This window comes from Oncorhynchus mykiss, chromosome 10 (genome assembly GCF_057628025.1).
Source record: "Oncorhynchus mykiss isolate SJ-2025 chromosome 10, ASM5762802v1, whole genome shotgun sequence".
Taxonomy (NCBI): Eukaryota; Metazoa; Chordata; class Actinopteri; order Salmoniformes; family Salmonidae; genus Oncorhynchus; species Oncorhynchus mykiss.
In genome coordinates this window covers 55,985,105-56,129,283 of record NC_143031.1, presented here as the reverse complement: position 1 = coordinate 56,129,283, position 144,179 = coordinate 55,985,105, and the positions used below count along the sequence as shown (strand labels likewise).

General features: G+C 42.0%; 2 protein-coding genes and 1 long non-coding RNA gene across 10 annotated transcripts in view; 1 reads left to right on the top strand and 2 right to left on the bottom strand.

The window, feature by feature from the left end:
* Positions 1–43,484, bottom strand: part of trim2a (tripartite motif containing 2a) — a 69,829-nt gene extending 26,345 nt beyond the window's left edge. Inside the window, exons 1-2 of one of the 8 annotated variants that reach the window (XM_036933393.2) lie at positions 43,337–43,451; positions 27,481–27,562 (exon numbers count right to left, since the gene is read on the bottom strand). The gene's annotated coding sequence lies outside the window, so the exon portion shown is untranslated. Of the gene's footprint in view, positions 1–3,071; positions 3,391–21,521; positions 21,760–27,480; positions 27,563–43,336 lie in introns of those variants that run through there. The other 7 variants (XM_036933388.2, XM_090187161.1, XM_036933390.2 and 4 more) reach the window with 7 other exon arrangements.
* Positions 3,640–12,912, top strand: LOC110534316 (uncharacterized). The gene is made up of 3 exons (XR_002475105.3): positions 3,640–3,721; positions 11,494–11,577; positions 11,780–12,912. It is a non-coding gene; the product is annotated as an uncharacterized LOC110534316 (long non-coding RNA).
* A 38,034-nt stretch (positions 43,485–81,518) lies between the features above and the next one.
* On the bottom strand, positions 81,519–140,726 carry fhdc1 (FH2 domain containing 1). Its single transcript, XM_036933387.2, has 12 exons — positions 140,555–140,726; positions 111,695–112,608; positions 106,893–106,954; positions 101,929–102,031; positions 101,265–101,350; positions 99,725–99,825; positions 95,167–95,237; positions 94,780–94,887; positions 87,599–87,669; positions 85,060–85,177; positions 84,442–84,606; positions 81,519–84,181 (listed from the first exon to the last, which is right to left on the bottom strand). Exons 2-12 carry the CDS (start codon positions 112,223–112,225, stop codon positions 81,881–81,883), a joined length of 3,717 nt encoding a protein of 1,238 aa, XP_036789282.2. The 5' UTR covers positions 112,226–112,608; positions 140,555–140,726; the 3' UTR covers positions 81,519–81,880.
* Between the last annotated feature and the right edge of the window lie 3,453 nt (positions 140,727–144,179).

Sequence of the window (144,179 nt, the reverse complement as noted above, 5' to 3'; positions counted from 1 at the left end):
ACAGAGAGAGGAGGGTTAGAGGGTTAGAGGGGTTCACACACATACGCACGGATGCCCGTGTTAAAACTTCGACACAGAGGGTTTTGGAGGTATGCACACACACACACACACACACACACACACACACACACACACACACACACACAAAGGTAAAAGGAGGAGACACACATTGTCCCATCCTGCCCCTCACCGAGACAGGAAATGCCAAACACACAAATCTGTCACAGAAACAGCAAAACATCTCAACATAGTCCACATATCAGTATGTATATGAACAACAGAGGGTCCAAGTGTAGGATCTTAAATAATATTTCCCACAATATGGCCTATAAAGCTCAGGACATAACCATTTATTTAACTAGGCAAGTCAGTTAAGAACAAATTCTTATTTTCAATGACAGCCTAGGAACAGTGGGTTAACTGCCTGTTCAGGGGCAGAATGACAGATTTGTAACTTGCAACTTCGTAACTCGGGGATTTGAACTTGCAACCTTCCGGTTACTAGTCCAACACTCTAACCACTAGGCTACCCTGCCTCCCCATCACACACAATGGCATTATAATATTGTACTGCTTAGTAGTAGTCATCAACAAGTCTATGAAATAAAATCACCCTCAAAGAACATGGAATAAGACCTAAGAAGTTAACTGCTCACTCAATGACTTACATAAAACAAAAGCTTACAGATTGACAACTACGACCATCCAAAAGAAATGAGACTTTTGCGTAGACTTGGGCTAAATCACAGCAATTTCAAATGAGACACAGACGCTGTGGCTTTGGTTGCTTGGGGAACAGAGCTGAACCCCAGGAACTGGTCCCAGACCCATTTGTGCCACCTTACCAACTTTTGGCATTTCCATGCCAAAAGCACCAACAGATTTGGGACCAGGCAAACATGACCCATGGCTGGTAGGGGGGAAAAAAGACAGGTAAGGAGGTGAATCTCAGGCAATGGCACCAGCTGAATAGCAACAGTAGAGCCAACAACTGGGGACCAAGCAATTCTGGCTACGGATACTAGCCACAGAAGAGTAGAACGTCCCCGAAAAATAAGGAGAGAAAGAAAAAAAAGATCCACTGTGGTCAGTACCCCTCAAATGTCATCTGGCATCCCTACCCAGGATCAATAACTCAATTTGGGGCTTGGATGATCTCAAAATATATTTTTTTGCTATGGCTTCAGTGCTATGCTAGGTGGATGTTTCCAGAAAAAGCACTGAGTTATGAATATTTGATAACAAAGTGAAAGCAAAGCAGCGCATGTACAGTAGAAGCTTAGTGATGCCACTGAGGACAGAGTTGAGTGCTGATTGTACTGAGTACTGTACTGTGCTCTACTCACTGTACAGCGCTATCCAATCTTGTGAAACGTGTCTATGATTAGGTTAGAATTTGGTCCAGTCCGGTCCATCAACATCAAGGCCAGGGTGGTCTCAGTGTGAGCAAAGCATGTGTGTCAACTAGCTAGCTGTCTCAGGTTGTATTTAGGACAGGCAAAGAAACAGGACGCCTCTGCCGCTTGTAGAAAAAGGCCCTGAGGGAGACTTTCCCTCCCTCGCTGATATCTTGTACAGTATGTGCCAGAAAATAGCTTTACAGGAAAAAAGAAAACCGTTGTCATGGCTACCGGGATGGAGAAGAGGTCAGCCCCTTCACTTGGTTTAACCCTTTCCATATAGTTTACTTAAATCTTAAATGCTGACTACTCAACAGTACACAGCAGAAGTCCTTCATAGTATCTGTCGCTACCTTACCTAAGCTACAATATTTACATAACTTTGGTTGTGCGGCCCTTGAAGCTTAGTGGGTTTTAGCCAAGTGGTGGATTGAGATTTTTTTAAAAGCTAGATTTATCTGGAAAGCTTTGGTATTATGTCATTACACAGTCCTTTTCACTTCCTTGGTCAACTATGGGTTAAATCTCCACACGTGGGGGCTCGGGACCTTAAAGAGGATGACAATATGGTTCATGGTGTATTGAGATAACCCCGAAGATATATGACACCATAACACTCAAACAAAGAAAGAGATTCGCACACTCGTAATCAAATGCTTCCAACAATTTAATGGGGGTAAACCTAATAACCAATGTTTCGGCAACGCAGCGCCTCCTTCAGGGTTACATAATGAATGCTTGAACCAGGTTATGCAGGAATATTTTTGGGGTGTGCGTCAGCTTTTTTAAGCATAACACTCAATATCTCAAGGGAATCTAAAAAAAAAACACAGTATTGTTGATCAAATTTTTTACATTGAAAAATCAACCGGTACATGCAAACACAAACCCAGCACAACGAAAGCCTTGTCAATCAAATAGATGATTTGATGAACCACAATCCGGCTCCTTCCCTGATTTATCAATTCCATTAAACATCGCTGCATATCTAGGTGGATTTGCAGTGCATGAAAGATGATTATGAAACTGTTCCACAAATCCTGCTTTCAGACACAGACACAGCACAGACACAACAAGACTCAGACACAACGCAACAGACACAACGAAGACAACACCAAACACAGACAGAACACATACAAAACTCCTGTCATCTCACAAAGGGAGGTCTCGCCGTTACATCATCTTTATGTAAGGCAACATGAAATGCAACTAAAGAAATCCTGCTTGATTAATCCATCAATATGCTTCTAGCAGAGTGTCATAGGCAACAGATGACTGATGACAGATGACTGATGACAGATGACAAAAGGTAGATTTCTGTTAAAGATGTCAAATTATCTTGACCAATCAGAGAATCAGAGTGCAACTTACATGAGAAAACATAGATAGATATCTGTAGAAATCAGCATTAACAATGACCCTATTTGAAAATGCCTAATACTAATCAATCAAATCAATACACAAAACCATAAATCCATTACTCCAGCATATACAGTGCATCGCCCGAAAGTGCTGACATTGCTAAGACACTATATGAATCACTCTAAAATCCCTATCCCAAACACTCAGTCACAGCAATCAACAGGCGTCACCACTAAGCCGATATAGTAAGTGACACTGTCACCCACCCAGAGCTACCCGTGCCAACACAAGACCGTGCCATCTACCCACCGCGTTCTGTAGGAGCCCTACCATCGCCGAGTCATCCTTGGCTTAAAACACAGCGCATGCTTGTGCCCTCTAAAGACACTCCTGTCCAGGGAGCAGAGAAATTATGAGCTGCTTAAAGAGCTGCTAAGCTTGAAAAGAGATGACGACACATATCAAGAGCAGAGAGTTAGAGTGAGAGAGGAGGATTAATTGTGAGAGCCAACAGTGTAGACCTATGTCTGGACTCGTAGCCAATCAATCTCTTACATCCCTCCCTCCCTCCCTCCCTCCCACTGTCACTTTTCCTTTTTCCCCATCACCCTCTTTCTGTCTCCCTCTCTCTCCCCTCTGTTTTCCACTCACCCTATATATCCCTCCCTCTCCCCATCCCTCCCACCCTCCCGCTCTCTCAAGTTAATGCTGGCTCACTGCAGAAGAGCTGGCAAAGGATCCTGGGAAAGGGACGCAGTAGCGTCAGTAAGCAGCAGGGAGCGGATTGGCTGGCATCTTGAAGAGTGACCAATGAGACAGGGAAAAGCCAGCGTGGGTCAGCTCAGCAACCAATGAGGCAGAAGCTAACAGGATCAAAGGGAGCAGCAGTGTGCATGTATACCCATATTGCTGACTCACTGCACAGGCTGAGAGAGAGAGACAGGGAGATGGAGATAAAGGTAGGGAAAAAGAAAGGTGGGAGCAGGGATGAATGAACATTGATTAGGGCATGGGGAAGACAGGGAGATATTAAAGAAGAGAAAAATATATAGAAGAATAGAGAGAGACTACTGAGAGTGAACAAGACTAGAGCAGTGTTCCCCAAAACTCGGTCCCGGTGCACTTTTGTTTTTTTGCACCAGACGGCTGATTCAAATAACCAACAAATTATTAAGCTTTGAATCAGCTGTGTAACGCTAGGGCAAAAACTAAAACTTGCACCCCTTGGGGTCCTGAGGACCGATCAAAAAGGCAGCCTCAATAGCACATGCATGCACACACACACACACACACACACACACACACACACACACAAACACAACTACAGGCATACACAAATAAATAAAAACTCACCACAAACAGTGACTCATAGACACAGCCGGACATACACACACACACACACACGCAAATGTCAACTCTAAACAGCGACAGCGGGGAATTGAGGTAACAGCAACTCGGTAGGTAGTACTAGCATTAGAAATGACAAGACAATTCATCTGATCACAAACTAACTAAGATATGGCAAAGCCGCTGGCTTCTGTCTAGATAACATAGCCTATAACAGTTGACAGTTTAGAATGACAAAATATTCTGAGGGCATCCAGAAACATGACCGTATGCAAATGTGACAAAAATAACGTAGTCTTCATTCCCGAATTCAAGCCTTCTGCGTAGACTTGGGGCTGCATCCCAAATGGCATCCTATTCTCTATTATAGTCCCCAAGGTCCCTGTTCAAAAGGAGTGCACTATATAGAGAATAGGATGCCATTGGGGACACAAACTGGGTCGTGACACCACCCTCTCTGCTCTTGCGTAATGAAACGGCAGGTTTCATCTCACTCCCACTGTCGCCTCATTGAGCAGGTCCCTAAGTACTGTGATTAAAATGGGAAGTGGAATTCCACTAGCCTGGCCCTTGTCATACTAAGGAGTGGCATGATGGAACAAACAGACTGGTACTCAGGCTAGAATTTCCCTCTCATCTGTAGTTCAGATAGCAGGAAACCGATAGGGAGATAAAAACGGAGCCACAGGAGGAAGGGTGTAGATCGGGATTGAAGCCTGGTCTCCAGTGAGGAGGCATGTACTAGCCAGGAGTGTTATCCACTTGATCACAGCTCTGGATAGCACTGCATGATTACCAGGATGCTTGGGAGGCTAGTAGACATCTAGATAAATTAGAATCAGGTCATGTGGGCCTATGTGTGGATGGATGGACAGAGAGACTTGAAAGGCTTGAAAGTGAATTGCGTGAACTGCACCAATAAGGGCACAATTGCACAAGCATATATCCAATTCATTGCATGCAAAATTTTAAGTCGAGATGCAGCACAACAAGAAAGTCTCTTTTCCAAGGAGTGCAGACAGAAGATAAGTGTTTTGTCCAATACCATTATGCTGCTACACATTCTTATACCTTAATGCCTCCAAAAAACAGAGCATACGCAAAGCCAAAACAGGGTTGAAAAGAAAAACAATCCACTTAACAAGACTGTATTCAACGAAAGGATTCTCCTCTTTTATTGGGTCTGAATCAGAACTCACTCGACCAAACTTGACCCATAGCCACAGGCTCATAGTGTAGCATGCTGATGGCGAGTGTTCCAATCCAGTGCTTTACACACAAAAGCTCAGTCCCAAATGGTAACCTACTCCCTATATAGTGCAGTCCACTACTTTTGACCAGGGCCCATAGGGGTGTCATTTGGGACGCACACATTATCTGGCTTTCAAAGGAGTTCTTGCTGTTAATACTATACAACTCAGAATGAAGAGTCATCAACACATTAGTAACCGCGCCAAAATGCGCATGTGGAATGCCAAGAACGTGCACTGCAAAATAATGATGTTTTTCTGCAAGGATTTTTAGGATAGCTTGATATTGGCAATTCCATGGTAACGGAATTGCGTTGAGTCTCATATTTTTTTTACTTAAAATGTAAAACCAAACAAAAACATTGATTTCAAAGTTTAACAAACCATACAACTCTATGCACAAGGGTGACTTTTAACAATTTACACTGAACATTTTACAAAAACACATTTACTGGAAGAAATGTACAGAGGCAACATTTGGTAAGAGAATTTTGGTAAAATGTCCTTGAGTCCATGTCAAAAATATCTAAATGTTTTAAATATTTTTAAATATCTGCTCCGAATTAAGATTCTGCGATGTCGGCAGAAAGAATGGTATGTTAGCTATAACATGACACATTGACTTTGAAAAAAAATATATTTTGGTTATTGAACTATATTAACAGTGGATTTACACCCTGTAATGGAAATTCGGTAACAGAATTTGATCAAGGGAGTCAAGGGTGTCTCCGAAGTCGGTCCCTCTCCTTGTTCGGGCGACGTTCGCCGGTCAACGTCACCGGTCTTCTAGCCATCGCCGATCCACATTTCATTTTCCATTTGTCTTGTCTTCCCACATACCTGGTTTCAATCCCAGCAATGACATGTTGTGTACCTTGTGCACCTTATGTCTGGGGTGTTGTCCCATTATGATCATTGTGTTTTGTTCACGGTGATTTTTATCATTAAACTGCACCGTTGGAACACAGTCTTTGCTCTCCTGCGCCTGACTTCTCTACCGCCAGTACGCACGCCAATGCCGCGTGGAGAGAGGGAGATGCGGCGTTGGACCAGTTTGAGGAGTTCACCAGCCGACCACTCGCCCAAGGGTAGAGCGGCAGGTGAGCGCCTCTAACATCTGAGGCAGGGGGACGAGGAGCGCCCAGGAGTTCGCCCTGGAGTTTCGGCACCTGGCTTCCGGCGCAGGATGGAACGACAGGGCCCTGATCGACCAGTATTGTTGAAGTCTGCGCGAGGACGTCCATCGGGAGTTGGCCTGCAGAGACACCACCTTCAAGTTCGACAAGCTGGTGGACCTGTCCATCCGGCTGGATAACCTGCTGGCTACCCGCAGACATTCAGATCAGGGTCTGTTGGTTCCATCCCCTCGCACCCCCTCTACAATACCCATGGAGCTGGGAGGGGCGGTGCGCAGGGAGTTCCACCATCTGCACCATCTGTGGCCGCAGAGGTCACACTGCCTGTCAGTGCCGAGGCAGCAGGCAGGGCGCTCTGGTGCCACCCCAAGGTGAGCCGGTACCATTCTGACCCAGAGCCCTCTGTTGCACATATGTTTGTGTATGTCACTTTCCCTGAGTTTCCCCTGCATTCCCAGCATAAGGCGCTCGTCGATTCAGGGGAGGCTGGGAATTTTATAGATAAATCATTCGCCCATAGTTTAGGGATCCCCATTGTTCCCGTGGCTGTACCCTTCCCCGTTCACGCCTTAGATAGTTGACCATTAGGGTCAGGGTTGACCAGGGAGGCCACCGCTCCTGTTGGGCAAGGTGACGCAGGGGGGTCACAAGGAGAGAATTAGTATTTTCCTTATTGACTCTCCTGCATTTCCCGTGGTGCTAGGCCTACCCTGGTTAGTATGTCATGACCCCACTGTTTCTTGGCCACAGAGGGCTCTCGCGGGCTGGTCGCGAGAGTGCTCGGGGAGGTGTTTAGGGGTTTCCGTTGGTGCTACTACAGTGGAAAGTCAATACCACCTTAGGGAACTATGAGTACCTTGTCATGCCGTACGGGTTGATGAATGCACCAACAGTCTTCCAGGCCTTAGTAGACGAGATTCAGGGACCTGCTCAGGCAGGGTGTAGTGGTGTATATTGATGACATTCTGATATACTCCGCTACACGTGCCGAGCATGTGTCCCTGGTGCGCAGGGTGCTTGGTCGCCTGTTGGAGCATGACTGTACGTCAAGGCTGAGAAGTGCCTGTTCTTTCAGTAGTCCGTCTCTTTCCTAGGGTACCGCATTTCCACCTCAGGGGTGGAGATGGAGAGTGACCGCATTTCAGCCGTGTGTAATTGGCCGACTCCCACCATGGTAAAGGAGGTGCAGCGGTTCTTAGGGTTTGCCAACTACTACCGGTGGTTTAGCCGGGGTTTTGGTCAGGTAGCGGCTCCCATTACCTCACTGCTGAAGGGGGGCCCGGTGCGTTTACAGTGGTCGGCTGAGGCGGACAGGGCTTTTGGTCACCTAAGGGCTCTGTTTACCTCGGCTCTCGTGCTGGCCCATCCGGAACCCTCTTTGGCGTTCATAGTGGAGGTGGACGCGTACGAGGCTGGGATAGGAGCTGTACTCTCTCAGCGCTCGGGTACGCCACCGAAGCTCCGCCTCTGTGCCTTCTTCTCGAAGAAGCTCAGCGGAGCGAAACTATGATGTGGGGGACTGGGAGCTGTTGGCTGTCGTCAAGGCTTTGAAGGCATGGAGACATTGGCTTGAGGGGGCTAAACACCCTTTTCACATCTGGACTGACCACCGCAATCTGGAGTACATCCAGGCAGCGAGGAGATTGAACCTCGCCAGGCAAGGTGGGCCATGTTTTTCACCCGTTTTGTGTTTACCCTTTCCTACAGACCAGGCTCCCAGAACATGAAGGCAGACGCATTGTCCCGGCTGTATGACACAGAGGAGCAGCCCATGGAACCCACTCCCATACTCCCCGCCTCCTGCCTGGTGGCACCGGTAGTATGGGAGCTGGACGCGGACATTGAGCAGGTGTTAAATGCAGACCCCGCTCCCGTCCAGTGTCCCGCTGGGCGTCTGTACGTCCCGTCTGCTGTTCGTGACCGGTTAATCTATTGGGCCCACACGTCACCCTCTGGTCATCCTGGGATCGGTTGGACAGTGCGCTGTTTGAGCGGGAGGTACTGGTGGCCTACCTTGGCTAAGGATGTGAGGGTTTATGTTTCCTCCTGCTCGGTGTGCGCCCAGTGTAAGGCTCCTAGACACCTGCCCAGAGGGAAGCTACACTCCTTACCCGTTCCACAACAGCCTTGGTCGCACCTGTCTGTGGATTTTCTAACCGATCTCAACCTCTCACAGGGTAACACCGATATCCTGGTCGCTGTGGATCGGTTCTCGAAGTCCTGTCGTCTCCTCCCTCTGCTCGGTTTCCCTACGGCCCTACAGACTGCGGAGGCCTTGTTTACGCACGTCTTTCGGCACTACGGGGTGCCTGAGAATATCATGTCTGATCGAGGTCCCCAATTCACGTCTAGGGTCTGGAAGGCGTTCATGGAACGTCTGGGGGACTGGATCAGCCTTACTTCAGGGTTTCACCCCGAGAGTAATGGGCAGGTGGAGAGAGAGTAAACAGGATGTGGGCAGGTTTCTGCATTCCTATTGCCAGGGGGGAGCGGCCGGGGAAGTGGGCGGCGTTTGTGCCCTGGCCGAGATGGCACAGAACTCGCTTCGCCACTCCTCCAGGTTTACCTTTACTTGTTACTTCTGTGAACTTTCATTATCCTCCCTCCTCATGAGGGAAAGAAAATATCTTAAAGATATGTGGATTTTTGGTGACAGAATTGAGGCACAAAGCAATGTTTCTTAAATGTACAGAAGGCTGTATCCAAAACAAAATATAAAAAAAGTGTTGATATTAGTTGCCAAGGGTTTTTTTACCTTAAAATTTTGTTTTGATGCATTTCTAATACCTTTTAAGACTTTTTCTGGTAGAGATTTTCTAAGACTCCCTTTCCAGAAGTCAAAAGCCTTTGCTTATTCCTAAAAAAATATATTATAAAAAAATGGTTGAAATATGCCTTAATTTTTCGAAAATATAGACACCCAACAGCAAGATTTAACTTGGGGTCTTTTGTTTAGACATGTAACATTAACGTCAGCTAGCTAAACAATGAACTATAAACCCAATCCATAGAGTACTAGCAATACAAACTGATTGTCATAGCTAGCTAAAGTTAACCAAATAGGTTCAATGTTAGCTAGCAAGCCAGCTATCAAACTTCAGCTAGCTAGCTAACAGCAAGCTTTAACCTCCAATGAAAACAGCTTTCTGACAAAATTAGAAACGTATAATATCTGAAACTGTAGCCATGTACATTTACATGGATGAAAGCTTCATGGCAGACTGCAAACCCTTTCATAAAATAAGACGTCCTGTGTCGTTTCTGTTTAGTTTGCACAGCCTGCTTGGCTCGTTGTGTCAAGTCACTCTGGTTCACACTGACCGTGTGCAATGCCATAAGAATCATCAGATCTTTCTCCCTCTCTGTCACGGATGCCATGGTTGCCCTCATTTTGAAGATGCAATCCGGAAACAAGTGTTTTATACAACAGCCTTCTGTGTTCTCTTTTCGACTCCTTATGCATTTGCAATCAAACGGCAGAATTATATTAATCTCCTTATCATATTCTGCTTCTACTAGACATTCCACTGATTTCAAAACTCGGTCAACTTCTTCCGTGACAACACTGCTGATTGCCGTTTCTTCCCCATCACTGTCATCAGAAGACTCTACACGGTCTTCTTCAATGAAAATGTTTTTTACCTAAATCAGGGATTTCCTCATCGTCTGATTCATTTTCATAGTCAGAGAGAGTCAGCATGGCACGATCGTTCTCCAGAAAGTAATCCATCACAACTTTTCCCCACTGACCTTTGAGAGCCTGATAAATTCAGGGCAGCAATGTTATTGAGAGCAGTAGCAACATATTTGCAGTTCTCCATTGCTAATGTTATATCTTTTGAAAAAAACTGCAGTAGAAAGGATTATCTACGCATAACGAGCATCTCATTTTATAGACAAGATGCTACATTGCAGACCAATCTGAAACTCATCTCTCGGCATGTCCAGCCCACTCATCATCTCAGCCATTCACGGCTAGCGGGAAGGTTTCTACGTTTTTCTTTGGCTAAACCTTTGGCTTGTAATTTAAAAACTGTATTCGTATTTACAGATGGCATAAAAGCTTGTTATTAAGGCACATGAAAGCTCACATATCGAGAAGGCATTTCTGCCAAAAAACGCATTTTGATCAAAACAAATGTTTTACGTTCAAACGGCTCTCCTGTGAAGTCATGACTTGCGACATACCTAGTTTCCTGATACCGGTCACAATTTGACATGCTCCTATGAACTTCACGTTGGTACAATTTGACATGCCACGTTTTACACGGAAATGACCATTTCTAGTTTGAGCCTTGTTTGAGTTCCAAAGAAGATCAAAAGAAAGAAATGTCTCTACAGTAATTCATTTTAAAATGGTGGATACACCCCAAGGTTGCCTCTCAAAATGGCACGCTATTCTGTATATAGTGCACTACTTTTGACCAGTGCCCATAAAGTGCCTTTTGGGATGCAAAACAAAACAATGACCAAACCAACAAAACTGATGAAACTACAGTTAAACAAATATATTATTGGTGCAATTTAATCACAGGAGGCAAAGCATAACAAGCGTCAACAGCTATATCGTTTATAATAATTACCATAACTAGTGGGAAATTAATTGTAGTGTGTAATTTCAGGCCACTGATTCAGAATTTCACACTACACGAATCAAATCATAATGACTCTTACCGAGGGGGGAAAGAACACAAAGCAGATGATAAGATTTCAATAATAACTTATTAGCAGCATGAAACTAAATCTAATCAAGAGAATATGGCCAGTTAGTATATCAGCAAACAACATTTTAGCCAATAGCAGAAGGGCTTATGGATATATGTTTTCATTGTTAGTGCAATCAAATTGTGTCATTGGTCTGTGTGCATCTGCTAGGAGATAGGGCTGCTACGGAATAAACTAGTTCTGTGAAACCACAACAGAGTGAGGAGAACCAGAGACTACAGAGAGATCACAGACTAGATACTAGTCTCTTACTGAGATTTTTTTTTTAAACAGATCAGAGGGGTTGTGGAGGAGGAGGTGAGGACGCTGGAAAGGGGATGTAGGAGGATTGGCTTGGATATAACAGGAACATGGACGGTAATTCCCAATCATTACGTTTGTGTACATGTGCATCCATGCTTGTGCACCCACACCACCCAGTCAGTCCATTTCACCATTCCAGCTGTGAGCTCTGTCTGTGTGTGTGTGTGTGTGTGTGTGTGTGTGTGTGTGTGTGTGTGTATATATGTGTGCGTGCGTGCGTGCATCTTTAAAATGTGTCCACCCTCTCCTCTTCCAGACGCCAGATTGAGGATTACTTCAACCCATTCAGAGGGAGGTCTGCATGACGTTTGGCATCTGTAGACTCCCCCATCCCTTCACCCCACCCCCCTGGACACAAAGACACTGGGCTGAAAAGAACACTCGCTAAAAAAAAGAAAACTGGTGTTTTTGCCTCTCAGAGCAAGGTTATGTGATACAGTAGGCTTATGCCAACTCTCAACCTCTCAAAATTAACACACCCAGTTCAGTTACATTACTAATACTGCAAATATAGGCCAAAACCCTGTTTGAATAGTTTATAAAGTCTACATTTTTTCCTTGCTTCAAATAATATCAGATCTGACATGATTGGAAAAATGTGAAAGCCGCTTACTAGAAACTCCAGTTTCAATCTATCCAATCTTGTTTGACCTATTTTTTTTTACAGTCTATGTGTTTGACCCACAATACATAAAGGGAAGAGAAGAAGAAGTATTGGACCACAGCCCAAACTCCAATATCAAATTCATCAATAATATATACCACTCACCAGTCTCAATGGAAAGCAGTGTCGGTGTGCAGCCCTGTCTCGCCTCTCTAAGTTTTGGCCAATAATGTCAATACTCCACTCAGCTCTGCTACCCTTTCCATCCCACAGCTCTTTCCAGAGCACTGACCTCAGCTGTTTCCCCCTATGCTCCCTATCTCTCTCCATCTCTCTATGGGAACAACACAAACTGCCTTGTCACGCCATCACAACGGTGACGCCGGCCAAATTTTCTAAACGTAAACCAGAGCGTGAGAGGGACACAAACACACAGTCACACACACACACACACACACACACACACACGTGACCAAAAGGGACACAACAGGTTAGAGCAGGGGGCCCAACGCTCCATAATGAAATCACTAGTAGCATTAGCAGCATGCTAACACATCAGCTAACTGTCTGAGACTGTAGACAGACACAGGGCTTGTTTTCAGTGAGTGGAGGGATTCATTTCAGAACTGTAGAGAGTGTGTGTTAGGAGAGTTCCAAAGGGGAATCCTAACAGGTTTTTATTGCTGCATTGCTTGCTGTTTGGGGTTTTAGGCTGGGTTTCTGTACAGCACTTTGAGATATCAGCTGATGTACGAAGGGCTATATAAATACATTTGATTTGATTTGGTTTATTAGCCGTGCCAAATTCTGAACACACATACAAACACGCATGCACAGAACACGCACATACACTTCACCTGGCTGGGATACATATTATCAATGGCTAGACTGGCCACACAAACAAGGAACATAAATGCTGTGCACTTTGTTACCGAGCAACGACCGGAGTAAAAGGGCTTTGAAATCACCATAATAACAAAGGACATTGTGGACTTAATGACTGACATTAAAGTCCTCCCATCATACGGTGTGCATCCCAAATGACACCCTATTCCCTATATAGTGCAATACTTTTAACCAGGGCACATAGGGTCAAAAGTAGTGCAACCATATGAAATAGGGTGCCATTTGGGACGCAGATATATAGTGTGGGATGAAATAACAGCAATTTCTGTGAGTATTCATTTGATTTAAGATGAGTCTTCATTAACTGGGGAATACAAGTCTTGTTCAAATGAAGGGCAACAAAGCTAAATTATAGCATTCGTCTAAAATTAAATGGACGATGAAAATACATCAATCCTGAAACATCGGCACGGTTGTAGATCAACAACTAGCACAAAGCACTTATCATTTAGATGAATTGGACAGTATACACAACTAGAAATGACCTACCATTAACAGGAGATCACTTATCAGAGCAATTAGAGCATACAAATCTAACCAACATTGCAGGTATTTTTTATTTAATTATTCTAGCCAGTTAACATTTAGGCAGTTTGTGAGGCAGACATCAAAGATACAATCTGATTGAGGCATCTACCACTATTATCAGTGACTATAGAATCCATAGTGCTGAATACCATACAGTTGAAGTCGGAAGTTTAATACCAAATACATTTAAACTCAGTTTTTCACAATTCCTGAAATTTAATCCTCATAAAAAATCCCTGTGTCAGTTAGGATCATCACTTTATTTTAAGAATGTGAGATGTCAGAATAATAGTATAGAGAATTATTTATTTCAGCTTTTATTTCTTTCATCACATTCCCTGTGGGTCAGAAATGTACATATACTCAATTGGTATTTGGTAGCATTGCCTTTAAATTGTTTATCTTGGGCCAATCGTTTCAGGTAGCCTTCGACAAGCTTACCACAAAAAGTTGGGTGAATTTTGGCCCATCCCTCCTGACAGAGCTGGTGTAACTGAGTCAGGTTTGTAGGCCTCCTTGCTCGCACACGCTTTTTCAGTTCTGCCCACAAATTTTCTATAGGACTGAGATCAGGGCTTTGTGATGGCCACTCCAATACCTTGACTTTGTTGTCCTTAAGCCATTTTGCCACAACTTTGGAAGTATGCTTGGGTCATTGTCCGCCTGGAAGACCAATTGCGACCAAGCTTTAACTTCCTGACTGATGTCTTGAGATGTTGCTTCAATATATCCACAGAATTTTCCTACCTCATGATGCCATCTATTTTATGAAGTGCATCAGTCCCCCCTGCAGCAAAGCACCCACACCCCCACATGATGCTGCCACCCCAGTGCTTCACGATTGGGATGGTGTTCTTCAGCTTGCAATCCTCACCCATTTTCCTCCCAACATATTGATGGTCATTATGGCCAAACAGTTCGATTTTTTTTCATCAGACCAGAGGACATTTCTCCAAAAGGTACGATCTGTGTCCCCATCTGCAGTTGCAAACCGTAGTCTGGCTTTTTTTTAATGGCGGTTTTGGAGTAGTGGCTTCTTCCTTGCTGAGCGGCCTTTCAGGTTATGTCGATGTAGGACTCGTTGTACTGTGGATATAGATACTTTTGTACCTGTTTCCCCCAGCATCTTCACAAGGTCCTTTGCTGTTGTTCTGGGATTGATTTGCATTTTTCACACCAAAGTACATTCATCTCCAGCAGACAGAACGCGTCTTCTTCCTGAGCGGTATGACGGCTGCGTGGTCCCATGGTGTTTAAACTTGCGTACTATTGTTTGTACAGATGAACATGGTACCTTCAGGCTTTTGGAAATTTCTCCCAAGGATGAACCAGACGTGTGGAGGTCTCTTTTGAGTTCCCCATGATGTCAAGCAAAGAGGCACTGAGTTTGAAGGTAGGCCTTGAAATACATCCACAGGTACACCTCCAATTGACTTAAATTATGTCAATTAGCCTATCAGAAGCCACAACATCGTTTTTTGGAATTTTCCAAGCTGTTTAAAGGCACAGTCAAGTTAGTGTATGTAAACTTCTGACCCACTGGAATTGTGATACAGTGAATTATAAGTGAAATAATCTGTCTGTAAACAATTGTTTGAAAAATTACCTGTGTCATGCACAAAGTAGATGTCCTAACCGACTTGCCAAACTATAGTTTGTTAACAAGAAACTTGTGGAGTGGTTGAAAAACGAGTTTTAATGACTCCAACCTATGTGTATGTTAACTTCAGTCTTCAACTGTACGTAATTAATCCATAAAAGGGGCAATCTGCAGTTGCTACATCAAATGTTTTATTTTTTATGTAATGATATGTACCCATTGATTCTTGAAGAATACAACTTAATATATACAGTGCCATCGGAAAGTATGCAGACCCCTTGACTTTTTCCACATTTTGTTACGTTACAGCCTTACATGCTGACCAGACAGGACACGTCGTGTGTGCGAGCGTTGTAAAACAAATGTAGAAATCCATGTTATTCAATTATTGCACCCACACTGCTCAAGCGCGCCAATGAGTGTCTGCGATGCCAAGGACAAAAATTAAGTCATTCCTATTTCTGACACAGATAGCGCTGCAAGTCCTGCCTCTCCCATCTCCTCATTGGTTTATAGAAGCAGGTACCCACGTGCCATCTCCTCATTGGTTATACCCATGTGGGGGATTGAAAGATGAACTGTTTTGCTGGTTGTCGTGGTAATACTATGAAAGTTTAGATGCCAATCACCATATAACTTCAAAGATGAAAAAGCCTGGGAGGAGAGATGACTAGAAACAATTCGGTTGACCGTTTTATGTGTGGATTAATTGTTGGAGTAGAGAACCTTGTGCATTTCAGGTAAAATTACAACTCAATGTGTATATCCCAGGACAAATTAGCTAGCAACAGCAAGCTAGCTAAATAGGACAAATTAGCAAGTGCAAGCTAAATTGCCATAAATGTTTAATGCTTTTCGACCTGTCCCCAAATTAATGTCATTGGTTCAGAGTTTGTTTTGATATTTTAACCTGCGTGTCATGATCGTGTTTGGTGTAGGGGGACAAAATACATTTATGCACGATGCCTCAAGTGCGCAGCCAGTTTGGGTTCCGTTTTATTCTAAAGTTGAAAAAAAAAACAATCTTCAGTAATCTACACACAATACTGAACGATAACAAAGAAAAATAGCTTCTTTTTTTTTTTACATTATTACATAAGTACTCAGACCATTTGCTATGAGAAATTGAAATTGAGCTCAGGTGCATCCAATTTCCATTGATCATCCTTGAGATGTTTGTACAACTTGATTAGAGTCCACCTGTGGTAAATCAATTGATTGGACATGATTTGGAAAGGCACACACGTCTATATAAGGTCCCACAGTTGACAGACGAGGTCGAAGGAATTGTCCGTAGAGCTCCAAGACATTTTGTCGAGGCACAGATCTGGGGAAGTGTACCAAAACATTTCTGCAAAATTGAAGGTCCCCAAGAACACAGTGGCGTCCATCATTCTTAAATGGAAGAAGTTTGAACCACCAAGACTCAGCCCAACTGCGCAATTGGGGGAGAAAGGCCTTGGTCAGGGAGGTGACCAGGAACCTGATGGTCACTCTGACAGAGCTCCAGAGTTCCTCTGTGGAGATAGGAGAACCTTCCAGAAGGACAACCATCTCTGCAGCAGTCCATCAATGAGGCCTTTATGGTAGAGTGGCCAGACGGAAGCAACTACTCAGTAAAAAGGCACATGACAGCCCGCTTGGACTTTGTCAAAAGGCACCTAAAGACTCTGACCATGAGAAACAAGATTTTCTGGTCTGATGAAACCAAGATTAAACTCTTTGGCCTGAATGCCAAGTGTCTGGAGGAAACCTGGCACCATCCCTACGGTGAAGCATGGCAGTGGCAGCATTATAATGTGATGCTGTTTTTCAGGGGCAGGGAAATTAGTAAGGATCGAGGCAAAGATGAACGGAGCAAAGTACAGAGAGATCTTTGATGAAAACCTGCTCCAGAACGCTCAGGTCCTCAGACTGGGGCGACGGTTGACCTTTCAACAGGACAACGACCTTAAGCACACAGCCGAGACAACACAGGAGTGGCTTTGGGACAAGTCTTTGAATGTCCTGGAGTGGCCCACCCAGAGCCCAGACTTGAACCCAATCGAACATCTCTGGAGAGACTTGAAAATAGCGGGGCAGTGACGCCCCCCAACCAACCTGAACGAGCTTGAGATGATCTGCAGGGAATAGGAGAAACTCCTACAGGTGTTCCAAGCTTGTAGCATCATACCCAAGAAGAATCAATGTTGTAATCACTGCCAAAAGGTGCTTCAAGAAAGTACTGAGTAAAGGGTATGAATAATAATACACACACACACACACACACACACACACACACACACACACACACACACACACACACACAAAAGTTTGGGGTCACTTAGAAATGTCCTTGGATTTTAAAGGAAAGCAATTTTTTTGTCCATTAAAATAACATAAAATTTATCAGAAATACAGTGTTGTAACGGGGTGAGTGACCCGCACCTAAGATACTGGAGTGGGCCAGCTCTCTGAGGAGAGACACATGGAACGAGGGGTTAATACTAACCTCGTTCAGTCTCCTCAGGACTTTAAATGGCCCCACATAGGCACCGGAGTGGTGGTGCTGGGAGATGGAACCCCTGGCAGCGTGCCACCATCCCATCAAACTCCTTGGGAAGGGCGAGACCCATCCCACTGGGACCGGGTGCAGGGGAGGCGAGTAGTGGAGACCCCTGTTGTGCTGGTGGGGGCTCTGGAGGGACTCCCTGTGTCTCCCAGCGGTCCATAGTCTGGACGACACGGTACATGACAGCGCCGAGATGGTGAGGCATCGTGTTCCTGGACGCGCTCCTCTATCTCCACAACGGGGGCACCCGCTACTGCTGACTCCATTGATAGGAGTGGAATTCTGTAACGGGGTGTGTGACTGGTTGCCGGGAAGTCAGGCGCAGGAGAGCAGAGATGGGTGATAACAGGAGAACTTTAACATACACCCTGGCCCAAAGGCACAGGCAAGTCAGCACAAAGCACAACCACGGTAACATAAACCGGATTAAACAAAACAAACAAACCTAGCACAAGCCAGCCTGTAGCGTAACACCCTACACAAAGAACAATTCCACACACAGACATGAAGGAAACAGAGGGTAATATGCATATAGTCTGATGAGGGAATGTGAACCAGGTGTGAGGGAAAACAAGACAACAAATGGAAAATGAAAGGTGGAGCGGCGATGGCTAGAAGACCGATGAGGTCGACCGCCGAACTCCGCCCGAACAAGTCGTGACAAGTGTAGACATTGTTAATGTTGTAAATTACTATTGTAGCTGGAAACGGCAGATTTTTTATGGAATATCTACATAGGCGTAGAGAGGCCCATTATCAGCAACCATCACACCTGTGTTCTAATGGCACGTTGTGTTAGCTAATCCAAGTTTATAATTTTAAAAGGCTAATTGATCATTATAAAACCCTTTTAGCACACCTGAAAACTGTTGTCCTGGTTAAAGAAGCAATACAACTGTCCTTCTTTAGACTAGTTGAGTATCTGGAGCATCAGAATTTGTGGGTTCGATTACAGGCTCAAAATGGCCAAAAACAAAGCACTTTCTTCTGAAACTCATCAGTCTATTCTTGTTCTGAGAAATGAAGGCTATTCCATGCGAGAAATGACCAAGAAACTGAAGATCTTTTACAACGCTGTGTACTACTCCCTTCACAAGACAGCGCAGACGGTCTCTAACTAGAGTAGAAAGAGAGGTGCACAACTGAGCAAGAGGACAAATACATTAGTGTCTAGGTTTGAGAAACCCGCAAAACACCAGTCTCAACGTCAACAGTGAAGAGGTGACTCTGGGATGCTGGCCTTTTAGGCAGAGTTGCAAAGAAAAAGCCATATCTCAGACTGGCCAATAAAAATAAAATATTAAGATGGGCAAAAGAACACAGACACTGGACAGAGGAACTTTGCCTAGAAGGTCAGCATCCTGGAGTCGGCGCTTCACTGTTGACCTTGAGACTGATATTTTGTGGGTACTATTTAATGAAGCTGCCAGTTGAGGACTTGAGGCGTCTGTTTAAAAAGGGACAATCAACTGCTAATTGTCCCTTTATAATCTATTATGTTGAAATTGTTGCTTAATTGTCAGGATAATCCTCATCTTGGCTATCTATACCGCAGTGTTTTCATCTCAGTCTCTCTTTGTTGAGAGGGATTTGTCGGTTCAATGTGTTTGTTGGAAAGGGTGCGTTAAGTCCCCCACCCCCACTCTGTGCGTGGACACACACAAATCTAAAGCATCCACTGGGCCCACGCAGTAGGGATGGGATGATGAGAGATCATGGAGATATCGGGAGGGAAAGGGGGATGGTACAGATCTCTCTCATCCTCCCACCCACAAGTATATTAAGACCATCTCCCACCCACAGCTATAGATAGAGGCTTTGGTCATTGCGGTTTAAACCAAAAGGCATCCTGATGCTGTTAGATGTTGTTACATAATGCCATGGCAGCCATGTTTGTGCCTGCTGGGCAATATTGACCCCTAGCAGTTCAGGGAATGTTCCTAATGCTCAATATACTGCATCTCTTCTCCCACTCCCTGGTAGTCAGAGGAATATAGCTATATACCGGTATGCGTGCTTTACTGAGAAGAATACTCAAACATTGCCTACTGTTCTTTGTACTCAATGTTGAACATTGTTGTTCCCCTTTGCTGTGTATCTGTGAAGGCCTGTCTTTTTCATAAGTGCTCTGTCCATGACAATAACACTCACTCTACACATCTAGCGACAGCACTGTCTGAGGATAGCAGATATGTCAATGAGAAGAGTCAGTGTGTGTGTGTGTGTGTTCCAGTCACCTTAAATTACAGAGTACAACTGTGCTAGCGTCAGTGCAACAGAAAACATGGACTTTGCACATCTGTCAACCAGAGTCAGATACACTTCCCATTTCAGCCGTCACTGAGCAGTCAGCCATACCATGAAAAACACTGCATCTGTGAGACTGAGAAGCAGTACTGTTAAAGGATCACTTTACTGTCTTTTGGTATTTTGTTCATTAGTCCACTGCTAATACTATCCCCCAAAACAGTGCACGCCAGCAGTCAAGTTTTCAAGATAGAGCACGATCAGTACAGAGCAAAAACTGTAATGAGTTGAGCATGTTTTCATGTTTTTGACGCAAACTATCCCTTAGCACACTCAACCACAAATGTATTAGCTAAATGCAAATAAAAAGGCTAAATGTTTCAGAGCTAACATGAACACAATATAAACCACTTGACTCAATATCAACCAAGAGATTATCAGATAGATATAAAGAAAACAGTTCATGGAACAATAAAGGGAAATAGGCAAAGCAAACATAATTTCATAAGATGAAATACAAAGCAGACCTCACTAAAATAGTCCATTAATTCACAAATATATTCTAAGCAAGATAAACTCCCATGAAAATAGGAAAATATCTTCAAAATAGCATATTTCATTCCAATTATAATATATGGTTGGAATTTGATTGTATCGCATCATAACCCACTTAAGATTTCAGGGCTTGACTCGCTACAGAGCCCCACACCCATTGTAGCCCATATAGCTGCCCAGAACTGTCTGCATGATGAACAGTGGACCAGTGCAACCCCCAGATATCAAGTTTCATCACCCCCAGCAATTGATACACAGGCCTTGTCCCAAATGGTACCCTCTTCCCAATGTAGTGCACTAGTTTTGAACAGAACCCCCCTATTTAGTGCCCTACTTTTGACCAGGGCCCATATGGCTCTAGGCAAAAGTAGTGCACTATATAGGGACAATGGTGCCATTTGGGATACAAGCCACACTCTCACAGCCCTCCTCCTATCAATGTATCATCAGTGTCTGGTTTCCTCGCATGGGCGTCAGTCTACAGCCTGCCCACGCTGATAAACACACACACACACACACACACACACACACACACTGGGAGAACAACTGCAAATGTCAAACACCTGACAAACAAAAATACTGTAAACGAATGCACACACACGGGCTATGTGTACACACAGTAAGACCTAAGTTCAACATTCAGCCACCAAACCATTGCTCAGTGTTGTGATAGGATGTTACTATTCAAGAAAATAATTCCAGTAATATTTCAAGAGATATAAGGTATTTGAGTGAAATGAGGATGTCACCTATGGATCTTTCCCTTGACATTGCATGTGTCTAGTCAACTAATTATCTCTGACTGTTTGTGTTAGAGGGGCAGACCTACAGAGACACACAGTTAGTGACGTACACAGACTTCACACCACACACCCAACTATCCCCCCAAAGGAGACACTATGCAGATAATACAACTTCCTCCTTTCTTCATTTATCTCTGTCAATGTCCCTCGTTTTTCCCTTCTCTCTCCATCCTCCCTTCTCCAAGCCCAGAAAACACCACTTACTTGAACTCCATGGCTGTTCTGTTTCTATCTCCTCTCTCTTCCCTCTCGGTATGTGAGAACGTCCACACAGATCTCCCTGTCACATAATCCGTCTCATCTCTGACACGGTGTGTGTGTGTGTGTGTGTGTGTGTATGTGAGGGAGCGTATGTGTGTGAGAGGCTGGAGCTGTTACGATAATGCAAACAGACTGACAGAGAAGCCACCAGCTGAGCGCAGCAGGAGGGAGGAGGGGCATCACTGTCAGGGGAGAGGCATTGACCAATCGCAGAGCTCAGTGAGGCTTGGGGGTGGCCACATGTGTGTGTGTGTGTTTGGCTTGTAGCCCCACAGGGCCAGAGGCGTTACAGGCAGAAAACAACAGACTTCACTAGATAAGGAGGGAGAGAGTAAGGGATGTGTAACAGGAGGAGAGGAGAGGGGGGAAACAAACAGAACATGCCGGAAGCCACTCATGATTTGAATGTCATGTTTTAGAAGAGCATGTTCTGCATGGTTAGAAAGGGATGGCAATATGTGTATTTACAATGGTGTTTGTGTTTTATACTGACTCACCAGGTGAAATATAGTAAATCTATTTATTTAAGTTCTATTCAATCCAAGGTAAAAGTACTATAATACCGTACATAATAAATGCATTGTCGTAAGATGTGGAACCAGCATGGGAACCCATTTGACATAAATGTATGTATATAGAACAGTACTGAATGAATCAGGCACCTTTTCCAGTGCCTAAAAAAAACAAACATTGCAGTACATTGAATTTGTCATTGCTGAGGTAATTAACTGGTTTAAACTTCAGGACTTCTACATAAAGTCCCCGATGAAGAGTGGCGGTAAAAACATCTGCACGCTCCATTAGCCCTCAAAACCAAACAAGCGGTCATTGAGTTCTCCCCCATTATGGTTTCATGGTCTTCTACACACCTCTGATGATAGGTCTGAGTAAATGGTTGGCCAAAAAAATGAATATTTTGGCCAACCATTCACTAACCAGAGATTAGTACGTCCTTGTAATAGAAACAATATGGTAGTAATGTATTTCCCAAAAGGTATTTACACAAAGTGGTGTCCAATAACTAACTTCAGCCTTGCGGCAACAGCACAGTCTTTTAATGGAGAAACAGGAAAAGAGAATCAACCTTTACTGCTCTTTGCATGCATCTTCCATTTGTTTGTTATATGGCAGGCCAGCGGGAGAAGGGCTCAGCAGTGATGCTTTGAATCATACCAGAGAAAATGAATACAAGAACCAAAGTGAGCAAAACAGTACTAAATAGTAGTCAAAGCCCCTGAGGCTGGGGAAAAGTATGGTTCAAGAGGTTAAGTTCGGGGCAATAAAGTAGAAAAGCTAGTCCTTTGTGGAATAGGCCTTTATCAGTAGATTTTTAAATCGACAGGGAGTGTTTTGTGACGGTTTTGGATTCGGTTCCATTTAAGTCCCTAGCCGTTACCCCATATTCTTACCCATTCAGTGTTCACAGATGTGGACGGACTGGATAAGTGGAAGCAATACGGCAATGGCTTCCCCCCTATCTCACTAAATAGGCTATGCTTAATTTGCACTATTAGGCCTACTGTTTTCACTGATCAAGTAATTTCAGATCTGTGAACAGCAGAGGTGGGGGCTAAGGGAAGGGTCTAGTGGCCAAAATGGAACAGGGCACTAGGAGTCCAGTACCAGGCCCCTCCAGCATCTTCTTGGGTCGTGTTCATTAGGGCACAAAGTGGCGAAACATTTTGTAACAGAAAACAAAAACAAGCATTTTTTATTGGAGTTCAAGTCAAATCAAATTTCCCTCCCAGTTTCAGTCCCATTTCTTCAGATTGGTGTCTAATGAACATACACCAAGAACACTACCCAGCTGACATCCCAGCATCCTTTGGAAAAGTACTGAGTCACATTGGTATAGTTGTGTGTGCAGTTATTGATCAGGAAGCAAAGCCACTACAGAGCTAAAAGCTGAAGTGTTGTTGGCCTCACAAGGCCTGGAGCAAAACACTAGTGGATGATGAATGAATATGCAGACTATTGACTAAAGTTAATTAAGAATTATGTTATCACTTCTTGCAAAGTCTTCACTAAAAGACCATACTCATGAAATACATGCAAAAATACAGTAGAGAGCAAATTGAGCACCAATTTATTTTATTAATTATTATTTGGCTGTCCCAAAAACTCTCTGCTTGTTTGTCTAAGGCAAGGGTCAAACTCAAATCCTGGAAGGCGGAGTGTCTGCACGTTTTCGCTCACTCCCTTGTCATTGATTGATCATTTAAGGTAATTGAATAGTTAGGAATCCCCCTCCTTGTTGTCTAGATCTTAACTGGACACAAATTGAAAGGAAATAACAAACACCAGCAGAAAAACAGCACTCTGGGAAATGAGTTTGACACCCCTTATGTAAGGATAAACATTGTAGGTTATATATTTGTTCATTAACCAACAGGTTGTCAAAGTAGCCTTGTGGTTTGTGGTCCACAGACCTGAAACGACAGAGTAGGTGTAAGCAATAGCTCCAACTAGTTTTTGCCATGTTGCTTTTACTCAGATGTGTGAAGGGGAGTGAACAAGGGCAGGGAGAAATCTCCCCAAACAAAGATAGTATGTTAAGGCACGGGGGAGAGATATACTACTTCCTCAAAATGACTTTACCTACAAATCACCAGGATCAAGGGAGCACTGGTCATAATAACATGCCACTCACTGAAGCTCCCTGGGGTCTTGAAAACAACAATAAGAGTCTGGTGAACAGTGCTGTGTGAGTGTATATGTCAGACAGCAGAAGGACCACTCTCTGCACAGAGGGCAGTAAGGCTAACTCAGTCTATCCTGTTTGGGTCTGGTGCCACTGATGCCAACAAAGCCTTCCTCTTAAATATCCTTCAATCTCCCTATCTCTCACAGCACAGCCATTGGAACTGCAGCACCGCACTGGACAATGAAAGGATCACTCATGTTGTCAACACACACGAACAAACATAAAATACATGTATGCAGACAGACATACAGACCGAGAAAAATACAGAGATCCCTAGCCCTATCTCCCCCCCTTCAAAAAAACCCACCACACACACATACTCTCTAGCCAATATTTCCCCATGCCACAGACCTGCCCTTGGGGAATTTCCTCTCTCCCTCCTACTGTAATGCTATTGGCAGAGCCTAATAATGCCTGCAGCAATCACCAAATGCATTTGTTTCCTCCCTAACCACTTCCACCCTCACTTAAAGGGATTAAGACCCTGAAGACCCTGTACATCGGGACAGAGTGTACTTGGTTGACTCAACAGAGGTTTGCGTACAGCCTAGCTGGCCTCTGTGTTAATAGATGGTAGAAGGGCTTCTCTGATAATGTCCACTGGTCATTCTATATAACAAACATACACTTACTGGGATACAACAGCAAGTGTGAAAGACAGTTGAGTGATCATGCCGAACATGGTGTACAATGTGTAAAACAGCCGAGGTGATAGCGCAATGAACCTGGAATAAAAAACGTAAATGTGTAGGGTGGGTGGATTTACAGGTTTACTCGCTCTGGATTATCAGTACTGCATGTTTTCTTGGCTGTGGTGCCTTGGCTGTGTCGGAATCGACTGCGAGTAGAACTTATTAGTATGCCTTCCCATAAGGGAGTGCCCGGGGTTGGCTTGCGGTCGGCCCTGGCACAGCCATGGCACGATACAAGAGGATATAATGTGATAAGACTAATTTTGACTTGCAGTCATTAGCGGCCATTAGAATCTTTCTTCCTTTTTTTTGTCGGAATACAAAAGGATATAATGAGGTGTGTCATGAGTCAGGGAGATGGTCTGATGGTCTCAGTGACAACAGACCTAGATATTGGGGGAGGTTTTAGTGGGTGGAATGTTAGGACAATTGGAGGTTTACAAAGTTGCAGCTACAGCTATTGGGGGAGGTTTTAGTGGGTGGAATGTTAGGACAATTGGAGGTTTACAAAGTTGCTGCTACAGTATGCTTAGCAGTGCAAATTATTATGGTACAACTATATGGACACTTAATCATCATGGTGCTTTTTAATGGTAAGTTTACAAACATTGGTTGTGGTAAGTATAATTGAAACTTGGGTATCATTATGGTAAGTGGGAAAATAAGTATAGCAAGTTATAATTTAATGGCTTAGTAGATCATAAAAAAAGAAGATCCATTTTTACATGGCTAAAAGAGAAAAAATATCATATCTATTGTTTACAGGAAACTACAAATAGAAATATAGATGAGGTTGGGTGGGAAAAGTACTGGGAGGGAGAAATATATTTTTGTCATGGGCAAAGACACTCAAAAGGGGTGATATACTAATTAAAACACATTTTCATCCGATTGTGCAAACAGATCCGCAAGGAAGATGGATTACTTAGAATATGCTATTGGACAAAAAAACAGATCTAGCTAATTAATCTATATGGGCCAAATAATGATGATCCACACGTTTTCAAAAATATATGTAATAATCTATTGAGCTCACAAGCAACGAAATAATCTACTATTATGGTGGGAGAACATAATACGGTTTTAAGTACCTCAATGGATCATAAAGGAAGTCATTCTACAAACCATTACCCTCAGGCACTTAAGGAGATCACAAAGATCATGAATACATTAGAACTAGTGGATATATGGAGGGTGAAAAAACCCTGACCTAGTGAGATATACACGGAGGAGGCTTAATCAAGCTAGCCGTCTTCATTACTTCCTAGTCTCGTTCTTGCTGGCATCAAACGTTTTAAAAAGTATTAATAGGAGACCGAATGCGATCAGACCACCATCTAATTGGCCTCCAAAAACTCTTAGAGAATTTCCATGTGGACGGGGATATTGGAAATGTAATCAAAGACTATTGGATGACAATTTGTTCTTAGCTATAACAAAATAATTCATAATATATATATATATATATATTTTTGTGCAACATAGGTACAGCAGATCCCCTTATTGTATGGGACACTTTCAAATGTACTTTTAGAGGCGATTGAACGCAATACTCATCATTAAAACAAAAACAGTTTAGGTCAAAAGAGATTAGACTAATAAAGTAAATAGAGGACGATGCAGGTAGATGGTAATGGAAACTGTATTATAGAGACACAAAATAGGTTAGAGGAAAAACAAAAATAAATGATTGTTCTTGAATAACTACCTCCAAGTGTAATGTATTACAAAAATAAGGCGAATTGGATGGAAAAATGCACAAACATTTTCAAAACAGAAATTCTACCAAAAATTATTTTATTTTATTAGTTATCCATGATTCACCAAATTATATTTTGAAAGAAGAAGCAAAATATTTGAAGCATCTGTTTCTTTTCAGTCTCCTTTTCCACTGAATTATGTTAACTGTAAGGATTTATTTCTTAATAATAATAATAATAATAATAATAATAATAATAATAATAATAATGTAAAATTAACACATTTACAGAAAGACCAGTGTGAAGGCCAACTTACAGAAGAGGAACTTTTTGAGGCAATAAAATCTTTTCAGTCTGGAAAAACACCCGGGCTTGACGATATACCAGTAGAGGTATATCAGACCTTTTTAGACGTACTCAAAGAACCATTATTAGCATGTTTTAATTACTCTTATACAAATGGTAGACTTTCAGGTACTCAACAAGGTGGTCTGATTGTCACGTACTGACCATAGTTCTGTTATTTTATCTTTGTTTTAGTATGGTCAGGGTGTGAGTTGGGTGGGCAGTCTGTTTGTTTTTCTATGTTGGTTTTTGAGTTCGGCCTAGTATGGTTCTCAATCAGAGGCAGCTGTCAATTGTTGTCCCTGATTGAGAATCATACTTAGGTTGCCTGGGTTTCACTTTTGGGTTTTGGGTGTTTGTCTTCCGTGTTTGTACCACACGGGACTGTTTCGTTCATTTCACGTTTATTGTTTTGTATTTCGTAGTGTTTATGTATTTTAATAAACATTATGGACACTTACCACGCTGCAAATTGGTCCTCCAATCCTTCTCGCTACTCCTCCTCAGAAGAGGAGGACGAGGTTCGTTACACTGATTTCATTACTGCAAACATATAGAATAAAAAGGTTATACCAGATATTGTTCATCCTGATCAGACAGATTTTTTACATGGACGATATACTGGAGATAATATACGACAATTACTTGAAACAATTGAACATTATGAAACATTGAAGAAAACATGTGTCTGGTCTTCATAGCAGATTTTGAAAAGGCATTTGAAATAGTACAATTAGAATTTATATATACAGTGGGGAGAACAAGTATTTGATAACCTGCAAAATCGTCAGTGTTTCCTACTTACAAAGCATGTAGAGGTCTGTATTTTTTTTAGCAATAGGTACACTTCAACTGTGAGAGACGGAATCTAAATCAAAAATCCAGAAAATCACATTGTATGATTTTTAAGTAATTAATTTGCATTTTATTGCATGACATAAGTATTTGATACATCAGAAAAGCAGAAATTAATATTTGGTACAGAAACCTGTGTTTGCAATTACAGAGATCATACGTTTCCTGTAGTTCTTGACCAGGTTTGCACACACTACAGCAGGGATTTTGGCCCACTCCTCCATACAGACCTCGCCAGATCCTTCAGGTTTCGGGGCTGTCGCTGGGCAATATGGACTGTCAGCTACCTCCGAAGATTTTCTATTGGGTTCAGGTCTGGAGACTGGCTAGGCCACTCAAGGACGCTGAGATGCTTCTTACGGAGCCACTCCTTAGTTGCCCTGGCTGTGTGTTTCGGGTCGTTGTCATGCTGGAAGACCCAGCCACGACCCATCTTCAATGCTCTTACTGAGGCAAGGAGGTTGTTGGCCAAGATCTCGCGATACATGGCCCCATCCATCCTCCCCTCAATACGATGCAGTCGTCCTGTCCCCTTTGCAGAAAAGCATCCCCAAAGAATGATGTTTCCAACTACCATACTTCACGGTTGGGATAGTGTTCTTGGGGTTGTACTCATCCTTCTTCTTCCTTCAAACACGGCGAGTGGAGTTTAGACCAAAAAGCTCTATTTTTGTCTCATCAGACCACATGACCTTCTCCCATTCCTCCTCTGGATCATCCAGATGGTCATTGGCAAACTTCAGATGGGCCCGGACATGCGCTGGCTTGAGCAGGGGGACCTTGCGTGCGCTGCAGGATTTTAATCCATGACGGCGTAGTGTGTTACTAATGGTTTTCTTTGAGACTGTGGTCCCAGCTCTCTTCAGGTCATTGACCAGGTCCTGCCGTGTAGTTCTGGGCTGATCCCTCACCTTCCTCATGATCATTGATGCCCCACGAGGTGAGATCTTGCATGGAGCACCAGACCGAGGGTGATTGACCATCATCTTGAACTTCTTCCATTTTCTAATAATTGCGCCAACAGTTGTTGCCTTCTCACCAAGCTGCTTGCCTATTGTCCTGTAGCCCATCCCAGCCGTGTGCAGGTCTACAATTTTAGCCCTGATGTCCTTACACAGCTCTCTGGTCTTGGCCATTGTGGAGCGGTTGGAGTTTGTTTGATTGAGTGTGTGGACAGGTGTATTTTATACAGGTAACGAATTTTCTTAAAGAAAAACTAACAGGTCTGTGAGAGCCGGAATTCTTACTGGTTGGTAGGTGACGAAAATCGGCAGTGTATCAAATACTTGTTCTCCCCACTGTAAATGCCTAGAATACATTTTGGTGAAACTCTTATATACATCAACCCCAGATGTAAAATAGTAAACAATGGTTACTTCTCAGGAAGTATTGAGCTATAAAGAGGAGTAAAACAAGGTTGTCCATTGTCTCCATATCTATTTATTATGGCCATTGAAATGCTAGCTATTAAAATTAGATCCAACAAGAACATCAAGGAGTTAGAAATCCAGGGGATAAAAACAAAAGTGTCGATGTATGCTGATGATTCTAAGTCACTTTTCTAGTCCTACCATATTACGTATTGGATCGTTAAAAAAAATAGTGTTTACACTACCTTGTAGTTTACCAATAAAATGGGTGGATGGTGAAGTAAACATATATAAAAAAAAAAAAATTAAAATCGCAAAAAATATAAATGAACTTAACACAATTTCAATAGAAAGTTAGCAAAAATAGATATGATTTTGCAACCATGGCGAGGTAAATACTTGTCTATTTATGGAAAAATTACATTGATTTGACAAAACTATCACAGTTTACTTACTTACTAATGGCATTGCCTACTCCAGATGATGTTTCAAATCATATAAGCAAAAAAGTTTCATTTTATTTGGAATGCTAAGCCAGACAAAATTAAACGTGCCTATTTATATAATGAATATGAGTTTGGGGGGGCTGAAATGATTAAATATTAAAGCATTAAACCACTCACTAAAAGCTTCACTCATACATAAGTTATACTTAAACCCAAAATGCTTCTCCAGTAGATTATTAAGAAAAGCGCATCCTCTGTTAAAAAATAGCTTTTTTGCCTTCATACAGATTACAACTTCTCATTTCCGACTAATCACTTAAAGTATCACCCTTTCTTAAACAAGCCATATAAAACTGGTTACAATTTCAGTTTGATCCTCCAGAAAAGAACAAATATTACAACAAATGCTATGGCTAAACTCATTCTTTATGGATAATTTTTTTTTAAATGTTATTAAGTTTATTAATGATATCATGAATAGAAATGGAGGAGTTATGTCACATATGCAGTTATCGAAAATATGGGAATATCTGCTCAAACCAAATTTACAACCAAATTCAGCAATACCACAAAAATTAAGGAGGCAAGTGGAAAAGGGAGAAGGTAGAGAATTTGTTTTCCTAACAGATATTAAAGATACAAATTAGCTGAAAGGAAATGGCATAAATAGAAAAATATACCAGTGTCATCTGAGGACAAAAATGTTGACAGCTGCGCCATACAGGTTGCAAAATAAATGGGAGGAGATTTTCGATGTACCAATTCCATGGCACATGGTTTATGAACTGGTACAAAAAAAACTACACTTTACTCAACACCTAGAGTTTTTCAATTTAAATTATTATATAAAATTCTTGCCACCAACAGAATGCAATATATATGGAGGGGCAACAATCTCAGCTCTGTAGATTTTGTTGCGAAGAGACAGAATCAACATATCGTTTATTCTGATATTGCCCCATGTACAGTGCCTTGCGAAAGTATTCGACCTTTTGCCACATTTCAGGCTTCAAACATGAAGATATAAAACTGTATTGTTTTGTGAAGAATCAACAACAAGTGGGACACAATCATGAAGTGGAACGACATTTATTGGATATTTCAAACTTTTTTAACAATTCAAAAACTGAAAAATTATTCAGCCCCTTTACTTTCAGTGCAGCAAACTCTCTCCAGAAGTTCAGTGAGGATCTCTGAATGATCCAATGTTGACCTAAATGACTAATGATGATAAATACAATCCACCTGTGTGTAATCAAGTCTCCGTATAAATGCACCTGCACTGTGATAGTCTCAGAGGTCCGTTAAAAGCGCAGAGAGCATCATGAAGAACAAGGAACACACCACGCAGGTCCGAGATACTGTTGTGAAGAAGTTTAAAGCCGGATTTGGATACAAAAAGATTTCCCAAGCTTTAAACATCCCAAGAAGCACTGTGCAAGCGATAATATTGAAATGGAAGGAGTATCAGACCACTGCAAATCTACCACGACCTGGCCGTCCCTCTAAACTTTCAGCTCATACAAGGAGAAGACTGATCAGAGATGCAGCCAAGAGGCCCATGATCACTCTGGATGAACTGCAGAGATCTACAGCTGAGGTGGGAGACTCGGTCCATAGGACAACAATCAGTCGTATATTGCACAAATCTGGCCTTTATGGAAGAGTGGCAAGAAGAAAGCCATTTCTTAAAGATATCCATAAAAAGTGTTGTTTAAAGTTTGCCACAAGCCACCTGGGAGACACACCAAACATGTGGAAGAAGGTGCTCTGGTCAGATGAAACCAAAATTTAACTTTTTTGGCAACAATGCAAAACGTTATGTTTGGCGTAAAAGCAACACAGCTCATCACCATGAACACACCATCCCCACTGTCAAACATGGTGGTGGCAGCATCATGGTTTGGGCCTGCTGGGAAGATGGTTAAAATTGATGGGAAGATGGATGGAGCCAAATACAGGACCATTCTGGAAGAAAACCTGATGGAGTCTGCAAAAGATCTGAGACTGGGACGGAGATTTGTCTTCCAACAAGACAATGATCCAAAACACAAAGCAAAATCTACAATGGAATGGTTCAAAAATAAACATATCCAGGTGTTAGAATGGCCAAGTCAAAGTCCAGACCTGAATCCAATCGAGAATCTGTGGAAAGAACTGAAAACTGCTGTTCACAAATGCTCTCCATCCAACCTCACTGAGCTCGAGCTGTTTTGCAAGGAGGAATGGGAAAAAAAATTCAGTTTCTCGATGTGCAAAACTGATAGACATACCCCAAGCGACTTACAGCTGTAATCGCAGCAAAAGGTGGCGCTACGAAGTATTAACTTAAGGGGGCTGAATAATTTTGCACGCCCAATTTTTCAGTTTTTGATTTGTTAAAAAAATTTGAAATATCCAATAAATGTTGTTCCACTTCATGATTGTGTTGTTGTTGATTCTTCACAAAAAAATACAGTTATATCTTTATGTTTGAAGCCTGAAATGTTTGAAGCCAAGAGGTCGCAAAGTTCAAGGGGGCCGAATACTTTCGCAAGGCACTGTAGGTCTGTAGCAGTTTGGGTCTAGAGTGTCACCCCCTTTGAAGACGGGGATGACCACGGCAGCTTTCCAATCTTTGGGAATCTCAGACGATACGAAAGAGAGGTTGAACAGGCTAGTAATAGTGGTTGCAACAATTTCAGCAAATATCTTTTAGATATCCAGATTGTCTAGCTCGGCTGATTTGTAGGGGTCCAGATTTTGCAGCTCTTTCAGAACATCAGCTATCTGGATTTGGGTAAAGGAGAAATGGTGGGGGCTTTGGCGGGTTGCTGTGGAGGGTGCCGGCAGTTGACCGGGGTATGGGGTAGCCAAGTGGAAAGCATGGCCAGCTGTAAATGCTTATTGAAATTCTCAATTATAGTGGATCTATCGGTGGTGACAGTGTTTCCTAGACTCAGAGCAGTGGGCAGCTGGAATGAGGTGCTCTTATTCTCCATGGACTTTACAGTGTCCCAGAACTTTTTTGAGTTAGTACTACAGGTTGCAAATTTCTGTTTGAATAAGCTTGCCTTAGCTTTTCTAACTGCCTGTGTATATTTGTTCCTAACTTCCCTGAAAAGTTGCATATCACGGGGGCTATTCAATGCTAATGCAGAACGCCACAGGATGTTTTTGTGCTGGTCAAGGGCAGACAGGTCTGGAGTGAACCAAGGACTATATCTAGTCCTAAATTGTTGGACAGGGGCATGCTTATTTAAGATGGTGGGGAAGGCACTTTTAAAGAATAGCCAGGCATCATCTACTGACGGGACGAGGTCAATGTCATTCCAGGATACCCCGGCCAAGTCGATTAGAAAGGCCTGCTCGCAGAAGTGTTTCAGGGAGCATTTGACAGTGATGAGGGGTGGTCGTTTGGTTGCAGACCCATTACGGATGCCGGCAATGAGGCATTGATCGCTGAGATCTTGAGTGAAATTAGCAGAGGTTATATTTTCGAGGGCGAGTTAGTTAGGATGACATCTATGAGGGTGCCCGTGTTTACTATGAGGGTGCCCTGGTAGGTTCATTGATAATTTGTGTAAGATTGAGGGCATCAAGCTTAGTTTGTAGGATGGCCGGGGTGTTAAGCATGTCCCAGTTTAGGTCACCTAGTAGCACGAGCTCAGAAGATAGATGGGGGGCAATCAATTCACATATGGTATCGAGGGCACAGCTGGGGGCAGAGGGAGGTCTATAGCAAGCGGCAAAAGTGAGAGACTTGTTTCTGGAAAGGTTAATTTTTAGATGTAGAAGCTCAAATTGTTTGGGTACAGACTTAGATAGCCTGCAGAGTTCTGTATTACTATCTCTGCAGTAGATTGCAACACCTTTGGCAGTTCTATCTTGGCGGAAAACGCTATAGTTAGGAATGGAAATTTCAAGGTTTTTGGTGGTTTTCCTAAGCCAGGATTCAGACACGGCTAAGACATCTGGGTTGGCAGAGTGTGCTAAAGCAGTGAGTAAAACAAACTTGGGGAGTAGGCTTCTAATGTTAACATGCATGAAACTAAGGCTTTTACGTTTACAGAAGTCAACAAATGAGAGCACCTGTGGGGTGGGAGTGGAGCTAGGCACTGCAGTACCTGGATTAACCTCCACATCACCAGAGGAACAGAGGAGAAGTAGGATAAGGGTACGGCTAAAGACTATACGAACTGGCTGTCTAGCACGTTCAGAACAGAGAGTAAAAGGAGCAGGTTTCTGGGCACGATAGCATAGATTCAAGGCATAGTGTACAGACAAAGGTAAGGTAGGATGTGAGTACATTGGAGGTAAACCTAGGCATTGAGTAATGAAGAGAGAGATATAGTCTCTAGATATGTTTAAACCAGGTGATGTCATCGCATGTAGGAGGTGGAACAACATGGTTGGTTAAGGCATATTGAGCAGGGCTAGAGGCTCTACAGTGAAATAAGACAGTAATCACTAACCAGGACAGTAATGGACAAGGCATATTGATATTAGAGAGAGGCATGCATGCATAGCCAAGTGAACATATGGGTCCAGTGAGTAGTTGGGCTGGCTGGGGACACAGCGATTCAGACAGTTAGCATACCGATGCTAACAAGCCAACAGTTAGTAGGCCGGGGCTAAACAAGCTAGCAGCTAGTAGACCGGGGCAAGTTAGCAGTTAGCAGGCCGGGTTAGCAAGCAAGCAGTTAGCATGGGCTAGCAGTTACAGACCGGGCAGGTAAGCTAGCAGTTAGCAGGCCGGGGCCGGAAACTAGCAGTTAGTAGACCGGGGCAAGCTAGCAGTTAGCAGGCCGGGTTGGCAAGCAGTTAGCAGGGGCTAGCAGTTAGCAGACCGGGTTAGCAAGCAAGCAGTTAGCAAGGGCTAGCCGTTAGCAGACCGGGCAGGCAAGCTAGCAGTTAGCCGACCGGGTTAGCAAGCAAGCAGATAGCAGGGGCTAGAAAGTTAGCCTTTGGGGGACGTCGGGGGGTAAGTCTGTTTTTGCGTCTTCGTGTGGTGACATCGATAGACCAGTCGTGGAATTAGTTGGGTTCCAAGTAGCTCTAGGTAGCTAGCCAGCCTAGCTGGTTAGCATAATGGGCCTTCAGCGGGCGTCGCGCCTGAGGGGCCTGTTGGGAGTCCTCAGGCAGATTATGTAGGTATTCCAGTCGTAGGGGATCTGCGGGGTTCCACGCCCCGTACCGGCTGTAGAAGGGGTCCGGATATTGTAGCCCAGGAGTATACTTCGGTGGTAGCACAGGAGCCCTGGCCGGGCTAGCTTCAAGCTAATTTGTGCTTGCTCTGGGATGGAAACGCTAGCCAGGAGTAGTCATCCGGGATTGTGGTTAGCTAGTTGTGAAGATCCAGATGAAAATGTTCAGTTTGAGGTAGGAATCCAGGGATAAAAATAACCGGTCCGTTATGCTCTGGTTAGTCACGCTGTTCGAACTGACGAGAGCTTTCCGAGCTGAAGGTTAGCTGATGACCGCTGGCAATGGTTTGCTGACTGATAGCTGGTAGTTAGCTGGCTAGCTTCAGTTGAGGGATTCCAGATCCGAAGTAAATCTAAATACTTTAGGAGAAAAAAAAGCAGATCTCATCTCGGTACCTAATGGCAGTCAGGCTACCTCTGGCGAGCACATGGAGGTGCGGCCCCCCAAAGAAATGCCACTCCACACCATGACTGACCCACTGCCAAACCGGTCATGCTGGAGGATGTTGCAGGCAGCAGAACGTTCTCCGCGGCGTCTCCAGACTGTCACATGTCACATGTGCTCAGTGGCACCAGTGGCGAATTTGCCAATCTTGGTGTTCTCTGGCAAATGCCAAACGTCCTGCACAGTGTTGGGCTGTAAGCACAACCCCCACCGTCAGGCCCTCATACCACCCTCATGGAGTCTGTTTCTGACCGTTTGAGCAGACACATGCACATTTGTTGCCTGCTGGAGGTCATTTTGCAGGGCTCTGGCAGTGCTCCTCCTGCTCCTCCTTGCCCTGCTGCTGGGTTGTTGCCCTCCTACGGCCTCCTGATGTACTGGCCTGTCTCCTGGTAGTGCCTCCATGCTCTGGACACTACGCTGACAGATACAGAAAACCTTCTTGCCACAGCTCGCATTGTTGTGCCATCCTGGATGAGCTGCACTACCTGAGCCACTTGTGTGGGTTGTAGACTCCGTCTCATGCTACCACTAGAGTGAAAGCACCGCCAGCATTCAAAAGTGACCAAAACATCAGCCAGGAAGCATAGGAACTGAGAAGTGGTCTGGTCACCACCTGCAGAACCACTTGCTAATTGCCTATAATTTCCACCTGTTGTCTATTCCATTTGCACAACAGCATGTGACATTTATTGTCAATCAGTGTTGCTTCCTAAGTGGACAGTTTGATTTCACAGAAGTGTGATTGACTTGGAGTTACATTGTGTTGTTTAAGTGTTCCCTTTATTATTTTTTTGAGCAGTGTATATATATATATATTTTTATAAAAAAATAATACGTTCACCACAGTCAGTGGAGATTAGAACAAAATAGGGAGAGGAACCAACGAGAGGAATCCACATTAGACTAATGAGACGAACTCCTAGAATCACCTTTTCACATACAAAATAATAATCCCCATAATGTGGATGGAACAATATCTGATCAGGATTCAGTGGTTAGGAGCCACTTCAATGAATGAAAGTTCACGTATGTTGGCCTCAGCGGAAGATGAGATAAGAGAAGGGAGTTGGTATAAATCTGCTTGGAAAGAGAAAGAGGCTGCGTCCCAAATTTAGTGCACTACTCTGTTAGCATTGAACCCGGAGAGGATGAGATGAGTGGGCAGAGAGCTTACATGCCATTTCATGCTTGGATTGGTTGCAAGATGAGAGCCCTGGAACTACAGTACGCACACACAGACCTAGACATGTACAGACAGACAGACAGAAAAACACACACAGACACACACTATTATCCTAGATACAGCATTGAGGTCAGGCATAGCTCATCCATTTACACAACTATCTTCTTCGCTAAGACAACTCATCAGTTCAGTCACTTGTCCTAAATCTACTCTATTGCTTCTCTGACTGTAAACAATTACGAGCCACCTTTTCATGGTACATTGACCCATTTTACCAGCCACCACATCACACCAATAAATTATGGGTGCCATGGAAACAAGCTATTGTGTGTGTGTGTGTGTGCGTGCGCTTACATACACTAAGTTGACTGTGCCCTTAAACAGCTTGGAAAATTCCAGAAAATTATGTCATGGCTTTAGAAGCTTCTGATAGGCTAATTGACATCATTTGAGTCAATTGGAGGTGTACCTGTGGATGTATTTCAAAGCCTATCTTCAAACTCAGTGCCTCTTTGCTTGACATCATGGGGAAATCAAAAGAAATCAGCCAATACCTCAGAACAACAATTGTAGACCTCCACAAGTCTGGTTCATCCTTGGGAGCAATTTCCAAACGCAGGAAGATACAACATTCATCTGTACAAACAATAGTACGCAAGTATAAACACCATGGGACCTCGCAGCCGTCATACCGCTCAGGAAGGAGACGCATTCTGTCTCCTAGAGATGAACGTACTTTGGTGCGAAAAGTTCAAATCAATCCCAGAACAACAGCAAAGGACCTTGTGAAGATGCTGGAGGAAACGGGTACAAAAGTATCTATATCCACAGTAAAAACAAGTCCTATATCAACATAACCTGAAAAGCTGCTCAGCAAGGAAGAAGCTACTGCTCCAAAACCGCCATGAAAAAGACAGATTATGGTTTGCAACTGCACACGTGGACAAAGATCGTACTTTTTGGAGAAATGTCCTCTGGTCTGATGAAACAAAAATCAAACTGTTTGGTCATAATGACCATCGTTATGTTTGGAGGAAAAACGGCTTGGAAGGTTTGGAAGCCGAAGAACACAATCCCAACCGTAAAGTACAGGGGTGGCAGCATCATGTTGTGGGGGTGCTTTGCTGCAGGAGGGCCTTGTGCACTTCACAAAATAGATGGCTTCATGAGGGCGGAAAATTATATATTTAAGCAACATCTCAAGACATCAAAAGTTAAACATGTATTGCAAATGTTTATCAGCACAGCCCATAAATCAGCTGTAAACCTGGTCTTTGCAAACAAAGGTCTTTCTAAATTGCAGTTTAGAAAGACCTTTGTTTGCAAAGACCAGGTTTACAGCTGATTTATGGGTTTACCATTTTGTATGAAATGTATTACAAGGGTTGTCCATTTCTGGGTTGTCCACCCAATTCATTGTGGTAAGCTTGTGGAAGGCAACCCAAAACGTTTGACCCAAGTTAAACAATTTAAAGGCAATGCTACCAAATAGTAATTGAGTATATGTAAACTTCTAACCCACTGGGAATGTGATGAAAGAAATAAAAGCTGAAATAAATAATTCTCTCTACTATTATTCTGACATTTCACATTCTTAAAATAAAGTGGTGATCCTAACTGACCTAAGACAGGGAATTTTTACAAGGATTAAAAGACAGGAATTGTGAAAAACTGAGTTTAAATGTATTTGGCTAAGGTGTATGTAAACTTCCGACTTCAACTGTATGTATGTTTTAATTTTTTTTTATTTACCTTTATTTAACCAGGTAGGCCAGTTGAGAACATGTTCTCATTTACAACTGCGACCTGGTCAAGATAAAGCAAAGCAGTGCGACAAAAAACAACAACACAGAGTTACACATGGGATAAACAAACGTACAGTCAATAATACAATAGAAAAAATCTATATACAGTGTGTGCAAATGGAGTTAGGAGGTAAGGCAATAAAAGGCCATAGTAGCAAAGTAATTACAATTTAGAAAATTAACACTTGAGTGATAGATGTGAAAAGTGATGTGCAAGTAGTAATGCTGGGGAGCAAAAAAGTAAATAAAAACAATATGGGGATGAGGTAGGTAGTTGGATGGGCTATTTACAGTTGGGCTGTGTAGAGCTGCAGCGATCGGTGAGCTGCTCAGATAGCCGATGCTTAAAGTTAGTGAGGGAGATATAAGTCTCCAACTTTAGCAATTTTTGCAAATTGTTCTAGTCATTGGCAGCAGAGAACTGGAAGGAAAGGCGGCCAAACGAGGTGTTGGCTTTGGGGATGACCTGTGAGAAATACCTGCTGGAGCGCAGTGTTGTTAGGGTGACCAGTGAGCTCAGATAAGGCGGGGCGTTACCTAGCAAAGTCTTATAGATGACCTGGAGCCCGTGGGTCTGACAACGAATATGTAGCGAGGGCCAGCCGACGAGAGCATATATGGGGCTTTGGTGACAAAACGGGTGGCACTGTGATAGACTGCATCCAGTTTGCTAAGTAGAGTGTTGGAGGCTATTTTGTAAATGACATCGCCGAAATCGAGGATCGGTAGGATAGTCTGTATGCATGTAATACAGTACAGAGGGTAGTAGGCCACCCGTAAATGATATGCTGCTACGTCTCCAGCACCACTATATCAAAATGTACTTTAACCTCTCCAATGTGTGTGTGTGTCACTCATAATAAACAGCATCACAAACAGCAAGAGAACACTCCAGTGTTACACCTCCAGCATCTCCATCATACTCTGGGGTGAAGTTTCACCTAGCTACAGTACAGATCTAGGATCAGCTTCCCCTCCCTCAATCCTTACATTAACCATTACTGTGGGAAATGCAAAACTGACCCTAGATAACCATCTAATTTGTTGTTGTGAAGGTGTGTGTGGGAGACTTTCGGTACAATGGTGTATTTCATGCATCGACTCATGAGCTCATGCTCCTTTTGTGAGCCATTGACATCTCCTACTGGTATGACTGGGAAATACACTTGTTGTGAGTGGGTATTTGCGTGTGTGGGTGTGTGTCTGATTTGTGAGCGTGTGTGTTGCAACCAATTACCTCCATTTAGTCACCCTGCACATTGACAACTACCAGCCAGAACCAGCCTGGCTTCCAGCAGCAACCATTGCCATCGACCCACATCCTCACATACGGGTCACCAAATGTCAAAGGACACCAGTGTTGTGAGCCTTTTGGGCCAACAGGCTGTGTCCAAACTGGATAAATCAATAAGTGGTCAACTGTCCAGTAGCCTAGCCACTACAAACAATCAATACGGCCATGATTGGGAGGCAAGGCTATATTGCCACACTGAAGCATGGTTTGAGCAACATGCAGTGTTTTCCATACATGCATTAGAGAGATGAACCTAGACACTAAGTCTTATTGATGTCTCCTTTAAGATCTAATGAGTGAATAACGTGAATAAGCAATATGTCAGAAACTCCATTTAACTAACCAGAAGGCTATGCAGCACTATTGCAACAGTCTTATACCCATCCGATCCTTAAAATCTACAAGGGCCCGTATAAAGGAGTGAACTGCATAGTGACTGGTACCTTCCTCCTTCCTAAATATACGTAGCAGTGTTTCTCAATACATTCCTGGAGGGAACCGCTAGGTTGCAAATGTTTTTTTTCCAGCCCAGTACTATCTCAATTCACATCTGATTCAACTCATCAACTAATCACCAAACTCTTGTTGAAGCTAATCAGGTGTGTTAATACTAGGAAATAACAAAAGCCTGCACCCCCTGGGTATTACCAACCATAATCCTAACCTTGTGTTAAATGTTAAACTGACCCAAGATCCGTGTCTAGGGGCAACTTCTCCCTACTCCTGAAATGAGAAACATTGCATATACAATATATGTAGGCCATGAGAAGAGCAAAACAATCCCTCAGGTCCAGCTCTGGGGCTGCACTGCACTGGTGCAGTAGAGGAGGAACTCGCATCCTGCCAACATACTGCAGCACCCGTCCCACGCTACTTCCTGTTTCTGAGAAATAGTTACTGCATTCATGAGCCAGTGATGTGACAAGGAGGACTTTGCCAGTGTGGTGGGCAGCCATCCAAGAAAAGAGATTGGGAGGAGAGGGGGGTTAGAGTGAGAAACAGTGAGAAAGAGAGAGAGCGAGAGAGAGCGAGCGCGAGAGAGACGATACCCGCTAATTGTTAGAATCCAGAAAAGAGACATTAAATTCTACAACCAGCTGAAAGGAAGCGATTCCCAAACCTTCCATAACAAAGTCCTCACCTACAGAGAGATGGACCTAGAGAAAAGTCCCCTCAGCAAACTGGTCCTGGGGCTCTGTTCACAAACAAACAGACCCCACAGAGCCACAGGACAGCAACAGAATTAAACCCAGCCAAATCATGAGAAAACCCTAAGATAATAACTTGACACATTGGAAAGAACTAACCAAATAACAAAGCAAACAGGAATGCTATTTGTCCCTAAACAGTGAGTACACAGTGGCAGAATACCTGACTACTGTGACTGACCCGAAATTAAGGAAAGTTTCGACTATGTACAGACTCAGTGAGCAATGCTTTGCTATTGAGAGAAGCCGCCGTAGGCAGACCTGGCTCTCGAGCGAAGACAGGGTATGTGCACACTGCCCACAAAATGCGGTGGAAACTGAGCTGCACTTCCTAACCTCCTGCCAAATGTGTGACCATATTGGAGACACATATTTCCCTCAGATTACACAGAACTACAAAGAATTTGAAAACAAATCCAATTTGGATAAACTCCCATATCTACAGTATTAGGTGAAATACCACAGTGTGCCATCACAGCAGTAATATTTATGACCTGTTGCCACAAGAAAATGGCAACCAGTGGAGCACAAACACCATTGTAAATACAACCTATATTTATCCGTCTATTTATTTTCCCTTTCGTACTTCAACTATTTCCACATTGTTACAACACTGTACAAAGCAAATAATATAACATTTGAAATGTCTATTCTTTTGAAACGTAATGTTTACTGTTCATTTCAGACTTTTTTATTTCACTTTTGTTTGTTATCTATTCCACTTGCTTTGGCAATGTGAACGTGTTTCCCATGCCAATAAAGCCCTTCAATTGAGAGAGAGGCAGAGAAAGAGAGATGAAGAGAGAGAGAGAGAGAGATGAAAAGAAAAAGAGCGAGAGAGAGAGAGTTTATGTAATAAGACTTTACAGTGCGTTCACTGACACAATCTCCTTAGAGGAACTGGGTGTCTGAGGAAAACGAATGTAAATTGAATGAAGCCGTGTGAAGCCGTGACTGAAGCAAGGTGGTTAATTCATGTGAAGTCCACTGGAGCACACCAAACTACTGTGTGAATGGAAGAATGCCTGGATTTCTCACAAACTTCATGAATGAGTCTCAATGAAAGAGAACAACAAATGAGATAGTAGTACGTGCAACCATAGACGTCGCATCTTATCCAGCAACCTACAATGACAGTAGTGAAATAAGTAAGCTGACGCAATCACATATTGTGACCATTGCAAGTTTTTTTTTTAAATTCAACAAAAACAAGGAGGACAAGAAATGAATAACCTAAAATGCTAACATAGCATCAATAGTTTTAACCCAGCGCAGGCCTACATACTCTAGTCCTGTCCTGGGCGGATCAAGTGTTGATTTATGTTCAGTTTAGCCTTTCAGATCACCATGAATAACATTACATGGACAGAGGGGACCTGATCCTAGGTCAGCACTCCTACTCTGAGACCCTTGATACATATGGCCCCAGGTGCATTTCATCCATGCATCCCTCACCTATAATGCCATGTTACCCAATCAGACAGATGATGGCCCTTCAAAACCCTCCAATGACAAAATCACCTCTGACAAGGCTAAATGACACCCTACTGTTAAGGTCAGGATACAGCAGTGCATGACAACTGTTCGCAGGCCAGTTTATACTCAGAAGAAAATAGCGGCTCCAGAGATCCCTGTTCTGGGATCAGCTTATACCTGGATCCCAAACTTTACCATTATAATAAAGCTGAACTTGGATCAGTGCATGGAGGTTGTGTCTGTCTGTATAAGGAAGATAGGGCTATCTCCTGTAAATGGTAGTTATAGCAGCATCACTCACGAGGCATGAGTCTGCATACAGGAGCCAAGCAAGACTAGGCAATTCAGCTCTTCTCCATTATCTTATGTCAATGCATACTCTACCGTAGGTACAGTACAGTATCTTAAGAAAAGAAAGGACCTGGCTCACAGACCCTGGGGGAAAAAAGTGAAATGCAAGGATTCGTCTTTGATCCAAGTCATGTACTTATGAATTGAGAAGGCATACTTCCAGAACAAAAACAATGATCATGAAATAACAAGACACCCAGTAGGCTACAGAAGGATATATGTTATCTTCATGTCAACACTACAGCAAGCAGACCAAGCACTCAATTCAAAATGAATGATTTATTTAGATTGTTTAAGGAACCCGGGGAGACAAGGACCAAGCCATTCAAGGGGTGAAGTAGTGTGAATAACATTGACCTTGCAAACATATGACAACAATGCATGTGAATAGCCTACAAGTCAAACCATACAAATATATTGAATCAAACAAGACTGCATATGACACGCATTGCTTTCTTGCGCTGATAAAGCAAGTGGTGAGAGTAACTGAAACAATGAAACAACTTTCAACGTTGAAATAGGCTACTGAAACAATCTTCGAAAAATAATGCATGTGTCCCAAGAATGTGCTCTTGACTACCTACATGCATCGTTTGATAAAACTAATTGCAATAATTTACAATGACGCAACAAACAACGAACACATTGAACAGATATCGGAGTATCCCTCCAAGAATAAACTGAAAAATACTCACGTTTTGTTAGAGAATGTATGTATTGTCGGTCAGTATCCCCAGGGCAATATTTACGAGAGAGGAGCAAAAACTGTGCGCCCCCTGCCTTCTCTGTCAATTTCAGGAGAAATGAAGCAGTGGGTTGGTTCTATGCTGCAGGTTTAAAGGCATATCTGATCTGCCAAAAAAGCGAGGCAAGGAGGCAATCCCAGCGGAATACACACATGCATCAACCCAATCCGCTTTAAAACGCCATCAATATTACATTCACTGGATGTGCGAAGCAGATGTACCAAAATAAACTATATTTCATACATTATTCAAGTGCATGCTGCTTTTGTGATTTTTTTTTGTGACAGGGTAGATAATTGACTGTTTTGTTTGTTTGTTTTCTATTTTATTACAGTCTATGCATTAACATACAAATATTTAAATGATAAATATTACATATTATATATTATATATAGATTTGTTTTATTTTTTATAATTTTGTAATTGCTCCTTTCCACAGTAATTATTTCACATAGCCTAATCAAACTCAAGAATGTTTGCAAACTCTCCCTCTAAAATCACATTATTTTGATACTTTTCTGCAACAGTGAAACGTTTTGTTCCTGTCAATGTCCAACTTCAAAACTATTATTATCATGCCCAACCTGAAACATACAGTAACTCTTTCTCTCATTTCCATTCTGCGTGCTGGGGAATCCCGCGCGCGCTCAATTCGCAGCGTGGCCTTGGTTACTAAGGGGATCACTCTGCAGCCCCTCCCTCCCAGGAGGGAGGCTGTTGCTATGACAACCGACATTATGCAGCAGTCCATGAAAGCCCCTTTCAGATACTTAAAAAAGAAAAGAAAGAAGGAAGTTATTTTTCATTCCTGTTTGATTACAGAATTCCTTGATAGTTTGATAGTGACAGAAAGAGAAGAAGCAAGCTGGCTCAGAGTGGGGTGTGTCTGTGAAGGGGTAGGCCTGTCTCCCGTACCTACCCCTATGCAGAACTGATTATAACTTTACAATGTATTGTGCACTGTGCTGGGAGAATACTAAAGTAATAAGCATGTGGTGCACAGAACACACTGGTGAGTAGCAGGACACTGCGCCCAAGTCAGACTGTTCTCTCTGCTACCGCATGACAAGCAGTACTGATGCACCAAGTCAGGACCCTGAACAGCTTCTACCCTAAGCCATAAGACTGCTAAATAGTTAGTTAAATAGTTAACCAACCCAGACTATCTGCATCTGACCCTTTCTGCACTAACTCGTTTGACTCAAAGTATTTAGACCCCTTCCCTTTATCCAATTTTTTTTAAACATTACAGCCTTATTCTTAAATGGACTAAATGTATTTTTTCCTCATCACTCTACAGACAATAACTCACAATGACAAACACCAATTTTTTTTAAATGTTTGAAATATCTTATTACATAAGTATTCAGACCCTTTGCTATGAGACTAGAAATTGAGCTCAGGTGCATCATGCTTCCATTGATCATCATTGAGATGTTTCTACGACTTGATTGGAGTCCACCTGTGGTAATTCAATTGATTGGACATGATTTGGAAATACACACACGTCTACATGAAGTCCCACAGTTGACAGTGCATGTCAGAGCAAAAACCAAGCCATGAGGTCGAAGGAATTGTCTATAGAGCTCAGAGACAGGATTGTGTCGAGGCACAGATCTGGGGAAGGGTACCAAAACATTTCTGCAGTATTGAAGGTCTCCAAGAACACAGTGGTCTCCATCATTCTTAAATGGAAGAAGTTTGGAACACCCAAGACTCTTCGTAGAGCTGGCCGCCAGGCCAAACTGAGCAATCGGGGGAGAAGGGCCTTGGTCAGGGAGGTGACCAAGAACCCAATGGTCACTCTGACAGAGCTCCAGAGTTCCTCTGTGGAGAAGGGAGAACCTTCCAGAAGGACAACCATCTCCGCAGCCCTCCACCAATCAGGCCTTTATGGTAGAGTGGCCAGACGGAAGCCACTCCCCAGGAAAAGGTACATGTAAGCCCACTTGGAGTTTGCCAAAAGGTACCTAAAGACTCTCAGACCATGTGAAACAAGATTCTCTGGTCTGATGAAAACAAAATTGAACTCTTTGGCCTGAATGCCAACTCGTCACGTCTGGAGCAAACCTGACTGACAATGCTGAAGTGGCTTTGGGACAAGTCTCTGAATGTCCTTGAGTGGCCCAGGCAGAGCCCAGACTTGAATCCGATTGAACATCTCGGTAGAGACCTGAAAATAGCTGTGCAGCGACACTCCCCATCCAACCTGACAGAGCTTGAGAGGAACTGCAGAGAAGAATGGGAGAAACTCCCCAAATACAGGTGTGCCAAGCTTGTATCGTCATACTGAAGAAGACTTGAGGCTGTAATTGCTGCCAAAGTTGCTTCAACAAAGTACTAAGTAAAGGGTCTCAATACTTTTCAGTTTTTGCTTTGTCATTATGGGGTATTGTGTGTAGATTGATGAGGGGAAAAACAATTTAATACATTTTAGAATTAGGCTGTAATATAACAAAATGTGGAAAAGGTCAAGGTGTCTGAATACTTTCCGAATGCACTGTATATGTACATATCTACCTTAATTACCACATACCCATGCATATCGACTCGGTCCAGGTACCCCGTGCCAACTTTTAAAGGTAAAGTTTCCCTGAGGTACAGATCTAGGATCTCTCCTCCAATCCTAATCCTTTATCTACGTATTTTTTATTTTAGCAGACACTCTTATCCAAAGCAACTTACAGTTAGTGCATTCATCTTAAGATAGCTAGGTGGGACAACCACAGATCACATTCATAGTAAGTACATTTCTCCTCAATAAAATAGCTATCAGCAAAGTCAGAGCTAGTACGGGGGGGGGGGGGGGGGGGAGAATAACCATTAGTGGGGGAAATAACTTCACGCTACACCAGTGCATGACGGGATTAGAATAGTTTCAGATTGGCCTGGGAATAATTGATAATCTCTTTGTTGTATTCATAGTGTTTTGATTGAGCTTTGGTCAGAGGCTGACAAAGCAGAATTCAAGCGCAGAAGCCTGCTGTTCAGAGGGTAGGGAGTGCTGGGGTTGGTTTGTGGTGGCTGAATTTTTCACTCTCCTTTTCTCACTCACTCATCCACTTACTCGTATACACAAAAATTAGTCCTTGGTCTAGCGGTAACACAAAAATTAGTCCTTGGTCTAGCGGTGACACAAACATGAGTCCTTGGTCTATAGCGGTGACACAAAAATGAGTCCTTGGTCTAGCGGTGACACAAAAATGAGTCCTTGGTCTAGCGGTAACACAAAAATGAGTCCTTGGTCAAATGGTAACACAAAAATGAGTCCTTGGTCAAATGGTAACACAAAAATGAGTCCTTGGTCAAATGGTAACACAAAAATGATTCCTTGGTCTAGTGGTAACACAAAAATGAGTCCTTGGTCTAGCGGTAACACAAAAATGAGTCCTTGGTCTAGCGGTAACACAAAAATGAGTCCTTGGTCAAATGGTAACACAAAAATGAGTCCTTGGTCAAATGGTAACACAAAAATGAGTCCTTGGTCAAATGGTAACACAAAAATGAGTCCTTGGTCTAGTGGTAACACAAAAATGAGTCCTTGGTCTAGCGGTAACACAAAAATGAGTCTTTGGTCAAATGGTAACACAAAAATGAGTCCTTGGTCTAGCGGTAACACAAAAATGAGTCCTTGGAAAAATGGTAACACAAAAATGAGTCCTTGGTCTAGCGGTAACACAAAAATGAGTCCTTGGTCAATCGGTAACACAAAAATGAATCCTTGGTCTAGCAGTAACAAACACTGCACCCTTGCAAATGTATTTTATAACATTTTTAACATCAGCAGTTGTCACGAAGTGCTTTACAGATACCTAGGCTTAAACCTTGAAGATGAAGCATTCCAAACTGTTTATAAAAAGTGTTTAATGTACAATATATATTTAATCTTCAACTCCATCTTAAGCCTTTGGTCCCAAAATGGAACTGCTTCTCTATAGTTCTCTGGGGAGGGGGCGGGGGGGGTTACCAGTATCAGGGGCTTTTTCAATTGCAGGCAAAAAGTGAGAGAAAGAAATTATAGCATGAATTTTAAAAGCCCCAGACCCCTTACTGTGTCTCTGTTGGGGGTGAATCAGAAAGGATGGTGCTGCGTTTGAACAGATCAAAGTAGACCTACATTCACTGAGCATTTCCATATAGACTAAGTCATTTTCAAGGAGGGCAATTAGATACAGTGTCTCGGTTGATATAGAATAATGAACCCAGTAAATTTGCTCAAATGAGCAGGCTAAGCTTGATGTCATGAAATAAGTGAATTGTGTAAACATGTGTAAGGATATGTATTTCTTTCATAATTTTTTTCAAGGAAACCAGACACTTTGATAGAAAATCTGCCCCAAATTTGAATTTGTCAACGCCACTGTTTTTGCAAAACAAAATAATGAAATAAATAACATGAATCTGAATTTGTCTGACATTATCGTGCCTCAAAAGTAGTCTAATGTTGAACTGAGTCCATATTCCACCTTCATTTTTGTGTATATTCCTCTCCACAAACATAAAAGCATAAAAAACATAATGGAAAAGATTGGCACCATGTAAATTATTATAATACCTGTGAACTATCCATTTAGCATACAGTATATTCATATTTTACAGTATGCTAATGATACTATGTTTGTTGAGGTCTGGCTCCATACCCCATGGCTCTTTTCTTCTTGTCTCTTCTCTCTCTGACACAGTCTCTTTCTTTCTGATGTAGTTTGGTGCGTAGGGCTATAATATGACAGTCACCCTCAGATCACATCATGAAAGGACCTGCAGCAGGAAGAGGCAACCATTAGTGTCATACACCCACATTGACACAATAACTGAATATGGTCACAAGCTTAAATGAGGGTTCCCTTTTCAAAGGCATTCTCTTTGAGAGGGTGAGACACGATGGCAGCTTGTCACCTATCTGAATTCAGACGGTTTTTACCTTTCAAGGTGGCATTTAGTTTACTATGCATACTATCTACCTGACAATTTTTACTACCACTTGTGTGTTTCCCCACCAATATTCACATTGGTGTTTTTATAGGTGTCCGTGATATTTTGTGTCACTGAATCCAAGGAGGCCAGGTACAGGCATCAAAACATCAATGCAGTGTAATTAATGTGTAAGAAGTGTTTCAGCACACCAAACCTTATTTTCTACACTTGCTAAGACCACCAATGATCATTTAGTCATTAGTTTGTCAAAGACTTTATTAAAAGTGCGACTGAATGATGATGTGGCGCCATATGCTAAGTGTTGACATCCTCAAGGTGAGATAAAAACACCAACTGAAACACTAGATCATTTCAGGGCTCTGTTGTATACAATGTCGTGGAAATTTCCTCTATTTACCAAATCATGAGAGCAAACCACACACAAGTCAGAGTTAGTTATCAAAGTCCATCTTTAATTATATGAGCTCTATCACAACCCTGTGACTCTCAGATCAATTCAGTGTATATCAATGAATTCTCTGAGAGCCCCCTCTACATTGCAACTGAGATCCTTTAATAGCAAAAAAAACACATATCCAGACAGCATAGACATAATAAATCGTTCAGCTTTGTCTCCTAAACTATGTTATTTTCTCAAACTCAGAACCATAAACCAATCCTCCATATCAACAGGCATATATCAAATCCATCCTATCTTGACAAGATCACAGAGACACACTGACTGGCATACAGACATTGTGGAGCCAAGAGATACACGCTTGACCTCTCCCCTCTCTCCGGCCCAAACAACTTAGTCTTGACATAGAACAGATACTGCAACCCCGCCACAGTATTATACAAAATAACATTCTGATGAGAAGTAACTTACAAACATATGATGAATATAAAACATCTTACCTATGTTACCAACCAATTCTGATTATTCCCCAACAACAGTGTGTGTTGTGTTACTAATTGTAGCTACTGTCAATGCATTAGCCCTGTAGACTAAGGCATTAGAATCTAAGACAAGACTGAACATCTCATTGTTTGCAGGGTTGGGGAATAACAGTCCATTACATGTAATGGATTACAATAAAACTGTAATTGTTATTTGTTATATTACCAGCATTTTGTATTGTAATCAGACTACAGATACTTTTGAAAAACTAGGATTGCGGAAAAAGATTTGACAACTTTCTGTTTTCTCAATGACATTTAAATCAGCAAAGAAAAAAGGTGCAAGTTTAAAGTTGGTTCAGCCTGAGCGAGTCTGACCACAGGTGTGTTTAATGGATCATGGGAAAAGAACAGGAATAGGCTTTTGTATACTACAGTCCAAGCTGTCTTCCAATGGTGCGACTTCTGTCGGCATCCAAAGACTATCCAACTTGAAAAAAACGCTTGGCGGTAAGGACGACAGCAGTGGTGCAGGCTTGCAGCCTATGGGCGATATGGATAGCCTATTATTATTATTATTATTATTATAGCCTAACTTATTATTGATATATAGGCTACAAAGCACATTGATGTGAATCCAACAGTTTTCTCATTTAGCTATTTGTGCCTGCATTGTGGTTGTTGTGGATGACTTTACAAATGTAGGCCTATACAGTATCTGTATTTTAACTCAATAATGGATGAATTTAAGAAGTTTAAACTGACTACCAATCATTGTTTTTGTGACCAGTGTTGTATTAATTGCGGAAACCATTTACAGTTTAGCCTAATCAGATGGAAGCAAACAGTGAAAAATGTGAGTTTCTGTTGGACAAATTCAGGTAGGCTAGGTCCCTCCCAGTTTTGTTCCATTTGCTTCCGGGTAACAACTTTCTGCAACACAATCGGTATAATGAATATGCCTATGCCCCAGCGAACAGCCATCCAAAAACTTTTTGTACAGGTAACTGTCCCCCGTGGGAATCAAACCAACAACCCTGGCGTTGCAATTGCCATGCTTTATCAACTAAGCCACACGGGACCTGACTTGATTCCAACGTCCACAGATATTGATTTTTGGTTCAGATTTGGACCGGCCCGTCTTGATTTGGCCCAAACATAGATGTCTAATTTTGGTTCAGAATCTGAACCTATAATATACATCTATGCTTCACAAGTTTGAACAGCACAGTACAGCACACACAGTACAGCACATTAAAGTACATTACTGTCACGCCCTGTTTCACCTGTCCTTGTGCTTGTCTCCACCCCCCTCCAGGTGTCGCCCATCTTCCCCACTATCCCATGGGTAGTTATACCTGTGTTCTCTGTTTGTCTGTTGCCAGTTCCTCTTGTTTGTTCAAGTCAACCAGCATTTTGTCTCAGCTCCTTCTTTTCCCCAGGCTCTCTTTTTCTTGCCCTCCTGGTTTGACCTTTGCCAGTCCTGACTCTGAGCCCGTCTGCCTGACCACTCTGCCTGACACTAAGCCTGCCTACCGTCCTGAACCTTTGCCCTTACACTGGATTACCGGCCTATGCCTGACCTGACCCTGAGCCTGCCTGCCATTCTGTACCTTTGCCCCACTACTCTAGATTATCAACACTTTATTTGAATAGTCTGGATAGTCATACTATCAACAAACTATCTGTTGATAAGCAACTGCTTGCTAAGGTTATGGTTAGGGTTAGGTTTGGAATAAGGGTTAGGGTAAGGGTTACGTTTAGGGGTAGGGTTAGTAGATAGTTAGTTGAAATGTTACATGTGGACTATCCAAATAAAGTATTACCCAAATGTGTACTTGTTTGGAGGCGGAACTCATTAGAATAACACCCAGAATATGTTGCAAGTGTTTGTTTTTACAATTACATTTTGGTCATTCATCAGATGCTCTTATCTAGAGTGACTTACAGTCAGGGATAACATAAGTGCATATGACAGATGGGAGCAATAATAAATATTATATTTTGCAATCTTCAATAATACAAATTTGTATTGTGATATAATGCTTACTTCATTGAGAATGTATGTGCAGTTCAAATTTGGCCATAGAATCAATGACCAAAAAATATATATTTTTAACATCTGTAAATTACATTGTTTCAACTTTCATTCAGACTGGAAAATGAACCTCATTTCAATGTCCGGAAAATCTGTATTTTGAACATCTGGAAAATACGTATTTTAAATGTCAGGAAAATGGTCTTTTCACCTTTCATTCAGAACCTAAAATGAACCTAACTTCAACATCTAGAAAATACTCATTTGAGACGCCATTTTACTTACTAAGACACACATATGAAAGCACACACACATTCACAATCTGTCACACAAATCTGTCACACACACTTTACACACGTTCAGTCATGCATGCGTGTCACTTTTTGTGTTTATGTTTCGCCGAGCAGCCCAAATCCCAAGTGACATGACAGAAACATAGAGATTTACTCACAGGGAACTCTCTAATCCACCGGCTGCTAGAATAGGTCTCTATGGGCGTCACGCCCATGTGGAAAAGGGTCAATGAAACACATAAGTATTATTATATGGGAATTGTGAATCATACACGTTTTGCTGTGTTGTCTTATAGAAGGTAGGCCAGAATCATAATATGACTGACTTTAAAACATGTGTATACATTTTTTAGATATGGATGGTGCCCATTGTGCGTGCTCCCCTGCAGGATCTCACCCAGGAAGTGAAGGTCACTGTGATCGGCCATGACAGGAGTTCCCTTTAATTTGACATGTGAGAAAGGTCACCTGTGTTGTACCAGAGAGGATTCAAATCTTTGAATTATTGTTGAAAGGGTACCTGTTTTTTTGTGGAGCTGAACAGTGAACACTGGTTTGAACTAACTTTCATGCTGTGGCATTTTTAACATCATTGTTAATTTATGGTTTAGCATTGCTCCATGACAATGACATTTTTAAAGGGGTAGCACCAAAATAAAAGTTTCACAAAGTGGTCTACTGTTGAGATCAATCCACATCCCATGCCATTTGTTAAATAGATACAGCTTTATGATAGGGAAAGACAGGGAGCACCTCATTTTGGAATGTAATGAAGACAGAGACTGATTGATATGTACACTACATTGCAAAAAGTATGTGGACACCCCTTCAAATGAGTGGATTTGGCTATTTCAGCCAGACCCGTTGCTGACAAATGTATAAAATCGAGAACGCAGCCTTGCACTCTCCATAAACAAACATTGGCAGTAGAATGGCCCACACTAAAGATTTCAGTGAGTTTTAACGTGGCACCGCCAAAGGATGCCACCTTTCCAACAAGTCAGTTCGTTAAATTTCTGCCCTGCTAGAAATTTGTGTGCATATGTATATAGAAATGGTTTGTCGAGATCTGTGTGGAAGAACTTGACTGGCCTGCACAGAGCCCTGACCTCACCCCCATTGAATACCTTCGGGATTAATTGGAATGAGGACTGCGAGCCAGGCCTAATCGCCCAACGTCAATGCCCGAACTCACTAAAGCTCTTGTGGCTGAATGGAAGCAAGTCCCCGCAGCAATGTTCCAACATCTAGTTGAAAGCCTTTCCAGAAGAGTGGAGGCTGTTATAGCAGTAAAGGGGGGACCAACTCCATATTAATGCCCATGATGTTGGAATGAGATGTTCGACGAGCAGGTGTCCCCATAGGTTTGACCATTTAGTGAATGTCTAAACGTAACCGGTAAATTTAGTTTTTGTACTAGATGCTGCATTTATGTTTTGTTATTCTCTATTATGTTCTGTTTTTATGTCTAAAAATTGTAGCAAGGCAACTGTAAACATGCCATCCCCCAAGAATGATTCGGCCAATCACTGTAATTTTTTTAATATATATTTTTTTATTTGATTAATTAACATTTTTTATTTTATTGAATATCCAAAATATACAATATACTTGCAGTGAAGCCGCTCAACAACTACACCATAGTACGACACACAGAAGCATCCAGGGTCAATGCCCTGCTCAAGGGCACGCTGACAGATCTCCCACCAGGACAAAAAACGTAAACCCGAACCCTCCAAGATCCCCTCACAGTTCCCCAATAGCTGTCACTCAACCATTCGAGACCCCTCCCACAGTCCCCTCCCAAGAAAAAATACAATTACTTCCATTCCCCACCCCCAAGAACCCCCCAATGCACTGACAACCAAGAGAATGAACTAAAGAGAAAAAAGAAAAAGACAGAAGACAACAGCAAACAACAACGAAAAAATCCCCAAAAGACATCAAGGACAACTAAAATCATAACAGCAATGCCAACTGTATATGTTTGTGTGCATGTCTGGCACTATTACATGTACGTGTGTGTTCTTGTATGCGTTTATTTGAATGAGAGTGCGTGTATATGCATGTGTACAAACACCTGCACGGCATCAGCCTCAGGCATACTGGCATTAGTTGTAAAAACACTGCCCCTCAGTGCCATTCAAACATACTTTTAATTATGTTTTATTTTGACTTTATTTGAGACTTTTATCTTTGAACATCATTCTATCTCCCGCACAGCAACTCCACTCCCACTTGTCTCCAATTCCACATCCCAACCCTCAGCTTCCTTCAGCCCATCCCGCCTACAGTGGGGCAAAAAAGTATTTAGTCAGCCACCAATTGTGCAAATTCTCCCACTTAAAAAGATGAGAGAGGCCTGTAATATTCATCATAGGTACACTTCAACTATGACAGACAAAACCCCCCCCCCCAAAAATCCTGAAAATCACATTGTGGGATTTTTAATGAATTTATTTGCAAATTATGGTGGAAAATAAGTATTTGGTCACCTACAAACAAGCAAGATTTCTGGCTCTCACAGACCTGTAACTTCTTCTTTTAAGAGGCTCCTCTGTCCTCCACTCGTTACCTGTATTAATGGCACCTGTTTGAACTTGTTATCAGTATAAAAGACACCTGTCCACAACCTCAAACAGTCATACTCCAAACTCCACTATGGCCAAGACCAAAGAGCTGTCAAAGGACACCAGAAACAAAATTGTAGACCTGCACCAGGCTTGGAAGACTGAATCTGCAATAGGTAAGCAGCTTGGTTTGAAGAAATCAACTGTGGGAGCAATTATTAGGAATCTCGATCTGGGGCTCCACACAAGATCTCACCCCGTGGGGTCAAAATGATCACAAGAACGGTGAGCAAAAATCCCAGAACCACACGGGGGGACCTAGTGAATGACCTGCAGAGAGCTGGGACCAAAGTAATAAAGCCTACCATCAGTAACACACTACGCCGCCAGGGACTCAAATCCTGCAGTGCCAGACGTGTCCCCCTGCTTAAGCCAGTACATGTCCAGGCCCGTCGGAAGTTTGCTAGAGAGCATTTGGATGATCCAGAAGAAGATTGGGAGAATCTCATATGGTCAGTTGAAACCAAAATATAACTCTTTGGTAAAAACTCAACTCGTCGTGTTTGGAGGACAAAGAATGCTGAGTTGCATCCAAAGAACACCATACCTACTGTGAAGCATGGGGGTGGAAACATCATGCTTTGGGGCTGTTTTTCTGCAAAGGGACCAGGACGACTGATCCGTGTAAAGGAAAGAATGAATGGGGCCATGTATCGTGAGATTTTGAGTGAAAACCTCCTTCCATCAGCAAGGGCATTGAAGATGAAACGTGGCTGGGTCTTTCAGCATGACAATGATCCCAAACACACCGCCCGGGGAACGAAGGAGTCGATTCGTAAGAAGCATTTCAAAGTCCTGGAGTGGCCTAGCCAGTCTCCAGATCTCAACCCCATAGAAAATCTTTGGAGGGAGTTGAAAGTCCGTGTTGCCCAGCAACAGCCCCAAAACATCACTGCTCTAGAGGAGATCTGCATTGAGGAATGGGCCAAAATACCAGCAACAGTGTGTGAAAACCTTGTGAAGACTTACAGAAAACGTTTGACCTCTGTCATTGCCAACAAAGGGTATATAACAAAGAATTGAGATAAACTTTTGTTATTGACCAAATACTTATTTTCCACCATAATTTGCAAATAAATTCATTAAAAATCCTACAATTTGATTTTCTGGATATTTTTTCCTCATTTTGTCTGGTATAGTTGAAGTGTACCTATGATGAAAATGACAGGCCTCTCTCATCTTTTTAAGTGGAAAAACTTGCACAATTGGTGGCTGACTAAATACTTTTTTGTCCCACTGTATCTCTGCTGGCCACCCTCTTCGGATTTCTACACAACATATATCTTTCAACTATGCTGTGATGTTTAACGTACAATTTCAATCTATCTAATCGAATAGAATCCACAGATTGCGAGTTGAAGACAAATACTTTTACTAAGAGTATTAGTATATTAGTAATCAACTGACCCGGTCTGTCCAGATCTCCTAACAGTATTATTTATAAGGTCAATTTTAGATCAATGCTATGCATTTTCAGCCATTCCTGAACCCGAGACCAGAAACAGGCTACCTAAGGGCAATATCAAAATAAATGGTAGATTATTAATGGTAGATTGATTCTGTATCATCATCACAAAAGTTTCGATGATTTTATGCCCCAAATATTCAACATTTTGCTGGTAGCAAGAATTCTATATAATACTTTTAGCTGAAAAAGTCTTGAATCTTGCGTTGTTTTAAATATCAACTCATACACCCTGTACCATGGAATCGATACATCAAAAATCTCTTCCCAACTATTTTGCAATCTGTATGACACAGATGTCAACATCCTGGTCCTCAAATGAAACTGGTATACTTTCCTATTTATGCTATTTTTATTCCTCCGCCAGTTGTGATCCTTTATATTGGGCAGACAGATCAGTTCCCTACCTCCTCCCACTTCCACCTGCCTGCTCCATTTTTGGGGTGATTCTGTAATCAATTGGTTGAACTCTTGGATTGAGCAGACCTTCCCGTACAATTCTGATAACTCCATGAAGGACACATCTCTACCATTCCAATTTACAATATCATTTAAGAACAAAATACCCTTTCCCATAATTACAGGTATTTTATCAACCAGCACATTTGAGTTCAGCCATAATATTTGTAATATCTTTTCAGGGGGATGAAATTGAAATTGTAGTCAATTAATTGAAAATAAGACATGGCAATCTGCACAAAGGCAAAAGGCCATTTTTAAACAATGGATGAGCTTTTCTTAGTAATCTACTTGAGAACCATTTAGGGTTCAAGTACAACTTTTGAAGATTTTTGAGAGAAGTTTAGTTCTTTTATATTTAATAATCTCAACCCACCCAATTCATATTCATTATAGGCTCATTTTATTTTGTCTGGTTTAGCGTCCCAGATAAAGCGAAATATATGATTTGAAAAATGAATCATCAGAAGTAGGCAGCGCCATAAGTAAGTGAGTAAACTAAGATATGACTAAGGAGTTAATCAGGGCAATTATTCCATAAAAACACAGGTATTTACCTCTCCATGGTTGCAGGATCTTGTCTATTTTTACAAGTTTTCTATTGAAATTCATTGTGGAGAGCTTATTTGTATATTTTGTGATATGAATACCAAGTATGTCTACTTCACCATCAGCCCATTTTATAAGTAAACTGCAGGGTAATGTAGAAGTTGTATTTTTTAAAGCTCCAATATGTAATATTGTGTCACGAGTCCGACCGAGGGTGTTTCCCTTTCCCGGGCAGGTGGCGCTCGGCGGTCGTCGTCACCGGCCTATTAGCTGCCACTGATTGTTTTTCCTTCCCCTCCTTGTATGTTGAGTGGTAGCACCTGTGAATGTTTAATTAGTTTGTCTTTATTAGACAGCCGGCCCGGCCCGCCTGGTTGTTGTGCGGGATTATGTCTATGTTGATGGCTTGTTTCAGCACAGGTCTCATTTTGTAGCTTCACGGTCGAATTTGGTTTATTGTTTTTGTTACTCGTTTGTATAGTGTTCAGTCTTTCTTGATTACAGATTTGCCATGGACACTTACCACGCCGCGTATTGGTCCTCAGATCCATCTCGTCTCTCCTCTTCAGATGAAGAGGAGGACGGCCGTGACATATTGTACATTTATCATAATTATGTTTTGGTCCAGAGAGTACAGAAAAGTTATCTAGATCTTCAATGAGACATTGCAGGGATCTAGCTTGCGTACATAATATAAAACTTGAGTCATTGGCATACATGCATTTCTAATCCTCTAATGTTGTTATTGGATCTGATTTTAATAGCAAGCATATCGATGGCCATGACAAATAGATATGGTGACAGTGGACACCCTGTTTAACTCCTCTTGACAATTCAAAACTCTGAGAAGTAGCTGTTTTTTTAACTATTTTACTCCTTGTACCCATTTCATAAGAGAATCCCCGAAATTAAAAGAATCCAGGCATTTATAAATCAAATCCAGTCTTACTTTATCAAATGCCTTTTCAAAATCCGTTAGAAATACCAGGTCTGGCTTCTTATATGTTTGATGATGTTCTACTATTTCTAGTAGTTGTCGTATATTATCTCCAATGTATCCTCCATGTAAAAAACCTGTCTGATCAGGATGAACAATACCTGGTAAAACCCTTTTAATTATGAGTGCTATGCATTTCGCTAGTAGTTTTGCATTACAACATTGAAGTGTAAGGGGCCTCCAGTTTTTAGATAGACCGGGTCTTTATAATTTGCCATCTGGGTCTTGTTTTAATAATCGAGAAATCAGACCTTCCTGCTGAGTACCTGACAGACTACCATTTCTATAGGAGTAGTTAAAACAATCTAGCAATGGAGCATTTAGTATATCAAAAAAGGCTTGATATACCTCTACCAGTGTGCCATTAAGTCCTGGGGGTTTTCCAGAATGAAAGGATTCAATAGCCTCAAAAAGTTATTCCTTTATAATTTGGCCTTTGCACTTATTTTTCTGTACACTTGTTAATTTTCCATGTTTTATATTATTTGGAAAGAATTCCTTACCGTAATCTTCATTCAGTGGGAGAGGATGAGACGGAAAAGAGAACATCTGCCTAAAATATTTAGCTTCCTCTTTTAAAATATAATTTGAAGAATCATAGATGACTCTGTCTTCAGTAACAAGTTTCTGCAAATTATATTTGTTAGTGTTCCTGTATTGGAGATTCAGGAAGAATGTTGTGCATTTTCCATCCAGTTTGCTTTATTTTTGTAATAAATTACATTAGATCGTTCTTGAATAAGTTCTCAAGTTCTTTTTGTTTTTCCTCTAACTTGTTTTGTATCTCTGTAGTATCGTTTTTATTGCTATCTACCTGTACTATTAGTTCATGGATTTCCCTTGTTAGTCTTGTCTCTTTAGTCAGAAACAGTTTTTTAAAATTATTGATGAATATTGAATTGAATGACTTCTGAAGGTACATTTAAAGGTATCCCAAACAATAAGGGGATTTGCTGAACCTATATTATACTGGAAAAATTCAGTTATAAATTCTTTAGTCTCATGTAAAAATAAGTTGTCCTCCAGTAAACGTTGATTCAATTTCCAACATCCCCGTCCACGTGGAAAATCAGAGTTATTTGAATGCCAATTTGATGACGATCTGATCGCATTCTGTTTCCTATTAAAACTTTTTAAATCTGATGCAAGAGAGAAAGAGACAAGAAAGTAGTCAAGACGACTAGCTTGATTAAGTCTCCTCCATGTATATCTCACTAGGTCAGGTTTCCAAATATCCACTATTTCTAATGTGTCCATAATATTTGTGATTTCCTTAAGGGCACGGTGATGATAGTTTGTAGAGTGATTACCTTTACGGTCCATTGAGGTATTTAACACTGTGTTATAGTCTCCTACCATAATGATTTGATCATTTGTTGCCTGTAAATTCAATAAATTGGTATAAATGTTTTCGAAGAAGTATGGATCATCCTGATTTGGACCATATAGATTAATGAGCCAAATCTCTTTTCCGTCCACATTCATATTCAAAAAGATCCACCTTCCTTGCGAATCATTCCTAACTATTTGCACATTCAGATCAAAATGTGTGTTAATTAATATCATCACATCTTTTGAGTTCCTTTGTCCATGACAGAAAATTATTTCACCACCCCATTCCTTTTTGCACGCAACTTCATCTAAGGACGTCGAGTGAGTTTCCTGTAAACAGTATATGTTATATTCCTTTTCCTTTAGCCATGTAAAGTCTGATCTTCTTTTTTTATAATCTGCTAAACAGTTACAATTACAACTGGCGATACTTATTTCACCCCTTAACATAACTAGATACTATTCTCAGTCTAAATTGACCATAATTAGTGCTTGTAAAGTTACTGCCGTCAGAGTTATTATGATGGTCAAAATTAGAGCTTTCAAATGTCTGATATTTAGAATTCAAGAAATAAGTTCTAGCAATATTTGTTTTATTCCCTTGCCTGTTTGGCTGTGAGCCAATGCCACAAATGTTAGAAAATTGAGTCAATATATTATGTGTGGAGTAAATCTGAGTAGGTTGATGTGTATGATATTGGATGTGATTTAGTGAGAGTGTGTACGATGTCTGTATAAGATTAAGACTATAATGTGTGCTGTCCAAATTAATAATAACAATTTGCATGGTTGAGTGTCTATGTGTGTAACATGTAGTGCGTATAGCCTTAATATTCATGATGATAATTGTAATCCATATCATATCACCGTCATACTTGCATCATAATTACCTTTAACATCATTGAAAAACACATCCCAGCATTATCATAGCAATTGATGTTTCTCATGATCATGAAAGAGATCTCCAGTCGGCTTCACTACAGTACAAATCTATTCCGTACAATATGTTATTATTCCCCAATGCCCATATTCTGATATCTTCCCCTTGCTTGTTGTAAACATACAGTATATAAACTTGTAGACAAATACATAAAAAAGATAGACAAACAAGAAACATATTAAATTATAAAATAGTTCTCGACAATAGAGTGAGAGAAGAGAAGAGAAAAGAGAGAAAGAGAGAGTGAGAGAAGAGAGAAAGATCAGGAGTGTGTGTGTGTATGTATAAGTCCGTATGTGTAAGCGTTCATATCCACTTCATAGTGTTCAGATATTTTTACCGTTCCCATACTTAATTTTTTTCGGAACCTCAAGTCCCTGTAGAATTTAGTACAGGCATGTTGTTATGGAGCTGTCTCGGAATAGCTGTCCATCTATAAAGAGTTTGTCCACAATGAGAAAGGCACGCTTACCCTTCTCCCTCTTTTGCCTCTGTACCGGATATAGTCTCTTACGACATTAATTTACCTCCCTTGGAAATTGGTCATTGAGACTGAATTTGGTCCCTTTAAGCTCCATTACCCTGCTTTTGATCTGCTCCTTTCATTGGTAGTGTTCACATTTTGCGATGATTGGTCGGGGACCCTTGGTCTTGTCGCTCCAAGTCTGTGTACTCGGTGGAAAGCCACTTGGTTTACAGTCTCTATAGGAAATTTCAAGGCGGATTGCATGAATTCTCTGATCGCGCCCTCTGGATAATTGGATGCATCCTCAGGAATCGATTATTGGTCAATAGCAGCCATGTAGTTTAGGTCCTATTCTGAAAAATATTGTGTTGAGACTACTTTGTCCATAGATGCCACATATCAAGTTTCATGCAGATGTGTCTTTCGGTACCTGAAGACTAGCGTTTTAAGACCAGCGTAAAATTCCAAGTGGCAGAAAATCCATCATGACGGACCTTATGGGTTCCTGAGGCAAATGTGTTTATCTTGAGGAGCGGGACCTGTATACTTAATGCAATGACTTTAGGTTAGACGGGAAGATGGGCATGACTTTTCAAAGTTTGTATTTTCAATGGCTTGTTATATTTTGTAAATGTCGGATCTCTATGGCAAGACTCATCATTCACCCAAGTTTATTACGTGTGACTAGCGGACGGAGACAGATCCACAGACACCTCCCCGATTTCATCATGAGGGACAATAATAATAATGATGACAGAGGCAATACATAGGTTTTTGTCTGTTTAATCACAGGATATCTTGGAATTACGCAATCTCACTTTGAGCGCTAATCACTAATTCATATCACAGTGCATCCTCACAGAGTGTCTTAAATGTCCCTGCCTATCATCCTGTAGAACAATGTCCTCCTCACTCCAACCATGGTAACGAAGACAATAACCTACCTAATGTGACCAGACATCAGAGAGTCCCCTGGCACCCCACCAAGTAGGCTACACAGCTGCTGAGACACCCATTCTGAGAGGCCTTGATAGGATACCCAATGGAACTCACCTGCAGTTCGGCATTAGAGTTGGGTAAGTGCTCCGTCTGATAGGCATCCAGCTTTGCCGCCACCGTTGTGTTATGGCGTCATCTCTCTTTCGGACTTGGTCAAGAAACAACGTGCTATTTATAGCCCACTCACCATTGAAACAGTCTGACTCTTAGTCCAACTGTTCCTTCATCGTCTCATTTCAAAAGAACTCACATTAGAGAATTGGAAAGAATGAATAATTTCATGAACTATTCTTGGTATTCTTGGTATTTACAACCGCGTCCCCACTTCATTTGTGAGGAGGTAGTCCCTCGGCGACACAGAGTGAAAGTAAAGACGTCACTCCGCAGGTGTGAGCCGGGGGATAAAGAGGGATTGGGACGGACTGGGAGGGAGGTAATTAATCCTAAACGCATCGGTTGATCTACAGATAAACGTGCCATGTCAACGGCCACGGGTGTCTGTCAAACTGGGGCCCATCACTAAGACAGTTTGTCTGTAACTGACTGGGATTGAATCTGGGCCTCTGAGCGCTGCAAGACTGCGTTAGCCTGCTGAGCTAAAGCCTTGGCATTAGCCGGTGGAGCTAATGTAACTCTTCAGATAATGTTACTGCCTTACATGTTACCTCTCCCGCCAGTGCCTCAGATTTAAGACCGGAGGAAACATGGAGTAAACTTGAGGATCACAGGGTGTTTAAGTCACTTTGCAGATTAAAAACACATTTAGTGGGCCTAATAGGTAGTATAGATTGAGCTAAACTGGATGTTTTTTTAGTTATGTATCACTGACAGTTGGTTTGAGTGCTGGGGTAGCCTTATTCAGTTAAGTTCAATCAGTAAGGCTGATCTGAATGCATCTCCTCACATTAAACTTTGATTCAGTATCCTCTATCATGGGCACAGCTGGAATTTCTATCTGTGGGCTATAAAAATGTTCTCAAGAGCACAGTGTCATGTCACTACTATCAATTAGCCATGTGCAGAATGTCAGTCACCTATTATCCTCTAGCTAATGAGCACAGCAGAATAATGTAACGTCACCATGCTTGCTAAATAACCTACGGACATACCTGTGCAATAATCCCCTTGCTCTCTTCTCACCAATAGGGGCATATATCTTGTGATGTATTTCAATGATTGCCTACCCCTTGTTCCTTCACTTGCTGGCTTGCAGGGGTTGATGTGTATTAGGTCCAAATGACTGGTCCAGACAATCTGGACCTAATGGCACAGGAGGCTGAGCACTTGCCCTGAAACCCCAGAGTTGCTGGTTCAAGCACTGCTCCAGCTATTCCCTCCTCAATTGCTACAACAACATTTAACCCAGGCAGAATTCATACACTCTTTATTTGAACTGCTTTAGCTCATTTACCTTATGAATGACATGGAGTCAAAGTCACAAGGAAGGAAAAGCAGCTGACATTCAGCATTAAAACCCCATTGCCATCTGTTCTCAATAATGCACTCACTTCACAGTAGGATAAGAGAGAGTGAGTGAAGACCCCAAACTGGATTTTCCAGGTTGAAAGACTTGGAGTCCACCTTACAGACAATGTATTAACCTTGTGTTAGTTATCCCGCTGTATGCATTAGGAGAAATCTGCAGGCATTCATCTCCAACGAGAACCTCAAAGGATATATAGAAGGCCACAGTGCAAAGAAGCAATGGGCTTTTTTTTCTCATCCTCAATAATTGTACAAGTATACTGCTATTGTTTGTTACTCGTAACCAGAGTTTTTTCAACGAGGACCCAGAGTTGTCACATGCGTCACATGATGAGGGGAAAAACTCAGGGCCTAAACAGATGGGACAGCATATAGTGAGGAGGTAAGAGACCTGGCTGTGTGGTGCCAGAATAGCACCCTCTCCCTCAACGTGATCAAGACAAAGGAGATGATTGTGGACTACAGGAAGAGGACGGCTGAGCACACCTCCATTCTCATCGACAGGGCTGTAGTGGAGCAGGTTGAGAGCTTCAAGTTCCTTGGTGTCCACATCACCAACAACCTATCATGGTCCAAACACACCAAGACAGTAGTAAAGAGGGCACGACAAAGCCTATTCCCCCTCAGGAGACTGAAAAGATTTGGCATTGGTTCTCAGATCCTCAAAAGGTTCTACAGATGCACAAACTGAAATTGCATCACTGCCTGGTATGGCATCTGTTCAGCCTCTGACCGCAAGGCACTACAGAGGGTGGTACATCACTGAGGCCAAGATTCCCACTATCCAGGACCTCTATTCCAGGGAGTGTCAGAGGAAGGCACTAAAAATTGTCAACGACTCCAGCCCCCCCTAGTCATAGACTGTTCTCTCTTTTACCACACGGCAAGCGGTACCGGAGTGCCAAGTCTCGGTCCAAAAGGCTTCTTAACAGCTTCTACCCCCAAGCCAGCCCCCCCCCCCCCCCACTCTTTTACGCTGCTGCTACTCTCTGGTTATTATCTATGCATAGTCCTTTTAACTCTACCTACATGTACATATTACCTCAATTACCTCGACTAACCAGTGCCCCCGCACATTGACTCTGTACCGGTACCCCCTGTATATAGCCTCCACATTGACTCTGTTCCCGGTACCCCCTGTATATAGCCTCACTACTGTTATTTTACTGCTGCTCTTGAACTATTTGTTATTTACTTAACTGTTTGGGCTGGAACATAATTACAAATAATTTGTAGACTGCAAATTGATCGGAAGAAGACCAAACAGATATAATGTTTGACTAAAACATAATCATTTCAAACCTTTTTACATTTGTATAGAACCACGTGTCTCTCTATTATCCGCGGCAATACTTGGGAACAAATGTATTCAATTAAAATCACTTGGAGCTGATTTCCTGGTGTTTTTACATCTAACAATCCCCAAAATAAATGTATTATTTTTTGCTCAGAAAAATTGGGGCGCCAAATAAAACCACCCACACCAGTTGGGTACCCTGCACTATAGAAAGACAAACTACAGGGGCCTCCCGAGTGGTGCAGCAGTCTAAGGCACTGCATCAGGGTGTTGTGGCGTCACTACAGCCTGGGTTGTGATCCCAGGCTTTGTCATTACCGGCCGTGACCGGGAGTTCCATAAGGCGGCAGACAATTGGCCCAAAGTCATCAGGGTTAGGGGAGGGTTTGGCCGGGGGGGGGCTTTACTTGGCCCATCGCGCTCTAGTGACTCCTTGTGGTGTGCCGTGTGCAGACTGACCTTGTTGTCAGTTGACCTGTGTTTCCTCCATTGGTGCTCCTGGCTTCTGGGTTAAGTGGGAGGGTGTTAAGGAGCGTGGTTTGGCAGGTCATGTTTCGGAGGATGCATGACTCGACCTTCGCCTCTCCCAAGCCCGTTGAGGAGTTACAGTAATGAGAATCCCGAAATTGGGTATGAAAAAAAGGGGGTAGTCCAGATACAAACCAACTCTGTTGGAAACAGGACGAGGAATGGATGTGTCATTACAATTGTGAAAATAAAGACAAATATAATCTGTGCAGAACAAACCTGCTATTAAATCAAATTGTGGTGTCAGCATTCTGTAAGGACTGACGCTGGGAGACGAGAAGCAAGTACAGGGAGTGAACATTTAATAGATAACAGACAAGAAACAAACAAGGACAGTGTCTGGACAGGGGAAAACATAACGATGTCAATGCTGACACGGGGAACAAACTGAGGAACTGACAGATATAGAGGGGGCAATCAACAAAGTGAAGGAGTCCAGGCGCGGATGCCTGTAATGATGGTGACAGGTGTGCGTAATGATGGGCAGCCTGGCGCCCTCGAGCGCCAGAGAGGGGGAGTGGGAGCAGGCATGACAATATCCTTACAATTCTGGTTCATTTAGATCTGTGTTCTATGCTTGCAAGTGATTCTGACTACTTATTTTTACTTAATCTGTTTGAGTTCCAAAGATGCAGTGATAACACTTCCTATGAATACTTCTTCATAAAGCATTTATAAGGCCTTATGATTTATGAAATATGCACTATAAAGCATAACGTTGGTGCTAATACCCACTCGTAAATTTTCTAGAACTACCTCCAGAAACATTATGAGTAGGCAGCATAATGTTTTTTATGAGGCAAAGTATAATAACAAATATAATAATAAATGCCACTTAGCAGAAGCTTTTATCCAAAGCGACTTACAGTCATGTTTGGTATGCAGTGTGTGTGTGCACTGTGTGTGTGTGTGTGTGTGTGTGTGTGTGTGTGTGTGTGTGTGTGTGTGTGTGTGTGTGTGTGTGTGTGTGTGTGTGTGTGTGTGTGTGTGTGTGTGCTCACTGTGCATGAGAGGGTCCACAGGGGATGGCAATATAACACTTGAGTACATATAATGTTCTATTTCCTAATGAGCTAATAAGGCATTATAACACTTTGCTTAATAATGCATTATGCTGCCTGCTCAGAATGCTTCATAAATGTGGATTTCTTTCTGAGCAGTTATAAGCACATATCATTATTATTAAGTCCCTCCAGGATTTTGCGAGTGCGATCGCAACATATTTAGCTAAACCAACAATTCACTGCATATGATGTGAGGGCGTAAAACTTTGACCAATCATCACACGTTTACCCCCAATAAAACGGTCAAATCACCGCAATATTACCAAAACTGTACGACCACCACACTACAAAAAGAGGGCTTGCAATTTTAAACTGGCGGGGGGTCTGGGGAGGACTTTTTGGGGCCATTTCAAGCCATTTCCTGTATTTCTACACAATCCTTCAATATGTATATTTAGAATAATTAAAAGTAAGCAAAGAATGCCAACAGTCGTCAAGCTAGGTAAGAAATAATGATTAAATATGTTTAAGTGATTGATAAGACAAGATAAGAGCCAGATCAATGATAATTCAATAGTCAACATTGTGTTGCACCTTTAACCGATAGCCTAACAAATGAACATCTCTTCAAATAAATACAGACTTTTGATTGTCTTTATTAAGACATCCTCTATATCAGATTTCAGCCACACCGCCCAGCCAGCCAGAGCCGCCTGCACGCCCGACCCCCACCAGTCTAATACATAACTGAACTCTCGCCCAACAGATTTTCCTCCCCACTTTCCCAAGGGAAAGGTTTGGAAACAACATTTTAAAAATAGCAAAAAAACACATACACCTCAAATATACATTAACACACAGGAACAGCAAATCCTCCATGTACACTGAACAAAAATATAAACCCAACATGTAAAGTGTTGGTCCCATTTCATGAGCTGAATTAGGGAGTAGTATTTACGTCTGTAATAAAGCCCTTTTGTGGGGAAAAACTACTTCTGATTGGCTGGGCCTGGGTCCCCAGTGGGTGGGCCTATGCCCTCCCAGGCTGACCCATGGCTGTGTCTCTGCCCACTCATGTAAAATCCACAGATTAGGGACTAATTCATTTATTTCAATTGACTTATTTCCTTTCGTGATTTGTACCTCAGCAAAATCTTTGAAATTGTTGCATGTTGCGTTTATATTTTAGTTCAGTATAATTCATATCATAGGCCTAATAGTACTGCAGAGCTCTTTTTACTTGCACACAATATAGCTGGATTGCCCTGTCCTGCCACAAGGAATCCACTGCCCTGCAGCGCCCCAACCAACACACCACACTCTTCTTTAGGATCTTAGTGAAACATTTATTATTTGTTTTGGGTTGTGTTAGGCCAAGGCCAGAGTAACAACTCACAGAACGGCAGACCCCCAGAGCCAGGACTGAATAGCCCAGCAGTTAATTAAGGACTGCCTAAATAGATATCTCCCCTGATGTGAGCATGTTTTCATTACAGACTCCTTTAGTCATTCTATATTCCATAGAAGGCATCCAGACATTATGAAAGTTGCACAGTTTTCCTTTAATCTGGTAATAAATCAAATCTAGTGATACATAACTTGACATTTCTGTCATTCATTGTGACATTGTGGGAGGACAACCAACTTTCCAATTAATGGCAATGCATTTCTTAGCCGCTATAAATGCTAGGTTACACAGTTTCCAAGCAAACAAAAACCAGGAGAAGGTAGAATCTGTAGACATGCTGAGATAAAAAAAGAACATACTCTTTGCCAGAATTCAGCCAGCCTTCACAAGAGCATAACATATTGAAATATGTCCCCTTTTGTGTTTTACACCTCCAGCAGAGGAATTACATTTCAGAGTGCATGATATTCAGTTTCACTGGCATATAGTACATTATATGGTGGGTCTTAAACTGCAGTAATTTACGTCTGAGACTATATGAACATGACTGGACATTCAAACATATCTGCATCCTGTAACAATCTTAGGCGTAGTGGGTGCGGAGTCAGGTGCAGGAGGCAGAAAGTTCTGAATAGTGCTTTATTCAGCACTGGGCAAAATCGTATATACAACGAAACTGAGCGTCATAAAACAAGTGCCCAAAACAGGAACCAAACCCTGATCGCACTACCACACATACAAAGTGGGAATAAACAAGCCCGCACGAAGAGCAGGCGGGCCTACCGACTTAAATAGCCAAACTAAAAGTCTAAACAAGAAACAGGTGAAACAAATCAGACCAAACCAACAGAAAAGGGAAAAAGGGATCGGTGGCAGCTAGTAGGCCGGTGACGACGACTGCCGAGCACCACCCGAACAGGAAGGGGAGCCACCTTCGGTAGGAGTCGTGACACATCCATTCATCATTATCAATAGCTTCTACCAGGTCTTCCTCTCATTTTTGTCTGTAACTCAACTTTGGAGATTTGTCCAACTGCCTTAAAATATTAAAATACTTTCAATCTTTGAAGCATCTGGCTTGTCCAGCTGCACAGAGATAATAAAGTGTTCTATCTGCAAAAAGTCACCTCAGCTCCATCACAGACTGGTTTTCCCTGGCTGCCTGACCCTGCTGAGACCCCTGTCACCATCTGACACTCCTAAGATGAGCCTGACAAAGAATTACCTTGGTATAATTTATACATTGTATTATCCAAGAATATAATTCATGGTTCAATAATTGAGATGATTCCCGAGATCCCAGACTGTAGCTTTAAGCTTAAGCTGCTGTCATGTAGTTACTGTAGGTCTACTGTACCCATCAACTCAAGATGGAACTTTTGTATCATTCACTGATATTGATAATACACTGCAAAATTCACCTGAGCTCCGTAGACAGGTCTTCCCTGGCTATCTGACCCTGCTGGGACACCTGTCACCATCTGATCCTGCTAAGACATGATGAGCATAGTGTTGTGTACTGACTGTGCACCATGACAGTGAAGCCTGTAGAGCTGTTAATTACTGTGTTTGTGTGAAAAGTAGGGAATTAGCTAGGGAAACTGACAGATCAATAACGTTACACTGCGATACTGACTAATAAAAGCTCACATTGCACTGAAGAAACGTCAGAATATTGGTCATCAATCATTTGGCCGCTGGTTTCATTGTTAGATTCAGGTCTAGTGTGATTGAGGCAAAATGAATAGCTAAGGTTTTGGGCCATACAGCGGTCTCTCTAATGGTACATGGCAAACTGTCAAAAGCTAGCCAAGTTCATTTACTTCTGTTGAAATGGGACAAGACAAAGGCTACAAAACATTTCCACACAAACAACAGCTGTTAGATAGTAGTAATAGCCACCTCATATCGCTATCTGACAGATAGCTAGAGGCTAGAGCTGAACTGACTGTGGTAAGTAAAATTTCTGTTAAAAATAAAAAAACGATCTGATCCCTACACAGGCTCAAGGTGAACCTTGAGGGCGAGTCTTCCGATTTAAAATACTGAAGTCCCAAAAACCTTTCTGCCGCAGCCACAATCATTTTGCCACCTCAATCTTCTTCACCCTTACAGGGCACTCCAGGAACTCAGGATCATGATCCCCATCACAATTACAATTCTGTCGTCCTTCTACACAGCATTCTTCAGTATACTCTGTCCATCTGTACACACTTGAAACATGGCCAAATCCTTTACAATTCTTACACTGCAGTGCTTTGGGGACGAAAGCTCTTACAGCGTATCGTACATAACTAAACTTCACATGCTAGGTATTTGCTCTTTATCAAAAAACAAATGCATCCCAACAAGAAGCTATTCATTATCATTCATACACGTATCCTCCACTCCTATTTTAGACCATTTCCTTTTTGTTCCAGTATTCGATACTACTGTTGTCCATTCAGAACATTCATCTTCACCAACTTTGCTCGATGCGCTGCTTGATTCAAACTCAGCATCCACTTACGTCATTTTCTCCACCTACCCGGTCCAGCCAGCCTTCCAGAAACTTTGCCTTTCACACAGCCTGTCTGCCCGCTCTGTGGTGTCCGCATGGTCCTAAATCCAGCCAGCTGAAGACTCCAAACAGCCTAACCGACCACGCTGAGGCGTCCGCATGGTCCTAAAGCACACCCTTGCCGTTTATTGTATAACATTGCAATGATAAAACTGGGGGGGCAAAAGTTTTCAGAATGTGGGCGGGACATGATCCCCCCCCCCGTTCATAGTGAAAGTTGCGCCCCTGCTTTTATGTCATAAAATGGCTCAATCAAGCCAGGCGCCATCAGCGAGTTACGTGACAAATTGGAGAAAAAAATTCTTATAAAAATTAATTATTACCTTGCGCAACTATCACAGAAAATACTGCAAAATACTGTGAAATACAGGAAGGACTGATAATTGCATTAGATATGCAATATGCATAGCTCGTAAGGCACAATAATTTGAAGAACTTACATTTTCTCCTGATTTCAGCCTGCACTCTCCACCATGAAAAAAATCTACCTTGGCTACCCGGACGATTTGCATTGTGTCTTCCATCCCCCCAACCCCTCTTTAAAGCTGCTGCTACTCTCTGTTGATCATATATGCATAGTCACTTTAACTATACGTTTATAGGGCATTGAGCCAGTAACCGGAAGGTTGCTAGATCGAATCCCAGAGCTGACAAGGTAAAGATCTGTCTTTCTGCCCCTGAACAAGGCAGTTAACCCACTGTTCCTAGGCCTTCATTGTAAATAAGAATTTGTTTTTAACTGACTGGCATAGTTAAATAAAGGTAAAAATATTTTTTTACATACTACCTCAATTAGCCCGACTAACTGGTGCCCCCGCACATTGGTTACCTGGACTATCTGCATTGTGTCCCACCAACCCCTCTCTGTTTATCATATATACATGCATAGTCACTTTAACCATACCTACAAGTACATACTACCTCAATTAGCCCGGCTAACCGGTGCCTGTATATAGCCTCGCCACCGCTACTGTTATTTTTCACTGTCTTTTTACTGTTGTTTTTTAATTTCTTTACTTATCTATTGTTCATCTAATACCTATTGTTCACTTAAAAATTGCACCGTTGGTTAGGTCCTGTAAGTAAGCATTTCACTGTCAGGTTGTATTCAGCGCGCGTGACAAATAAACTTTGATTTGATGATCCACTCTCTAAGAGAAACAACAGTTATTGAACACACAAAGTGTAAACACACTGTGCCAAACGTATTCCACATACTATCAGGTCTAATATAATCTTTCAATTACTTCAGCAACTTAAGATAATAATCTGAGAACCATTAGACAGGCTTAGAGCAGTCCCCCTGCAGAGACTCCTGGGTGATTCCACCTGGACTCCAACTCTCTCAGGTAGGAGGGATTTGACCTCAAAGCTTAAGCCAAAGCAGCACAGCCATCCTTTGTGACTCCACAGGCTGACAGCCTACAAAGAGAGACACACAAAACAGCTATTTATCTAGACTAACTCACACATAGCACAAAGCTGTTCCTGCCACAATTAGGTTTGGGGTTCATTTTCGGGTTAGGTTCAGGGAAAGCATGGCCGGCTCCAGGCATTTGTGAAATTAATCTAAACAGTTACAGTGCATTGCGAAAGTATTCGGCCCCCTTGAACTTTGCGACCTTTTGCCACATTTCAGGCTTCAAACATAAAGATATAAAACTGTATTTTTTTGTGAAGAATCAACAACAAGTGGGACACAATCATGAAGTGGAACGACATTTATTGGATATTTCAAACTTTTTTAACAAATCAAAAACTGAAAAATCGGGCGTGCAGGGCACATGCCGAAGGGCCCTGAACTCCAGGGCCTTCCCATTGATTTTGTTAGTCACTCTCACTCAGATATCATTAACATGGCATAAGTCATTGCAAAATGTGTAAAATTGCAGGAAATCAGCTTTAAAACAGCCAAATAATCTCTCCAACCCCATGGCAAAATGAGTAGAATTGCATGAAATGTGTTATAAGATTGCTAAATGTTCTCTCTGCCCCATGGAAAAATGTGTAGAATTGCAGGAAGTAGAAAAAAAATCTCTCCAACGGGGCATTTTTATGTCTTTGCGGTTGGAAGGTAGTGGAAGGTCATTTCTAGAGCCAAAACAGAAGTGTGGCCAGATCTGCACAATAACCCTTCATCAGACCACACAGACCTAGGCTGCCGTAGGAAGGCAGTTAAAAGAAGCACCTGATAACTCAAGATCATCAAGATAGTTCACACACACAATGGTAATAGCCTTTCCAATTAGTGTTCTGGACATTTCATTTACCTTAAAGCCTATGTGAAATGGTAGATTATGTATCTTCTTTAGAACAACTTTGATTACCAAAGAGCGAGAACAAAAGCCTGCACACACACACACAGTAGCTCTCTGGGACAAGAGTTAGAGAACCATGCAGTAAACGGTTTTGAGAAAAATTATACACGGTACTCTTTTGCCCTCTAGTGGTTTATCCTAAAATAATTTCTTCAACAGAATTCTCAAGGTTGTTTCTTTCATCGCCAGTGATAGTAGATAACAATATTTTGTAATATCATCAATCAATCCCACATACCATCGTATGAACCCTGGGTTGTTTTCAGTAGGGTAAACTATATAAAAATGAAAAAATAAAACGCTCAACAGTCATACACCTCTAGGTAGTAAAAGTGATCTATAGACAGAATCCGTCTGGAGTTGACTGATCTACACTCCTAGAAACAAAGCTCTAGATTTGTTCTTAAATGGGTATTTTGTACCTTTTTAGTTATAGGTACACACTTGTACTCCAGTTCATACCTCAGATAGTAACTTTCTTACATCAAATGCATTCGGAATGTCACGCCCTGACCTGAGATATCTCTGTTTTCTTTATATTTTGGTTAGGTCAGGGTGTGACTAGGGTGGGTACGCTAGTTTTGTATTATCTAGGGTTTTTGTATGTCTATGGTTTTGTAGGTCTAGGGGTTTTTGTAATTCTATGTTGGCCTGATATGGTTCCCAATCAGAGACAGCATTTCCCTTTGGTGTTTGTGGGATCTTGTCTATGTGTAGTTGCCTGTCAGCACTTGTTTGTATAGCGTCACAGTTCATTTTGTTAGTTTGTTCAGTGTTCATTTTTTAAATAAATAAGAATGTACTCAAACCACGCTGCTCCTTGGTCCGATCCTTATAACGAACGTGACACGGAAAGTGTTTAGAACGCATGTTTTTCTGCATTTTGTTATGTTGCAGCCTTATTCTTAAATGGATTCAATTGTTTTTTCCCCTCATCAATCTACATACAATACCCCATAATGTATTGTATTTACATTTACATAAGTATTCAGACACTTTACTCAGTACTTTTTTGAAGCACCTTCGGCAGCAATTACAGCCTCGAGTCTTCTTGGGTATGACACTTTAATCTCTTTGGACCCCAGGAAGAGTAGCTGCTGCCAAGGCAGCAGCTAATGGGGATCCCTAATGAATTCAAATACAAGCTTGGCACAGCTGTATTTGGGGAGTTTCTCCCATTCTTCTCTGCAGATCCTCTCAAGCTCTGTCAGGTTGGATGGGAAGTGTCGTTGCACAACGATTTTCAGGTCTCTCCAGAGATGTTCAATCACATTCAAGTTCGGGCTTTGGCTGAGCCACTCAAGGACATGCAGAGACTTGATCCGAAGCCGCTCCCAGGTTGTCTTGGCTGTGTGCTTAGGGTCGTTGTTGGAAGGTGAACCTTCACCCCAGTTTGGAGGTCCTGAGCGCTCTGGAGCAGGTTTTCATCAAAGATTTCTCTGTACTTTGCTCCGTTCTTTCCCTCGATCCTGACTAGTCTCCCCGTCCCTGCCGCTGAAAAACATCCCCACAGCATGATGCTGTCAGCACCATGCTTCACCGTAGGGATGGTGCCAGGTTTCCTCCAGACGCGACGTTTGGCATTCAGGCTAATGAGTTCAATCTTGTTTTCTTCAAACCAGAGAATCTTGTTTCTCATGGTCTGAGAGTCTTTAGGTGCCTTTTGGCAAACTCCAAGCGGGCTGTCATGTGCCTTTAACTGAGGAGTGGCTTCTGTCTGGCCACTCTACCATAAAGGCCTGATTGGTGGAGTGCTGCAGAGATGGTTGTCCTTCTGGAAGGTTATCCCATCTTCATAGAGGAATTCTGGAGCACTATCAGAGTGACCATTGGGTTCTTGGTCACCTCCCTGACCAAAGCCCTTCGACCCCGATTGCGCAGTTGGGCTGGGCGACCAGCTCTAGGCAGAGTCTTGGTGGTTCCAAAGCTCTTCCATTTAAGAATGATGGAGGCCACTGTGTTATTGGGGACCTTCAATGCTGCAGAAATGTTTTTGTACCCTTCCCCAGATCTGTGCCTATACACAATCCTGTTTCAGAGCACTATGGGCAATTCCTTCAACCTCATGGCTTGGTTTTTTGCTCTGACATGCACTGTCAACTGTGGGACCTTATATAGACAGGTGTGTTCCTTTCCAAATCATGTCCAACCAATTGAATTTACCACAGGTGGACTCCAATCAAGTTGTAGAAACATCTCAATGATGATCAATGGAAACGGGATGCACCTGAGCTCAATTCTGAGCCTCATAGCAAAGGGTCTGAATACTTATGTAAATACAGTATTTTTGTTTTTTATTTATAATACATTTGCAAACATTTCTAAAAACCTGTTTTCGCTTAGTCATTATGGGGTATTGTGTGTAGATTGATGATGACAAATATTTCATTTAATGTTTAATTCATAATCCATTTGAGAATAAGGCTGTAACGTAACAAAATGTGGAAAAAGTCAATGGATCTGAATACTTTCTGAATGCACTGTGTAGTCAATAGGTCCAAAGCTGACTTTAGATAAGGTACATGGCACAACACTTCCACTCACTGGTGGCCCAAAGAAATTAACTCAAAGCCACGCTTCCAATATAATTTCACAGTGTGCCTTGCCTTTTGTAGTGAATTCGTTCATATTCAGTCCTGCGGCCTTCACCAAGTGAGTTCCTAGGCGAATGTTATCATTAAAATGTTACTTTTTATGACAAGGCCTTATTTTGCAGGCCTAAAAAAATCTGGTAACTACAGATTTCCTGCTTATTCCCTCCCAACCGGGATTCCTCGAAAACCTGGGCATTTTGGGAAAGTTACTCGAATTTTGCAACCCTACCTGCAAATCATATTCTGCTGGCTTGGAAAGGGATGCGTAATTCCTATCAGATTCCAGCCAAATTAGGATATCCAGCATTTTCTATTCTCCCACAACCTGTATTCAGAATGAAAACATTACGAGGGAACTACCATTGAAACTGGAACAACCATTTCAGTATCGGGTGCAAAAAATCTAACTGATTACATTAGTTTAGAAAAATATGTTATTTATCTTTGTGTAGCATAAAATTACTCAATCAATCTTCGTTAATGAAAAATCACAGATATTCAAAACATTTCGAAAAAATCAATCTGCATTAGAGCATGCTGGGAAATAATTGTATTGTAATGATTATAGTACAAATGTGTATTTTAGGGTACTACCACATTGACAAAGTAATTAGTTCCTTTTGAGAATACATTATTGTACCCTGTGGTGGGTATTGAGGGTACACAAAATACAGTACGTTTGTATCTTTGAAAAAACAGAAAAGTAGCTTCACAGTAGAGTGGGATGATTGCATATTTTATATTCAAAATATAGGGTACAAAAATGTACCATTATACTGGGTTATCTGCACATGTACCCTAAAAGGTACTGAACAGTACCGTGTGAGTGTCACACCCTGGCCATATATATGCTTTTATTCTCTATTTTGGTTAGGCCAGGGTGTGACTAGGGTGGGCATTCTATGTTCATTTTCTATGTTTTGTTTTTCTTTGTTGTTTGGCCAGGTGTGGTTCTCAATCAGAGGCAGCTGTCTATCGTTGTCTCTGATTGAGAACCATACTTAGGTAGCCTTTTCCCACCTGAGTTTTGTGGGTAGTTGCTTTCTGTTTTTGTGTCTGCACCAGACAGAACTGTTTCGGTTGTGCTCATCGTCTTGTTAATCAGTGTTCAGCTCCCTTAATAAAAGGATGAACAGGTACCACGCGGCGCTTTGGTCCTCACCTTCTTCCACCTTTAGCCGTTACAGTGAGATGATTATGTGTACCTCTCTTATTATGTTTACCCCAGTGAACAATTTGTACCCTAACCGTACCCTTATATATCATTGTTTTAGAAGCTAACCCGGACGACGCTGTGTGCGCCACCCCATGACCACCGTGCAACTCGGGAGGCACATCCATAATAATTTTTCCAGAAATGTAACAGATTTTACCACTGATATGTGACAGAGCTGTGAATTCAGGAGATGCTAATAGACTACTTAAAGGGGTAGTTCTCCCAAAACTTTTGCCAACATTTTCATGTTGTAAAGACTAGGGGCGCGATTAGCAGTATGGAACGTTCCAATAGAAATAGTAGAATATGTAGAACAAACATGCATCTCTAACATGTAGAATATGGCATCACATCTCTATTCATGGCATTTCTATCTTCAACGTTCGAGAACGATTGGCAACTGAACATTGCACCACTGGCCATATTCCACGTCACGATTGGTTACTCTCCCTTTAATTAATACAACAGATGAGAGAAAGGGTGTTATGTCTAGCACGCTGTAGCGCAGCCCTCCGTGCGTCTGCTTAGAACAGCCCCCTGTAGAATGCATACAAAAACCAATATGATCCACGCAGTTTCAGATTCACAGAAATGTCCACGGAAAAAGGCTGAGAAGGATGGAGAAAAAAGCTTCACGGCTTCAAAGTGACACAGCATCGGATGATTTTTATTGATTTTGTTTAACATTTGTTTAAATGATCAGTGCTGTAGAATAACATTCTAATATTTAGTCTTGTGTAGTTTAGTGATTACAGTAATTTCCTCCATGTAGAAGTTTGAGTTTATTAACATCAAAGACAGTGACTTGGAGAAGAAGGCGGCAAAGCAGAACCAAGGCAATTAAGTGGAGCAGCTGTATAGAGCGATGGGAATTCTAGCTAAGACATGCGTAGTCTGGTCCTCATAAAGAATCACATTAAAACAGTAAAAAACACCAAGCCTGGTCCTGGATCTGTTTGTGCCATCAGGCCATGACAACAACCATATTGTTGGCTATAGAGCACAAACAGATCTGGGATCAGGCAAGAAAACATTCCTCCTTGCTTTCAGTTCCACCATCACCTAGGTCCTAAGGAATCCATGCCAATAGCTCACACTGTAATTTAAGGTTAACATTTGAAAGTGAACATGAACTGTAGCCTACTGTGGATGAAGTCACTATTGTGTGCGTGCAACTTCTCGAGTTGGCTTGAAAAACCACCAACATCAATCAATCAATGGGAAAATATTAATCGCCACCGTTTGGGTTGGGCAACATTGGACAAATGTTTCAACATTGTTTTGGGTTGCCAGGCGCCTGCTCTGTCATGATTAGGAGTCGGGCCTAAGTTTAGAAAGGCTAAGGCTATTAGTCAGACAGACCACTGCTAGTGTTCAGTCCTGACTGACCTGCTGGACTGTGTTGTCATGGTTACCACCCCATAACAAGGAAGTGGCAGCAGAGTGGTGGGGGGATGCAAGGGGAGACATTCCGTATTGAAGTCCCACCGTCTTTAGTGGCTCTGACGCAAGACCACCCATTGTCGACATGCCCCTATTAAATGAGCCCGGCAGCAGGAGGCATTGTGCGATAAGATGTGGGAGGCCGCTCTTGTAAAGGGCCATCCTTGTAAAAGACTGGACATTGTGTTAAGTCTGGCGGAGAGGAGATCTGTTATACACTCTAACTGTGACTGTAGATGGGAAAAGAGAGGGAGTGAGAGGAGCATTGTGCCTCGCTCTTTAGCCATAAGACATGTCGTAGGCCAGCGTCCCAAATATAACACACTACTTTTGATCAGAGCCCTATAGGGTGCCATTTGAGACACAGCCCGTCCGGGCTGACGTATGGCCTCTGGGTCTTTTGTGACATTCACTGCCTCCCTTCATTTGCATTGCAGAGAGCAGGGAGATAAAAATATCCTGGCCTACTGCAGGGATGTGGCCTGTAGGATTGATTTAGGCTTGCTCTGAGAGTTACAGACAGAAATGGTACAACAGCTGTATGGAGAGTACAGTAGATTGAACTTGTTGATTCACGACCAGTTGAATTGAGCGTATGTATGGTCTGTGAACAACGATGCTGTTCATTGTGACAATTTCAAGAGAGGAAAAAGTCTGGTTAAGCAGTTCCTCTCACCTTCACCACTTCCAAGCCTCCATATACAGTTTGCTACATGTAAACATATTGCAAGCTCTACGTATAATAAAAAATAGTATGTCTTTACACTATGTACACAGAGCGGACGGCTAATCGGCTAAGCCCGTGATTTGTAGTATCCATTCTAATTCGTTCAGTGCAATGGAATGTAAGGGAGGATTTCTACTCTTATTTACAATTCGGGAGACACTACTGATGATGGGGCGGCTACATCAAGCTTCAAGTTAATGCACTCTAGTTGTTGTTATTTAAGTCAATGGCACAATGCTGTTTCAAAGGCAAGTGGTGTGACAAGCTGGCCTAGTTCCAGATCTGTTTGTGCTGGCTTGCCAATGACCATAGGAGTGGACAAGACAGCACAAACGGGTCAGTCTAGTGAGAAGCAAATGCAGGGCTGAAGAATCTACGGTATTACATGAATCACGACCATTGGCGGTCAAGGAACACAATTACGCAATGTCATGTAGTACAAAAATCAGATGACAACATTCACTGTAGAAAAGTCAAGGATTACAAAGACGATTATTGTGACAAAACACGGAGACAAACAACACCATGTTGGGTGTTACTTCAGTCTGAAGAGCTACATGTTCAATGCTGTTTTTGATAGCATTAGCGTTCGTCTAGGTATAGCATATAGCAGGAAAAATATTTCCTTTGTGTGCACGTCTACTCAATGCTAGAATGGAGGCGTTTTATCGAGAGCATTTAGAAACATTGCTTGTGATTGATACATAAATACAAATGTCAAAAGTACCACAAGTACATGAAAATACATTGCATGACCAAGTACATGTACTGTATTGTAAGAGGTAAAGGTAAAACTTTACAGTGGAATCATACCAAAGGACTAACTGGAGTATCATAAACAGAGGATAATGGCTCAATAACTTTCTGTACTTGCTAATAGTAACAGTTAATGCACTTGATACAGTACACAATAGGATACCTGATTCAATCCAACCCTGACAACTAGGTTTCCAAAACAAGTGAAAAACAACATTCTTTATTGACAATTCAAATTTCGTTCAGTTTCCTAATATCTGACTGCACATATTATTTTGTCCAAGACAATGCAGCGCATCAGCAATAATGTCTATTTACAGTGCCTTGCGAAAGTATTCGGCCCCCTTGAACTTTGCGACCTTTTGCCACATTTCAGGCTTCAAACATGAAGATATAAAACTGTATTTTTTTGTGAAGAATCAACAACAAGTGGGACACAATCATGAAGTGGAACGACATTTATTGGATATTTCAAACTTTTTTAACAAATCAAAAACTGAAAAATTGGGCGTGCAAAATTATTCAGCCCCCTTAAGTTAATACTTTGTAGCGCCACCTTTTGCTGCGATTACAGCTGTAAGTCGCTTGGGGTATGTCTCTATCAGTTTTGCACATCGAGAGACTGACATTTTTTCCCATTCCTCCTTGCAAAACAGCTCGAGCTCAGTGAGGTTGGATGGAGAGCATTTGTGAACAGCAGTTTTCAGTTCTTTCCACAGATTCTCGATTGGATTCAGGTCTGGACTTTGACTTGGCCATTCTAACACCTGGATATGTTTATTTTTGAACCATTCCATTGTAGATTTTGCTTTATGTTTTGGATCATTGTCTTGTTGGAAGACAAATCTCCGTCCCAGTCTCAGGTCTTTTGCAGACTCCATCAGGTTTTCTTCCAGAATGGTCCTGTATTTGGCTCCATCCATCTTCCCATCAATTTTAACCATCTTCCCTGTCCCTGCTGAAGAAAAGCAGGCCCAAACCATGATGCTGCCACCACCATGTTTGACAGTGGGGATGGTGTGTTCAGCTGTGTTGCTTTTACGCCAAACATAACGTTTTGCATTGTTGCCAAAAAGTTCAATTTTGGTTTCATCTGACCAGAGCACCTTCTTCCACTTGTTTGGTGTGTCTCCCAGGTGGCTTGTGGCAAACTTTAAACAACACTTTTTATGGATATCTTTAAGAAATGGCTTTCTTCGTGCCACTCTTCCATAAAGGCCAGATTTGTGCAATATACGACTGATTGTTGTCCTATGGACAGAGTCTCCCACGTCAGCTGTAGATCTCTGCAGTTCATCCAGAGTGATCATGGGCCTCTTGGCTGCATCTCTGATCAGTCTTCTCCTTGTATGAGCTGAAAGTTTAGAGGGACGGCCAGGTCTTGGTAGATTTGCAGTGGTCTGATACTCCTTCCATTTCAATATTATCGCTTGCACAGTGCTCCTTGGGATGTTTAAAGCTTGGGAAATCTTTTTGTATCCAAATCCGGCTTTAAACTTCTTCACAACAGTATCTCGGACCTGCCTGGTGTGTTCCTTGTTCTTCATGATGCTCTCTGCGCTTTTAACGGACCTCTGAGACTATCACAGTGCAGGTACATTGATACGGAGACTTGATTACACACAGGTGGATTGTATTTATCATCATTAGTCATTTAGGTCAACATTGGATCATTCAGAGATCCTCACTGAACTTGTGGAGAGAGTTTGCTGCACTGAAAGTAAAGGGGCTGAATAATTTTGCACGCCCAATTTTTCAGTTTTTGATTTGTTAAAAAGGTTTGAAATATCCAATAAATGTCGTTCCACTTCATGATTGTGTCCCACTTGTTGTTGATTCTTCACAAAAAAATACAGTTTTATATCTTTATGTTTGAAGCCTGAAATGTGGCAAAAGGTCGCAAAGTTCAAGGGGGCCGAATACTTTCGCAAGGCACTGTAACTTAACCTCGGAAACCTGGATACCCAGTTGGATTGAATAGGGCCTATGGGCATTTCTTTTGTGTCCTTTTTTTATACTATATACTATTTCTGCAATGTCAAGTATAACCGAGGTATAACTTCAGTGGAGCAGGAAAGGAACTCAGTGGCCAACTGCTGAGGAGTACAATGACACTGAGAGCAGGGTCTTATTCATTAGTACAAACAGAAAACCAAAACGGTTGTTTCTTATTGGTTTCTCGTGAATAAGCCCTGAATAGTTATTTTCACTATTGTCCCACCCATAGTTTCTGAGAGGACACTGATTGGACCAGCTCTTTTTTGCCAATCCCAAGTGAACCCTAATGGATCAGAATCACACTAAATCAGTGAAGTGAAGCAATAGAAAAACAGAGTGATATTCAGTGTGGACTCCAGGCTACTGTGTAGTATAGCTGTGCAAAGGAAAGTAGAGAACCACAGAAATCAAAGATACAATCACAACAGCAGCAAGGCAGCATCTCACAAAGCTCATACCCTGAATGAAGACACTAACATAGTCCCCAAATTGTCAAAGCTAATTAGCAGCATTCAAACATGTTCAGTAGTGGTTTTTCAGTAACACTTCATTTTACAGTCACTGTTTACCAGGTTGTTACCTAGAAAGTACTTGTTAAAATGGTAATTATCTAATAATTGCATAGTAATCACACTTCAGTTTCTACGAGATTCATTGACACACGTGTCTCTATGTACCATTTGGTAACAGTCAATTACCAATAGTGTTGAATTCTTTGAGGTGAGTACCAGAAAAGATTACTACCACATAGTTTTTAAGTAAATACCATGTAAACACCATCTTAAAATGGTCTGTAAAAAAAAAAAGCATTCTAATTTTTCTTCTATTTTTACATCGAGTTTAAGACCACAAAGCAGGCAAAGAAGGCTCCTAGGAAAAAGGGGGGATTTTGCCATTTGTCAGTTCTGTCTCGCCGTGAAGAATGCTCAAAAACAAACGGGGGCTCACGAAAAAAATAATCTTATCTACAGAGAGGTTACATAGAGTGCATTATATATTTTGCAGTTCATATAATACGTTTTGACAGAGCCCTGCACATTGACTTGATATGGATGAGGTGGGATGTCATATAGTAGCTAATGAAAGAGGACATAAAATGTCCATCTACAGTACGTGGGGAAAACCATAGTACATTTCTATCTCTCTGGCTCCAATCGAGCTCCACCATATTTGAGTACTACTTCCAGGTGGGCTTGATGGTCCTACATGACGTAATGGATTGTACAGATTTCTCGGAGAAGCTGCTGCTCTTGCGTGAGCGCTCGCGGGTGGGCGGCGGTGGGGGGGTGTCGCTACGCTGGGTGCTCGCCCGGCTTGACGCCTTAACGCTCTGCACCCTCTGCAGACCACCCACTTGGGCCTTCTCCTTCTCCTCCCTCCGGGGTGAATGCTGCCCCCCTTTGGCAGGAGGTGTGGTTGTGGCGGCGGCTGGAGGCCGAGCGGGTGCTTGACTCTGGGAGCTGCTGCGGGACCGGAGAGAGGGGCTCCTGGAGGGGGTCGGAGGGTTGGAGAGGGCGAGAGCGAGTTCCTTCTTGGTGGTCCTAGAGGAGGAGGACACGGTGTTGCGGGCCCAGCCAGGCAGGGTGGCTGATGGGGTTTTGGAGCTGTGGGTAGGTGTTTCGGGAGCACTAGCCTCAGAGGGTGCCCCAACCTGACCTTGGGCCTGGGCAGCCAGGGCTCTCATGGTGGCGCGGCACATCTTTGCCTCCGGCGGTGGCTTGGGCAGGTTCCTCAGCGGCTTGGCGCTGGGCTTGCGGAAGGAGGGCTTTCGTGGGTTGAGGTCACATGCCCAGCCTGAAAGGCCGGTGCTCCCCTGGGATTTGGTCTCCTCTGGGGGCAAGCTGGAGTGGCGGGAGGGCCTACCGAACTTCTCGACCCGCCCCCTGGCTGGGGTGCTCTTGTCACGGAGAGGCTGCCTGGGTACTGCACCCTCATGGCTCCCGGCTGGTCTCTCCACCCGCCTGGCGTTGCTGCCAGTCCGGCTGAGCTTGGTGATGGGCACCACCTTCCGCATGCCCTGGTTCTCAGTGGTTGTCAACATCCTGACGCTGCGACCCACTCCGCTGTTTTTGGAAACTTTTGACACATTCTTGTTCTTGGAGTGTGTTGGTTTAGGGCTATACGTCTCTACAGCTTTCTCGCCCACCTGCCTACCCTCTGCTGTGTCCCAGCTATCTGTGTCCCCTTCTTCCGTGGTAACGAAGGAGCCGACGGATGGGGCACGTTCGTCTCTGGACTTTGACGGCAACATCTCATTTGTGGAGGCGGAGACGGACCGATCGTTTGTGGATGTGGAATCAAAGTTGGAGTTGGAGGACAGCGAGCTGGGGTCTTGAAGGTTCCCCTGGACGTTGTTGCAATCAGTGTTTTTTACGTCAGGGACCAATCCTTCCCTCATTAGAGGCGAGCTTTCGATCTCAGAGTAGTCAAGCGCTACGGAGCAGTCAGTTTCTGTGCAGTCTAAGATGTAGAAAACCGGTTTCTTATTGGATACGGAGGGGTCAAGAGGGAGGGTCGTGTCGCAGGTGGTTGAGGAGATGGTGCTGCTGTCTTCTTCTTCCTCCTTCTGAAGCGGGCCCACCACAAACTGAGAGGATGCCATATCACCTTCCCATGCCGCGGGCTCTGGCCCTCTTTCCAAACTCTTTGGACAAGGAGGAGGAGTATCCAAAATGAGTGTCTTTGGAGATTCCCTCTCCCTTTCCAAGTCCGTCACCACCACGTTTTCGTGGTCGACAAAGTGCATGTGATTTGTGTTATTGTTCGGACTTGGGGGGTCAAACGGTTGAATTCCCGGAACTAGCGTGTGCCTCTCCACGCTGACGTTCATGTGTGCCGTGATGCTCGCTCCGGGGTTGGGAGTCTTCTGAAAGACGTTACGGTTGTGACATGAGCGAGGCAGATAGCTCCCCTCAGACACGGTTGTGTAGTTGTTATTATTGTTATACGGTTCCTCATTGACATTAAAGCCTGTGGAAGAGTACATGGCCAAGGGGCTGATGGGCTCTGTCTCGGCCCGGTGTGACGTGGCCAGCACCTGCCGCCCATTCCCCAGCTCGCGGTTATCGTCCTGGGACACAAGCCAGGGGGCGGTTCTCCGTTGAAGGGTGCGGCCGGAGCGCGGCAGGCTGTTGAACTTGTTGGCATAGTCTGCTGGCAGTGCCGCGCCACTGCCGAACAGCTCCAGATAGCCGTGAAGCTCGCGGTCGGCCATGGAGGCCACAGTGTGGCGGTGGCGGCGGGCGCTGGCTGAACGACCCAGGGGGCTGTGGGGGCTGGCGGGACGCTGCTGGAGGAAGTCAAGTAGGCCCTCCTTGGTGAGCATGTCCACGTCGTTCTCGCTGCTGCTGCGGCCAAAACCTCCGTTACCAGCGACAGCACCCTGCTGCTGGTCAGCATTCCAGGCAAAGCGCTTCTCCTCCAGCTCTCTGAGACGCCGCTGCCTGGCCATCTCCTTCAGCTCCCGCTCCAGGTTATCCTGACAGAGACAGCGAAAGGACGGGCTAATTAATAACATTTTGTGTACAGTGCCTTCAGGAAAGTATTCAGACCCCTTGACTTCTTCCACATTTTGTTATATGTTTACATACACCTACATCAGTATGTTCTTTTAAAGAGTTTATACTTTTTTGTTACTTCAGGAAATGCAATGCAGGATATTGTGAGTTACTTATCTGAAACTACATAGTAAAGTCTTAAAAGATTTGAATAGAAATGTTTAAAGAAAAAACACCTCACCTTGACAGCCTTTTTGAACTTGAGACAGAAGTCCTGGAAGATGCGGAAGCACTCGTCCAGCATGAAGGTGTCCTTGTCTTCACAGAAGAAGTCAATAAGCGCATTTCCCTCCTTCCGCAGGTCCAGCCTGCGCCTCTTCAGATCTTGTAGGGTCCTTGTGGAGCTCTGTTGGGGATGACAGACAATGCATGACAAGACACATAGATTAGATATATAAAGAACAAAACAAATTTGAACATATTATTACCATAAAAATATACCAAAAACAGGGGGCTTGGTGATACTGTATATCAGAGATGTAGGATAGTATGAATGGTAAGCACTTATCAACATGCAAAATACATATGGACTCATATCGGCCCATATTTGTTATGCTTATGGGGTGTTCTTCCAATTGAGATCATGGTGGTAAGTTATCTGATATACATTTATTTGTCTACTATATGTACAGACACACCTCACATGACATTCAAGTCATGTTCCAATGTTACAGTCACCCTAGGATCCGTTTTGATATCACAACTGGCTAAGGATGCCTTCACTGTGTGCCGCCCTCATGCGCCGTAATCAGCACAGAGTAGAATTCCCTAATTAGATTCTGACTGAATGTGCTCCCACCTGCAGGAAGGGGTCCAGCTGCTCCAGGAGCTCTGGGTCACTCTGGACCTTCTCCTCCAAGGATCTGGTCCTGACGTAGAGAGACGAGAACTCCAACTCGATGTTTTCCACTGATATTCTGCGGGGATATGCAAATCATCCAAAGCCTGTTAAAATACATTGTGTGGCTCAGTTGGTAGAGCGTGCGCTCACAACGTCAGGGTTGTGTGTTTGGGACCACCCAAAAAATGGTCTCCCGAGTGGCACAGCGGTCTAAGGCACTGCATCTCAGTGCTAAAGGCGTCACTACAGACACCCTGGTTCAAATCCAGGCTGTATCACAACCGCGTGTGATCTGGAGTCCCATAGGGCGGTGCACAATTGGCCCAACATTGTCCGTGTTTGGCCGGTGTAGGCTATCATTGTAAATAATAACTTGTTCTTAACTGACTTGCCTGGTTAGAAAGATGAAAAAAATGTATGTGCTTCAGATAAAAGCATACTTTAAAATATATATATATATATATAAATATATATATTATAATAAATGTAATGATAAATGTGAATAGTTTAAGATTCTGAAACTTTGTCTACTGCTGTAGCAGATGGCTATGTCAGCATCGTAAAATGTGACTTTGTATTCCTGAGACTTGAAGTACTGCTGACCCTGAACCCAGAAATGCTTTGGCTTGTATTGGTCAGTGGTATTGGTGGTGCTCTAGAAATTGCTATGTTGTGGTTCACTGTAGCAGAAATGGACCATGTTACACTGTATGGCACTTGTCTATATCTACAGTGCATTCGATAATGGTGAAGGCACGACAGTTAGAGAGGCTGGAAGTAAGGATGATGTGTTAGCATATCCACAGTGGAGCATTAACTGTTGGCACACCAGGAGAGAGGGAGAGCTGAACTGTAGCATGCAGAGGTGACCTTGTAAAAGAGCTTGACAGCCACAGGGAAGATAATGCATCCTAAACAGTGCAGTATACTGCCAGAGCCATTGGGAGCTTAAATTAATTTGAAATCAACTCAAGGCGTTAGTAGGGATCTGTGATTTCATTCAGTGCTGCTGTTATTCTAGCCAATAATCAACCTCTTCATTTGATTGCATTGAAACTATGAGCATGTATTGTACCATCTATTTTTTCTATTGCGTTAAAGCTGCAGTCTGCGATACATAAAACAACAAAGTGGTCACCTCGCCACTTGGTAAACAGCTGAGGTATGCGGCTGGAGAAATGTAACCAGACTTAAAGATGCAGTCTTATTAAACCCGCAGTCTGCAGTTCAGAAAACAACAAACAGGACACCCCACCACTTGTTTAGGTAAACGGCTAAGGGATTGGGGTGGGGCTGAAGAAATGTTACTAGACTGCAGCATTAAGCACAAATCATCATCCAGTAGTAGTCATATAAAGGCAACATATACAGGGACTTATATGTCTAATGGAGGGAAATAATCATGCTAATGCTAAGAGCAGTGGCTGAAGCAAGAACCTAAAAGCTACAGTCGTGGGCAAAAGTTTTGAGAACGACACAAATATAATTTTTCCCAAAGTCTGCTGCCTCAGTTTGTATGATGGCAATTTGCATATACTCCAGAATGTTATGAAGAGTGATCAGATGAATTGCAAAGTCCCTCTTTGCGAAGTCCCTCTTTGCAATGAACTGAATACCCCAAAAACATTTCCACTGCATTTCAGCCCTGCCACAAAAGGACCAGCTGACGTCATGTCAGTGATTCTCTCGTTAACACGGGTGTGAGTGTTGACGAGGACAAGGCTGGAGAATACTCTGTCATGCTGATTGAGTTTGGATAACAGATTGGAAGCTTCAAAAGGAGGGTGGTGCTTGGAATCATTGTTCTTCCTCATTCAACCATGGTTAACTGCAAGGGAACACGTGCCGTCACCATCGCTTTGCACAAAAAGGGATTCACAGGCAAGGATATTGCTGCCAGTAAGATTGCACCTAAATCAACTTCTCCCAACCATACAGGAACAGTTTGGTGACAAACAATGCCTTTACAATCATGATGGAGCACCTTGCCATAAGGCAAAAGTGATAACTACGTGGCTCGGGGAACAAAACATCGATATTTTGGGTCCATGGCCAGGAAACTCCCCAGACCTTAATCCCATTGAGAACTTGTGGTCAATCCTCAAGAGGCGGGTGGACAAACAAAACCCACAAATTCTGACAAACTCCAAGCATCGATTATGCAAGAATGGGCTGCCATCAGTCAGGATGTGGCCCAGACGTTTATTGACAGCATGCCAGGGCGGATTGCAGAGATCTTGAAAAAAAGGGTCAACACTGCAAATATTCTTTGCATCAATTTCATGTACTTGTCAATAAAATCCTTTGACACTTATGAAATGCCTGTATTTATACTTCAGTATTCCATAGTAACATCTGACAAAGATATCTAAAGACACTGAAGCAGCAAACTTTGTGAAAATGTATATTTGTGTCATTCTCAAAACTTTTTTTGTTCAAATGGCTTTTTCCCAGTTTGCAAGTTTCCGACATCATGAAGACAGCAGGGACTATTTACCTGGAAGCGCTCTGGATGTCCTGCAGTTTCTCAGGGAACTTCAGCAGCTTCTCGTCCTTCTTCTGTGCCTCCTGAGAAGATAGGAAGGAATTATTATTACATGTTATGTACACCCATATCCCCCTTGTAATTTCCAATCTGTTTAATAAAGCTTGAAAATACATAAGGACTCATTAAAAAAGAAAAACACACAAACATCTGCCATCCTTTTTACAATATTCAAAATTTCTCTAATTTGGCCTCTGTTTACTCCAACATCAATGTCATGGAATATTTACAGTGCCTTGCGAAAGTATTCGGCCCCCTTGAACTTTGCGACCTTTTGCCACATTTCAGGCTTCAAACATAAAGATATAAAACTGTATATTTTTGTGAAGAATCAACAACAAGTGGGACACAATCATGAAGTGGAACGGCATTTATTGGATATTTCAAACTTTCTTAACAAATCAAAAACTGAAAAATTGGGCGTGCAAAATTATTCAGCCCCTTTACTTTCAGTGCAGCAAACTCTCTCCAGAAGTTCAGTGAGGATCTCTGAATGATCCAATGTTGACCTAAATGACTAATGATGATAAATACAATCCACCTGTGTGTAATCAAGTCTCCGTATAAATGCACCTGCACTGTGATAGTCTCAGAGGTCCGTTAAAAGCGCAGAGAGCATCATGAAGAACAAGGAACACACCAGGCAGGTCCGAGATACTGTTGTGAAGAAGTTTAAAGCCGGATTTGGATACAAAAAGATTTCCCAAGCTTTAAACATCCCAAGGAGCACTGTGCAAGCGATAATATTGAAATGGAAGGAGTATCAGACCACTGCAAATCTACCAAGACCTGGCCGTCCCTCTAAACTTTCAGCTCATACAAGGAGAAAACTGATCAGAGATGCAGCCAAGAGGCCCATGATCACTCTGGATGAACTGCAGAGATTTACAGCTGAGGTGGGAGACTCTGTCCATAGGACAACAATCCTAACAGTATATTGCACAAATCTGGCCTTTATGGAAGAGTGGCAAGAAGAAAGCCATTTCTTAAAGATATCCATAAAAAGTGTCGTTTAAAGATTGCCACAAGCCACCTGGGAGACACCAAACATGTGGAAGAAGGTGCTCTGGTCAGATGAAACCAAAATTGAACTTTTTGGCAACAATGCAAAACGTTATGTTTGGCGTAAAAGCAACACAGCTGAACACACCATCCCCACTGTCAAACATGGTGGTGGCAGCATCATGGTTTGGGCCTGCTTGTCTTCAGCAGGGACAGGGAAGATGGTTAAAATTGATGGGAAGATGGATGGAGCCAAATACAGGACCATTCTGGAAGAAAACCTGATGGAGTCTGCAAAAGACCTGAGACTGGGACGGAGATTTGTCTTCCAACAAGACAATGATCCAAAACATAAAGCAAAATCTACAATGGAATGGTTCAAAAATAAACATATCCAGGTGTTAGAATGGCCAAGTCAAAGTCCAGACCTGAATCCAATCGAGAATCTGTGGAAAGAACTGAAAACTACTGTTCACAAATGCTCTCCATCCAACCTCACTGAGCTCGAGCTGTTTTGCAAGGAGGAATGGGAAAAAATGTCAGTCTCTCGATGTGCAAAACTGATAGAGACATACCCCAAGCGACTTACAGCTGTAATCGCAGCAAAAGGTGGCGCTACAAAGTATTAACTTAAGGGGGCTGAATAATTTTGCACGCCCAATTTTTCAGTTTTTGATTTGTTAAAAAAGTTTGAAATATCCAATAAATGTCGTTCCACTTCATGATTGTGTCCCACTTGTTGTTGATTCTTCACAAAAAAATACAGTTTTATATCTTTATGTTTGAAGCCTGAAATGTGGCAAAAGGTCGCAAAGTTCAAGGGGGCCGAATACTTTCGCAAGGCACTGTACTAGTGACATCTTCTCTGCTGTTGAAAGGGCATCTGTGGAAAGCCTCTCCTTATTCTGTGTCAAAAAATACATATTGACACATCTCAAATTCTAACAAATGAATTCAAACAAACTACTGAATTCTGACCCACTGGGCACACCACATCATTTAAACGTGGAAATGTTGGTAATATTTGGATGAGATGTTGATCAATAAGATTTAAACCTTTATTCACCCACTCAAAAAGACAGCCTGAAGTTTGTTGAATTCCTAATAACCTTCTAAAAGCACAACCAAATTCCAATGAAAAAACAATGTTGGATGTTTGGTTTAGTTGTCATCTAAACGTGTTATCACTGCAATTTCCATCATAACAAACAAACAACAAAATTCAACAAAATTAAAATGGGAATGCAATGTCAGACATTTTGTATCCATACACTGAATATACCAAACATTAGGAATACCTTCAACAAGGGATGTTTTATATACTCAGTGTTGTGTATATACTATATATATATATACATACTATATACAACAACTTAATGTGTTCTCACTGTTTCATCTAATACCAAAACCAATATATAGCTGTGAGCAGCAATGAATGGTGTTCACAGGATGACAGAAAGGACATAAGATCAGTTGGATAGCAAAGCAAGCACTCTATCATGGAACTATATTCCGTTATGTGCAATCAGTGAAAGCATTACTATGTTTATCTCTCAATACCACAAGGATGACTCAAGTGAAGTTTAGTCTAGTGCTGTAGGTTGGTTATTCTTTGAATGCCGCAGGTAATCATTCTAAAAGTCATTACTTCATGCTTTGAGTTTACATTCCAATTCTGGGGGAAATTTGACTAATGGTTTATGTTAAGATTTGTGTTAATTGGTATATTGTGGTCATCTTTCAATTCTGGGCCGACTTTGAATGCAGCACCTTATAATTCTAAAATTCATTAGAGTCTATATACCAAGTCTGACTTAAAAACGAGTTGCTGCATTCAAATATGGCCACACTGTACCTATAGGTGTACTATAGCAAATAAGATAATGCTACAAATACTTTTGAAACTATAATTTTTCAAAAGTATTTGTAGCATTAGCATATGTGCTAACATGCATCTATAGGTACAGAACGGCCATATTTGAATGCAGCAACAATCTTTTCTCAAAAACCATTAAAGACTGATGTAATGAGTCTAAATACAAAATCTGAAGTGAATCTGACGTATGGTTCACAAGAATAAGATGAATGCAGATGATTTTGAGCATTAGCGTTACACACATGCCAAGAATGAGTTGTTTTTTGAAATATAAATACCAAATTCAGTGTGGTTCATTTTAGGGACGGCCATGATAGCGATGATAATTTTCAAGTTGACAGGCCACTGTGGTGTCAATTTACATTGGTTTAAATGGACAAGGAAAATCTGAGTTTCCGTTTGTCAATAACTTCGCCATCTTTTGGCCAATCCCTAGGCCTACATTCCACATTTTGTGTGTACTTTCAGCATATTCTAACATATTAGTGTATGTGCTATAGTGTGGCCATCTTTGAATGCATCAACGTAGGGACTATTGTGACCAAAGATCAAATTTGGAGTGAATCTGACTTTTATTCCATGACAAGATTCTTTATGAATATTTGAAGCATTAGCGTAACTTGGTCAAAAAAAGTGAATTGTTAATAGTTTCCTTATTTTTTAGGATATCAATGGCAAACTTAACATGGTTCATCATGGTAATGTCTCTGATGAACCTAAACGGTTTGAAGTTGTTAGGCCATTGTGGAGTGGCTTTATAAAGGATTTAAAAGGACATGTAAAATCTGATTTATCAACAGCTCAGCCATTCATTTTGAAGTTACTCATGGCCTCTAGTTTCTGTGTGTTTCGCTCTGAACTCTGAACTCCAGGTGGGATTGTAGTTGAGATGACATTAAAAGTACATAGTGCAAGTTATCAATGCTGTTCAATATTCTGCAACTGTGAAGATCTCCACAGATCTGCGACCTTTGCATGCTGTTTTGAACATGCACGCTTTCTATGATTACATAAAATGACATTTATAGTTACAGTAACCTCAAAACATGGCTATGGATGTGTTACTCGTTTTAAAGTTGAATAAATACTGTTACATTAGTTTGTAAAATAGCCTAACTTTAGGCTATTCATTGTATTACAAAAGTTATATTTGTAATACAAATATCAACATTTAAAGGGAATGAATCTAATGCTTGGATAGTTTAATCTGAGCCACTGGCTTAATCCTATTCAATTATATTTTTGGTTTAGTTGGAGACGTGAATACAACATATCATTTGTTAACTTGTGGACAAGTTAATAGGCAAAAGTGCATCGAAAATGTGATATTGAATTGTGTTTACACAAACAAAAATCTACATTTGAAGGAATTGTATCTTTTGTACCACTGACTTAGTCTGACTTTAATTCCAGTTTGTCTCCAAATTAATATGTTGAAATAACCATCTCCATCTCAACCAAAAACTGAAGTTAAAGAATAGGACTAAATCAAATCAAACTTTAAACACACTTTAAATAAAGGTTGATTTGATTTAGTCCTATTATTTTACTCAGAGAAGGAGATGTGTGTTCAGTGTGTCAAATCGGAGGGCATGCTGTCCGGTCCTCTGGCAGTCTCTATGGGGGTGCAACAGGGTTCAATTCTCGGGCCGACTCTTTTCTCTGTATATATCAATGATGTTGCTCTTGCTGCGGGCGATTCCCTGATCCACCTCTACGCAGACGACACCATTCTATATACTTCCGGCCCGTCCTTGGACACTGTGCTATCTAACCTCCAAACGAGCTTCAATGCCATACAACACTCCTTCCGTGGCCTCCAACTGCTCTTAAACGCTAGTAAAACCAAATGCATGCTTTTCAACGCCTGACTAGCATCACCACCCTGGATGGTTCCGACCTTGAATATGTGGACATCTATAAGTACCTAGGTGTCTGGCTAGACTGTAAACTCTCCTTCCAGACTCATATCAAACATCTCCAATCGAAAATCAAATCTAGAGTCGGCTTTCTATTCCGCAACAAAGCCTCCTTCACTCACGCCGCCAAACTTACCCTAGTAAAACTGACTATCCTACCGATCCTCGACTTCGGCGATGTCATCTACAAAATTGCTTCCAACACTCTACTCAGCAAACTGGATGCAGTTTATCACAGTGCCATCTGTTTTGTCACCAAAGCACCTTATACCACCCACCACTGCGACCTGTATGCTCTAGTCGGCTGGCCCTCGCTACATATTCGTCGCCAGACCCACTGGCTCCAGGTCATCTACAAGTCCATGCTAGGTAAAGCTCCGCCTTATCTCAGTTCACTGGTCACGATGGCAACACCCACCCGTAACACGCGCTCCAGCAGGTGTATCTCACTGATCATCCCTAAAGCCAACACCTCATTTGGCCGCCTTTCGTTCCAGTTCTCTGCTGCCTGTGACTGGAACAAATTGCAAAAATCGCTGAAGTTGGAGACTTTTATCTCCCTCACCAACTTCAAACATCTGCTATCTGAGCAGCTAACCGATCGCTGCAGCTGTACATAGTCTATCGGTAAATAGCCCACCCATTTTTACCTACCTCATCCCCATACTGTTTTTATTTATTTACTTTTCTGCTCTTTTGCACACCAATATCTCTACCTGTACATGACCATCTGATCATTTATCACTCCAGTGTTAATCTGCAAAATTGTAATTATTCGCCTACCTCCTCATGCCTTTTGCACACAATGTATATAGACTCTCCTTTTTTTCTACTGTGTTATTGACTTGTTAATTGTTTACTCCATGTGTAACTCTGTGTTGTCTGTTCACACTGCTATGCTTTATATTGGCCAGGTCGCAGTTGCAAATGAGAACTTGTTCTCAATTAGCCTACCTGGTTAAATAAAGGTGAAATAAAAAATAAAAAAATAAATAAAAGATGTGAGTCCAACATATTAATTATTAACTTTAATATTACATTTAAAATCAACCAAAGCTTGAAATCCTAGGGCCATATGCATTGTCTATTTTTAGTTGAACCCTGGGTTGACTTGAGACAATATCTGTTGATGACTTTGCAATTTCTATAATAATAATAAAAGGCCTAATATAGGCCTAAATAGTATCATTGATGATATTTGACTTAACATTTGTTCTGTTAAACCCACCCCTTGAAACTACTTCGATAACAATAGTGAATCTATTTAGTTATTAAGAGATCTCTCAAATATCATTCTCACTATAACAAATTGGTAGTAGTCAGTGACAAATATTAAAGCTAAGCAGAGCTGGGCTTTGTTAAAATCCTGGAAGTACATAGTGCAAGTTATCAATGGTTGGTTATCTTTGAATGCAGCAAATGGATGGCTGTAGATAGATCAACTCTCCAGTAGGAGCTGATGCCCAGCTTATAGCTTTTTTCTGATAGTGGATATAACATTGAAGATCTGAAGTTGTTTCAAATGTACAAATTCAACAAGGTATGTCTATGTTGAAAATTGGTTATTATGATGACAGACACTCCGCACTGGTTGAAATTTACCCTCAAAACAACAGTTGATTACTTTTTGCAAATCCAAATCCAATGTATTTTCCACCTAGATTCCATGTCTCAATGACAAATAACGTTAAAACAACGTTGATTCAACCAGTTTATTCCCAGTGGGGAGTGTCTGTACTCTGGTCGAATGCCAAAAGGATCCACAGGTCAGCACACTGACTCATACACCCAAATGGTGACATTTCATTTTAAAGTGAGCATGACCAGAAGAAACCTGAAGATATTCCTGCACACAGCTTGCTTACAAAGGGATTCTCCACTAATCTGTCTCTCTGTGTGTCTCCTCCAGTGTGTCTCCTCCAGTGTGTATGTGTGTCTTCTCCTGTGTGTGTTGTGCATGTCTTGTTTTTCTCCTCCAGTTTGTCTTTCTCCTCCAATGTGTGCATGTTGTGCATGTCTGTTTGTCTCCTCCAGTTTGTCTGTCTCCTCCAGTGTGTCTGTCTCCTTTAGTGTGTCTGTCTCCTCCAGTGTGTCTGTCTCCTCTAGTGTGCCTTTCTCCTCTAGTGTGTCTGTCTCCTCCAGTGTGTCTGTCTCATCCAGTGTGTCTGGTTCCTCTAGTGTGTCTGTCTCCTCTAGTGTGTCTGTCTCCTCCAGTGTGTCTGTCTCCTCTAGTGTGTCTGTCTCCTCTAGTGTGTCTGTCTCCTCCAGTGTGTCTGTCTCCTCCAGTGTGTGTGTCTCCTTCAGTGTCTCCTCCCATTTCTCTCTGTCAGACTCACCAAAGCCACAAAATGCAGCAGGTTCATGCCCGGTTTGTTGGCCTTGGTGTCAGCCAGCGAGAGGAGCGATGACAGCTTGAAGCCCACGGCGTTGCCCGCGTAACCGCCCTGCGGGACGGGGAGGAGGATAAACGAGCAGTGTCATAGTGGTGCCATAAAAGCCATTATCCCACCTTAGCCATGGTCATATCAGACAGATAAGGAGAGACGAGAGGAAGAACTAGACAGATGTCACAGATTGATGGAGAGAGAGACCAAGTGAGTGAGTGAGTGCGTGAGAGAGCGAGAGGGTGAGTGAGTGATTGAGGAGAGAGAAAGAGAGGAAGAGAAAGTGAGGATAGATAAATAGAAAGAGGAAAGTGAGAGATAATGGCATCGTTGGCTTACAGCGTTCATGATGTTTCCAGCCTGCAGAACCAGGTGGAGGATGGCGTGTAGTTCCTCACAGGTCATCAGCTCTACAGAGAGAGAGGAGTGAGGGGTCAATACAAACCCATAGCATGCAGAGCATTCAGCAGTAACCTCCCTCAGATCTGGGCTTCAAAAAAATAGATTAAAATACTTTATCTGTGCCTAGTTGAGCTTGCCTGGCTTAATAAACTAATATAAAAGTCCCAAAACTGCAAACCCCGCCCATCTGGCACTCCAGGTGGATTCAAGCAAATGCTCAAAGTATTTGAAAATACTTTTCAAGTATTTCAACCCAGGTCTGCCCCCCATCAAACACCATCACTGGTTGGAATTAACTTCCACCATACACTTCCACTATAACTCAAGCTAGCTTTCAACTGAGATATACAGCTGTATAGAGATGATGTCATAGTTTTAGCATGACTGTAGGCCTATTGATATTTCAAATACTGTACAATACAGCTAGCTACTCATTAGGAGTAATGTCGGCCCCCACCAAGAGTCTGGTTTCACTAGTAATCACAATCAGGAAGTAGATTGTCTGTGACTTGCACTTTGTTTAAATAGAAAATGGACAACAGCGTAACAAAATGCATCATATATGTACATGCACATCCTAGATCAAATGCAATTCATGATGAGATGGAGTAAACACAAAACAACACACACAAAATAACGACGGCTCAAATCAACTTATCCAATGTTGCAGCAACGTGCAGAGCTGTGGATAACACTCCTGGCACATGCCACATAAGGCCCTGTACTGGAGGTCAGGGTTCAATGCCTTCTTTCTGTGTCTCACTGTCTTCCATCCATCTACACCTTCCTAATAAAGCACGCCAAAAAACCTTGCAGCTATAACCTTTTTTATGTAACATAACGCCGCCCAGAGGCCTAATGTTGATGAAACTATTCTTAATTTTGGCCAAGTGCCCTGCCAAACTGACATCTCAATTCAGCACTGCCACAAAGAGGTTGCAGTGCATGGGCTTCCTGAGAGGGAAGCCAATAAAGTGTGGCTGAGGGGTGAGAAGCTGTGACTCAGCTAAAATTACATTGAGCCGCATTCAGCTTAGAGCAGGGGGGGTTGGTGTGTCAAATACAGTGGGGAGAACAAGTATTTGATACACTGCCGATTTTGCAGGTTTTCCTACTTACAAATCATGTAGAGGTCTGTAATTTTTATCATAGGTACAGGTGTGAGAGATGGAATCTGAAACAAAAATCCATAAAATCACATTGTATTATTTTTAAGTAATTCATTTGCATTTTATTGCATGACATAAGTATTTGATCACCTGCCAACCAGTAAGAATTCCGGCTCTCACAGACCTTGGATCCCTCCAGTTCTCCACTGTATTAACTGCACCTGTTTGAACTCGTTACCTGTATAAAAGACACCTGTCCACACACTCAATCAAATAGACTCCAACCGCTCCACAATGGCCAAGACCAGAGAGCTGTGTAAGGACATCAGGGATAAAATTGTAGACTTGCACAAGGCTGGGATGGGCTACAGGACAATAGGCAAGCAGCTTGGCCAACAACTGTTGGCGCAATTATTAGAAAATGGAAGAAGTTCAAGATGACAGTCAATCACCCTCGGTCTGGGGCTCCATGCAAGATCTCACCTTGTGGGGCATCAATGATCATGAGGAAGGTGAGGGATCAGCCCAGAACTACACGGCAGGACCTGGTCAATGACCTGAAGAGAGCTGGGACCACACTCTCAAAGAAAATCATTAGTAACACACTACGCCGTCATGGATTAAAATCCTGCAGCGCACGCAAGGTCCCCCTGCTCAAGCCAGCGCATGTCCAGGCCCGTCTGAAGTTTGCCAATGACCATCTGGATGATCCAGAGGAGGAATGGGAGAAGGTCATGTGGTCTGATGAGACAAAAATAGAGCTTTTTGGTCTAAACCACTCGCCATGTTTGGAGGAAGAAGAAGGATGAGTACAACCCCAAGAACACCATCCCAACCGTGAAGCATGGAGGTAGAAACATCTTTCTTTGGGGATGCTTTTCTGCAAAGGGGACAGGATGACTGCACCGTATTGAGGGGAGGATGGATGGGGCCATGTATCGCGAGATCTTGGCCAACAACCTCCTTGCCTCAGTAAGAGCATTGAAGATGGGTCGTGGCCTGCTCTTTCAACATGACAACGACCCGAAACACACAGCCAGGGCAACTAAGGAGTGGCTCCGTAAGAAGCATCTCAAGGTCCTGGAGTGGCCTAGCCAGTCTCCAGACCTGAACCCAATAGAAAATCTTTAGAGGGAGCTGAAAGTCCATATTGTCCAGTGACAGCCCCGAAACCTGAAGGATCTGAAGAAGGTCTGTTTTTGATGAAGTGGGCCAAAATCCCTGCTGCAGTGTGTGCAAACCTGGTCAAGAACTACAGTAATTGCAAACAAAGGTTTCTGTACCAAATGTTAAGTTCTGCTTTTCTGATGTATCAAATACTTATGTCATGCAATAAAATGCAAATGAATTACTTAAAAATCATACAATGTGATTTTCTGGATTTTTGTTTCAGATTCCGTCTCTCACAGTTGAAGTGTACCTATGATAATACTTACAGACCTCTACATGCTTTGTAAGTATGAAAACCTGCAAAATAAGCAGTGTATCAAATACTTGTTCTCCCCACTGTATGTCCCACCATTTATTGGACGCTTTGTAAAGCCCCAAATTCGCTGAGAGGTGAAACTCCATGTAAGGACGTTTTACGAATCATTAGAAAACCCTGCGCTATGCCCTAAAAGGCCTCACAATGCAGATTTTACAGCAGCCTACACTCTCAAGATATGTTTAGCTTACTAAATGTATCAGGGCAAATCATTTGCTAAAGTGGTGCTGCTCTTTAGGCACTACCAAGCTCATTGGAATGTATTAGCTACAGTAGCTGCATACCAACAAATCATGCATAGGCCCACTGTACTACAATAAATGTCAACGTGTTGCATATCTCAGAGCTCAAATGACAAAAACAAGTCGACTGTGGATCATATGATTGGTTTCAGACGCTGTGCTTAATATAAGTATAATAACACTGACACACCGCGGCCATCCGCTGGTGTCAACTGTTTGTAATCAAGGCCTGTTTTGTCCTTTGCAATCATTAACCATTAAACAAATGGTGAACCAAATTAGTTCTACTGTCCCTACTCCCGAAAAAATCTGTAGGTGCACCCATCCACGTCTCTATTTATCTGTAAATACAGTATGTATCTCAGTATCTTTCTATCTCTGTATTTAAATGTCTCTTCATTGCATGAACCTCAATTTCTGTCATTAACCTGAAAACCTCCTCTGCATGAACCCTGCATCCAGGGGTTGGAAACAAAATAAATTTAGTTCTGAACAGAAATATACATTTTTTGGTTCCGTTCCACTTTTCTAAACAGGAAAATAAAGTTATGAAACGGTTCGAACCAAAAAAAAGTATGGGTTTGTATCGTTCCTCTCTGTTCCTTTTTAAACCTCTAAAATATATATACATTTAGCTCAACATTAATTTACTTCAGCAATCAGTGCAAATAGAGCAACTTGCTGTGGAGCAGGTAAGCAATTTAATAAGTAAAGGAAAGTACTTAAGAGCCAATTGTATTTTGCCGTAACAGCATAGTAATCATAATGAAAGACAAACACACACACTGTGCTGCCAGTCACAGTGTAGGGCACAAGATGCAACTGACATGTTGAGGGTGAGGAGAGAGCGAGAGAGGGTGGCAGAAGCATGCTTTGAAGCACTAAGCATCTTGTTATGATATGCATTATCAGAATTAGGCCAACAGAATTATACCTACGGAGGAGCGGCTTCTATGGAGGAACTTTGAATATCTTTAGCTAGAATTAAAAACATGTATTGCCTTTTTGTAGCTAATCAATCCAACGTAAAACATGAACAATATAGTATCCTTAACTAGCATTGAAAAAGTAAATCCATTCTTCTCTAATTAAATATCTCTCCCTAATTTCTGAATTATGCTTGTAATGTCATCAGTAGGCTACAGTAACCTATGCTTCAGAGGCGAGGGGCAGGTAGCCAACATACAAACACACACTGGCAAAGATTTCCAGCTGGCAGGCAGACGCTGGAATAAGTTTCTGAGTGACAGAATGAGGGCTTTGCATAGGTGCTTTGTTGTGAGGGACTAGAAAAAAATGCCCAGAATGTAAAATAAGGTTATTAACCAGTCCCCATGCTTTAAAATAATGGTTTTGTTCCGGAACAATATAGATCACTTTTGTTTTCGGTTCGGGTTCTGTTCGTCAAATGATTCTGTTATTTTCCTGTTTTCTGTTCTGTTCTCTGAACCGGTTCCAACCATTACCTGCAACTACTATATATATTGGTCCAAATACAGCGCCAGCTCAGATGACACGCACGCACCCGCGCACACACTGGGTCCTTGTTACACCTCAGTGCTGCGACTCAGATATCTGGGTCTCCAGTCGGTGGTGTGTGGCAGCACCAGTGGGCTGCGGTGGCCGCTAGCGGGGCAGTTTTGTCTCAACATCATTACCTTTGGTGGCCTCGCGGATTACATCGATCTCACGGCTCATCACAGCGCAGGATGGAAAGAACTCGTCACGCAGGACCATGGCCTCGATGCGCAACTCAAACCTGGCAGGGGCGACAGAGAACAGGGGGTGTCAGATTCACTGGCACAGGGAACAGAATAGTAAAATTGACTATACAACTCCAGGCCTTCAGTTTCGGGGGCCAATGCACTGCTGGTTTTCATTCTCTCCTAATCAGGTACTGCCTTGATCAGCCTGTTGCATGATGATGAGGAAACACATGGCCCGGTCCTAAATGACTTTGTGTGACGAATCACACCTGGTCCTAAATATCAACAAGACCAAAGAGATTTGCTTAGACTTCAGGAAGCGTACAACATTTACCTCTGCAACATTTATCAGAGGTCAGAACATAGAGATTGCAGAAGAATACAAATATATGGGTGTCCTCTTGGACAATAAGCTCCAGTGGAGTAAATGTACAGACCTGATCTTAAAAAAGAGTCAACAGAGACTGTACTTTCTCAATTTGAATATTGACTGTTCTATACTGACTCTGTTTTACAAATCTTTCATTGAGAGTATTTTAACTTTTTGTATTGTTTGTTGGTTGGGCAATGCCACTGTCAGCCAGAGAACTATGCTGAGAAGGATTATCACCACAGCACGCAAGATACTTGGAGTCAAACAGACAGGCCTGGATGAGATCTTCAACATCAGGGCCCTCCGCAAGGCTCACAAAATCATTTTAGACCCAAGCCACCCCCTGTACTCGGACTTTGAACTACTCCCCTCTGTGTGCAGGTATACGGCACCCCCCCGGGATGAAAAACAGAACTAGACAATAATTTGCACTAGCTGTGATATCCCTCCTAAATAGCTCGGGCTAATGTTCCTATCGACCCAGTAAGGCCAGCAGGCTAGTCTCTTTTTATTTGTATGTAACTGTTATGGAAGTTGTATTGTCCATTTGTTTTATATTTAAACACATGACACTGCAACACAATTTCCCCATGTGGTCAATAAAGTCAGTAAAGTAAAGTATGACTTACACTTGGCCTTGATCAATTAACTACCAGGGAGAAAAACAGTAGTAGTATAGCCCTCGAAGGGCAGTGGAATTAACCTGAGGTACAGCATCAGATACTACACACCCGTTTATTTAATTGACATAAGTACTCGGTAAATTTCTCAAACCTGCACAGTTTATGCTTTCGTTATATAACCATGCATTTTCCTTTGGAGCAAATTAAATTGCAGAATGAACAGTTGTGGGTACTGGAAAAACACTAGCAAGGTAGACTCAAGATATGAAGATATGCTTAAAATGGCTGATAAGTTAATCAAGATTTGATTGATTCATGCAGTAACAGGGATGGACTGGGTCCAGAAATCGTCTCAGGCATTTCAAACACACCGAGGCCTGAAAACCAGCCCATTTATTTTGTTGAGGTCCTCATTATTAGGCAAATAATGATCCTTCTGCACAAAGAAAAAAATGATTTAGACCGGTCGTCATTAGGCTAAATGAGTACAGCTTACCGAGGCACCTGGATCAACAGGTACATGAAGGAGTCTGCCAGGGTCAGTTTGCTGGAGTCCCCTTTGAACTCCCTCAGTTTCTTTACCTGTGGATGTGACAATAAACATATGAACATGTTCCTATGTGGCTCAGTTGATAGAGCATTGTACTTGCAAAGTTGGAATCATGGTTTTGATTCCCACTGGGGCCACCCATATGAAAATGTATGCACACGACTGACTTTAAGTCGCTTTTGATGAAAGCGTCTGCTAAATGCCATTAATATTATATTGTGCTGCAATATGTGCAATCCGTAAGAACCCAACCTCAACAACACAAATGTACCTTAAACATTGTTTATGTGCACAGTAACTTAGACAATGTCTGTCATTAAATCATTGAATTATTGTGCTCCATCCATTTCAGTATGTTTTACTGGTATTTATATCATAGACATGGAGGAAACCTATGCTAGCTGGGATGTGCTAGTATCCTATTCAAAAACTGTGGTGCATTGCTTGGCTGGTACATTGTGTTCTCTCTCTCTCTTTCTCTCTCTCTCTCTGTCTCTCTCTCACACACACACACACACACACACACACACACACACACACACACACACACACACACACACACACACACACACACACACACACACACACACACACACACACACACACACACCTCTTCAGACTCGGGCAGGAGTTTGAGCAGGTCTTTGAGGAGATCAGCTCTGTACAGCTTGCCGTCTCCCTGGCGAATGTCCTCCACGATGGACAGATTGGACCTGCATAAGATGAACACAGTGATAACCCTTATAATGCATTATGATGCGGTTATAATGCATGGCAAGATGTTATAAGCATGTACAGTATGACCCCATTATAATATCTTATTATCATCTGAATAAAAGCCATTTTGAGTCAGTTGGTCATTTGCTGCAGAGAGACTAAACATACTATAAGCCTTGTTATAAGAGGTTCTTACATGCTCATAAGTTATAAGCATTATACCCCCATACATTAAATAAACAAATAAACACAACATATTATACACCTTATAATATAACATCTTAAAGGCTCATACAAAACAAGTTATAAAGCCTTATACCCACTGGCTGAAATGGTACTGAAATGAGACAGTCAGTTCAGTTCATTGGTAAACAACACAGGCTCTCACGCTATGTCTGCACAGAGCAGTAAATCCAGCCAATCCTCACACAGGCACCTTGATATGTGAGCCCGATGCCCAGGCCTGATGTGGACATATGAGCCATGGGACTGGAGAATCCATGAATTGAAAGGGATTCTGGGAGACGCGGTGGGAGCCCATGCAACTGCAACAACATGCTGCTAATTCAGTAAGAATGCATTCTCTGGAAATTGGGTTGTGTCATGTCAAATCGGGAGGAATCACTTAACATATGATATTCTCATTGGTGGTCAACTGTAAGGGGGAGAATGTACAGTTGAAGTTGGAAGTTTACATACACTTAGGTTGGAGTCATTGAAACTCGTTTTTCAACCACTCCACAAATGTCTTGTTAACAAACTATAGTTTTGGCAAGTCGGATAGGACATCTACTTTGTGCATGACACAAGTAATTTTTCCAACAATTGTTTACAGACAGATTATTTCACTTATACAGTGCCTTGCGAAAGTATTTGGCCCCCTTGAACTTTGCGACCTTTTGCCACATTTCAGGCTTCAAACATAAAGATATAAAACTGTATTTTTTTGTGAAGAATCAACAACAAGTGGGACACAATCATCAAGTGGAACGACATTTATTGGATATTTCAAACTTTTTTAACAAATCAAAAACTGAAAAATTGGGCGTGCAAAATTATTCAGCCCCCTTAAGTGAATACTTTGTAACGCCACCTTTTGCTGCGATTACAGCTGTAAGTCGCTTGGGGTATGTCTCTATCAGTTTTGCACATCGAGAGACTGACAATTTTTCCCATTCCTCCTTGCAAAACAGCTCGAGCGCAGTGAGGTTGGATGGAGAGCATTTGTGAACAGCAGTTTTCAGTTATTTCCACAGATTCTCGATTGGTTTCAGGTCTGGACTTTGACTTGGCCATTCTAACACCTGGATATGTTTATTTTTGAACCATTCCATTGTAGATTTTGCTTTATGTTTTGGATCATTGTCTTGTTGGAAGACAAATCTCCGTCCCAGTCTCAGGTCTTTTGCAGACTCCATCAGGTTTTTTTTCAGAATGGTCCTGTATTTGGCTCCATCCATCTTCCCATCAATTTTAACCATCTTCCTTGTCCCTGCTGAAGAAAAGCAGGCCCAAACCATGATGCTGCCACCACCATGTTTGACAGTGGGGATGGTGTGTTCAGGGTGATGAGCTGTGTTGCTTTTACGCCAAACATTACGTTTTGCATTGTTGCCAAAAAGTTCAATTTTGGTTTCATCTGACCAGAGCACCTTCTTCCACATGTTTGGTGTGTCTCCCAGGTGGCTTGTGGCAAACTTTAAACGACACTTTTTATGGATATCTTTAAGAAATGGCTTTCTTCTTGACACTCTTCCATAAAGGCCAGATTTGTGCAATATACGACTGATTGTTGTCCTATGGACAGAGTCTCCCACCTCAGCTGTAGATCTCTGCAGTTCATCCAGAGTGATCATGGGCCTCTTGGCTGCATCTCTGATCAGTCTTCTCCTTGTATGAGCTGAAAGTTTAGAGGGACGGCCAGGTCTTGGTACATTTGCAGTGGTCTGATACTCCTTCCATTTCAATATTATCGCTTGCACAGTGCTCCTTGGGATGTTTAAAGCTTGGGAAATCTTTTTGTATCCAAATCCGGCTTTAAACTTCTTCACAACAGTATCTCGGACCTGCCTGGTGTGTTCCTTGTTCTTCATGATGCTCTCTGCGCTTTTAACGGACCTCTGAGACTATCACAGTGCAGGTGCATTTATACGGAGACTTGATTACACACAGGTGGATTGTATTTATCATCATTAGTCATTTAGGTCAACATTGGATCATTCAGAGATCCTCACTGAACTTCTGGAGAGAGTTTGCTGCACTGAAAGTAAAGGGGCTGAATAATTTTGCACGGCTAATTTTTCAGTTTTTGATTTGTTAAAAAAGTTTGAAATATCCAATAAATGTTGTTCCACTTCATGATTGTGTCCCACTTGTTGTTGATTCTTCACAAAAAAATACAGTTTTATATCTTTATGTTTGAAGCCTGAAATGTGGCAAAAGGTCGCAAAGTTCAAGGGGGCCGAATACTTTCGCAAGGCACTGTATTTCACTGTAGCACAATTCCAGTGGGTCAGAAGTTTACATACACTAACTTGACTGTGCCTTTAAACAGCTCACAAAATTCCAGAAAATTATGTCATGGCTTTAGAAGCATCTGATAGACTAATTGACATAATATGAGTCAATTGGAGGTGTACCTGGGGATGTATTTCAAGGCCTACCTTCAAACTCAGTGCCTCTTTGCTTGACATCATGGGAAAATCAAAAGAAATCAGCCAAGACCTCAGAATTTTTTTTTTTGTAGACTACAAGTCTGGTTCATCCTTGGGAGCAATTTCCAAACGCCTGGAGGTACCACGTTCATCTGTACAAACAATAGTACGCAAGTATAAACACCATGGGACCACGCAGCCATCATACCACTGAGGAAGGAGACACGTTCTGTCTCCTAGAGATGAACGTACTTTGGTGCGAAAAGTGCAAATCAATCCCAGAACAACAGCAAAGGACATTGTGAAGATACTGGAGGAAACAGGTACAAAAGTATCTATATCTACAGTAAAATGAGTCCTATATCGACATAACCTGAAAGGCCGCTCAGCAAGGAAGAAGCCACTGCTCCAAAACCGCAATAAAATGTTGTGGGCAGAACTGAAAAAGTGTGTGCGAGCAAGGAGGCCTACGAACCTGACTCAGTTACACCAGCTCTGCCAGGAGGAATGGGCCAAAACTTATTTGTGGGAAGCTTGTGGGAGGCTACCCGAAACGTTTGACCCAAGGTAAACAATTTAAAGGCAATGCTACCAAATACTAATTGAGTGTATGTAAACTTCTGACCCACTGGGACTGAGATGAAATAAATAAAAAGTGAAATAAATAATTCTCTCTACTAATTCTCTCTATTATTCTGACATTTCAAATGTTTTAAATAAAGTGGTGATCCTAACTGACAATTTTTACTAGGATTAAATGTCAGGAATTGTGAAAAACTGAGTTTAAATGTATTTGGCTGAGGTGTATGTAAACTTCCTACTTCAACTGTATGTTTCAAATGTCTAATTAGCCTTGTTTGCATTATCCACCTGCCTCTTTTCTGCATTCAAGATTCCCATCGACATGAATAACAAATAACATACTGTAAGTAGTTTGAGTTACTGTTAGCAACACATGTGTCTGTGAGTGACATACTGTACTGCACTAGCGACTGTGTTACGTAAACGAAAGTGTCCAAGTCCAGTGTGGACGAGGCAGTGTTGATAGGTGCTCTTGTGATAAGAGTCAAATGCTATGAAAATACCAGGGAGAGCCATGCAAAACGTCCTATGAGATCAGCCCTCTTATATATTCTTATATAGAGTAGTAGGCATCAGTGAGCACTTCAGTCTGAGCGCATGGTAGGTCACCTTGGGAGTTGGGACCATTTAGCATTTGAGCTACGTTGTTTCACGATGGAAAAGTCAGCCAGATAAAATAAGGCCTAAAGCTGTGTCTGATTACTCTAGGGACCAGTGGGAGGAGAGCTGGACTGTTCACTAAGCACCTGGCTGCTATGGAGACAGGTACAGAGAAACAGACAAATGGCGCAAATATGCACACACGAGCGTGTGGGAGCATGCATGCATGCACATGCACGCACACACCTGCACAGAGATATACTCAAAAACACACACAAACAAACACCTGGACAAACACGCAATGCACATACAAACACAGGACACGAGTTCGGTAAACACAAATAAAGGTTATTCATAGGTCACGCTTTGAACAGCAAATGCAACAGGCACAGATAGTTCAAACTAGTTGTAATATAATTGGCCTTGCCCTTCTATGGAAATACCCTAACCCAGTGGTTCTCAAACCTGGTCCTGGAGACCCAAAGTGGTGAAAATGTTGTTTTTCTTGCCCAAGCAAAATCAAATCACCATCAAGCTTTGATGATTTAAATCAGGTGTGTAGTGCGAAGAATAAAACAAAAATGTGCATCCCTTTGTGTCCTCAGGACCAAGAATGAGAACCACTGCCCTAAACCGATGACAACTATACAGGGGCAGCGGCAGCAGTTAGCCTAGCAGTTAGAGCGTTGGGCTGGTAATCATAAAGTCGGTGGTTTGAATCCCCAAGCCGACTAGGTGAAAGATGTGCCTTGAGCAAGGCACATAACCCTAATTACTCAGGTAAGTCGCTCTGGATAAGAACATCTGCTAAATGACTAAAATGTGAATACAGACATCCATGCAGACACACGTGACCTTATCCCCAAGTGGTCAACCTAGCGTGCCGGACTAAGGACGCCACCAGTTACACAACGGCGTTGTTTTTCGCACAAGGCGTCTCGTTTCTCTCTCTCAGGCCGATCGGTGGAATTTCATGCACGCTTTATGTAAACTAATATAACAGAACCGGAGGAAAACTTACTTCTTGAATTGCTTGAGGAAAATTCCCACGTTCATGCCACGCTTGGAGTCCAGAATGCTGATCTGAGAACAGTAGAAAGAGAGGAACATGATTCAGTACAGGAGGATATATGTGGGCATGACTCGATGCTAGATTAGGGTTGCAAAGCTACCAGTAATTTACCAAAGTTACCGGGATCTTCAATAATTTTGGGAAATAACAGGTAATCTATGGCAATCTACAATGACTATACAAAACATTAAGAACACATTCTCTTTCCATGACCAGGTGAATCCAGGTGAAAGTTTTGATCCCTTATTGATGTCACTTGTTAGAGTTTTCTGTTTTTGAACGATTACAAACATACCCATTACATGATGCAGCCACCACTATGCTTGAAAATAATGAAGAGCAGTATTCAGTAAAGTGTTGTATTAGATTTTCTCCAAACATAACACTTTTTATTTAGGACAAAAAGTTATTTACTTTGCCACATGTTTTGCAGCATCACTTTAGTGACTTGTTGCAAATAGGATGCATGTTTTAGAATATTTTGTATGATGTAGAGGTTCCCTTCTTTTCGCTCTGTCAATTAGGTTAGTTTTTAAATCAATCCATGATTGTGCCCCCTCAATACATGTCAGACATGCTTTTAAGTTATGTACCCAGTAGGTTCCTCAGGTCCTCTGGCACTGACCTTTAAAACAAAGATCTTAAAAACACATATTTTAAGCTTTGCTTTTCCTTAGGGTGCTTTTTAGTAGTTATTTTGTTTTGTATCATATGTGCAGTAAATATTTCCTATTTTATTTTCATCGTTTTTTCTTCGTTTTTTTTTCTTCCTGTAAAGCACATTGCGTTGCATTCCACATCTGAAATGTGTTGTATAAATATGGCTTGATTTGATTTGATTTAGTATTGTAAAGTAACTACAATGTTGTTGATCCATCCTCAGTTTTCTTCTATCACAGCAGCTACACTGAAATACATATTGAAATGGTCACTGGAAAAGGGGACGTTGGCAAATGTATGGAAGCATGCTGGGATGCTGTGTCCTATCCCGAAAGACAGCAAAGAACCCATTACCCCTGCCAATAGTCAACCAATTAGTCTACTCCCTTCACTCAGTAAGATATTGGGGGTTATTGTGAGTAGACAAATACAGGAGTACATGGAAAATAATGATCTGATTACAGCCAATCAGCATGCTTATCACAAAAACCATTCCACTACCACTGCATTGGTTGACATGACTGACCAGTGGCTCAGTGCTATGGATAATGGCAGGTTTGTGGGTGTACTATTTTTAGATTTAAGTGAGCATTTGATTTAGCGGATGATGAAATCATTTTGACAATAGGGGGCGCTATTTTAATTTTTGGATGAAAAACGTTCCCGTATTAAACAAGATATTTTGTCACGAAAAGATGCTCGACTATGCATATAATTGACAGATTTGAAAAGAAAACACTCTGACGTTTCCAAAACTGCAAAGATATTGTCTGTAAGTGCCACAGAACTGATGTTACAGGCGAAACCCAGATAAAAATCCAATCAGGAAGTGCCGCATTTTTTGAAACCGCCTCATGCCAATGACTCCTTATATGGCTGTGAATGAGCTACGAATGAGCTTACGTTTTCCACGCATTCCCCAAGGTGTCTACAGCATTGTGACGTCTTTTTAGGCATTTCCATTGGAGAATGGCTGTAAGGGACCATATATAGCGAGTGGTCACATGGTGTATCCCGGAGAAAATCTTGCGTAAAATACTGAGGTAGCCATTTTTCCAATTGCTTCTTATGAGAAACCAATTGCCTCGACGGATATATTTTCGAATACATATGTTAAAAAACTTAAACACCAAGAAAACCAACGTTATGTTTGTCTGTTCCACCAGGAAAAGGCCAACACAGCATGGGATACAATTAAGTATGGGGGGAGTACAAATTGAGGAAGTGGCAGAAACCAAACTACTAGGAGTGCATGTAAAAAAATAGTTTTTTAAACTGCATGCATGATCAGAAGGATAGCTAAATATTTCCTAGGAAAGATTCTTAAATAACCCAAGCATTAATTGGGAATCAGGTGAACTAGTGTTCTGTGGTCTGGGAAAATGCATCATCAAGTTAAATTAGGAGGCTGAAGATTGCACAGAAGAAAGCAGCAAGGATTTATTTTATTTCATAATATACACCATTTAAATCGGCCAAACTCTATTCACAACAGTATTCAGTTGGTAAGAGACAGACATTCATTAAATACTAGGATTAGATTGTCCACCATCTATGTGTTATCCAGACAGAAAAAACTATATCTGGCCAATATGTCAGTGTATTTTGTCTGTATGTATGTGAAAATGTGATCGTATTATAAATTGTATTTGAATGTTTAAGGACTCTTGGAAGATTTGTCCAAATGAGGACTAAAAGAGATCCTGATGAAATAAAATAAAACCATTGGCCTTGTGGTGAAATCCCTGAAAAGTTTGTGTCACACCCTGACCTTAGAGATCCTTTTTATGTCTCTATTTTGGTTTGGTCAGGAAGTGAGTTGGGGTGGGTATTCTATATTCTATTATTTGTATTTCTATGTTTTGTTTCTATGTTTTGGCCAGGTAGGGTTCTCAATCAGGAACAGCTATTGTCTCTGATTGAGAACCATACTTAGGTAGCCCTTTTTTTCAGCTTTTCATTTTTAATTAATAAAAAAGTAATTCCACTTGGATATTATGGGGTATTGTGCCAGTGACAACATCCATTTAAAACACTGACATGTTGAGAAGGTCAACTCATACTTTCTGAAGGCACTATATGTCCTTTGTACAATTTTTTATTTTACCCTTATTTAACTAAGCAAGTTAAGAACAAACTCTTATTTTCAATGACATCCTAGGAACAGTGGGTTAACTGCCTGTTCAGTGGTAGAACAACATATTTGTACCTTGTCAGCTCAGGGATTTGAACTTGCAACTTTCTGTTTACTATTCCAACACTCTAACCACTAGGCTACCCTGCCGCCCCAATCAAGGGGTTCTTGGGAGTAGTGGGCAGCATGTTGCTATATTTGGAGTCCCTTGAGGAATAGGGGTTGTGAAATAACAGCCTATATTCCCTCCAGGTTGCTCAGACTGTCAAACTGTGACATTAGCTAAGCCTCACGCGGGCATACAGTGCCTTGCGAAAGTATTCGGTCCCCTTGAACTTTGCGACCTTTTGCCACATTTCAGGCTTCAAACATAAAGATATAAAACTGTATTTTTTTGTGAAGAATCAACAACAAGTGGGACACAATCATGAAGTGGAACGACATTTATTGGATATTTCAAACTTTTTTAACAAATCAAAAACTGAAAAATTGGGCGTGCAAAATTATTCAGCCCCCTTAAGTTAATACTTTGTAGCGCCACCTTTTGCTGCGATTACAGCTGTAAGTCGCTTGGGGTATGTCTCTATCAGTTTTGCACATCGAGAGACATTTTTTCCCATTCCTCCTTGCAAAACAGCTCGAGCTCAGTGAGGTTGGATGGAGAGCATTTGTGAACAGCAGTTTTCAGTTCTTTCCACAGATTCTCAATTGGATTCAGGTCTGGACTTTGACTTGGCCATTCTAACACCTGGATATGTTTATTTTTGAACCATTCCATTGTAGATTTTGCTTTATGTTTTGGATCATTGTCTTGTTGGAAGACAAATCTCTGTCCCAGTCTCAGGTCTTTTGCAGACTCCATCAGGTTTTCTTCCAGAATGGTCCTGTATTTGGCTCCATCCATCTTCCCATCGATTTTAACCATCTTCCCTGTCCCTGCTGAAGAAAAGCAGGCCCAAACCATGACGGCCAGGTCTTGGTAGATTTGCAGTGGTCTGATACTCCTTCCATTTCAATATTATCGCTTGCACAGTGCTCCTTGGGATGTTTAAAGCTTGGGAAATCTTTTTGTATCCAAATCCGGCTTTAAACTTCCTCTGGACCTCTGAGACTATCACAGTGCAGGTGCATTTATACGGAGACTTGATTACACACAGGTGGATTGTATTTATCATCATTAGTCATTTAGGTCAACATTGGATCATTCAGAGATCCTCACTGAACTTCTGGAGAGAGTTTGCTGCACTGAAAGTAAAGGGGCTGAATAATTTTGCACGCCCAATTTTTCAGTTTTTGATTTGTTAAAAAAGTTTGAAATATCCAGTAAATGTCATTCCACTTCATGATTGTGTCCCACTTGTTGTTGATTCTTCACAAAACAATACAGTTTTATATCTTTATGTTTGAAGCCTGAAATGTGGCAAAAGGTCGCAAAGTTCAAGGGGGCCGAATACTTTCGCAAGGCACTGTAGCTTTACAGTTCGTTCAAAGCCTTTTTCAGGGTATACAATTATTTACACTCACTCGCCATTGACACGTTTCTTGTTTCGAGACACACATGCCGTAAAATTGGCTTTTGTATTCGTTAGTATTATTTCCATCCCTCGAGACAAAGCTGATTGTGTATTGCTGTTAAGTAGTTGTGTACGCTTGTGTTCTGTGATAAGTACAGTGAGTTCAGGTTCAGTATACTGTCTGTCTATACTGCTCTTGTTGCTGTCAATTTATGTTTTGTTATATTGTTTTTACTACAGAGCAAACTGCCATACCAACCAGTCAATCTTAGTCATGTTAGCGCAAACCCAAAACTCATTGTTAAGCACATTATACTGCTAACGTCTTTTTCTAGTGAAGTGGACCTACCAGCACTCTTATATCCTGTAATTCCACCAGTAAAACATAAACAGGTCAGGGCGTATCCCCATCCACCATTCACAATCTACCCAGTCATACTCACCTCGTCCTTGTTCTCCTTAAAGGACCGGGACCGGGTGATGCGGGCTGAGGAGCATCCACCAGTGGCGGGCACACCCTCCCGGCCCTGCGCCTCCTCCTGCTGGCCGAACAGCTCCTCCACGGAGCGCACGTCGATCTGGTACTGCTGCTGGCAGCGCACCGCCATGGTCCAGATGTTGGGCTGGCTCCGCACCTTCTCCTCCGGGATGGGCTTCCAGAAAAAGCTCCGCACCCTCCGCTTCTTCCGCACACCATGGCTGGAGAGGGAGGTTGATGGTGGTGGAGGGGGAGGGGGAGGAGGGGCGTTTGGGGGCAGGGGTGGTGGTGACGGTGGGGCGTAGTGGTGGGGTAGTGTGGTAGGGTGCAGGGGGGGTTCGTTAGGGAAGGGAGAGGGGAGATTAGAAGGTGAGGGGGTGTGGCCCGACATTGGGGAGAGGTCGGAGGTGGTGCTGGTGGTGGTGGCGGCGCTGCTGCAGTCACTGCTGCAGCTCTCTGTCTCATTAGCCAGCGACGGGCTGCTCATAACATGCATCACACTAGCGCACCATTGGGGTGGGGCCTAATTCTGAGAGGCCACTGCGTCAGATGCTCTCTGCCCTCAATTTCACTCTCGAGAGTTTGAAGTAGTCCAATCAACTAACAACCTTTCACGCAACTTAAACTCAAGTTATTCAGGTATGTCGAAGAAATCATAAACTGTCTGTGGTTTTAAAAACTAATAAAATCACGGGTCAAGGGTTAAATGTCAAAATAGCACGAGCACAATAGACGTTCTCTCTAGTCACGGCGAAGTTAACATGCTCTCTGATTCCTTCTGTCTCCATCTTGCTGCCGGTATACCATCACTTCAAACTGGGCCTTGTTAGGGTTCTGGAGCGTTCTGTGGAGGTCGTCGTTGGGGGAACCACCATGGACCTATAGGGATGTACAAAAACAACACAAGAGAGGATTATTTGGGGGACAGTCATGCATGTTGTCCCCAGGATAATCTAAATTAGGGCAAATTGAGGGGTGCGACACATCAAAAGAGAGAAGGGGGAACCACAATAGGGAAATGACAGACTCCATTACTCTTTTGAAGTCCTTGAAGTCAACCTGCTGGGTGTAAAATGTCCGGTGACACTAGTCTACACATACTTACGCCCAGGGTTACTGGAAGGTATCCAAAGCACAACATGGATTTGCCAGGGGCGTATTTTGTTTTCCACAGGTTAGCGAACATGCCATTTCTTTACACTTTCCCTTTGTGGATTTGAATATAGTTTTAGAGTATTAAACGATTGAATTGTATTGATTTTCATTTGTACTGAAGTTCCCAGTCCACTTCTCTGTGGAAGTTTTCTCATGTAGGAGTTAAATATCATAGATTGGATGATAGGTTGTTCTACTGACCTACCTTTATGACTGGGAGTGGACTGACCAATCTACTACATAAGTGACATCATCTTAGACCTTTGCATAAAAGGAGTAATACTCCATCGACGTTCGCACAACAACCCACATTTCAATATGCAAAGCACCTGATATCACAAAGACAGCTGTTGCCACAAGAGCGGCACAAAACATAAAGGTCATCTTTGAGAGAAAAGTACCTCAAACCAAAACGAACCACCTTAAACGAGTGCCGCAGCGGTCTGATGCACTGTGTCTCAGTGCAAGAGGTGTCACTCCAGTCTCTGGTTTGAATCCAGGCTGCATCACATACGGCCATGATTAGGAGTATTATAGGGCGGTGCACAATTGGCCCAGCTTTGCTGGGTAGGCCGTCATTGTAAGTAAGAATTTGTTCTTAATTGACTTGCCTAGTTAAATAAATAAAGGACCTTAGTTTCACCTGAATATGATAAATTATTCTTGTAAGGAAGCATTTGAACCAGTCCGGGCACAATGATCAAAGAGCCAACTGACAATTACTGCCAAGGTGCTGTTGCACCGTCGACAACCACTGTGATTATTATTATTTGACCCTGCTGGTCATCTATGAACATTTGAACATCTTGGCCATGTTCTGTTATAATCTTCACCCGGCACAGCCAGAACAGGACTGGCCACCCCTCATAGCCTGGTTCCTCGCTAGGTTTCTTCCTAGGTTCTGGCCTTCATAGGGAGTTTTTCCTAGCCACCTTGCTTCTACACCTGCATTGCTTGCTGTTTGGGATTTTAGGCTGGGTTTCTGTACAAAGCCTGATTGCTTAAATGTTGTTTTGTGTTACATGCCAAAATCAACTTAAAGTTACTTTATTGAGCTACACAGTCAATTTCAATTCAGGATGATTTGTACATGCATACAATGCAAAGCATGTTAATATCGGGGTGATTTTTTTTTTACGTTTGGAGAAAGTGGCAAGGTAAAGTAAACCAAAGCATGGATTGCTATCTTTTCTGCTTACAGGGTAAGGAAACCAATATATAATTTAGTAATTTGAGTGAGCCATCTCTTTAAGTTCTGCTTTAACAATACCATCTGTTGTACAGTACTTTCAGGTTTTGTCGAATAATAAGAATGAAAGGAGTAGCCTCCGGAAAACGGATAGGAAGACAGAAGACTCGATCACATTTCTCTCATCCTAATCCCTTTGTCTGTTTGATAAAAGACCACGACCATAAGCAAGGCAAATAGGGTCTTCCTCCCTTTTCAAATCAACCCCCATAGTTCTGTGATGGTGACTAACTCTCTTTCAGAACAACACATCACTCACAACCTAAGCTGACATGGCCTTGGTCATGTGATAGCCATTAATTTCCAAACAAGGAAAGGGAAAGCTGACCTGACAAAACAAGGAACTGGATATGAGGCATAATAATGCTACAGTGGAAACATCAGTCAGGAAACATCAGTGCCCCTAAGCACTGACTTAAAATCAGCCTTTCCTACTCCAACCCTATCATTAACCATTTGAGACAAAACAAAATCAAACTGACCCTGGGTCAGGGATTTAAGACTTTTATGCTAACAATTTAGTATATTTTAACCAAAGGCCTGCTGTTTTCTGGATCTTTCCGTGTCATGGCAACGGCACTACATCAGTTAGCGCCCTGTCCACCGGATCCCAGGGATCTTTTACTAATTCATACGGCTGACGTCACGGCCGGCCTCGTGTTGCCTGCTCGTAGTGCAACTTCAGCTGTCCTGTCCTCGCCCGTCGCTCATGCCTTATTCATGGGACCTGTGAGGAGCACTTGACCCCATGGTGAATCATCTTCTAAAAGGATGCTGCTAGATATGTGGTGATTAGGTAGGCTAGGCTAGGCTATGCTAGGAGATGCTCTTGGGAAAACAGGCAGTGGGAGGGAGGGGGTTAAAGCTGCTATAGCCGCCTTCTCTGGCTCACTCGCCTATCTGGTTTAGAGGTCGACCGATTAATCGGAATGGCCGATTAATTAGTGACGATTTCAAGTTTTCATAACAATCGGAAATCTGTGTTTTTGGGCGCCGATTTGCCGATTTTTTTGTTTTTTTTGAACACCTTTATTTAATATTTATTTAACTAGGCAAGTCAGTTAAGACTTTCAATGACGGCCTAGGAACGGTGGGTTAACTGCCTCGTTCACAGGCAGAAAGAAAGATTTTCACCTTGTCAGCTCGGGGGATCCAATCTTGCAACCTTACAGTTAACTAGTCCAACGCAATACAGACCTACCTCTCTCTCGTTGCACTCCACAAGGAGACTGCCTGTTACGCGAATGCAGTAAGCCACGGTAAGTTGCTAGCTAGCATTAAACGTATCTTATAAAAAACAATCAATCATAATCACTAGTTAACTACACATGGTCGATGATATTACTAGATATTATCTAGCATGTCCTGTGTTGCATATAATCTGACTGAGCATACAAGCATACAAGTATCTAAGTATCTGACTGAGAGGTGGTAGGCAGAAGCAGGCGCGTAAACATTCATTCAAAAAGCACTTTTGTGCGTTTTGCCAGCAGCTCTTTGTTGTGCGTCAAGCATTGCGCTGTTTATGACTTCAAACCTATCAACTCCCGAGATGAGGCTGGTGTGACCGAAGTGAAATGGCTGGCTAGTTAGCGCACGCTAATAGCGTTTCAAACGTCACTCGCTCTGAGCCTTGGGGTGGTTGTTTCCCTTGCTCTGCATGGGTAACGCTGCTTCGATGTGGTGGCTGTTGTGTTGCTGGTTCGAGCCCAGGGAGGAGCGAGGAGAGGGACGGAAGCTATACTGTTACACTGGCAATACTAAAGTGTCTATAAGAACATCTAATAGTCAAAGGTTAATGAAATACAAATGGTATAGAGGGAAATAGTCCTATAATAACTACAACCTAAAACTTCTTACCTGGGAATATTGAAGACTCATGTTAAAAGGAACCACCAGCTTTCATATGTTCTCATGTTCTGAGCAATTAACTGAAACATTAGCTTTCTTACATAGCACATATCACACTTTTACGTTCTTCTCCAACACTTTGTTTTTGCATTATTTAAACCAAATTGAACATGTTTCATTATCTACTTGAGGCTAAATTGATTTTATTGATGTATTATATTAAGTTAAAATAAGTGTTAATTCAGTATTGTTGTAATTGTCATTATTACAATTACATTTGTTTTTTTATTTTTTTGTTTTTTGGTCCTCCAATAATCGGTATCGGTATCGGCGGTGAAAAATCATAATCGGTCGACCTCTAATTTGGTTGTTGTCATAATGTATTTGCTATGAAGTCAGCTGCTCCGGAGTCGCATGGTGTGCACGTACGCACGATGGAGGGAATAGGACTAGAGGGAATGGAGGCAGTTTTACGGGTTCCTGACCAATTGTGCTATTTTGTACAATTTATTTTTAGCTTTTTTTGTACATAATGTTTTCGTAATCGTTTCCTATGGCCGATAAGAGCTTCAGGGCATCAAAACAGCTATCACTAACCTCGATTTGGACGAGGACTTCTACTTCAACGAGTCAGAAGTGAAATATATATTGATACATTGATATATTGATCAGGCCCAGATCACGAACATTCGAAGAAGGAGGGGACAGCGCTGTAGAGGCCAGCGTGTGAGATACCGGATGAGACTACGACGGAGAGTGGACAAATCGCTTCTACCCTCCGTTCTATTGGCGAACATGCAATCACTGGAGAATAAACGGGATGAGCTCTAGAGTTTTGGACGACTGTGTGATCACGATATCCGTAGCTGATGTAAGTCCTTTGAACAGGTCAACATTCACAAGGCCGCAGGGCCAGACGGATTACCAGGACGTGTACTCCGAGCATGCGCTGACTAACTGGCAAGTGTCTTCACTGACATTTTCAACCTGTCCATGACTGAGTCTGTAATACCAACATGTTTCAAGCAGACCACCATAGTCCCTGTGCTCAAGAACACTAAGGTAACCTAACTAAATGACTACCGACCCGTAGCACTCACGTCTGTAGCTATGAAGTGCTTTGAAGGGCTGGTCATGGCCTCACATCAACACCATTATCCCAGAAACCCTAGACCCACCCTAATTTGCATACCGCCCCAACAGATCCACAGATGATGCAATCTCTATTGCACTCCACACTGCCCTTTCAGACCTGGACAAAAGGAACACCTATGTGAGAATGCTATTCATTGACTACAGCTCAGCGTTCAACACCATAGTGCCCTCAATGCTCATCACGAAGCTAAGGACCCTGGGACTAAACACCTCCCTTTGCAACTGGATCCTGGTCTTCCTGGGGCCAAGCTACCTGCCATCCAGGACCTCCATACCAGGTGTCAGAGGAAGGCCCTAAAAGACTCCAGCCACCCAAGTCATAGACTGTTCTCTCTGCTACCGCATGGCAAGCGGTACCAGAGCGCTAAGTCTTGGTCCAAAAGGCTTCTTAACAGCTTCTACCCCCAAGCCATAAGACTCCTGAACAGTTAATCAAAGGGCTACCCAGACCCCTCTTTTACGCTGCTGCTACTGTCTGTTTATTATCTATGCATGGTCACTTTAACTCCACCTAGACGTACATATTACCTCAATTACCTCGACTAACCGGTGTCCCAGCACATTGATTCTGTATCGATGCCCCCTGTATATAGCCTCGCTATTGTTATTTTACTGCTGCTGTTGAATTATTTGTTACTTTTATTTGAATTTTTTTACTTATTTTTCTTAACTGCATTGTTGGTTAAGGGCTTGTAAGTAAGCATTTCACTGTAAGCATTTCACTGTTGTGTTCGGCGCATGTGACAAATAAAATTTGATTTGAAAACATTAAGAACACCTGCTCTTTTCATGACATATACTGACCAGGTGAATACAGATGGAAGCTATGATCGCTCACTTGTTAAATCCACTTCAATCAGTGTAGATGAAGGGGAAGAAACAGGTTAAAGAAGGATTTTTAAGCCTCGAGACAATTGAGACATGGATTGTGTATGTGTACCATTCAGGGGTGAATAGGAAAGACAAAAGTGCCTTTGAACGGGGTATGGTAGTATGTGCCAGGTGCACCGTTTTGTGTCAAGAACTGCAACTCTGCAGGGTTTTTCACGCTCAACAGTTTCCCGTGTGTATCAAAAATGGTCAACCACCCAAAGGACATCCAGTCAACTTGACACCACTGCGATAAGCATTGGAGTCAACATGGGCCAGCATACCTGTGAAACGCTTTCGACACCTTGTAGAATCCTTTGAGGCTGTTTGAGGGCAAAAGGGAGGGGGTGGGGGGTGAAAATCAACATTAGGAAGTTGTACTTAATTTTTTGTACACTCAGTGTATATCATTTTAAAGTCAGAGCATTCCCACAGATGTTCAAATAACGCTAACTGTCAACGACAGCTTAAAACAGCAGTGCTAGTTTGGGGCATCTTGAGACAAAAGAGAAGACAGGACCCCAAGAAGACGACAACAAGAGTGTCTACTTCCTTCTAAAGAGACAGTAAACTATTTGTAACTCTGTAAAATTCCCCGAAGGCAACAGACAGAGTTGGAATGAGTGTCTAGCTACAATACATCCATCCACCTGCTGTACTGAGAGTGAGTGAGCCCAGACAGACTGTTGAGGATCTCATTGTGGTAGTCCACCTGTTGTCAGGCCTGCAGCGTTCCCACCCCCATCCGTCTTTACCAGTGACAGGGATACCCCACCCAGCCTCATTAACTACTGGGCACGATGTGCCCCCCCGCCACAGAGAGAAAGGGTTAAGATGGACGCACAAAGGCTTCTTTAAAGTTTATCTTTAAAGGAGAGGTAGTGTGGATTGTTGAAGCAGGCTTTTAAGCCCTGAGGATAGTGTGGTCAGATTCTAGACAATAGGGGGAAAGGGGGGTGGCAGAGACCTGATATTGGATGTGTGTGTGTGTGTGTGTGTGGTTCGCCAACTCTCGGGTGACATTCTTTACCTAGACCATGTGTCACATTACTTTCCCCCTAGCCCACCACCAACTTCTCATTCACTACTCCAATATTGGGGGCTAAGGAGACAAATTCTCCTCCAGATCAGAGGGCGAGTTGTAATCCGGCGTCCCCGAGAGAGGTTACTTCCTGTGGCTGTTTGAGTGCTTGTTAACCCCAGCACAAACACACAGTCACACACACACACAGACACACACACAGTCTGAGTGCTCGTTAACCCCCGCAGCGCCGGGGCTTTTCACTCGCACAGTCAGGGCAGAGAGGGTCCGCCTCTCTGGGATTAAGCCAATCCTGCATCCGCCATCATCGCAGCGGAAACACTTATTAGAGGAGAGCAGCTTTGCGGAGAGCTCAGTGGGGGTATGGCTCCCGTGATTTTGAACTTCTCTGTTTTAGATCCCTCAAAAAGTTATTGATCTGGACTTGTCTACATGTGTAAGGTAGTCAAATTGCCTATGGCCTTCTTTCGTGTCTTCGTCATATCTCTTAGCCCTGTTTTACTTGTGTTTACCTCAGTAGGACTGCTTGTTGACCTTGTGACAGTGAATCTTGTCCACATCTGTCTCTTTTCACCGGTCACCATATATGGAATGAATGTGTCATACCGGGATCAGTGTTTTCTGTCCAGGCTCCTTTTCAAGATACTATAGTAAAATCAGCACACTATGTCATAGAAACAGTCCTCTGCCTGGGCTGTCTAGTCATATCTACACTGTATATTTATATTCTCTTTCAAACCAAACTTGCTAGGAAAACAAGGCAGCTTAGGCTTTGTTCAGTGTAGTACAGCATACCGGCTTCCTCACTTCCCCCTTCTCTGACACATCAGATGGGGAGGTGAGTGACACACAAGCACGCACACACACGCACATAGAAACAGTAAGGGGAGACGGAGTGTGAGTGAGGCAGAGCAAACGATGGGGCGAGCAGGTGGATATGTCAACTGTGTGAGATTAAACACACGCAGGCATTTACACAGACATACATAAACACAGTTACCCAGATACCCAGACAAAAGAGCCTCTCAGCCAAACAATCTCTTTTAATGAAAAGGATATGAAATGACGCCTTATGGGTGTGTGTGGCAAACAGGGACAGATGCTTCCAGTACACACTGTACAACAGTCACTGGCAAAAGCAGCAGAGGCACATAGGGCGGCAGGTAGCCTAGTGGTTAGAATGTTGGGCCAGTAAACTAAAGGTTGCAGGTTTGAATCCCAGAGCTGACAAAAAGCTGTCGTTCTGCCCCTGAGCAATGCAGTTAACCCACTGTTCCCCAGGCCCTGAAGACGTGGATATCAATTATGGAAGCCCCCCACACCTCTCTGATTTAGTGGGTTAAATGTGAAACACACATTTCAGTTGTACAACTGACTGTCATTCAGATAAGGCAGGAGATGACAGATTGCAGCAATAATGTGCCCTAGGGGGATCACAATACTGCTTTCAGTCTTCTCTGCTCATGGACTTGTCTACTCTGGTCTATCCACTTTCCTACGTCACTGGACCCTCCTGTCGTGCAATATGTGTTATTCAGAGCAAAATGTGTCACTGTACCTGACGAGTCGAAATGTTTTGAGTGTAGACGAAAACCTCATCCATCTACTGTTATGAATATTGACAACAACTAGCACAAACAACAGATTAATACATCTACCATTCACTGTCTGGAGGGGATGTTAGGCAACGATGTGAACAACGGGGGCTTTTATTAGACAAATCCTGATCGGATTCAGGAAAGAAAAGGGATTAATCAAATACTTTGAAAGATTGAGATTAAGATTGAGATTAGTGCTCGGATAGAGCCTGTATTTTCTGATTGAACATTATAGGCCAGTGTAAGTAGCTCTAGTAACTGAAAATGTACATGTCCCTTATGAAAATTAATCTCTCTTCCAGAATGAACGACAAAAAAAATCCAGGTTGGAGTCCCTATTCTCTATAGTGCACCACTTTGACCAGAGCTTTTAACCAGAGAACTATAGACCCTGGTCAAAAGTAGTGCACTATACAGGGAATATGGTGCCATTTGGGATACAACCAGACAGACAGCTTACATAAGCTTCTGAGCCGATGCAATATTCAACACAGCAAAAGCAACATGTACTTTCTCCTATGCAAATATATTATGAATTCATGATTCTCAAAGGACCTCTTCCTTTGAAAGTTTGAGCCATTTCTATCAAGATACTTCATTAGAAGTCACTGCGTATTTCATGGGGCATCTTCTATCATAACTCTTCTCTTGTGAATCAAACAAATTAAAACAAATAAATAATTATAGAAATTCGGTTGGATTATGCTACACACAGATAGGCCTAGATGCACTGGGAATCAAACATGCAAACTTGACATGTTAATGGACCTTGAAGGAGGGGAAGTTGATTCCCTACTGTCTTTAGACTTTCTACTAATGATAAAACATGAAAGAACTGTACACATCTAACCAAATCCTTTCCCTGGGTTAAATGCTCCCAGCTTTGAACATCATCCCTAGAGACAAATAACTCACCATTTAGACTCTTGCTGAGCAAACATTTTATCTAATGCGTCCCTACCATCTGTCAAATGAGCTCCTTATAAAGTGAAAGCCCTCTCCCTAAACACACACATACTTTCCCTCCCACTATCTCATCTCTTGACTGAGGTGTTCAAACGCCACATTGTTTTATGGCACGATTAAGTCCCTCGCTATTGGAATGGCTGTGATAACTTGGGGCCAATAAAAGATATCCAATGAAGGATACTAGCGTCTAAATTCTAAGATAAGGGAGAACTACTGCTTGACCTCTATTTCATAGCATCCCAAATAATGAAATGCAACCAGTACATTATCAGACGATAGGATCTGCTGCTGGTTCAAGCTGGACTCAGGGGTAGACATAATATAGTAAATGTAAATCTGGGACACTCCAATTAAAATTATATGTTACGTTTCATATGGTATGTATCAATTTGTAGACGTACATGTTACGAAATTTGCAAAACGTATGATATGTTACAAATTACAATTTGTCTAGTAAGCTAACTCGTTAGCTATGCTAGGGGCTAGGGGCTATGGTTAGCAGTTAAGGTTAGGGTTAAGGTTAGGGTTAAGGTTAGGGCTAGGAGTTAGGTTAAAGGGTTAACGTTAGGGGAAGGATTAGCTAACATGCTACATTATTGCAAAGTAGCTAAAATGTAGTAATAGTTGCGGCAGGGTAGCCTAGTGGTTAGAGTAGCAACCGGAAGGTTGCAAGTTCAAACCTCTGAGCTGACAAGGTACAAATCTGTCGTTCTGCCCCTGAACAGGCAGTTAACCCACTGTTCCTAGGCCGTCATTGAAAATAAGAATTTGTTCTTAACTGACTTGCCTGGTTAAATAAAACAAGTTGTCCATGATGAGATTCAAACACGCAACCTTCGAGTTGCTAGACGTTTGTGTCATACGCCTGACCAGCCACCCTACTTCTATTTTTGCCTAAAAAAAACCTATCTTATGTAACCATACCAAACGTAACATATCCTAGTAATTTGAGTATCCCGGATTTACGGTTATTATGTTACGTATGAGACAAGGCTGGCTGGTTAAGCATATTCTGCAGGATCAAGGATACACACAAACAACCAAAGCTGTGTATGGGACAGGTCATTATACTGGGTGTAAGGGTGTAACAGAACTCAATAGCTCATTACAAATCTCCCGGCTGTTAATGAGCTTTCAGCAGATTATCAGTGTGTTGTTGGTCTACTAGTAATTATGGACACTGAAATAATGGACACGGGTGATAAGGCCACGGTGAACTTTGCAATGAGTGAAGTAGTTATACAAATCAAATACATTATTTGTGAATAATATAGAGGTTCACCTCACAATATTCAGACAAAACATTTATCCAGACCAAACATTATGTTGTAATCAATTAAGCTACATAACAATTTTATGGTTTGGAAAGCAGTCATAACAAATGACAATCAAATCTCCTTGGTTTTTAGAGTCTATCTGGGATCACCAAAATGATCATCATTCTTTCTCCAAACTGTCCCCCTCTGCCTCCCTGCTCTGACTCAACAGTGGCCTACAGACTACATTTTTTTCAAAACATTGCTATTAATACACTTCTATTCATTTTCTCCGCATCATAAACTCGTTCCCGGTGCGAGAAGGGCCGGGTGAAGTTGACAGTAATTACAGTGGCAAGAAAAAGTATGTGAACCCTTTGGAATTACCTGGAATTCTGCCTAAATTGGTCATAAAATTCGATCTGATCTTCATCTGTCACAACAATAGACAAACATAGTCTTGCTTAAACTACCAATTATAAATGTTCATGTCTTTATTGAACACACCGTGTAAACATTCACAGTGCAGGGTGTGAAAAGTATGTGAACCCTTGGATTTAATAACTGGTTAACCGTACTTTGGCAGTAATAACCTCAACCAAACGTTTTCTGTAGTTGTGAACCAGACCTGCACAACGGTCAGGAGGCATTTTGGACCATTCCCCTTTACAAAACCGTATCAGTTCAGCAATATTCTTGGGATGTCTGGTGTGAACCGCTCTCTTGAGGTCATGCCATAGCATCTCAATCGGGGTGAGGTCAGGACTCTGACTGGGCCACTCCAGAAGGCATAATTTATTCTGTTGAAGCCATTCTGTTGTTGATTTACTTCTGTGTTTTGGGTCGTTGTCCTGTTGCATCACCCAACTTCTGTTGAACTTCAATTGGCGGACAGATAGCCTACATTCTCCTGCAAAATCTATTGAGAAACTCGGGAATTCATTTTTCCATCGATGATAGCAAGCTGTCCAGACCCTGAGGCAGCAAAGCAGCTCCAAACCATGATGCTTCCTTCACCATACTTTACAGTTGGGATGAGGTTTTGATGGTGTGCTGTGCCTTTTTGTCTCCACACATAGTGTTGTGTGTTCCTTACAAACAACTCAACATTAGTTTAATCTGTCCACAGAATATTTTGCCAGTAGTGCTGTAGAACATCCAGATGCTTTTTTGCGAACTTCAGACTTTTTGGACAGCAGTGGCTTCTTCTGTGGTGTCCTCCCATGAACACCATTATTGTTTAGTGTTTTACGTATTAGAGACTCGTCAACAGAGATGTTAGCATGTTCCAGAGACTTCTTTAAGTCTTTAGCTGACACTGTAAGATTCTTCTTAACCTCAATGAGCATTTATGCAAGTCAACAATTCTTAATCTTGGGTCTTCTGAGATATCTTTTGTTCGAGGCATGGTTCACATCAGGAAATGGTTCTTGTGAATCGCAAACTAAACATTTTGGAGTGTTTTTATAGGGCAGGGCAGCTCTAACCAACATCTCCGATCTCGTCTCATTGATTGGACTCCAGGCTCCAATTAGCTTTTGGAGAAGTCATTAGCCTAGGGGTTCACATACTTTTCCCAAACTACACTGTGAATGTCTAAATGATGTATTCAATATAGACAAGAAAAATACAATAATGTGTGTGTTATTAGTTTAAGCAGACTGTGTTTGAAGATTAGATCTAATTGTATGACAAATTTATGGAGAAATCCAGATGATTCCAAAGGGTTCAAAATATTTCTTCTTGCCACTGTACACTTAATTCATATCTCTATTCAATTTTCTCTGCGGCTCCAATTATTTCTTCCTCCTCCAGTTGTTTTGTAATTGAGTAAAGGACATTGGGGGTACGGATGACACGGATGGCCGCATATTTGTCACACCGTGGAATTATCCAAATAAGTTGGTGTGATGGTGTCATACAGAAGTCAAACAGACAGACAGATAGATTCATCAATAAAAAGTAAACAATCTTACTGAACAATCCTACACAATCTTACTGAAAACATTAGTAAGATATATACAGTTGAAGTTGGAAGTTTACATACACCTCAGCCAAATACATTTAAACTCAGTTTTTCACAATACCTGACATTTAATCCTAGTAAACATTCCCTGTCTAAGGTCAGTTAGGATCCCCACTTTATTTTAAGAATGTCAAATGTCAGAATAATAGTTGAGAGAATGATTTATTTCAGCTTTTATTTCTTTTATCACATTCCCAGTGGGTTAGAAGTTTACATATACTCAATTGGTATTTGGTAGCATTGCCTTTAAATTGTTTAACATGGGTCAAACATTTCGGATAGCCTTCCACAAGCTTCCCACAAAAAGTTGGGTGAATTTTGGCCCCTTCGTCCTGACAGAGCTGGTGTAACTGAGTCAGGTTTGTAGGCCTCCTTGCTCGCACACGCTTTTCAGTTCTGCCCACAAATGTTCTATAGGATTGAGGCTAGGGCTTTGTAATGGCCACTCCAATACCTTGACTTGTTGTCCTGAGAGAGGCCTCTCAGGTTATGTCGATATAGGACTCGTTTTACTGTGGATATAGATACTTTTGTACTTGTTTGCTCCAGCATCTTCACAAGGTCCTTTGCTGTTGTTCTGGGATTGATTTGCCCTTTTCGCTCCAAAGTACGTTCATCTCTAGGAGACAGAATGAGTCTCCTTCCTGAGCGGTATGACGACTGCGTGGTCCCATGGTGTTAATACTTCCTTACTATTGTTTGTACAGATGAACATGGTACCTTCAGTTGTTTGGAAATTGCTCCCAAAGATGAACCAGACTTGTGGAGGACTACAATTTTTTTCTGAGGTCTTGGCTAATTTCTTTTGATTTTCCCATGATGTCAAGCAAAGAGGCACTGAGTTTGAAGGTAGGCCTTGAAATACATCCACAGGTACACCTCCAATTGACTCAAATGATGTCAATTAGCCTATTAGACGCGGCTAAACCCATGATACAATTTTCTGGAATTTTCCAAGCTGTTTAAAGGCACAGTCAACTTAGTGTATGTAAACTTCTGACCCACTGGAATTGTGATACAGTGAATTATAAGTTAAATAATCTGTCTGTAAACAATTGTTGGAAAAGTTACTTGTGTCAAACACAAAGTAGATGACCTAAACAACTTTACAAAACTATAGTTTGTTAACAAGAAATTTGTGGAGTGGTTGAAAAACAAGTTTTAATGACTCCAACCTAAGTATATGTAAACTTCCGACTTCAGCTGTAAGGAGAGATAAGTAAGAGAAGGCCACTGGCCATTCAATTTCATGTTTCAACCATGCAAATGTCTCTCCAACTTTGACATGCCTTCAGAATTCAACATCCAGTTTTACAGTTTTTGTCAATATAGGAGCATCATGGCAAAAACTAAGACTGGCCAATAGGTTCTACCCCTTGACCCCGTCCACAATGAACATTTTAATTATATTTTCTGGGGAATGATTCATTCTTACAGAAATAAACAATTCCACAAATCTGCCCAAATCACTCTCTTTTTTTAAACAGAGGCACACACACATACCCACACAGACACACACATAATGGCATCACTACAACAACAAACCCTCCAAAACAAAAAGGGCCTCAATTTCTACTATAGCTTTTCTACATTTTGCTAACAATTTTACTAGCTTCTTCTCATCCATCTGTTGCTTATATGATGTAGTGCAAAAACACCTCTAATGCCAGACCCAGACCATTGGACTTCAGTGGAAACCAGCCAGTGAGTGTGTGGGAGCTAATCACTACCCCATATTTTCTGTCTGGTTTTCACCATTGATCCTCTGAGTCATTAGAGAAGGTACATCTGGGGAAACAAAGTGTGTGTTTGAGATTTATATTGCAGTCAGACTGCGCATACAGTGCCCAGAATCACGGGATCTACAAATCAAATTGCATCCCAAGGAAGTACTCATTATGTGATCAAGATCAAACTGATCTCTTCAAACACGTTCAAAGGGAGGCCTACAGTCGGCGATCCATTCCCAGGAGTGGCTGGACAGATGATTAAACCCATAAGGCACAGAAAGTGGGTTTCTGGGTTAGGTAGTCCACGTTGTAAAACCAATCCTCTGTCTATTTGGGGCGTTGTCTTAGACTACAATTCAGATGAAAAAGGATTACGTATGAAACTCTTCAAACTACAAACTAGAAGTCTTTCTCTGTTGTCGGATAATTAACTTTAGGCAGCATCTTGTCACCTGTCTTGTCCAAAATCTTCGGCATCCACTTTGAACACGTTGCTATACTGCACTTTGTGTACTATAGTCTCTGTTGAAAATGTTGATATGAAAATGTAGCAATAAAGGCTGGTCTGGGGCTCAACAGTAATATCAAGTCATTTGTGTTTTTGCTCCGAGACCGAGTGAAGACCGAGTACAACGTTATCCAAGTCCAAGAACAAAAATATAAAAAAGCAATCTCAAGACCGGATTTGTGACTGAGTCCAGTCTTGAGTACTACTGCTATAGTGCATATAATACAATAACTGATCTCACAATCAGTAACAGTGTCACTTTTAAATCCACTTCATGAAAGTGTCATTAGTGTCTTCTCATCATGTTACGTCTATCAAAACTTATATAAAACCCAGAAAATCTATTAACTATGGAGCTCAAAAACATACTGTATCTTGCAAATGATCCTGAGGCAGACAGAATCTGAGTTCTCCTTTATACAACTTGGTCATTCATGTACTTTCCTATAGAGGGGACAACCTGCCAGTATGAAGAAGTTATTAATGAAATAGGATCATTTATTGAGGGTCCCTAGAAAATACTGTAATTGTACCTGAGGAAGGATTGATTGCCTAACTCGTTCACAAATCATACACATGGACAGCCTACATAAATGCTGTCATGGAAATGTTGATAGAAAGACACAAGGCATTGCCAATGAAATAGAACTCCAGATTTCAGTGTGAATAGTTGAATCACATCTCTCTCTATGGAACCTGCAGTACTGTACCAACGTCCTCTAGCCCATAGCCCCAATAGCAGCACAAACACCTGCAATCTCATTTCTCTTCCAGCATTTTCGTGCTACAGACTTCCAACACGGCAGCACATAACAAATCCCAGAGCTTAGGATCAATCCCTTAATCACAGCCTGGGAGTCTGAGACAAAGGGTTTCAGAATGGAGAGATTCAAGTCTGGAAGTTTTGCTCTGTCATTTAGCATTCAAAAGGCCTAATGTACCGCAGACATCTATATAGAAGCTAAAACTTATAAACTGCATCCCAAATGGCATTCTATTCCTTACTTTTAATCAGGGCCCAAAAGGGCTATAGGGAATTATAAAGGGACCTATATAGGCAATAGGGTGCCATTTGGGACATTCAATACATTCAGAAAGTATTCACACCCCTTTTCCACATTTTGTTGTGTTACAGCCTGAATTTCAAATGTTTTACATTTAGATTTTTTTGTCACTGGCCGACACACAATAACCCATAATGCCAAAGACGCATCATGAATTTCGAAAATATGAAAATATGAAATGTCTTGAGTCAATAAGTATTTGTTAAGACAAACCTAAATCATTTCAGGCGTAAATATTTGCTTAACAAGTCATATAATAAGTTGCATGGACTTACTCTGTGTGCAATAATAGTGTTTAACATGTTTTTTTAATAACTACCTCATCTCTGTACCCCACACATATAATTATCTTTAAGGTCTCTCAGTCGAGCAGGGAATTTCAAACATAGATTCAAGCACAAAGACCAGGGAGGTTTTCCAATGCCTCCAAAGAAGGGGACCTATTGGTCGATGTGTAAAAAAAAAAGCAGATATTGAATATTCTTTTGCGTGTGGTAAAGTTCTTAATTACACTTTGGACGGTGTATCAATACACCTAGTCACTACAAAGATGCAGGCGTCCTTCCTAACTCAGTTGCCATAGAGGAAGGAAATCACTAATGGAATTTCACCATGAGGCCAATGGTGACTTTTAAACAGTTATAGAGTTTAATGGCTGTGATAGGAGAAAACTGAGGATGGATCAATAACATTTTAGTTACTCTACAATACTAACCTAAATGACAGAGTGAAAAAAAGAAAGCCTGTACAGAATACAAATATTCCAAAACATGCATCCTGTTTGCAACAAGGCACTAAAGTAGTACTGCAAAAAAATGTTGCAAAGCAATTCACTTTTTGTCCTGAATACAAAGTGTTATGTTTGGGGCAAGTCTAATACAACACATCACTGAGTGCCACTCTCCATATTTTCAAGGATAGTGGTGGCTGCATCATGTTATGGGTATGCTTGTAATCATTAAGGACTGGTGAGTTCTTCAGGATAAAAAATAAATGGAATGGAGCTAACCACAAGCAAAAACCTAGAGGAAAACTTGGTTTAGTCTGCTTTCCACCCGACACTGGGAGATGAATTCAACTTTCAGCAAGACAATAACCTAAAACATAAGACCAAATCTACATTGGAGTTGTTTACCAAGAAGACGGTGAATGTTCCTGAGTGGCAGAGTTACCGTTTTGACTTAAATCTACGTGAAAATATATGGAAGACCTGAAAATGGTTGTCTATGTCACGCCCTGACCTTAGACCTCTTTTTGGTTTGGTCAGGGTATGATTTGGGTGGGCATTCTATGTCCTTTATTTCTATGATTTGTATTTCTATGTTTTGGCAGGGTATGGTTCTCAATCAGGGACAGCTGTCTATCGTTGTCTCTGATTGGGAATCATATGTTGGTAGCCCTTTTTTCCTTCTTTCAGTGTGGGTAGTAACTTTGTAACTTTGTTTGTGGCACTTATCCCTGTAAGATTCACGGTTATTTCTTTCGTTTGTTGTTTTGTTGGCGACATCTTAAAATAAAATAAAATGTATGCTCACCACGCTGTACTTTGGTCTACTTCCAACGACACCTGTGACAGTCTAGCAATGATCAAAAAACTATTTGACAGAGGTTGAAGCATTTTGAAAGGAATAACGGGCAAATGTTTCACAATCTAGGTGTGGAAAGCTCTTAGAGTCTTACCAAGAAAGACTGTAATCGCTGCCAAAGGTGCTTCTACAAATTATTGACTCAGGGGTGTGAATACTTTTGTAAATTAGATATTTCAGTATTTCATTTTCAATCAATTTGCTAAATATCTATTATGTGGTATTGTGTGTAAATGGGTGAGAAAAAACATATATTTAATCAATGTTGAATTCAGGCTGTAATACAACAAAATGTGTAATAAGTCAAGGGGTATGAATACTTTCTGAAGGCACTGTAGTCATAAGATCTAGTCTAATGTAACTACTAAATAGCTCTCAAGTCCCACATAGAATTCTATAGTAACTGTAGTATACTATACTACATGCTGTACTATCCCTTGATCATGTGTAGTACTTACTATAGAATGCTGTAGTATACTATAGTAAATACTGCTGTATTATCTGCAAAAAAGACACTGTAGTAAATACTACAGTAATGTCCGCAAAAACACTACAGCATTTATTTATTTCACATTCTCCGGACCCATATCACAATTGGTGTCACCCATAACTGAAAACCTACATGCCAAGTATAGGCCCTACAGGTTATAGAAAAGAGCAGAAGCTCTGAACTATCCGTTCAGATCTCGTTCCTGCCTACCTGCACTGAGCTAAAGGGTAGAGCTGCCTTTTCAAGGAGTGGTACTCTAACCCGGAAGCTTATAAGAAATCCCACTATGCCCTCTGACGAGCCCGTCAAACAGGCAAAGTGTCAGTACAGGACTAAGATTGAATCATACTACACCGGCTCCAATGCTAGTAGGATGTGGCAGGGCTTGCAAACTATTACAGACTACAAAGGGAAGCACAGCCGAGAGCTACCCAGTGACACGAGCCTACCAGACGAGCTAAATTACTTTTATGCTCGCTTCCAGGCAAGTAACACTGAAACATGCATGAGAGCATCAGCTGTTCAATACGACTGTGTGTTCACGCTCTCCGCAGCCGAATTGAGTAAGACATTTAAACAGGTCAACATTCACAAGGCCAAAGGGCCAGACTGATTACCAGGACGTGTACTCCGAGCATGCGCTGACCAACTGGCAAGTGTCTTCACTGAAATGTTCCACCTATGTAATACCAACATGTTTCAAGCAGACCACCATAGTCCCTGTACCCAAGAGCACTAAGGTAACCTGTCTAAATGACTACCGACCCGTAGCACTCACGTCTGTAGCCATGAAGTGCTTTGAAAGGCTGGTCATGGCTCACATCAACACCATTCTCCCAGAAACCCTAGGCCCACTCCAATTTGCATACCGCCCAACAGATCCACAGATGATGCATCTCTATTGCACTCCACACTGCCCTTTCCCACCTGGACAAAAGGAACACATATGTGAGAATGCTATTCATTGACTACAGCACAGCGTTCATCACCATAGTGCCCTCGAAGCTCATCACTAAGCTAAGGACCCTGGTACTAAACACCTCCATCTGCAACTGGATCATGGACTTCCTGTCAGGCCGCCCCAAGGTGGTAAGGGTATGTAACAACACATCCGCCACGCTGATCCTCAACGCTGATCCGCTGATCCTCAACACGGGGTGCATGCTCAGTCCCCTCCAGTCCTACTCCCTGTTCACTCGTGACGGCACGGCCAGGCACGACTCCAACACCATCATTAACTCTAACAGGAAGAACCAGTGACACTCTGAACATGTCACTGGTATGCACAACCCTCTGTCATGCCTTGCGGTCAGAGGCCAAGTAGTTGCCATACCAGGCAGTGATACAACCAGTCAGATGTGATGTGGACGCTAAGAAACTTGAAGCTCTCAACCTGCTCCACTACAGCCCCGTCGATGAGAATGGAGGCATGCTTGGTTTCCTGAAGTCCATAATCATCTCCTTAGTCTTGATCACGTTGAGGGAGAGGTTGTTGTCCTGGCACCACACTACCAGGTCTTTGACCTCCTCCCTATAGGCTGTCTCATCATCGTTGGTGATCAGGCCTACCACTCTGGTGTCGTCTGCAAACTTAATGAAGGGGAAGGCCCATCAAGAAGTCCAGGATCCAGTTGCAGAGGGAGTTATATACCGAAACATGACCCATTAAACCGCACCTGTTAACTTCTTATGGGCAGGTGGGACGGTAGCGTTCCACCTGGCCAACATCCGGTGAAACTGCAGAGCGCGAAATTCAAACTACAGAATTATACAAATTTAACTTTCATAAAATCACAAGTGTAATACATAAAAAGCTTAACTTCTTTTTAATCCAGCCGACTTTAAAAAGGCTTTACGGTGAAAGCACACCATGCGATTATCTGAGGACAGCGCCCCGCATACAAAAGCATGAAAAACATATTTCAACCAGGCAAGTCAGAAATAGCGATACAATAAATGACTTACCTTTGATGATTTTCTTCTGTTGGAACTCCAAAAGGTCCCAGATACATCACAAATGGTCCTTTTGTTCGATAATGTCCTTCTTTATATCCATAAAAACTCAGTTTAGCTGGCACGCTTCAGTCAATAATCCACCCAGTTTCCCTCCATCAAAATGCATACAAAATGAATAAACTTTTCCAAACAAGTCAAACAACGTTTATAATCAAACCGTAGGTACCCTAATACGTAAATAAACTATAAAAAGTAAGACGGAGAATCATTCTTGTCTTTATTGGAGAAAAATACCAAAGAACGCGCTCTCTTCCACGCGCTTGGAAACACTACAGCCAAAATGGGAGCCACCTAGAAAAACTACAATTTCTGGCTCATTTTTCCAACAACCAGCATGAAACTCTTTCTAAAGACTGTTGACATCTAGTGGAAGCCCTAGGAACTGCAATTTGTGAGGATTTCACCTTATAATAAAAGTGACAGCCATTGAAAACAGTGGTAGGCTGAAAATGTGTTTTTTTGGGATGGTTTGTCCTCGGGGTTTCGCCTGCCATATTAGTTCTGTTATACTCACAGACATAATTTTAACAGTTTTAGAAACTTTAGAGTGTTTTCTATCCAAATCTACTTTACTTTGGACACGCTTTTCATCTAGACGGGTAAATACTGCCCCCCCACCCAAGAGAGGTTAATTAACTCGGAAGCCAGCTGCACCAATGTGTCGGAGGAAACACCGTTCAACTGACGATTAGGTCAGCCTGCAAGCGCCTGGCACGCCACAAGGAGTCGCTAGAGCGCGATGAACCAAGTAAAGTAAAGTAAAGCCCCCACGGCCAAACCCTCCCCTAACCAGGATGACGCTGTGCCAATTGTGCACCGCCCTATGAAACTCCCAGTCGGCCAGTTGTGACACAGCCTGGGATCAAACCCGGGTGTGTAGTGACGCCTCAACCCATGCGATGCAGTTCCTAAGACTGCTGCGTCACTTGGGAGGCCATGAACAGCATTCTGATGTAAATGTTCCTTTTGTCCAGGTGGGAAAGGGCAGTGTGGAGTGCACTAGAGATTGCGTCATCTGTGGATCTGGGACGGTGCGCGAATTGAAGTGGGTCCAGGGTGTCTGGCTTGATGGTGTTGATGTGAGCCATGACCATACTTTCAAAGTGCTAAGGGGCGATAGCCATTTAGACAGGTTACCTTGGCATTATTCGGCACAGAGACTAAGGTGGTCTGCTTGCAACATGTAGGTATTACAGACTGGGTCAGGGAGAGGTTGAACATGTCCGGGAAGACACTTGCCAGCTGGTCAGCGCATGCTCTGAATACACGTTCTGGTAATCCGTCTGGCCCTGCAGCCTTGTGAATGTTAAACTGTTTTAAAGGTCTTCTGGTTGGGATATGTATGTAAGGTCACTGTGGGGACGACGTCGTCGATCCATCATAGGAATCCGGATCATATTCCAGTCTGTGCTAGCGAAACAGTCCTGTAGTTTAGCATCCGCTTCATCAGAACACGTTCATATTCACTGGTTCTTCCTGTTTGAGTTTTTGCTTGTAAGCGGGAATCAGGATGATAGCGTTATGGTCAGATTTGCCAAATGGAGGGCGTGGGAGAGCTTTGTATGCGTCTTTGTGTTTGGAGCAAAGGTGATCTAAAGTGTTTTGCCTCTAGTTGCACAGGTTACATACGGGTAGAAATGAGGTAAAACAGATTTCAGTTTTCCTGCATTAAAATCACAGGTGAGCATTTTTTTGTTTGCTTATGGCCCTATACAGCTTGTTGAGTGCAGTCTTAGTGCCAACATCGGTTTGTGCTAATAAATAGACAGCTATGAAAAATATAGATGACTTGGTAAATAGTATGGTCCACAGCTTATCATGATATATTATCATGATAACAGGCGATAACAAACTTGAGACTTCCTTAATATTAGAGATCGCGCAACAGTTGTTGTTAACAGAGAGACACACCATCGCTGCCGTTCTGTCCTACCGATGTATAGAAAAATCAGTTAGATTTATATTTTCCATATCCTTGTTCAGCCACGACTCTGTGAAACATAGGATATTAGAGGTCTTCATATCACGTTGATAGAATAGTCTTGATTGGAGCTCGTCCAGTTTATTCTCCAGTGATTGCATGTTTGCCAGTAGAACAGAGGGCAGAGGCGGTTTATCCATTCTCTGACGTAGTCTTATCAGGTATCCCACACGTCGGCCTCTATAGCGCCACCTCCTCCTTCTCCGAGTATTGTTGATTTTGGCTTGTTCCGTAATAATCAATATGTCCTCATCCAAATTAAGGTTAGTGATAGCTGTTCTGATGTCCAGAAGCTCTTTTTGGTCATAGGGAATGATGGCAGAAACATGATGAACAAAAAAGTTACGATCAATGCAAAAAAATACACAAAATAGCATAATTGGTCAGGAACCCGTAAAACAGCTGCTTTTCCCTCCAGCGTCATTCTAGGTCATGATACTACAGTCCGCAAAAACAATACAGTGAATACTATAGTATTCATACCAACGTACACTATAGTATTTTTTCATGTGGGGTGGAGGAAAGCCACATACAGTGCCTTGCGAAAGTATTCGGCCCCCTTGAACTTTGCGACCTTTTGCCACATTTCAGGCTTCAAACATAAAGATATAAAACTGTATTTTTTTGTGAAGAATCAACAACAAGTGGGACACAATCATGAAGTGGAATGACATTTATTGAATATTTCAAACTTTTTTAACATATCAAAAACTGAAAAATTGGGCGTGCAAAATTATTCAGCCCCTTTACTTTCAGTGCAGCAAACTCTCTCCAGAAGTTCAGTGAGGATCTCTGAATGATCCAATGTTGACCTAAATGACTAATGATGATAAATACAATCCACCTGTGTGTAATCAAGTCTCCGTATAAATGCACCTGCACTGTGATAGTCTCAGAGGTCCGTTAAAAGCGCAGAGAGCATCAGGAAGAACAAGGAACACACCAGGCAGGTCTGAGATACTGTTGTGAAGAAGTTTAAAGCCGGATTTGGATACAAAAAGATTTCCCAAGCTTTAAACATCCCAAGGAGCACTGTGCAAGCGATAATATTGAAATGGAAGGAGTATCAGACCACTGCAAATCTACCAAGACCTGGCCGTCCCTCTAAACTTTCAGCCCATACAAGGAGAAGACTGATCAGAGATGCAGCCAAGAGGCCCATGATCACTCTGGATGAACTGCAGAGATCTACAGCTGAGGTGGGAGACTCTGTCCATAGGACAACAATCAGTCGTATATTGCACAAATCTGGCCTTTATGGAAGAGTGGCAAGAAGAAAGCCATTTCTTAAAGATATCCATAAAAAGTGTCGTTTAAAGTTTGCCACAAGCCACCTGGGAGACACACCAAACATGTGAAAGAAGGTGCTCTGGTCAGATGAAAGCAAAATTTAACTTTTTGGCAACAATGCAAAACGTTATGTTTGGCGTAAAAGCAACACAGCTCATCACATTGAACACACCATCCCCACTGTCAAACATGGTGGTGGCAGCATCATGGTTTGGGCCTGCTTTTCTTCAGCAGGGACAGGGAAGATGGTTAAAATTGATGGGAAGATGGATGGAGCCAAATACAGGACCATTCTGGAAGAAAACCTGATGGAGTCTGCAAAAGACCTGAGACTGGGACGGAGATTTGTCTTCCAACAAGACAATGATCCAAAACATAAAGCAAAATCTACAATGGAATGGTTCAACAATAAACATATCCAGGTGTTAGAATGGCCAAGTCAAAGTCCAGACCTGAATCCAGTCGAGAATCTGTGGAAAGAACTGAAAACTGCTGTTCACAAATGCTCTCCATCCAACCTCACTGAGCTCGAGCTGTTTTGCAAGGAGGAATGGGAAAAAATGTCAGTCTCTCGATGTGCAAAACTGATAGAGACATACCCCAAGCGACTTACAGCTGTAATCACAGCAAAAGGTGGCGCTACAAAGTATTAACTTAAGGGGGCTGAATAATTTTGCACAGCCAATTTTTCAGTTTTTGATTTGTTAAAAAAGTTTGAAATATCCAATAAATGTCGTTCCACTTCATGATTGTGTCCCACTTGTTGTTGATTCTTCACAAAAAAATACAGTTTTATATCTTTATGTTTGAAGCCTGAAATGTGGCAAAAGGTCGCAAAGTTCAAGGGGGCCGAATACTTTTGCAAGGCATTGTATTTCAGTCCACTTAATCCAGAAGGAGATAGACAGACAGACAGTTAAAATAACCTTGTCGAAATGTAACCAATTATAATGTGTATCACTTTACATGACACTGCAAGTCTTCAAGATTTGTATTACAGCAATAAAACAGAGAGCTGCTGGCCTTGGACAACCTTCTTTATCCCCCAAACAGTCTCCAAAGGGCACAGTTTCACAATTGCAGTGGGAGATATCGTGTCCCCAGGAAAGTAGTGGCCTACATAGCAGATAAAATCAACCAGATGACATTGTCCCCCAACAATACAAACAACTTTGTCATACTACACTGAACAAAAATATAAACGCAACATGCAACAATTTCTTAGGTATTACAGAGTTACAGTTTATATAAGGAAATATGTTTAAATTAATTAATTAGATCCTAATCTATGGATTTCACATGACTAGGAATACAGATATGCATCTGTTGGTCACAGATACCAAAAAAAGGTGCAGACGTGGTCAGAAAACCAGTCAGTGTGACCACCATTTGCCTCATGCAGCACGACATTTCTCCTTCGCATAGATTTGATAAGGCTGTTGATGGTGGCCTGTGGAATGTTGTCCCTCTCCTCTTCAATGGCTGTAAGAAGTTGCTGGATATTGGCGGGAACTGGAACACACGGTTGTACACGTTGATCCAGAGCATCCCAAACATGCTCAGCGCTTGACATGTCTGGTGAGTATGCAGAACATGGAAGAACTGGGACATTTTCAGCTTCCAGGAATTGTGTACAGATCCTTGCAACATGTGGCCGTGCATTATCATGCTGAAACATGAGGTGATGGTGTTGGATGAATGGCACGACAGTTTGTGCAGAAATTCTTTGGTTGTGCAAACCCACAGTTTCATCAGCTGTCCGGGTGGCTAGTTTCAGACGATCTCAGATGATTTTTAAAGACCTTGGAGAAGGCTTATGGTAGAGAAACAGCTCTGGTGGACACTCCTGCAGTTAGCATGCCTGCACATTTAAGAGTGGCCTTTTATTGTCCCCAGCACAAGGTGCACATGTGTAATAACCATGCTGTTTAATCCGCTTCTTGATATGCCACACCTGTCAGGTGGATGGATTATCTTGGCAAAGGAGACAACATTTTAGAAAAATAAGTTTTTTGTGCATAGGACAATTTCTGGGATCTTTTATTTCAGCTTGTGAAACATGGGACCAACACTTTACATGTTGCGTTTATATTTTCGTTCAGTATAGAATGAGAGCCCCGAGAGAGGTGAAGGCCAATTACTGCGTGTTGAAAGCCATTCTGAGAGCACAATTGAAAAACACCATATCACAAATAAACTGTCTCTAAATCACCAAGACTATCTAGAGTTAAGAAAAGTGGGGATACTCATTGGGAAAGACAAGTCAGATCCATTGACAGAGGGGAATGAGAGAAGGGAACACACAGAACAGGGAAACACAGTGAATTGAGATAAGCATCAAAACAAAGGTATGAATCCGTCCCTTTGTTCCATTGTTAACAGGTGGTGACTGTCTAGCCCGGAGATGATGGAACACTGAGTTCTACTAACTGAGCCTCTAATATTGGTATTTAGAATTTTGGCTAGAATAACACCTTTTATGGTACCGTGCAACCAGATTTTACTTTGAAATATATACTTTAATGCTCATCTAGGGACAAGAACAGGAAATTAGTGTGGGTTAAAGTGTGTGACTGTTGTGTATTCAATGTGTCAACGGTGTCATTGTATTTGTCTTTATTCAAAATAACATTTTAATTAAATGACATTTCAAAATGGCTTCTTCAGTTTGATCAACATATTCAACCCTGACACAGAATGCGGTGATTGGCCTAGGCCCTAGGCAGATGAGGAAGGCATGCTGTTGATGTTACCATAGAGATAATAGGAGGGGGAAGCAGGGAGTAACTGAAAACACCTGATGTTTACTTCGAGAGGCGAACAACAAGGTGCCCAGGGCATTAGCTCAGAGCAAGACAAATACCCCAGACCCTTGTACCCTGAGAAAGCCTGATTATAGGTGACCCATAGGTGTGCTTGAAGTTACAAGAGCGCTTAATGATACTACGCACCCCATTAATAATGAAGTAGTTTTCCAATACTAAACAGTTAAAACATATTAACGTTCATCTACCTCACAAAGTAAATATGTAATACGAATCCTGAAGATTTACTTGATTAAAACCTCAACCCTGATAAGGTTTGTGTTGGAAGTATATTGTCATAGTGAATTATATAGACTTTTTAAAGTCTCATTGTTCTCTTTCCAATGCGTATTGTGGCTTCTAATCCGTCATTGTTGTAGATGAAGACATTGCATTTTCCACTCCTGAACTTTACAGCGCTCTGACCTTTTCTATTTCTATGACAGTGCGGCACAGCAGCAGTTAAATGCAATTTCCACCATTAAAAGAAAGGGAGAGAAAAGCTAATCTCACAAAGTGAAAATGTTTCAGTGACTTCCTTTCAGAATAACATCAGAATCAGAATCCCATTCCAATTCAAATCAGATGAAGTTGTTTTTTGTGTGTGCAATAAGCATGGGTAAACCCAACCTTTTACAACAATCTAAGCTGTAACACTTTTATAGACACGATTTAAGAAAACAGAATTGTAGAACTTAAAGTACACCCCAGCTTCCCACCCTTTTGTATTATACTGCTCCCACACAAATCAATCAAGCCTCCTCCATAAGATGGCCGATGGCGTCACAAAATGTAGTTTCCCCCGTTGGTCCCGGTATCCACGGTAACGGGGGGGATACCAACCCACCCCCTTGACCAGACCCGGGGAGGGGAGCAACTTTTTTTTTCTTGGGCAATGTTCCCCTTACTTGAATGGATTGCCTCTCATTCATCTCAGCATGAGAAATTGCATACAAAGGCCAAGGAAGAGCGAGGGTTTTGGGATTAGACCAACGCAGGCAGAGTTGCAAAGCCTTACATGTAGCCTCGTGGGTTGAGGGGTCACAGAGCTACTAATTGACTTGAGAACATCCACAATAACATTGGAATTGCTTTTGAAGAAGTTGTAATTTTCACTCTTGTTTTGAGACGATTGGTGAACTGCAACATTCAACACTGTTGCCAAATGCAAACATACTGTACATGTATACAGCAATGAATTAATGCGTTTTCAGAGAGATGGAGCAGGTGTTTTGGTGGAAGAAATAGTTGTTTTTGTATGGTAATACTATTTTCACACAAAACAATATCATCAATCTTAGATGCAGTTTAGTAGACTTTACACAGTTTGCAATAAATTCAAAGCAAGCCAACAAAATCAATTGATGGCAATTGGCAAACTTACATTATCAATTGGTGGCAAAGCTGAATCAATTAGAATTGGGGTGGCAGGTAGCCTAGTGGTTAGAGCGTTGAGCCAGTAACCGAAAGGTTGCTAGATCAAATCCCTGAGCTGAAGGTAAAAATCTGTCATTCAGCCATTGAACAAGGCAGTTAACCCACTGTTCCTAGGCTATCATTGTAAATAAGAGTTTGTTCTTAACTGACTTGCCTAGTTAAATAAAACATTTAACAATCACTGTTAATTGTATTAAATTAAAGACATGTGAATGAATTCTGTCATGTTAAAATGTTAAAGCCAAATACAAGCATATTGATTATTTTAACAGATAGATATTTGGCAAAACTGTGACCACTTGTACATTTTCTGACTACAAATACATAACGTATTTGTAAAGCCAGAATAGATTAACATACAATATGGTATGCTCACACATGACATGACATGTGCATTGTTACAATATCAAGCTACAATATCTCTATCCTGTGACATTGTCCTATCAATAGAATTAGGAATCAATGTTGGATGTAATTGTCTATACTGTTCCATTCCCATAGTAGGCTACAACATCTTGTAAAACAACCCTAAAAACGAAGGAAGGAATTCAGGCTGGCAAATACATGAAGGTTAAAACAACCTTATGCATAGACATCCACACAAAGAGCAAATAAACTTCATATAAGAATAACTGTGTAGAAGCACTGACTTGCATGATGTCATTTCACACATCAGTTGCAGTGAGTTAGCTACTATACTTAATTGCAGACTCTAAATAAGCAAATAATAGACTGATGAATCACTTACCGAGAGAGCTAGGATGGTAAAATACATACTAGGTAATCCGCATGGATAATGTTTTAGTTAGCAGGTGTACTTTTCAGAGAAAGAAAAGGTGTATGTTGTTTTTATTTTGGTTGTTAGAGCAGCGACGGTGTCCTCTGTTCGTTGCGGCTGCTTTGAGGGACGAGAATCGATTGAAGGGCGGCAGCGGAGACAGCAGCAGCAGCAGCCGCCAAGCAGCAAAGCGAACGCGTGCACAATCTCAAACGTGATTGGCTCAGGTGAACGCGGTGTGTCCACCCATATCTTGCGCTGGTGTCGCGCGCCTCAACGGGCCTTGTTGCGGTTATTTATGTCTTATTATGAATGTCAACGTTTTGACACCACGTTTGTTAGCTATACGCTTTCGTTTTGCAAACTACGTATATGCAGTTCGCAAATAGGCCTCTGCAATAGTATTAGTCAGCATTTCTTGAAGAAGTAGAAAATCACCACCTGTAGGGCAAACATATTATAAGCTAGCTACTGATGTCTTTGAAGGTGACTATTTTGGTGGAGGCCACGAAGATGAAGGGAGTGCATGGGATAGAGATAGGAAGAGAGAGGACCTGAAGAGAAAGATGATGGTGAGTAAAATGAGAATAATACAGAAAGGTGACAGATGCTTGGTAGCATTTAAGGTCAGGAGTACAACATTTATATAACTATTAATAGTTCAGTTCTGACCTTGACCCCTTGTAATGGGGAATATTTAACATGAATATTTATTTAGATGTGTTCCCTTTCTATACTACACGTAGGTTGATGGACTGTATGTTATGGATTAAACTGTATCTGTTGATAGTGATTGACGCCAGACTGGAGTTCCAAGGACCAAGGATACTGATTGTTGTTGTATTATGTGAAACACTGTGTGATTCTGCAGCAGCTGACAAAGTTGTTTTGACTTCCTACAAGCCTCCCAGGCTGTTGTTTACAGAACATTTGGTGCTGTGTAATTAGGATAGAAGAGCCTTCTCTGCTAAGGTCAAGTTAGACATGTTCTCTGCTTCTGTGCTGGGGGTGTCTCCTCGTTGCAACTTGAAATTAAACCGAGATGATTCTGATTGATTTGACAGCTCTCCTTTTTGTTCACCTGGAAATTCCCAGTAGATCCCCCCACTGTTGACCCGAAGATTAACCCTATCTCCTGTACTGTATGTCCTGTTTTTATTCTTCTCAATAACAATGGGCTGTCACCGGACCTCTGTTTGGTCCCTAAATGTAACCCACCTTGAAGGCTGGACCCCCAATTTTAAATTCACAGGCAAAAGGTAGGCTACACCATACTTCTTACATCCAATTATAAGAGAGAGAGAGAGAGAGAGAGAGAGAGAGAGAGAGAGAGAGAGAGAGAGAGAGAGAGAGAGAGTGTGTGTGTGTGTGTGTGTGTGTGTGTATGTGTGTGTGTGTGTGTGTGTGTGTGTGTGTGTGTGTGTGTGTGTGTGTGTGTGTGTGTGTGTGTGTGTGTGTGTGTGTGTGTGTGTGTGTGTGTGTGTGTGTGTGTGTGTGTGTGGGTGCATGTGTGTGTGTGTGTGTGTGAAGAAAAGAGATTCAAACTAATAGGAAGGTAGGTAATAGGTTGTTATACTGTATGGACCGGTTTCCCAGACACAAATGAAGCCTAGTCCAGGACTTGAGAGAGCTTTGAGAGAGTTTAATAGTCCAGGACTTGAGAGAGCTTTGAGAGAGTTTAATAGTCCAGGACTTGAGAGAGCTTTGAGAGAGTTTAATAGTCCAGGACTTGAGAGAGCTTTGAGAGAGTTTAATAGTCCAGGACTTGAGAGAGCTTTGAGAGAGTTTAATAGTCCAGGACTTCATCTGTGTCAGGGAAACCAGCCTTATATGTATTATTAAAGTGCCACAGCCTTTGCTGCAAACATTTACACTTATTTGCTACTTTAAGATGAATGCCATGCAACGCTACAGATCCCATATCTAACGGCACTGACCAGCCCTTTGTTTTAAAGCCCTAAATGCTGAATTAATGATGTGATAGTAAACTGTCTGCTTAGACTGTAACCATTTTAGATCAAATGAACTGCTACTACAGGATAAGGAGCTAAAATGTGATTTGATTTTCCCTAATGAAAAATGTATCAACACTTACCAAAATGTCCATGAATTATAATCCACATAATAATTCACATGTCCTGTTGCTGCAGGATTATTTTCCTGCTGTAGCAAACTGGCTCAAATCTTCATGTCTGCCATATTTGAAATCATATGGCTATTAAATTTTTTTTCCGCAGGGACAGACAATTATCAAAATCTCATAGCCTAGACAGAGGTTGATGAATAAATTAAAACCTACAGTCAAGGGGATTAATTAATAAACACATTAATTAGTCCACAGTCCTTCCATGCAAGGACCCAATGAAATACTTTCACTCTCTTCTCCTTCTTTCCTCGAGCTAAATGTCTCTTGCTGAGGTGGCGGCTCAACTAGTTTGAGGTTGAGCATATAATAATTTTACTAAACTAGAGATTTGGACCAATTATGCAAAGTGGAGCATAAATATGAATTGTCCTGTGACAGAACTGGATGACATTGATACAGGCATTAGGTGATGAAAAGTGTACCTGTTGCGGATTTCTTAATTCAATTACCCTTAGAAATTGGGCACACGTGTTGAAGATGTGATTTGCAACAAGTATACACAGGGATCTACACTATACTTGGTACAAAAGTAATCGAAAACCTCACTGATTAATGTTTTTTTTTGTGGTTCAATTCTATTTGACATTGTCACTATGACAGGCACATGGTGTCACATAAGACTTCTCATTGGTGGGCAGTGTGCTAAGTCACTACAGCTATCATAATGCAAACTGCTACTACAATACAGTCATCATAATGCAAACTGCTATTACAATACAGTCATCAAAATGCAAACTGCTACTACAATACAGTCATCGTAATGCAAACTGCTATTACAATACAGTCATCATAATGCAAACTGCTATTACAATACAGTCATCAAAATGCAAACTGCTACTACAATACAGTTATCATAATGCCAACTGCTACTACAATACAGTCATCACAATGCAAACTGCTATTACAATACAGTCATCATAACGCAAACTGCTACTACAATACAGTCATCATAATGCAAACTGCTACTACAATACAGTCATCATAATGCAAACTGCTATTACAATACAGTCATCATAATGCAAACTGCTACTACAATACAGTCATCATAATGCAAACTGCTATTACAATACAGTCATCATAACGCAAACTGCTACTACAATACAGTCATCACAATGCAAACTGCTATTACAATACAGTCATCATAATGCAAACTGCTACTACAATACAGTCATCATAATGCAAACTGCTATTACAATACAGTCATCAAAATGCAAACTGCTACTACAATACAGTCATCGTAATGCAAACTGCTATTACAATACAGTCATCATAATGCAAACTGCTACTACAATACAGTCATCATAATGCAAACTGCTACTACAATACAGTTATCATAATGCCAACTGCTACTACAATACAGTCATCACAATGCAAACTGCTATTACAATACAGTCATCATAACGCAAACTGCTACTACAATACAGTCATCATAATGCAAACTGCTACTAC

Coding starts and splice junctions, on each gene's coding strand:
- fhdc1 (XM_036933387.2), bottom strand. CDS start 112,225: ATGCATGTTATGAGCAGCCCGTCGCTGGCTAATGAGACAGAGAGCTGC. Junction 99,826..101,264: donor CTGTTGATCCAGGTGCCTCG/GTAAGCTGTACT, acceptor CGCCCCTGCCAG/GTTTGAGTTGCGCATCGAGG. Junction 84,607..85,059: donor AGCTGGACCCCTTCCTGCAG/GTGGGAGCACAT, acceptor CATCCCCAACAG/AGCTCCACAAGGACCCTACA.